At 37.9% G+C, this 144179-nt stretch overlaps 4 protein-coding genes and 1 non-coding gene across 7 annotated transcripts in view; 2 read left to right on the forward strand and 3 right to left on the reverse strand.

Moving 5' to 3' along the window:
- Positions 1-4296: 4296 nt before the first annotated feature.
- Positions 4297-5242, forward strand: LOC109812991 (uncharacterized). Its single transcript, XM_020377084.3, has 2 exons — positions 4297-4770; positions 4929-5242. The coding sequence occupies exons 1-2, from the start codon at positions 4423-4425 to the stop codon at positions 5106-5108; spliced, it is 528 nt and encodes a 175-aa protein (XP_020232673.1). The 5' UTR covers positions 4297-4422; the 3' UTR covers positions 5109-5242.
- Positions 5243-24805: 19563 nt separating this feature from the next.
- On the reverse strand, positions 24806-24923 carry LOC114916827 (U5 spliceosomal RNA). The gene has a single exon (XR_003805436.1). It is a non-coding gene; the product is annotated as a U5 spliceosomal RNA (small nuclear RNA).
- A 16423-nt stretch (positions 24924-41346) lies between these two features.
- LOC109790189 (LEAF RUST 10 DISEASE-RESISTANCE LOCUS RECEPTOR-LIKE PROTEIN KINASE-like 2.1) lies at positions 41347-58420 on the forward strand. Of its 2 annotated transcripts, XM_083066131.1 has the most exons (3): positions 41637-42634; positions 55949-55996; positions 57283-58420. In XM_083066131.1, exons 1-3 carry the CDS (start codon positions 41896-41898, stop codon positions 58323-58325), a joined length of 1830 nt encoding a protein of 609 aa, XP_082922257.1. In that variant the 5' UTR covers positions 41637-41895; the 3' UTR covers positions 58326-58420. The 2 variants fall into 2 exon arrangements, with proteins under 2 accessions (XP_020208895.3, XP_082922257.1); XM_020353306.3 differs by lacking the exons at positions 55949-55996; positions 57283-58420 and adding an exon at positions 47020-48200 and having other exon boundaries at positions 41347-42634.
- Positions 58421-61844: 3424 nt separating this feature from the next.
- LOC109790190 (phragmoplastin DRP1C) lies at positions 61845-108848 on the reverse strand. 2 transcript variants are annotated; one of them, XM_083067213.1, is made up of 16 exons: positions 108556-108846; positions 108368-108431; positions 106330-106437; positions 105618-105719; positions 99947-99997; positions 99782-99843; positions 96428-96518; positions 96241-96305; positions 95917-96111; positions 95673-95792; positions 95511-95581; positions 92749-92974; positions 78855-78905; positions 77872-78130; positions 76914-77053; positions 61845-62341 (listed from the first exon to the last, which is right to left on the reverse strand). In XM_083067213.1, the coding sequence occupies exons 1-16, from the start codon at positions 108685-108687 to the stop codon at positions 62213-62215; spliced, it is 1866 nt and encodes a 621-aa protein (XP_082923339.1). In that variant the 5' UTR covers positions 108688-108846; the 3' UTR covers positions 61845-62212. The 2 variants fall into 2 exon arrangements, 1 of the variants encoding a protein (XP_082923339.1); XR_014430827.1 differs by having other exon boundaries at positions 62277-62341; positions 76914-76973; positions 108556-108848.
- A 21020-nt stretch (positions 108849-129868) lies between these two features.
- LOC109790188 (microtubule-associated protein 70-2) overlaps positions 129869-144179 on the reverse strand; it is a 22445-nt gene continuing 8134 nt past the window's right edge. The window contains exon 11 of the mRNA XM_020349305.3: positions 129869-130445. Within this exon, the coding sequence (XP_020204894.2) occupies positions 130406-130445 (40 nt within the window). The 3' untranslated portion in view covers positions 129869-130405. The remainder of the gene's footprint in view (positions 130446-144179) is intronic.

Raw genomic sequence — 144179 nt, forward strand, 5'->3', positions numbered from 1 at the left:
TTAGTCTTTGTAATTTAATTCTTTTTTTAAAATTCATATAGTTAGCTTTTATAAACTCTTTAAATTCTTACCATTATAAGTTCTATATACCGCCTCTTTGGTAATGATGTGACAAATATTTTTTATTTTATATATGTGACATGGAAATTATTTTGTTGTTAATATTTTTTTAATAATATAATTTCATTTATTTTATTTTTTAGTTTTTCTAGTTTAAAATAGATATGGTTAGTTTGTATATTTATCTTTTTGATCTCTTTAAGTCTTTATCGTTAATTTGTATTTAACGTCATTTTTATGTGAGTGATGTGAGCTTTATTAAATGCACATGACAATTATATTTTGTGGAGTGCAATGAAGTGTAGTGGTGTTGTTGTTTTTGGTTATGATGGGTGTCTTGTGTAAGGGAGTTTGGTGGACTTTTATGGCGGACCATGTTGTCGATTAGTGAACTTTTGAGATGAAGCATATTGGTGAAGGTAGGGAGTTAATTTTAATTCATTTTCTTCATCCTATTATTCTTTCTGAATTCACATAGGAAAAATGTTTTATTTCTTGACCAAGTCAATTTCATGTGAAACTAGGGATGTATTTGCACATTTTCATTGTTAATATATTTCACAGAGGTCATTTGCTAAAGATGTCAACATAGTTACAAGGTGATCATTGATCGGTTAAAATACATGTGGGAGAAGGGTTGGATATTTACGATGATCAAATGTATTCTAAATGAATGATCAATGCAATAAATGAGTAGTTTTCTAGAAAAAAAATATTATAAAGTATATGACACTGATTGCTGCAATTATCCTAATCAAAAAATATTAGTAGGGACTTAAAGAGTTTAAAAAGGTAAATGTATGAACTAAAAGATAAAATATGTAAATCATAATGATTTAAATGTAAAGTAAGTGAAATTATAAGAACTAAAAAGGTATTTAATTTAACCACATAATAATTTTCATGTCACAAATAAAACATTGAAGACTTTTGCCACGTCAACCCAAAGGCAACGACATTACACCAAATTAACTATAAGGGCTTAAAAGGATTAAAAAAGTTTAGTATAGAGACTAAAAATTTATTTTAAATTATAGAGACTAAAAAGTAAAGTAAGTGAAATCATAGGGATAAAAAGATATTTTAAATTATTCATATTTTGTCTTTTACTTTTTTAAAATTTAAATAGATTTTTTCTTGATTGTTAGCTTTAGAATATTGTGTAGACCATATTTATAGAAGAAAAATAATTCATCATTTTTAATTTTTGAAACACGATTCTAAGTTTTTTTACGAATTTAAAATGTGAAGCTTTATCCATTAAATTCACCTATTTATACAATATGAAACAGGAAAAAAATGTCTAACTTTATTTTAAATTACCTATTTACGTCACCCGACACACTATTACAAGAAAAAAAAATACAATATCTTTTTCCGTAAGCTGTAGAAGAGTAGAAGAAGGTAACATTTATTTGAAGGTTTTATTTTGTTGTTTGTTTTTGTATGTTTACCAACATGTTGAGGTTTTTTCTTTAGTTAGATTAAACTGCATATACATAGCCACTTCTTGTGGGACTTTTGGATGAATCTTAGAGTAAGTTAACCATGTATATACAATGACTCAAATTGCGTATATAGGCTTTATTTAATAAATTATTTGATTTTTTTTTAAATATTTATATCAAACTATTTATATTGTTAATGTGTTTAATAGAAATATCTAATTATATCGATACAAATAGAGTTTTATATATAAAAACTAGTTAATTTTTGGAAAAAAAAATTATAATTTCCAAAAACAATTTAACAAAACTTAAAGAGTTGAACTTGATTGACCCAATTCAATTTAACTTATCATGATTATGTCGATATGATTTGGATTTGACAAAAAAGTTACACATGTTTAATTCAACTCAGCTTATAGAATTTTGATTGAATTGGATAATGAATTTAGTCAAATTCAACCTATATCAACTCATGAGTATCTCAATGAAGTTATTTTAGTAAAGTGTATTCTTGTAAAAAATATACTTATATGTCCAAGAAAGTTTCATCGTAATCAAACATGAAAATATTTAATTTCGAAGAAATTTTTATAAGTGTTTAGTTTTTGTGGGACAATTTATTTAGTGAAAAATTAGTGTTCAATCTCCATTGTGTGTAGGCATGACAATCTAACCCGCCCCCGTGAGTACCCACCCAAACCTGCCTCGATTTGGACGGGAAAAACCCGTGTTTATCGGGTTCAGATTTTTCCTGATTGATAAAATCGGGGACGGGGGCAGGGACGGGGATGTTAATACCCACCCCGCCCCCGCCCCCGCCCTGCTTAATAATATAATTAAAAAATTATTTTTATATATATATACCAAAATTAAAAATATTTATATGTAAAAATTTATATTATTTTACTTTTTTTTATTTTTTTAAATTGTTCATATTTATTTAAAAGAAAAAAGAAAAAATAAGGAAAAAAAATAGGAGTGGGGGCGGGGGGCGGGGCGGGGAAACCTAAACCCCACCGGGGGCGGGGATGGGGACCCAAATTTTACCCCGACGAGTATCGAGGGCGAGGACGGGGTGATTTAAATTTGCGGGAGCGGGGACGGGTTTTACGTTCCCCGTCGCCCCGCCCCGCCCCGTTGCCATGCCTAATTGTGTGTGAAAACTTGTCGAGTCAATAATAGTCATATTTTTATGAGAGAGATTAGTTTACGACCTAGAAAGATAGAATGCCCATGATAATGACAAAAAAAGAAATTCTCTTTATTTTAAGACATTTATACCTTTTTTTTATCATATTTTAATATTTTCTTATCAATATATAAGTTAAGAGTAAAATAAGAAAAATATATATATACAATAAGTTAAGGCTTAATTACTCTTTTGGTCTCTCATTTTATTCGATGAATTTAATTTGATTCCTCTATTTTTAAAATGTTTAATTTGGTCCCTTAATTTTTAAAAATGTTATAATAGGATCCTTTTCATCCAATTAAATAATAACTTAAAGTTTTTGTACGCATGACAATATGTGTCATTTTTTTTATTACGTCATGTGTACAATAGGTTAATATTGTTAATGTTAATTAGACTAAAAAGACTATATTGTATATTTTTAAAAATTAAGAGACAAAATTGAATAAATAAAATAAAATGAGAAACTAGAAGAGTAATTTAGCCATAAGTTAATTACTCACTTCATCAATGTTAGTTGCTCATTTATTTATTTCAATGGAGACATAAAATATTTTTTCCCCACTGATAATGTATAGTAAAGCTATTAGCTTCTACAATCAACCCTTGTACACTATAAATATCTTGGGTGAAAGTATTTTTTATGAGTTTTTCGTCGACAAAAAGAGTTTTAGGAATTCTTTTGACTATATATCTAATTTGATTTTTATTTTTAATAATTATTTTTAATTAAATTTTAATATTTAAAATAAATTATTAATAAATAAAAATAATTTTGTGTAACAATATAATTTTTTTATCATAAATATAAAATATAATATATATATATTAAAAATATCTATTTATTCAAAATGATAAATATAAGTTTTATATTTAAATATAATATTTATTTGTATACTTAATTTATTATAAAATTTTAGTTATACATAATAAACATTATTATGTGTATTTCACGTGTTAAAATACTAATTTTTTTTCGACTCATACTTAAAACAATATTCGACTGATTTACGTTTTTTACATTATTAATTCATGAGAATAAAATAAATTTGCTATTCAATAATTTGAAAAAAGATTTAAATATTTTTAGTGTCTCAAATTTAAATTAAATTTATTTTTAGTCTCTTAAATTTAAAATTGATCTTTTTATTTCTTATAATTTTGAAAAATATTGTTTTAGTTTTTATACTCAAATTTTGTTAAGAAATCTACTAAATATTATCGTATCAAATTTACCTATTAATATACCTGTTAGTGAAAATATCATATTAAACATAATTAATGGTATATAATTATCTTAATTTATTATTTTTAAATATATCATTAAAATAAAATTTTTAAAAATTATAAAATTAAAAATAATAATTTTAAATTTAAAAATTAAAAATAAATTTATCTTAACTTTAAAAATTAGAAAGTCATCTATGTAACTTCCTTTATGCTTTTTCCCAAAGTATGCGATCTACACATGACACAACATGTGTACAAGGTCCCATCAACCCAGCCTTGTCTTTTTGTCATAGTGTTCCAAAACTAGTTTTTTCTCTGAACCCAATACGGTCATTTCCAAGCAAATAGATCTTCCATAAGGCCTTCATTCTACAATTGCCAACACACCAATTCCAACCTTATCTTGAGGACACCTCCATCTCCTTCCTTTGGTTATTGTTAGAGCACAAACAAGGTAATTTGACAAATACAAGAGCCACCATACTATGCAATATGAACCATACTACACTTCCCATGAAAGGTGTGGCCACATGGACAGTGATGCCATCACCTATGCTTCCTATACCATTACCATCTTCTCTCAATAAAATTTCCACTCACAATTTGGGCTTGTGTTGTCCCTTAAAAGATTTGACTTTGAGCAACCAAAGAGGTACAAGCCTCTTGTGTGCAGCAAGGAGGCAAATTAGATACCAAGATGAGGATGAAGATAGTGATGAAGAGTATGGGCACAATGAGGAGATTGCTAAGTTAGAGTTTTATAGTCAAACAGCAAAAGGAGAAGCACTCATTGTGCATGCACTTGTTGACCATGAGGAAGTAGATGTGCTTATCTTCAAGGTTAGTTTGACATATTATGCTAATAATAATTGATTTTATTATATATAGTCTTGGTTGGTACTCAGTATGTTAATATTGTTTGGCTGATTGTGGAATTACTCTATAGATAGAAAGATGTTTCCTAAGAGAAATTTAAATTTGATTGCAACACATTTCAGGGGTTCTCATCATGCTTGAGCTACAGTACCATCTCTGACCCAACAAGAAGCATTCTTCCAGCCAGGGCAGTGATAATGTCCATAGATAGAATCAGAGGACCTTTTGACCCTGCCAATATAGAGTATCTGCAGAAGGGTGTAACCTGGGAAGAATTCAAGACAAATCTTCTCTCCAATTAAAGAGCATTCAATTTTGTTCTCAATTTTTTTTTCTTCTTCAAACAAGCTGAAAATATATTGTTGTTTTGTTTTTAATCATAAAAATGTCATTTTTAGAATTAATTTTTGTTTGGAATAAAAAATTATCTTCTCTATTTTCTAGGTAACTATTTGAAAATAAATATATAAACAAAATGACATTTATAATTAAAATTAAAAATTAAAAAATAACAAATATTTTCTTAAAATCAGTCATATGTTTAATTTTCCCCCATCCTTTGTGGCTCTATTGTCATATTGGTTCCTTAATGCTGTTAGGATTTTCCTTTTTTTTCTTTCTCATTTTGTGGTCAATACATTAGGATTGTACCCTTCAAGGAATGGTACATTACATTTGAAATTCAATGAAATATGCCAATGTGATAACAAGTTGATCAAGAACAAAGCTTTATACTTTGAGGGTGTCTTGCATTGGCTCACATATGATGATCAAATATTCAAATCCCACTTTGGATGCTAAGAGCCGTCTTGGTCGGTTTCGGTCCATGTTAAGTCGACCTAAAACTAAAGTTATTAAAATTCAAGTTTTAAGTTCACTAAAAAAAATATTATAATCAGTTTTTTACAAAATAAAAAGGCCATATATTAATAATAAAACTCAAATATATCTCTTTGATCTAAAATAATTTTTCTTAAATTTCCTTTTTTTTAAGTCTTATTACTCATCATTCAATTGACCCTAACTAACATCAGTCCTAGACAGAGTTTTGGGCCGTTCCTTAAAACATGTATTGGAGAATCTGAAGGGAGGCTGTTTTTGTGTCTTGGTATGGTATCTTGAAGATTATTATGAGTTCAAATGGACACTCACCCTTGGCAAGGATCCAGAAATAAATAAACTTAAAAAAATAAACTCTACTAAATAATATATATGCATCAAATTAATGAATAAAAATTCTTTTGATAGTTAAAGAAAAATGAAAAAAAAAGAAGAATACTTCTTTCTGTACAAGTAAGGACGTTTGGTCATTCCTACATCGGCCACCAAATGGAAGAATCAGGTAGCCGAACGCCAATCGGCCACCTGAATCAGCCCATCATCACTTAACACTTAATCTAGGCTTAGGGGATAATTACTTGATTAAACCCTAAACCCTAAACCCTAATACGATAAATACACTATAGGGCCCATAAGGCTCAAGGCCCATAAATGTCAGTATAAATAGCTCAGGTCAAAAGGTAACGTGACTGTTCATTAATTACTCTCGATATTTGTGTTTGTCCTGACTTGAGCGTTGGAGTGCCTTTTGCAGGTACCAACCCCTCACTCACATCGGATCAGAGCAGTTGTTCGGCCCTCAATTTACGAGAAGATTACTGGTGTATCCTCTAGACAGGTACACTTTCAATTATATAATAATCCAATAAAGAAAATACAAGTTTGAGGAGATTTTTTTTATTAAAAGTAATTATGATATGTAACATAAGTTAACATAAATAACTATTGATAAAAGACTTATTTCATTGAGATATTATAAAAGTTTAAATATGATTTTAATTTTTAGTCCCTTAAATTTAACGTAAATTTGTTTTAATTTCTCAAATTTAAAATCATTCTTTTTATCTTATAATTTTTAAAGAATTTGTTTTAGTTTTTATATTTAAATTTTATTAATAAATATGTTAAATACTGCCACATAAAATCTACTTATTAGTATTTTTATTAATAAAAATATTACAATAAATCTTATTGATATAACATAACTATTTTAATTTATCACTTTTAAATATTTTATTGGTGAATTTAGGAAATAAAATAATTTTTAAAAAAATTATGAGAACTAAAAAAAAGTAGTTTTAAATTTAAGGGATTAATAATAAATTTATCTTAAATTTAAGAAATTAAAAATATAATTAGTAATGATGCTTATTTAATATTGTAATTTTATAATAGATGAATAAAAAGTAAAATTAAAGATAAAGAAGAAAAAAATAGGATAACACTACCTAAATCACATACTCTTTAATTTTGTTTATGACTCCTATACTTGCAACTCCCTCTGTTTAATTTTTAAAAAATGCCATGAGATAAGTTTGAATTTTGTTCTGGTGATTCTCAGTGTTAATTTACTCGTTGGACAAAACACACATGGTAAGAATTCAAAAGGATTAATCTGAATGCATTCAAAGGATCAAGTGTATATCAAATAAAATAACTAAATTTTATAAAATTATAACCTATTTATTATTTTTATCCCACTTGGTAAATCACTGCAAGAGATTGAAGGAAAGAATTTTTATTTTTATATAATGGCCCGTGGATGAATCCTCTGGCCTTCCAAGATCTCTCTTGCTAATGAAGTGTGCGAATCTGTGACACTAATAGTAATTCCCTATTCATGCAGCTTGATTTAACAAGTCACACATATCATACATTTTTTATATCTCTTATTTTTTTATTATTAAAATTATTTGAAAGCGTTAAAGTCATAAAGTTTCAAACACAAATAAAGGATGTACTTGTTCAATTATCGAAAACTAGTGAAGATCCTAAAATAAAGAGTGAAGCCATGTGTTTAGTGACTTATGAGATGAAAAATTTTGAATTTTTTATTAGGAATAAATATTTGGTATGATATACTTTTTGCTGTTATTTCTGTAAGTAAGATTATGCAATCTAAAGATATGCATATAGATGTTGTTATAAATCACTTAAGAGGCCTTATAACTTATTTAAAAAATTATAAGGAAAATAGTTTTGCATTTGTATTAGAATCCACCAAAGAAATGACTATATTGAAATGAATATAGAGCCTAAGTTCGATGAAAAACGTAAGATTTATAGGAAAAAATATTTTGATGACATTGATAGTGATGAGATAGCTCATTTGAAGATTCTTTTCGCATTGATTATTTTTTTGTATATATTACATCAATCTATTTCTTCTATTGAGAGTCGACTTGAACAATTTTTAGAATATGAAAACATGTTTGGTTTTTTATTTGATTCAAATAAATTTAAAACTTTAGGAGAAGATGAATTGAAAAAATATTGTATCAATCTTGAAAAATTTTTGAGTTTTGAGAACCATTCTGATATTGATGGTCTTGATTTGTTTTCAGAATTAAAGTTATTAAAAGAAATTCTAACAAATGAAATTAACACATCATTAAAAATATTGAACTATATAAAAAGATCATGTTCTTTTCCAAATACATACATTGCTTATAGAATATTATTAACATTACCTATAATTGTTGCGACTGCCGAAATTTTTTTTCAAAATTAAAATTGATTAAATTATATTTAAGATCAACTATGCTACAAAATAGGTTGAATGAGTTAACTATATTATCTATTGAGAGTGAGAGGTTAGAATTACATGATTATAAAACTTTAATAAATAATTTTGCAGTTCAAAAAACCAGAAAAATAACATAAAAATTATTAGGCTATATTAACATAGACCCCTATTTTAATTTTTGCCTATAACTCTAAAATTCCTAGATACAGCCCTAAAAGACACTAGAATAAGATATCAGTAATTGACAAGTTTCTTGTTAATATTTCAGTCAATACATAAATAACCTCTTTCCCCTTGTAATTTTTGTCTGAGTTAGGGCTTACAATTGAATTTATGCTCATTTTTATACTTCAGTTCTTCCACCAATATCTTTAATTCTTAGCTTAAAACAAGATTTTTAGAAATTATAAGATTAAAAAGATGGATTTTAAATTTAAACAAATTTAAACGATTAAAAACCTTCATTTCTCTGATATGGGTGTGTATTCTTAACAGAAATAAAATACCGGCTTCTGTGATTCAAGCTTGATAATTTTCAAATTTAACAGCATATAAACATCTGACTGGCTGTTCTCTTTTCATATTATGGTGAGGATTTAATTTTATGGTCAGTTATTAGCGCCTAGATCGATCGATCTTGCAAAATTTGAAATGAAAATGAGATCACACTTGTAAAACCATTTACATAAGAGATTACTCTTGTATTTTGGGAACTTTTTACTGTACTAGAATTTTTTAAAAAGAAAAATACAAAAATAAACCTTTCAATAATTTATTTACGAAAGTAAACCGATTTAATGTGCATGGTCCCCAAAATTGAATTCCGACCAGCAAAGTGACATCAATTTCGCAATTGAATGTATGAAGGCAATACATTTTTCCTGCCGGAATTCGATCCCGATTCGAATTCCGTGCAGGGATTAAACTTTTTTCCCAGTATTTTATATATATAAATTAAATATTAAAAATATTTTAAAAATATATTATAAATATAAGATAAAATTTAAATAAATAATAATTTTAATAAATTATATTTATAATAAATTATAATTTTAATAAGTTAAAAAATCAATAAGTTATTATTTGAAAAAAATTTAAATTTAATAAGTTAGAATGTATTATATATATATATATATATATATATTTAAAAATATCAAAATTATTTATAATTAAAATATATTTATAATAACAAAATTGAATAAATAATTTTTTAAGTATGATACAAAAAACATGTATAATAAAAAAAATAATTGTGTATTTTCTTCATATTATTTGTATAAGTTAAATATTAGAAGATGAAAAATAATTCTTTTATAAGAAAAATATAAATGAAAAATAATAATATTATGTTTATTAATTTATAGTTTTATGTAAATTTATATAAGTTAGAAGATGAAAATTTATATTTTTATGTAAATGTTTATAAGTTATAATTTTAAAAATTTTATATTTATAATACGTTATAATTTGAAGAAGTTAGTATTTTAATAAGTTCTAATTTGAAGTTTAAAAATTTAATATGTTAGAATTTGAATAAGTTAAATTTTTCATAAGTTCAAATATAAATAAGTTATAATTTGAAAAAGTTATATTTATAATAAGTTATAATTTAAAATAAATTATAATTTATAATAAGTTATAATTTTAATAAGTTATAAATTTAATAAGTTAGAATTATTTATAATTTATAATAAATTATAATTTTAGTAAGTTATAAACTTAATAAGTTAGAATTATTTATAATAAGTTATAATTTTAATAAGTTATAATTTTAGAAATGTAATTTATTTTTAAAGGTTTTTGAAAATTTTAAAAATGAAAACAGTAAATTTGAAATGAATTTTAAATATATTATAATTTTTATAATATGTAATATTATGTTTAGATATTTATTTAAATATGTGGTAATATTATATTTAGATATTTATTTAATTAAGTCTAAGTTGATATTTTTAGTGAACTACACTAAAGTATATATAGACATGTTCTGGAAATGAATGTTTTTGAATGAGGTGGATACTTGTTATTTGAAAATTTTGAATTGAAAAAATTATAACTTGCAAGGAAGCTTCACAATGTTTTACATACAATTATTAACTATTTCTTAATGGTGGCCAGTTCCACAACGAGAACGACGTTTGTTACGTGGTGGATTTTTTCGTTGTGGTTTTTGATCTTGGAATCCAAGATCAAGTTGTGGAAGATTTGAGTCATTTTGAAGGGCCATTTGTTGGAAAGCATTTGAGGAACTACTAGGTTTATTTGCAAAATTCGGTTGATAAAGAGACTGCATGTAACTTTGTGCTGAAGTTGGAGTTGTAAAATCAACTCCAAATAAGTTTTAAAAAAAGTCATCTGAAGTAGTTGCAAACGAATACCTTTTATCAATTATGTTTGCTTCAGGCGTGATGTTTGGTGGAGGAAATGATGTAGTCTTGTGATATGATCGCGTGGAAGACATACCGGTATCAAATGATGTGGTAGTCCGTAGTGGTTGATGGCTCCTCCTTGGATCTTGTAGTAGTGATTGCACAGATAGGAAATAGATGGAATTGACAATGTATCATTCCATGTATTGTCGTGTGTAACACAATGGGCCTTGCATTGGATGACCTGTTAATGTCAGTTCACGCCTATTGTTCCACACATCTAACCATTATGCGTGTCTTATGATCCAATTTTCATCTTGTCTTCCTCTCATTAATAATAATAAATAATAGGGCACAGTCGCACAGGTTTCAATGGTTCAATGCTACATTGATAATAATAAATAATAATAATATAATATAAAATTAAAATATTAGAGATTCATGTTATTAGGCTTGCCAACAACCCATACAATACGGAGGAGCCATTTGAAATTCTCATTAAAGGCCACAAGGCCCAAAGGCCCACGTCCAAATCCACCTTTCATTCTAATCTTTTTCCATGCCACGTTAACTTGCAGCACTCAGTAAAAATTTATATTAAAAGAAATTGCTAGGTCTCCATTCGTATGGGTTGATAGATTGGCGTCATTAACCGCCAAATTCCAGATTCACCACAGTAGCAAACCAAAATCAAGCGATTCAAGCCAAAATCAAGCCAAAATCACATATTTATCACTATTTACCGCATAACCAATGGATTTGAGAGTGCGGCACAGCAACAAGCCGACAACATTAGCAAGGATATCAACGACACAAACAAAGAGAAACAGGGGTAAGAGGCAGAAAACTTACGATTAACAAGCAAGCTTCCTCTTCTTGGTAGAGATATAAAGGGGGTTTCGGATGAAAGTGTAAGTTCTATGTTATTGTTTTTCACCTTTTAAGTCATTTTAAAGTTTGAACCATTATTAATCTACTAAAACGATTCTCTGTTCCAAGTCCAACCTTGTCATATTGCGGATTCAAAACGGAGGTGTTGAGGATGCAACACCGTTACGTTACGGAAAAATCTATGATTTTCGGTCTCATCGCAATTGCGGTACGATGCCGTTGCGAACAAGGCCGCAACCGCCGCAATGCGTGATGCGGTCTGCAATTTAAAACCCTGTTTTCAATAAAAGAGAAGACTTCTTCATCATTTACGTGGTATTTCGTGAACTTTGTATTCTGGTCCTAATAGGTTCTTGGAGCAGCTACAAATTAAATTATGGCAGGAGTTGGAGACAATCCTGTAGTGAGAAGAGGTCATTTGGTTTCAAAAGTCTTGATGCAAGTGGTTGATTATGGGGGATCGTAATACTCAATTTTTCCATGGCTTGACGGTGATTCGGTGTAAGAAAAATTGAATAACAAGACTACTTAATGAGGATCAAGAGTGGATTTGCAATCAACAGGAGTTGGAATCTTTGGTCACTAAGTTCTATGAAGATCTTTTCCATGAACCTGGAGGTCATGTCCCCTTTTGTATTACTAATATGTTTCCCACTTTCTCGAGAACTAAAATTGAGGAGATTGATAAGGAGATAAGCAATGAGGAAATATTAGCCATCGTTAAAAGTATGAATGAGTTTAAAGCGTCAGCACCAGATGGCCTTCAAGCCATTTTATATCAATCCCAATGGAATAATGTGGGATCGAAGTTATGTAATTTTATCCAAGATATTTTCGCTCATTGAGAAAATATTTCTAAGATCAATTATACACTTATCACTTAATTCCCTAAATGGAACAAGTAACCCAACTTAAACATATGGATCTTATTGATTTATGTAATGTCTCCTACAAAATTATAACCAAAATGTAGGTACACCGGATTAGGGGACACATGGACAAGCTAGTCCATCCAAATCAATGCAACTTTGTTCCCCATTGGAACAACACGGATAATGTCATCATAGCTTAAGAAGTCATCCATTCAATTAAGACTAAAACTGGGAAGGTTGGTTAGATGGCTATCAAGATAGACCTTGAAAAGGCATATGATAGATTAAATTGGCTGTTTATCAAGGAGACTATGGAAGATATTAGGATGCCACATAAAACCATTGAGCTTATTTGGAGTTGTATATCTTCAACCAAGTTATGTATGCTCTGGAATGGAGAGGTGTTAGAGTCCTTCTCTCCTTCTCGTGGGGTGAGGCAAGCTAATCCTATATCTCCATATTTGTTTGTGCTGTGCATGGAGAGACTTTTTCATCTTATTGAAATCATCATGGCTTAGAAACTGTGGAAGCCTATTTGTTTATCTCGTTGAGGACCCACATTATCTCACCTGGCCTTTACGGACGATTTAGTTTTGTTTGCGGAGGCCATCATGGATCAATTTGAAGTTCAACAATCTTGTCTAAGTCTTGTTTGCAATAGCTCGGGCCAAAAGATTGGTCAGGATAAAGCAAGGATCTTCTTTTCCAAAAATGTGGCTGGAAATGTGAGAGATGAAATTAGCTCATCATTTGGTTTTCAAAGAGCTAACAATCTAGGTAAATATTTAGGTATTCCTTTGGATCATTCAAGAGTGAACCAAGAAACTTATCGTGGAATCATTGACAAGGTTAACCAAAGAATTTTTTTTAACAGCAAAAGAAATTTATTAATCTGGTACAAGGGGTACCATAAACCCGTTTACAACAGGAGAAGACATAGAAAACATAAATTGAACACGTAAATTTATTTGCCATCTCCATAAAACCTCCTCCTTCATCCCTAGGACAAATGCAAAGACCAAGGTTGCTACACCATTGTGAGAATGTAAATAAAAAATTCTTCTTAAAACTTGACAACCACGACCAAGAGGTAAAGAGAATGTCCTTGATAATTTTTTTTAGATCAAAGCCTCCATGTTCAAAGACACATAGATTTCTGTGCCTCCACAGGGTCCACATAGTCGTACTCCATATTATGCGCCAGGTTTCCACTTCTGACTTGGACAATAATGGACCCGGAATGAAGCCAAAATCTTGTTCTAATGACTGTGGTAGGGGAGAAGGGCAATTTATCCAACTGAGCCATTGTGTCCATACCTTATGTACTAGAGGAAATGTGCAAAAAATGTGTGAAGAGCTTTCAGGTTCTACTTTTCAAAAGGCACATAACATCTCTTGTGAACCTAAGATGACATTTTTTTTACCAAATTATCAACTGTTGGTAGTCCCCCTTGCAGAAACCTCCACATAAAAATCTAAACTTTGGGAGGAGCTAAAGTATTCCAAATTTGCTTAAGAGTTATGGCTTCAGTAGACCCATAGACTTCTGCGTGAATAACTTTATAAGTTGACCTGACTGTAAACGAGCCAGAGGAGTCAAGCTTCCATACCCATGAGTTTGATAGGTCTTTGTAGAAAGTGATACTCTTAATTGTATGTAGCATAGCCTGTTCCTGAGCTAGCTTCCATTCGAACCAGTTCCTACGCCATCTAAAATGCCATACCCAACCAGATTCCGACCAACACCCCATATTAGCAATTGTGTCATGTTTTTGTTCTGAATTTAGGTACAACCTTGAATATGTTGCTGTCAGAGTTTCTGTTCCAGCCCATTTATCCTCCCAAAATTTAACCCATGTCCCATCTCCAATTTTCCAGCTTACTAAGTTATCAAACCAACTATCCTCCATCTCATTTTCACAAACCTTTAGGAGGTCATGCCACCAGATAGAATCTTTGCTAGAGGCATTATGTAGAGACATGTTGCTACCTCCTTTGTACCTTGAATGTAACACTTTTCCCCATAAGGTGTTTGGATGATGGAAAAGGTTCCATCTCCATTTTGCCGACAAAGTAGTGTTAAACATAGTGATATCTTTTACACCTAATCCACCTTGTGCCTTTGGTTGAGTAATCTTGTCCCACTTAATCCATGAAATCTTTTGTTGACTCTCTCTAGACCCCCATAGGAAACTCCTCTGTATGGACTTTATTTGCCTAGCCATCTTCTTTGGCATTTTGAAGGAAGATAGGTAGAAAAGGGGTAGAGAAGCAAGAGCAGAATTGATCAAGCACACCCTTCCCGCCATAAAGAGCGATTTACTCTTCCATAAGAACAACTTCTTTTTAAGTTTTTGAAGGATGGGGTTCCATGTCTCCACCCTCCTTGGATTCGCTCCTATAGGCAAGCCAAGATAAAAGAAAGGGAAATGTAAAAGTTTACAATTCAACAGATGGGAATAACTCTCCACTATTGATGGTTCCATGCCAACCGCTCCAAAATTACTTTTACAAAAATTGACCTTTAACCCTGATACAATCTCAAAGCACCGCAATATGCTTTTTATTACAATAACATTCTCAAGACAAGCTTCCCCCAAGAACATGGTATCATCTGCATATTGGACTATACTAATGTCAATTTTGTCTTTACCCACCTTCAGGCCTTTGAACAAACTTTTTTTCTCTGCCTCCCTCATCATACCTGTCAACCCCTCGGCAACAACGTTAAAAAGGAATGGTGCCAGAGGGTCTCCCTACCTTAAACCTCTCTTTAGGCTAAATTCATCAGTTGGACTTGCATTAACAAGCACTGATACATGGGCTGTTTTCAAAAATTCACTTATCCAATCTACCCATTTGTCACTAAATCCCAAGCGTTGGAGCATATAAAGGAGGTAGTTCCAGTTAACTGAGTCATATGCCTTTTCATAATCCACCTTAAAGAAGTTACTGCCTTTTTTCTCCCTCTTTGCTTCGTAAATAGCCTCATTAACCACCAGTACACCATGCAATAGATTCCTCCCTTCTAAAAATGTGCTTTGTCTCTCATCTATAAAACATGGTAACACGATTTTCAATCTATTAGCTAGAATCTTGGACAAAATCTTATACATACACCCCACCAAAGAAATAGGTCTAAAGTCACCCAAATGTTGTGGGTCTTCCTTCTTGGGAATAAGAGTAATGAATGTAGAACTGGAACCTCGAGGTAGCTTACTATTAACATGAAATTCGTTAACAAAATGAATGATATCCCCTTTCATAATATCCCAAAATGCCTTTAAGAATTTAAAGTTGAAGCCATCTGGCCCAGGACTCTTGGAACTACCACAATCCCACACTACTTTCTTGATCTCCTCTTCTTTAAACTCAGCGATAAGCCTTTCATTTTGAGTTGTAGAGATACTTTTAAAGTGTATGCCGACCAGATTGGGCCTTTTATCATATTGTTCTTGAAATCTATCTTGAAAAAAAGTTTTTACATAACTTTTGACCTCCTTTGGCTCATCTATCCAAGAGCCATCAATGAATAATCCTCTAAGAGCATTTTTGTTTCTTCTCCAATTCACCATGAGGTGAAAAAATCTGGTATTAAAATCCCCTTCCTTTAGCCATGTCACCCTAGACTTTTGGGATAAGATTGATTCATTCCATATAGCCACCTTCCGAAATTCTTGTTGTAAGTCTCTTCTTTTTTGTAGTTCTTCGGTTGTTAACCCTGCACTCTCCTCCTTTTTGTCCAAATTGTTCATTTCCTCTACAACTCGATTCTGGTTTGCAGTATGACTTCCAAACTTTGTTGCGTTACACTCTTTTAACCTTAAACCCTAAAAATGTTAACCAAAGGCTTAGCAAGTGGAAAGCCAAGAACCTTTCTTTTACTGGTTGGTTAACTTTAACCAAATCAGTTCTTGCTGCTCTTTTATCATACACCATGTAGATGGTTAGGTTACCACGTAGCATATGTGATGAGATTGACAAGAAATGTAGGCAATTCTTATGGGGTGATAATTATGAAAGTTAAAAGATTCATACAATGGGATGGTTGGTGATTTTTCAACCAAAACCTCAAGGTGGACTCGGGCTTAGGAGGATGCATGATGTGAATATGGCTTTCATGATGAAGAATTGTTGGAGTTTGATCGTTGATAGGGACAAGCTTTGGGTTCAGGTACTTTTGTCCAAATATGGGTGTTTGGAAGGCATTATTCCTCGAGTGGAGAAAAAATAGAAGATGTCTAATCACTGGCGAGGTATTTGTGAAGCTTGGCATCTAGTGAAATCTCATATTAGATGTATAGTTGGTGATGGAGCTAATGTGAGCTTCTGGTTTGATAGATGGGTGCCAGGTTTAAAACCACTAATCCAGTCAGTAATGTCTTTTTTTTCCAGCTTGAGATTTATCAAAGAAAGTGGGAGATTATCTGAATGCGCAAGGTGAATGGGAGTTGGATAATTTACAAAGTTGCCTCCCTAGTGAGGTTCTTGCGGGTGTTCTAAGGATAACTCTACCTCAGATTCAAGCTGGAAAGGACCGAGTGTAACGACTCGCCGTGGCCGTCACACTAGGAAATAACACTACACACTACTGAAATATTTATACTAAAATAGTATAATAAAATATTTACAATACAAGTTGCTAATCAAGCAACCAACAACAAATAAATTATATACAACAAAGTATGCTACTATAAGATAGCCTACAAAAAAATATTCATCTCCAGGCACCTCCTGTGGCCTCTAGCAGCTATCTCCCAGCCTATCTCTGCCCTGCTCCCATATAACGTATGATCATCGCAGTCCAAACCACATGGAAACATGCAAGGGTAAGCTAGAGACAATAAATAACTCATAAATATCAAATATGCAACATAACAACTATAATCATCTTCACATCCGACACAGAAGACAAACAACACATATATTACACATATTTCAACAACACATGCTTAAAACCGCTTACAACATAACAACACTATCATCATCCTCAACAGGGTCAACATACAACACAATCACAGCTTGACAACATAATAACATATACAACTCATATCAACAACAAATCAACTCATCAACAACTTATGCGTCGTCACACATTTCAACTCAGAGATCTCCAACAACTGAGGTTGAGCAGTCTAGGTGGCATAAACCCTACCGAATCCAACGTTTGACTTATCTTAACTAGGCCAGGTATAGAACAACGTTAGGAACTCCGAAGAGAACCAGGTATAGACAACAATAGGCAATTTCTCAAGTGTGCCACATAGACTCAGAGGTCTAGTACTACTGTCAAGAAAGAAAGGTTTGGGTATGAGCCTACCACGGCCTTGGCTAGCATTACCAATCCACATATGGAGTTAACCCACCCACTGTCCTCCAAGTACCGCGCACCCTCCAGTACCTAGTCAAAGACTACATCTCTAACTAGATACCTTACTCAAATTGGTCATTCAACCATGACATGGATCGACTACTTCCATGTCCCCCACACAGTACTAAAGGATTCAACTCTAAAACAACTTTCAACTTTAAAACAACTTTCAACTTATCACCTTAGTACTATGTATCTCAACATAGGACATATATCTTCACCATATGTCCCCAACTTTTCAACTTTACAACAATAGACATCTGGCCGCTTGTAATCGGTATAGCTCGGCCTGACCCCTATACCGTGGTCGCTTTATACACGTGTGCGTCGACCTTGCCCACACACGGGATCAGCTAAGTCCTAGAGGAGAAAAACACAACATCCACTCCAAGGGACAACTTCCCAAGGAGGGTTTTCAACAAATTGGGCTCTTAGAACACCACAACTATCTCAATCTGCACAATGGGATGAGCAACTTAAAAAACATCTCCTCTAGTCCTAGTGATCAATAACTTATGATCACAACTTAATCAACTTACAACTCGACATCACAACTCAACTCAACAACTTAAACAACGTATAACTTTTCAACTCATCATCTTAATCAACTTTTAACTCAAACAACATGGTATATCATCACAACAACTCATCAACGTTATTTAACAACACATTTTAACAACACAACATTTCATTTCAACTTTAAGTAGCACAATCGACTCAATCATCATAAAATAATATCTTTTCAACACATGGCACAACATACAACTTTAACAACATAACTCTTCTCTAACAACTTAACAATATTATCATCATGCACTTCGCAACATATCCATGTCCACACATAACATATAGCAACTTTATCAACTTAATTTCAACTAGCTTCAACGATATCATAGATCAACACACAACTTGTAAACAATTTCACAACTTAACTACAACATGCATCTCCAACAACATCATTAATAAATATTTAATCATATATTAGAAACACACTATATTTTTATCACATAACACAACTCATACTAATCAACCTAAGTACCCAAATGAGTTCCCAACTCAGATACAACCAAGAACTTTACAATCTAGCTTCCCTTACCTGAAGATTGACTTAGAATAGCCAAGAAGCGGAATTCCCTTTCCGAAGCTCAACCAAAGACTTCAAGCCACCCAAAGCAAGCTTCATAGTCTAGAGTCCTTCTCTCTAAAACTTCTCTCTAAAAACCGCATCTTCTCCTCAACCACTCAACTCTATTTATAGAAGTTTAGGAGTGGCTAGAACAGCCTGTTCCAAATCTGGAACGACCCGTTCTGCACTCCTTCATCATGTACAAAAATCAGATGAAGAACGACCCGTTCTGAAACCAGAACGGCCCGTTCTGGGATTCATCCAGAATGGCCCATTCTCCATCCAGAACGGCTTGTACTCCCTTCGAAACGGCCCATTTTGGGGTTTGGAATGGCCCGTTCTCCCTCCAAAACAGCCCGTTCTCAACTACATTTTATAGGTCAATTCAGTAGTTTGGAACGACCCGTTCTAGTTTGGGAACGGCCCGTTCTGGGCTACTGAATCACCCATACTGGGCTTTTGGGCCTTCTGAAACAACTTGCTACGTTATAATACCCCCTAACAAACAGGAATTTTTGTCCTAAAAAATAGGCTTACCTGAAAAGAGGAATGGATATTGTTCCTTGAACTGACTCTCTACCTCTCAGGTAGCCTCACCAGTAACTGTATTCCAAAGAATCTTCACCAATCTAGTGGACTTGCCACTCCACTCCTTCAACTTGTAATCAATCATAGCTACCGGTCTCTTCTCATAAGTCAGGTTCTCCTTGACCTGAATCTCGCCGATCTCAACTACATGACTCGGGTCATGGACATACTTCCTCAACTGTGAAACGTGAAACATATGTTCCCCCTCAGCAAACTCCAAAGGCTTCCACCTTTTATCAACATATGACTTCTGTCTACTTTGGCCAGTCTTCATACTCTTTTGAATCAACTTTACTTTTTCAGTAGTCTGTAGGACTAACTCCGACCCCACAACCACTGATTCACTATTTTGGTACCAACACATAGGAGTCCTACACCTCTTACCATACAGGACTTCAAACGATGCCATCATGATACTAGCATGAAAGTTATTGTTATACATGAACTCTACCAGTAGTAAAACTTTTTCCCAACTCTCCAAGTGGTCTAGCACACAAGCTCTCAGCAAAACCTCCAAGGACTGAATTGTCCTCTCTAACTGACCATCCGTCTGTGGATGATAAGTAGAACTCAACCTCAACCTCGTGCCTAAGGCTTGGTGTAGACTCTGCCAAAAATCTGGAAGTGAACCTCGGATCCCTATCTGAAATAATACTAGAAGGCACCCAGTGCAACCGTACTATTTCCTTCACATACAACTGTGTCAACTTCTCCAAGGATCACTTGATATTGACAGGCAAGAAATGTGCACACCTGGTCAATCTGTCAACCACAACTCAAATAGCATCACTATTCCTAGTCGACTTAGGCAATCCATCAATGAAATCCATAGTGATACTATCCAACTTCTACTACAAGATCTCCATCATCTACAATTAAACCACCAGACTTCTGGTGCCCAACCTTAGCCTTCTGACAGGTCAGACAGGCTGCCATATATTCAACAATGTCCCTCTATACTTAGAATCTTGAGGTAGGCAAATTCTGCCCTTAAACCTCAAATCCCATCTTCACCCATCTCAAAGCCAACTGCTTTCTCTGTATCCAAAAAATTAAGAACCTTCACAACTTCCGAATCTTACAACTACTTCATACCAACTTGCTACAAGAACTCACTAGCAATGGTAATCATGCCACAACTAATGTGGTCTTGAGCCAACTCCACATACAGATTCAAATCTCTGAATTTCTCAACCAGCTCCAACTCCTTCACCATCAAACTAGACATGTGAATCAACTTCCTACTCAAAGCGTCTGCCACTACATTGGCCTTCCTAGGGTGATACATCAACTAAAACTCATAATCTTTTAAAATATTCCATCCACTGTCTCTGTCTCATGTTCAATTCCTTCTGATCAAGCAAGTACTTCAACTCTTGTAATCACCAAAGATGTTAAATCCTGCACTATGAAAACAGTGCATCCATACCTTTAAGGCAAAAGAAACAACTGCTGCCAACTCTAAATCATGAGTAGGGTAATTCCTCTCATGATTCTTTAATTGCCTTAAAGCATATACAACTACTCTCCTATTCTACATCAACATACACCCCAACCTTAGGTGACAAACATCACAACACACCTCAAATGGCTCATTAGGATTAGGCAATACCAACATAGGAGAAGTAGTCAATCTTTCTCTTCAACTCTTCCACTTGACACTTCAATTCAACCAACTCTGTTGGGGCCATCCTATAGGGAGTAACCAACACTAGCCCTATACCAAGGACCAGATCAATGCTAAACTCAATCTCCCTAGTAGGAGGTAACCCAGACACCTCGTCCGAAAACACCTTCAAAAATTTCCTCACAACTCTTACCTATTGATCACCTTCTCAGTTTCCACACTCACAGTAGCAAATAAAATACAACACTCTGCTCCATCTCTCAACATCACTTCAGCTTGACTGACTGAAATCAACAATTCATCCTCCCCCTTAAGGGAAAAATCAACTCCCTATTGACACAATCTATAAGAATGTGATTGGCAGATGACCAATCCATGCCTAAGATTATGTCAATATCCACTAAAGACAAACAGATCAAGTTCACCTTATACTTCCTATTACACACCTCCAAGGGACAACCAACACATATCTTAGAGGCAACAATAGAAACAGAAGCGTGCGCAGATACAAGCAATCTCAACCCCAAATTACATACAGGCAAACACCCTCCCAACTACAGTAGATCTATCACCCCTCGGGGTACTCATGGTCTGTCTGACAGCTACAGGACAACTAGTCGACATGTGACCCATCTGGCCACACCTAAAGCACTTGCTCTCGGTATGATGGCAATCACGAATGAAGTGAGGTCCACCACATCTATAACATCTGAGAGTAGCAGCTCCACTCTAACCCCCACTCCTAGTTGTGTCAATAGGTTTCCTTGTGACAAGACTCCCTTATAGTGATTGGGGCCTATCATAGGGCTTCCTCTAAAAACCACCACCACTCTTGGACCCAGCTGGCTCACCAACAATCTTCGCTGACTTGTTGACACTCTCTAACCGCTCTACAACCTTCGCCTTCTCTACCAAGGCTGGAAACTCCGTGATGACCATAGGCACCACCACTTCTCCTCAAATCATACTTCAAGCCTTCAACAAACTTCCTACACTTCGAAGCCTTAGAGGTGGCTCAAGTGTAGAAGTGTGCCAAGTGCTCGAATCTCATGGCGTACTCGGTCACCGACATTCCCCCTGCTGTAATCTCATAAACTCTGCCTCCCGAGCATGCCTAACACTCTGGGAAGTACTTCTCAAGGAAGGCCCTTTTGAAGCACACCCAGTCCACAACCACTCCACGGTCATTCAACATTTGACTAGCACCTCTCCAACAATACTCTGCCTCCCCTATCAACATATACACTACATAAGCCAAATTCCTTTCCTGAGAATACCTCAACACTGTAAACATCTTCTCCATCTCACAGATCTAGTGGTCAACCACCTCCGGATCTGCATCACCTCTAAACTGAGAAGGACTACACTTCCTGAACTCAGCCAAAACCCGACTCTCCTATGACCCAACTGGTCTTGCGGCACTAGTCGCAGCTCTCTCAGCATCCATCCTAGCAAAGTAGGCATTCTACTGTTGCATAGCCATAGCCATCATCTCCATGGCATGGGCTATCTGCTCATGTTCTAAGCATCTTCTACAAATTGAACAACTCATTCAACACACTACATCTCAACTACTCAACACAAATCAACATAACATCCAACACAACACAAAGTTCAACGCAACAAAAGCCTAGAGGGACCACCCCCACAGAGTGTCCACTAAACTCGAACTGCTCTAATACCATAAAAGTGTAACGACCCGCCGTGGCCGTCACACTAGGAAATAACACTACACACTACTGAAATATTTATACTAAAATACTATAATAAAATATTTATGATACAAGTTTCTAATCAAGCAACCAACAAAAAATAAATTATATACAACAAAGTATGCTACTATAAGGTAGCCTACAAAAAAATATTCATCTCCAGGCACCTCTTGTGGCCTCTAGCAGCTATCTCCCAGCCTATCCATGCCCTGCTCCCATACAACGTATGATCATCTCAGTCCAAACCACATGGAAACATGCAAGGGTAAGCTAGAGACAATAAACAACTCATATATATCAAATATGCAGCATAAAAACTATAATCATCTTCACATCCGACACAGAAGACAAACAACACATATATTACACATCTTTCAACAACACATGTTTAAAATCGCTTACAACATAACAACACTATCATCATCCTCAACAGGGTCAACATACAACACAATCACAGCTTGACAACATAATAACATATACAACTCATATCAACAACAAATCAACTCATCAACAACTTATGCGTCGTCACACATTTCAACTCAGAGATCTCCAACAACTGAGGTTGAGCAGTCTAGGTGGCATAAACCCTACCAAATCCAATGTTTGACCTATCTTAACTAGGTCAGGTATAGAACAATGTTAGGAACTCTGAAGAGAACCAGGTATAGACAACAATAGGCAATTTCTCAGGTGTGCCACTTAGACTCGGAGGTCCAGTACTACTGTCAGGACAGAAGGGTTTGGGTATGAGCCTACCACGGCTTTGGCTAGCATCACCAATCCACATATGGAGTTAGCCCACCCACTGTCCTCCAAGTACCACTTACCCTCCAGTACCTAGTCAAAGACTACATCTCTAACTAGATACCTTACTCAAATTGGTCATTCAACCTTGACATGGATCAACTACTTCCATGTCCCCCACACAGTACTAAGGGATTCAACTTTAAAATAACTTTCAACTTTAAAATAACTTTCAACTTATCACCTTTGTACTATGTATCTCAACATAGGACATATATCTTCACCATATGTCCCCAACTTTTCATGATGGAGGAGGCCCATGGGCCAAGGGCCCAACTACTAGGGCTATGGCAAAGAGGATCCAAGAGGAGTGGGCCCAAGCTCAAGGAAAGCCCATCACATTGTTTAGTTTGGCTTTGACTCAAGCCCAAGTAGAGTAGGAGTAGTGTAGGGTTGGGCCTTAGGGCCTTGTATTTCTTTTAGGCCTTGTATTTCTGGCCATTTAGATTAGGTTTTTCATTTAATGGTCATTTGAATTTAGGGTTTATTTAGGGTTGCATGTGTATTTGCATTAGAATGTAATTAGCTTTACATTTGGAATGCATTTCGGCCATTTGCAACACATGCACATGGTGTGACCGAAATGCAACTCAAATGAAAGCTAAATCACATTCCAAATGAGGTGCACATGGTGTGATTCCGGGTTTGGCTCCAAAATTTGAATTTTGAATTCAAATTTTGGGCGCCTAAGGTTAAGTAAACCATACCATGGTTTCACTTAACCTTAGGCTAACCCATGGTTCCTTTAACCTAATTATTCCCTATAAATTCAAAGTGGCCGAGACTTGTACTCACTTTTGGAATATACATATGAGATTTCTCTCTTTGTATTCTCTCCTCTCCGAAAGTCACTCACACAACCTACCTCTACCCTCCTTGAGCTCCTCTCTTTGTAGAGCTAGGTTGCCTTTTTACTTCTTCCGGATTTAGCTTGAGCAAGCATAGGTCACATTGTTGCTTCTTGGAGTTTCTCTCCTTGCCACTCTTCCAAGGAACCGAGAAGGATTGAAGGTATTCTTGAGGATTCATAAGTGGAACCTCATCAAGAACTCAGAGTCCTCTTAAGGAAGACTCTTCCAAAAATAAGCGTATGCCGCTGTAAATGACGAATACACGGTATTCTTTAGTAAAAGGGGAAAGAATAGTTCGCTTTGTATTCATCATTTACATTACGTACATCTTAACCTATTTTTCTTAAACAAACAAGCAAGGACAAAAAAAGCATGTTTCATTTACATTACATCTTAACCTAATTTTCTTGCCATTTGCAATTCAAATTTGAACCGGTTTTGGTGTTTCAATTTAAGTGTGACCGAGAGTGTGTGTTTGCATATTGTTTCAAAGAAAAAGGCATCTCCTAAGATAAAAAAAAAATATAACAAAGTTTAAAAGAAAATGCAAAAGCAAAGTGATTAAAAAAAAATATAGCTAAACCTAATTACTCAAAGTAAAAGCCATATAAGGAGATTTGTGTTGAAATTGTTCAAAGTTCTTGGTTTTTTACATTGCATCTTGTGTCTACAATTTTTTTTTTCAGCTTACATATTTTGAGTGCTTTGGTTTTGTGAATCAACTCTAGATCCTATCTAGGCTAATTCCTTCTTGTCCTAGCCAATTCTTGTTCTTTGCTCATCTATATTGTCTTCTCCTAAACTCTACTCTTGTCTTCTTTAATTCTCAAATCTCTTTGCTGTTTATGTACATTTTGGTACTCAAATGTGACCTAAGTTTTGACCTAGCCTATCTCCTTATAAGCTAGTTCTACAAGGGTCATCAAAAGAGGACTAAGAAAAGGAGGAGGAAGGAACAAAGAGTGCTCTCGGATTTGGCTACCAGACTTGAAACACCAAAACTTTGTTGGCTGGAATTTTTTTGTGGCTGCTGGACTTTCACATCCGAGGAGATACATTGGAGTTCAATTTGATTTGTAATTGAATTTTATAAAAAAAAAATAGAGTATTAGTGACGGATTTAGAGACCAAATTTTCCTTACTACTTTGAATTTTTGTTGCAAAATTGGTCACTAATCCCTCACTAATTTTGGTGGCTGTTTTTAAATTATCTTGAAGCCACTTGTTTCCTTTGCTGTTCAGTTTGTAATTCATTGTAATTTGGCCATTTTTAGGAGTGTCTTGGGTGTGTCTTTCGTACACAACAATCTCTTCTTAGGTTTCTAATTTTCGTTAGACTTGGTGAGAGTGGTCCTTGATTGGTCTTTGGCACCTCTCAAGCTCTCACCCTAGGACAACGTTTAGCTGGTTCTAAATTCTTGCAATCATACTTGATTTAATTGCTTTATTTCGTCTAGTTTATCTTAGTTCACAAATCACAAAAAAATAATTTTCATTGAAAAGATTTTGGTGGAGATTAACTACAAGGGGGATTAGTAAATTTTGTTAGAAAAGAATGACACAATCCAAGAGGGGGGGGGGGGGTGAATTGGATTCTATGACCTTTTAAAAATTTTCAGAGTATTTAGGATCTTTATTTCACTTAAACTTTTCTAAGACTGAATTTTCAAATGAAGCTTCTTTAAAGACTTGTTATAGAAGTATAAATGCAATATGCTTTCTTGATTACAAAATAATGAGGTTCAAATGCAATTCTTTAAATTCAGATTAAACCATCAATATTCACATACACATGTTAATAAAGAATTATCTTCTTTAATGCTCAACCAAGAAATTACTCAAAGTAAAAGATAAGGTAGAAGAAGATTCCACAAGTCTTTTATACTGGTTCAGCCACTCCACATGTGACCTACATCCAGTCCTCAATTAGCACCTGATCAAGCTTTGTTCCACTATCTCAATGAAGAAGGTTTACAAGCACACACACATGCATATACTTCAACACTAAAGATAACCACTTTCTTGACCCCAAGAAAGTACCCCTTGTAGAAACCCACTACAAGAACCTTACCACTTGAGAAACCCTTCTCAAGATTTACAAGTATTCACACAGAATAAAGGAACGAATTCACCTGGAATTCAGAAGCAAATCTTAATCTTCCCTTTTCAAGAATATGATGATGATGATGATCTTCTAACAAAGTTTTTCACAAACATTTTTACTCATGGATTTCACAAAGAAAACTCTCTAAGATGGTCACAAAGACTAAAAAAAATGCTTTTCTCAATTTGATTATCAGTTCTAACTCATGTCTGAAGTTTCTAAAAGTTCAAACTATTTATAAAAGTCTCAGACGCAGATAATCGATTATTTTAAAGAATAATCGATTATTTTGTTCTTCAGGTTTTCTGGAAACCAACCAAGAACAATATAATCGATTATTTTGCTGGATAATCGATTATTCCAGAGAGTTATTTATGGGATAATCGATTATTTGGCAAATAATCGATTATTGCAGCAAGGCATCCCATTTTGCCTGTTGCTGGAATAATCGATTAGATTTAATGATAATCGATTATTTTGAGTTAGTTTTCAAAACTTCGTTTTAAGTCTCAAAATAACTTTCCAATCTTTTCAACTCATCATCATACACTCTCTACTTAGCTTAGATATAGATTTTTCTCATGCACACAGCATACACAACAAACTAAACCAATCAAAACAATTTATACACTAATTCCTATTACATAGCATTTTCTTTGACTTCTCTTTGACTTTGTTTTTGTGCTTCCAAGTTGTTGTTGTACACACACACATTGTGATCATAAGTTGTTGTACACACATGTTGTGATCATCAAAACTCCTTTAAGCTTCAAGCTCTCCTAGGCTCAACAATTTTTACTTGAAGATGCTTGGTTATTAAGTGGCTCTTAGTAGCTCACCTCCCTCCAAAGTTCAATTTGTATACCTAGTCCTCCAAGTACTTAGTCTTAACCTTGTTTAAAAATTGCTTTCAGAACTTCTTTTATCAAAAAAAACCTTTCTCCTATAATGGAAGAATTTTCTACTTCTCAAAGTGATAGTAATTCAAGTGATTACAATGACATGACAAAAGTAACACATGAATTAAGATCACTCAAAATTTGGAAAGAGCAAGAGGCTAAATAAAGACTAAAAGAAAAACTTGAAAGAGAGGCTCAACTTGCTCTTTTGGAGGAGGAAATTCGTTTGTTAAAGGAAAAAGAAGAAAAATTACACCACAAACACCGAAGTAGACATAGCTCCCAAACTCATTGTTCAACCATAAGGGATTCTTTGCATGATGATAGCCTAGCCTTAGGTGATCACTATCAACAACCTCCTAGAAGAGTTCATAGGACCCCCAAAGCAAGGGAATCTAGGGTAGATCTCCCTTATTTTCATGGCAAAGATGATGTTGAGGGGTACCTTGATTGGGAGATGAAGTTTGAACAAATCTTCACTTGCCATCAAGTGAGTGAAGAAAGAAAAGTATCCCTAGCCACTTTAAGCTTTAAAGGTCATGCCATGTATTGGTGGACATCCCTTGTTAGGGATAGGCGTCTCCATAATGATCCTCCAATTCAATATTAGAATGAATTAAGGAGTGCCTTGAGAAGGAGGCATATTCCCTCTTACTACACTAGGGAGCTTATTAAAAAGCTCAAAGACTCTATCAGAGAAACATGACTGTGGAAGAGTATAGACAAACGATGGAGTTATACTTAATGAGGGCTGGCATTAGGGAGAAAGAAAATATTACCATTGCTAGATTTTTGAGTAGGTTGACTTTTGAGATAAGGGATAAGGTTGAGCTTCTTCCTTATAGAGATTTGAATGACTTGGTTCAACTTTGTATCAAGGTTGAACAACAAAATTTGAGAAAGAATTTTAAAACAAGCTCATACTCATCTTCTTACTCAAAGGTTGACTACAAGAGGGAGGGCAAGAAAAACACTTTTGAAAAGAAAAATACTTTTGAATCCTCCAAAAATCTAGACAAGGGTAAAGAAAAAGAAAAAAAGAACAACACCTCACAAACTAGCACCAAGTCTAGTGACATAAAGTGCTTTAAATGTCTTGGGAGAGGTCACATTTCTTCTTAATGCCCTAATAAAAAGGTTATGATTCTAAGGGGCCAAGACATTTATAGTAGCCAAGATGAATCTACTACTTCTTCATCTTCAAGTGAGGATGAATAAGAAGCAAGTGAGGGAGAGTCATGTGAGGTCACTTACCCTTACAATGGGGAACTTCTTATGATGAGAAGGGTCCTCAACAACCAACCTAGTGATACACAATCCCAAAGAGAGAACATCTTTCACACAAGATGTAATATTTAAAACAAGGCTTGTTCTTTCATAGTGGATAGTGGATCTTGGTGCAATTGTTGTAGCACTAGGATGGTTGAAAAATTGGGCTTGACTACCACACCCCATCCCAAACCTTATCAACTTCATTGGCTTAATGATGATGGGGATATGGTGGTCAACCAACAAGTGGAAGTGGAGTTTTCTATTGGGAATTATCAAGATAAAGTCAAATGTGATGTAGTTCCCATGGAAGCTTGTCATATTTTATTGGGTAGGCCATGGCAATTTGATAAACAAACCCATCATGATGGCTTAACCAATAAAATAACTTTCACTCACAAGGGTAAAAAGTTTGTGCTTCATCCTTTATCACCTTCACAAATGATGGAAGATCAAGTACAAATGAAGACCAAACGTGAGCAAGAGAAAGGAAAAGAAAATCAAAAAAAAAATGAAAAAAAAACTTCTAAAAACTAGTAAACAAGAGGATCCTAGAGAGCCTAGTGTTCCCTCTCTAGAGATAGTTCAAGGAGAGACCTTTGAAACAAAAACTTTACAAAAAACCTCTCTCTTACTTGAACCATCTTCTCATATCCTCATGTGTAGAGGAACACTCACATGCACTGCCACAAGTTCTTTGGAAACTTCTCTATCTCTTGAAGTTAAAAATATTTTAAAAGAATTTGATGATGTATTTCCTAGTGAAGGCCCAGTGGGACTTCCACCTTTTAGGGGAATAGAGCATCAAATAGATCTTGTGCCTGGGGCTAGTCTACCCAATAGACCAGCCTATAGGACTAATCCACAAGAAACTAAAGAGATAGAGAAGCAAGTACAAGAGTTGTTGGATAAGGGTTGGATTCAAAAGAGTCTAAGCCCTTGTGTTGTGCCTGTCATTTTGGTGCCAAAAAAAGATGGAAAATGGAGGATGTGTTGCGACTGTAGAGCCATCAACAACATCACAATAAAATATAGGCACCCAATTCCGAGGCTTGATGACATGCTTGATGAATTGCATGGGTCATCCATATTTTCCAAAATAGATCTTAAAAGTGGATATCACCAAATTAGAATCAAGGAAGGTGATGAGTGGAAAAATGCTTTAAAGACTAAGTTTGGTTTATATGAATGGTTGGTAATGCCTTTTGGGCTTACTAATGCACCTAGCACATTCATGAGGCTAATGAATCATGCCCTTAGGGATTGCATTGGTAGGTTTGTAGTTGTTTATTTTGATAATATTTTAATCTATAGCAAAAGTCTAAGTGATCATGTGGATCACCTAAGACAAGTCCTACTTGTTCTTAGAGACAATCACTTGTTTGCCAATGTAGACAAGTGCACTTTTTGTGTTGATAATGTTATTTTCTTAGGGTTTGTGGTAAGCAAAAAGGGGGTTCATATGGACCCTGAGAAAATTAAAGCCATCCAAGAATGGCCTATTCCTACTAATGTTAGTGAAGTTAAGAGCTTCCATGCTTTGGCAAGCTTTTATAGAAGATTTGTTCCTAACTTCTCTACATTAGCTTCACCTCTCAATGAGTTGGTGAAGAAGGATATGGTCTTTTTATGGCAAGAAAAACATAATTTAGCTTTTCAAGAGCTTAAGCAAAAACTCACTCAAGCACCTGTTCTAGCTCTCCCTGATTTTAGCAAAACTTTTGAGCTAGAATGTGATGCTTCAGGTCTTGGCATAGGAGCTGTGTTGTTACAAGGTGGCCATCCCATAGCCTATTTCAGTGAAAAACTTCATGGGGCTGCCTTGAACTACCCTACCTATGACAAGAAGTTATATGCTTTAGTTCGTGCCCTTCAAACTTGGGAACATTACCTTGTGACCAAGGAATTTGTTATTCATAGTGATCATGAATCACTTAAATATTTGGAGGGTCAACATAAATTAAATAAGAGACATGCAAAATGGGTTGAGTACCTTGAACAATTTCCTTATGTCATTAAATATAAAAAAGGCTCTACAAATGTAGTAGCTGATGCTTTGTCAAGAAGACATGTGTTGTTAAACATCCTAGGTTCTCAAATACTAGGGTTTGATGACATAAAGGAATTGTATGAGAAAGACCTTGATTTTGCTAACTTTTATTCTCTATGTATTCAAAAACCTTATCAAGGGTACTATATTTTTGAGGGGTTTCTTTTTATAGAAAATAAACTTTGTATTCCCCAAGGATCTATTAGGAAACTCTTGGTAAAAGAGAGCCATGAGGGTGGGCTCATGGGGCATTTTGGAATTGAGAAGACTCTTTCACTTTTGAGAGAGAAATTCTTTTGGCCTCATATGAAAAGAGATGTTCAAAGATTTTGTAGTAGTTGCATAGCTTGTTTGCAAGCTAAGTCTACCACAAAACCTCATGGACTATACACCCCCTTGCCAATATCCAATGCTCCTTGGGTAGACATTTCCATGGATTTCATCCTTGGTTTGCCTAGGACCCAAAGAGGAAAGGATTCCATCTTTGTGGTTGGGGACCATTTTAGTAAAATGGCACATTTTATTCCATGCCACAAAGTGGATAATGCAAGTAGTATTGCTAAGTTATTCTTTCAAGAAATTGTGAGACTACATGGGTTACCTAAAACTATAGTTTCAGATAGAGATGTTAAGTTCCTTAGCCATTTTTGGAAAACTCTATGGGCAAGGCTAGGAACTAAACTTCTATTTTCTACCACATGTCATCTCCAAACTGATGGGCAAACTGAGGTAGTTAATAGGTCTCTTGGGACTATGTTGAGGGCAATCCTCAAGGGCAATAAAAAGTCATGGGATGACTATGATGGGTTCCTTCTCCATGAAATGACGTAGAGATGATGGAGAGGAAGCCTTGCCCTTGATCTAGGTTCAACAAGGTGGACAAAAGGAGGAGATATGGTGAAGGAAAGGAGGTTGGCGTGAAATGATGGGGTTTGGGCGGAAGCACTTAGGGTGGAGGTGTTTGGGTGCTCAAAGTTGGCTCACTCCAAGGTAGGTGGAGGCCACTCTAGGTTTCACTCTCCAAGGGTGGAGAATGAAGGAAGGCTAGCCGAAGCAACCCTAGGGACTAAGGATAAGGACTTGAGGCATAAAAGCTCACTCAAATTCTATATAATCCAAAGTGTTTACAAGTGGTGGGGTGTGGGGTTTTTATAGGAGGAGTTGCATTTAGGGTTGCATTTAGGGTTGCATGGCCGAAAATGCCAAGGCCAAATGCACTCCAAATGCAATGCCAAATTAACCCTAGATGCAACTTGGTGGCCAAGTTTGGAATCTATGGGTTTAGATTGGCTATAACAAGGTGCATGATAAGACCATGCAACCTTTGCCCTCCACTTGGGCCTAAGCCTTTCTAACACCAAAAATAGGTCCAAACTTTGCCAAAAATTGCGTCACCTCCTCTAAAACACCCTAGCCCAAAATTTGAAAACCCTAATTATCTAAAGCACCCCATAATACAAGGGTAAAATAGGAAATACAAAGAAAATAAATCCTATGACTAAAATACCCCAAAATACAAGGGTAAAATTGGAATAAACCAAATAAATCCTACACTACTCAAAATTAGTCATAGCATTGGACCATGTGATGGGTTTCACATGAAGTACCATGGATGGTCCTCCATCATACCCTCCTTCTTGAGAAGGATTTGACCACAAATCTTCAAGTTCTTCCATTCCATTGATCCTTCAAAAGAAGTGAAACCACAATTAGGGGAGTAAAATATTAAAACTTAACTATGCAATCCTTAAGTACATAATTTGTTGAATGAAGGTGCTTAGGGCAAATGGGAAGAGCCAAAGAGGCATCACCATTTAAAATTTATTGACCCATGCAATTCATTCACCAAATCATCTAACTTAGGATTGGGTGCCTTTTATTCAATGATGGCTTTTAAAAAGGTGCTCATCCTCCATTGCCATCTTTCTTTGGCACCAAAAGAAGGAGGATGGCACAAGGGTTAAGGTTCTTTTGAACCTAGCCCTTTGTCTTCAAAGGAAAAATTCTTTTTTTCTTTTCTTTTCTTTTTGTTTTTGTTTTTGCTTTTCTCTTCATCATCTTTCTTAGCCTTTAGTTTGAGTTGGTCCTCATTCACTTGAGAGGGTGATAGAGGACACCACACAAACTTCTTACCTAAGTGTTGGAAACTTATTTTATTGGTGAGGCCATCATGGATTATGTGCTTGTCAAATTGCCATGGCCTTCCAAGCAAGACATGACTAACCTCTAATGGCACTATGTCACACAAAACTTCTTCTTGATATTTGCCAATAGAGATTGGTATGCTTGCTTGTTGGTTGACTACAGCACCTCTTTCCTCATTGATCCATTGCATTTTGTAAGGTTTAGGATGAGGTTTTGTAGTTAAGGCTAGCTTATCAACCAATCTAGTACTACAACAATTAGAAGTAGACCCACTATCGACAATGAGAGAACAAGTACTTTCTAAGACCTTGCATTTTGTTTGAAACAAGTTCTCTCATTGTGATTGGTCAATTTCACTAGATTGATTGTTAAGGAGCCTTCTAACCAACAATAGGTCTCCTTCACAAGGTAAGATTTCTTCCTCGGAATCTATGGCTTCTTCTTCACTACTAGAGGAAGAAGAAGTAGCTTCATCAAGGCTACTATAGTGGTCTTGGGCTTTTAAAACCATAGTTTTCTTTGTAGGACATTGGGAAGCAATATGTCCTCTTCCAAGACACTTAAAGCACTTGATTTCACTTGACTTAGACTCTTTGGAAGGTGCTTTAAAAGATTTTTCTTTTTCTTTTTCTTTTTCTTTTTCTTCTTTGGGATAAGGTAGGGAAGAGTGGCCCTCCTTCTTAAAACTCTTGAAATAAGAGGGAGTGGAGTCTTTTCGAAAAGGTTTTCTTGTAAGTTGATGCTCCACTCTTGAGCAAAGTTGAACAAGTTCATTCAAATCCCTATAAGGTAGAAGTTCAACTTTGTCTCTTATCTCAAGATTAAGACCACTTTGAAATCTAGAGATTGTGGTCCTCTCTTCCTCCCTAATCCCAGCCCTCATCATTAGCAACTCCATAGATTGCCTATATTCTTCCACACTAGAGGACCCTTGTTTCAATCTTTGAAGCTTATCCATAAGCTCTCGGTCATAGTATGGAGGAATATGCCTCCTTCTTAAGGCACTACGAAGCTCATTCCAATATTGGATTGGGGGCTCATGATTTATTCTCCTTTCTTTTTCTAAGGAGGTCCACCAATACATAGCATGCCCTTGGAAGCTAAGGGTTGCTAAAGAAACCTTTCTATCCTCACTTATTCCATGGCAAGAGAAAAGTTGCTCCACTTTCATTTCCCAATCTAGATAAGTTTCAACATTATCTTTGCCATGAAATGAGGGAAGATTGATGTTGGGTTCCCTATTGGAAGACTCCCTATTTCTATGATGCCTTGGGGGTCTTTGATAGTAACCATCATTGTGATGGCTACTAATGAAGATATCACTTGGAGGTTGGGTATGATGCCCTTCCTCCTCATGAGCACTTGCATACATATGCCCCTTTCCTCGTGAAGGTTGAGGAGAAGTGACTTTTGGTCTTGAACCACTAGCCTCTCCTCCCACAACTAATCTTTCAAGTAATCTTTTTATTTCCTCATTGTTTCTTTCAAACTCTTTTTCTTTCCTTTTCAATTCTTCTTCTCTTTTTATATTTTCCTCTTCTTTTTTTCTTAGGTACTCTTTCAATTCCCTAAGTTCATCCCTAACACTAGACCTAGTGCTACGAGAATTATGACCATGGACACTAGAATGTTCACTCATCTTTGATCAAGAAAAAGGTTTTCACAAATTGTTTTTCAAAAAGGGATTGAAAATGGTTTTCACAAAGAGTGAGTGATAAAAGGTTTTCACAAAAAGGTTTTCAAGGTGCAAGATAGGTAGGAAAGGCTTAAGTGCACAAAGTGAACTTTCAAGGGGAGGTGGACTACAATGAATCACTTAATAACCAAGCCCTATCAAGTAAAAATCACTAAGCCTTTTGCTACTTTTCTTACAAAACAATTAGCACAAGTAATAAGTGAGTGTGTGCACGTTACCCCTAGTAGGCAAAACAAGCCTTCTAAACGTAATTGCACAAAGATAAAGTCCTAAGCAATTATACTACTAAAAGCTTTAAAACATGCAAAAGGAAAGCACTTAAAACATGTTCTAGTCGAGGTCCTAGGTGAAGGTTTTCAAATCACCTTCAACTACACGAACTAAAACCAAGTAGAAGAGGTTTAATAATGGCCAAATTACAAACCAAAATAAGAAGCTAAGGCCAAAAAACACAAAGAGGCCGAGAGAGAAAAATTAAGCAAAAATCAAGTAAAACAAAGATTCAAGTCTTCAAACTCCTCCAAATGGGTTCCTTCACAATGAACAAACGTGTTAGACCTCTCCAAGTGTTTGTTCACTCCTTTATGTGTGGTGTAAGTCCCTTCAACGGCTAGGCTTGGATTCGGTTCACCCCTCCACTCAAATCCACCAAAGGTGTGAAAAATGACTAGAGTGGGTTTTGACCTACAATGAAATTAAAACCAACCCAAAGCAAGAGTCCAAGAAATAAAAACTGAAAAGCACAATTAAGAAAGGCTAAACTCAAAGAAAATTTAAGATGACAAAACAAAAGAGGCCAAGAAAGACAAGAAAAAAATTAAGACTCAATCAAAGAAAGGAAGCACACAAAGAGTAATCCTAGAAAGGCACTAGAATTAGGTTAGTGTTTAGTCCACTTGATTAAGTTCTTTTTGTTTTTCGGTCCAGCCAAAGGAAAGTCCCAAAAATAAGGTCAAATTGTCATAAGTCCAACTCCCAAATGCATAGCTATTTGTCCAAGTCCACAAGTCTAGCAACAAGTCCTTTTTGGTCCAAGAATTTTTTTTTTTTGTTCTAGTCTTTTTCTTTCTTTTCACGGCAATTTGTCTTTTATATGTCTTGGGTCCGAATTTTTTTTGTTAAATTAAGCCCAAATGTTGCTTAGGTTTTGCACTTGTGGATGGTCAAAAATTAGGTTAAACTTTAGGAGAGAAAGAGTAGGACAAGTGGCGTGAATTTAGAGGTCCTTAGGGAATATTTTTGAGTGGAATTGGTTTTGTTCTTTTTAGCACAAGTTGTTATACACCAAATTTCATCACACCTCTTAGATTCTTTTTGGGTTTCTTTTGGCATAGAAAGACAACCAAATCAAGTGAGAATGCAAGGGAGAGTGGGCGGTTATGCATGTGCAAGGAAATGTTTACACATGGAAATCACAAAATCACTTAGAACATGCTAGGACTAAATAGCATGCATGAATGACTCCTAAATGGTTCATATATGTCACGCCCACTATGTAATGCAAGATGGCATATTTTGTTGATGTGTTTCATGCAAAGTGTTTGGCACATACATGGAATTTATGTAGACAAAAATATAGGAAATAGTAATGACAAAACTTAGGTGGATTCAAAAATCAAAAAGCATGTTTATGACATTTTCATATGAGACTCAAGAAAAATGAAAAACATGGCAACCCTAAAAACATGGAAACCTAAAATTGCAAGGAAGGCTCACAAAGAACAAGGTGTGAACCCCAAAGCTATTCGGCCACACAAAGAAAACAAGAAGAAGGAAAGTGACCGAAAGCAAAAGACTCAAAGGAGACACAAAAAGATTAGATGTTACCCTTGTAGAACCTTGGCTCTTGATACCACTTGATGGGTTCCTTCTCCATGAAATGACGTAGAGATGATGGAGAGGAAGCCTTGCCCTTGATCTAGGTTCAACAAGGTGGACAAAAGGAGGAGATATGGTGAAGGAAAGGAGGTTGGCGTGAAATGATGGGGTTTGGGCGGAAGCACTTAGGGTGGAGGTGTTTGGGTGCTCAAAGTTGGCTCACTCCAAGGTAGGTGGAGGCCACTCTAGGTTTCACTCTCCAAGGGTGGAGAATGAAGGAAGGCTAGCCGAAGAAACCCTAGGGACTAAGGATAAGGACTTGAGGCATAAAAGCTCACTCAAATTCTATATAATCCAAAGTGTTTACAAGTGGTGGGGTGTGGGGTTTTTATAGGAGGAGTTGCATTTAGGGTTGCATGGCCGAAAATGCCAAGGCCAAATGCACTCCAAATGCAATGCCAAATTAACCCTAGATGCAACTTGGTGGCCAAGTTTGGAATCTATGGGTTTAGATTGGCTATAACAAGGTGCATGATAAGACCATGCAACCTTTGCCCTCCACTTGGGCCTAAGCCTTTCTAACACCAAAAATAGGTCCAAACTTTGCCAAAAATTGCGTCACCTCCTCTAAAACACCCTAGCCCAAAATTTGAAAACCCTAATTATCTAAAGCACCCCATAATACAAGGGTAAAATAGGAAATACAAAGAAAATAAATCCTATGACTAAAATACCCCAAAATACAAGGGTAAAATTGGAATAAACCAAATAAATCCTACACTACTCAAAATTAGTCATAGCATTGGACCATGTGATGGGTTTCACATGAAGTACCATGGATGGTCCTCCATCAGACTATCTCCCTCATGTGGAGTTTGCCTATAATAGAGTGGTCCATAAGACCACTAACATGTCTCCTTTTGAGATTGTTTATGGATTCAATCCTCTTACTCCTTTGGATTTATTGCCCCTTCCAGATGTTGCTTCCTTTATCCATAAAGAAGGCACATCTAGGGCTGAATTTGTCAAAAATTTACATGAGAGGGTTAGAAATCATATTCAATCCCAAACTGAAAAATATCAAAAATACAATAATAAGGGTAGAAAGGAAGTTGTCTTCAAGGAAGGTGACTGGGTTTGGCTGCACCTTAGGAAGGATAGGTTTCCTTCCAAAAGAAAGTCCAAGCTTAGTCCTAGAGGAGATGGACCCTTTCAAATCCTTAGAAAAATAAATAATAATGCCTATGTCCTAGATCTCCCTTCTAAATATGGTGTTAGTCCTAGTTTTAATGTTTCTGATTTGTCTCTCTTTATAGGACTTGCTACCCAAGAGGAGGATGCTTTGGATTTGAGGACAAATCCTCTTCAAGAGGGAGGGGATGATGGAGGAGGCCCATGGGCCAAGGGCCCAACTACTAGGGCTATGGCAAAGAGGATCCAAGAGGAGTGGGCCCAAGCTCAAGGAAAGCCCATCACATTGTTTAGTTGGACTTTGACTCAAGCCCAAGTAGAGTAGGAGTAGTGTAGGGTTGGGCCTTAGGGCCTTGTATTTCTTTTAGGCCTTGTATTTCTGGCCATTTAGATTAGGTTTTTCATTTAATGGTCATTTGAATTTAGGGTTTATTTAGGGTTACATGTGTATTTGCATTAAAATGTAATTAGCTTTACATTTGGAATGCATTTTGGCCATGTGCAACACATGCACATGGTGTGACTGAAATGCAACTCAAATGAAAGCTAAATCACATTCCAAATGAGGTGCACATGGTGTGGTTCCGGGTTTGGCTCCAAAATTTGAATTTTGAATTCAAATTTTGGGCGCCTAAGGTTAAGTAAACCATACCATGGTTTCACTTAACCTTAGGCTAACCCATGGTTCCTTTAACCTAATTATTCCCTATAAATTCAAAGTGGCCGAGACTTGTACTCACTTTTGGAATATACATATGAGATTTCTCTCTTTCATTTCTCTCCTCTCCGAAAGTCACTCACACAACCTACTTCTACCTTCCTTGAGCTCCTCTCTTTGTAGAGCTAGGTTGCCTTTTTACTTCTTCCGAATTTAGCTTGAGCAAGCATAGGTCACATTGTTGCTTCTTGGAGTTTCTCTTCTTGCCACTCTTCCAAGGAACCGAGAAGCATTGAAGGTATTCTTGAGGATTCACAAGTGGAACCTCATCATTTCAACTTTACAACAATAGGCATCTGGTCACTTGTAATCGGTATAGCTCGGCCTGACCCCTATACCGTGGTCACTTTATACACGTGTGCCTCGACCTTGCCCACACGGGATCAACTAAGTCCTAGAGGAGAACAACACAACGTCCACTCCAAAGGATAACTTTCCAAGGAGGGTTTTCAATAAATTGGGCTCTTAGAGCACCACAACTATCTCAATCCGCACAGTGGGATGAGCAACTTAAAAAACATCTCCTCTAGTCCTAGTGATCAATAACTTATCATCACAACTTAATCAACTTACAACTCGACATCACAACTCAACTCAACAACTTAAACAACGTATAACTTTTCAACTCATCATCTTAATCAACTTTTAACTCAAACAACATGGTATATCGTCACAACAACTCATCAACGTTATTTAACAACACATTTTAACAACACAACATTTCATTTCAACTTTAAGTAGCACAATCGACTCAATCATCATAAAATAATATCTTTTCAACACATGGCACAACATACAACTTTAACAACATACAACTCTTCTCTAACAACTTAACAATATTATCATCATGCACTTCGCAACATATCCATGTCCACACATAACATATAGCAACTTTATCAACTTAATTTCAACTAGCTTCAACGATATCATAGATCAACACACAACTTGTAAACAATTTCACAACTTAACTACAACATGCATCTCCAACAACATCATTAATAAATATTTAATCATATATTAGCAACACACAATATTTTTATCACATAACACAACTCATACTAATCAACCTAAGTACCCAAATGAGTTCCCAACTCACATACAACCAACAACTTTACAATCTAGCTTCCCTTACCTGAAGATTGGCTCAGAATAGCCAAGAAGCGGAATTCCCTTTCCGAAGTTCAACCCGGGACTTCAATCCGCCCAAGGCAAGCTTCCTAGTCCAGAGTCATTCTCTCTAAAAATTCTCTCTAAAAACCTCCTCTTCTCCTCAACCACTGAACCCTATTTATAGAAGTTCAGGAGTGGCCAGAACGGCCTGTTTCGAATCCGGAACGGCCCGTTCTGCACCCCTTCATCACGTACAAAAATCACATGCAGAACGACCCATTCTGAAACCAAAACGGCCCATTCTCCATCCAGAACGGCCCGTACTCCCTCCGGAACGGCCCGTTTTGGGGTTTGGAACGACCCGTTCTCCCTTCAGAACGACCTGTTCTCCCTCCAGAACGGCCTGTTCTCAACTACGTTTTATAGGTCAATTCAGTAGTTTGGAACAACCCGTTCCAGTTTGGGAACGGCCCCGTTCTGGGCTACTGAATCACCCATACTGGGCTTTTGGGCCTTCTGAAACAACTTGGTACGTTACACCGAGTGATTTGGAATCTATCAAATGATGGTCATTTCTCTTTAAAGTCTGCATATAAGGTGATTGGGTCCTTTCAAAATCCAACTCCTCAGCAAGTGTTTAAGGTATTATGGCGTTGGAAAGGCCCTGAATTTATTCGCATTCTACTGTGGAGGATAGCTCATAATAACTTGCTCACTAATGATCTTAAGGTGAAGCTTGGTTTAAGCAACTTATCATCTTGTAGTATTTGCGTGACAGGCACAGAAAATACTTTACACATATTGAGAGACTGGTCATTTGCAAAATCAATTTGGAATTAATTACTAGTTCGAAAGCTTTTGCATGTTTCTTTTCTGCTGACCTCCATAATTGGTTATTATATAATTTGTTAAAATTTGATCTTGCTTGGGAAGGCTAAAGAACTTTTTTTGCATTAGCTCTTGATTCTTTGTGGCATCGAAGAAATCAATTTCTCTTCCAGAATGCCAACATACCATTTGACCAACTAGTATTGGTTATCAAGAATAGAGTATCCTCCTTATCCACTGTTTATTCCTTTTTGTGTGGATTGGGGTTTCAGTCTCAGATCTCAATTTCATATTTGTCATTTGAGCAGAAGTGGTCGTATCCTCCCACCGGTGAGATCAAGATTAATTGTGATGGAGCAGTCTCAAACTCTAGTGTTGCTTCTTGCAGAGGGGTTATTTGGGATGAAGGAGGTAATTTGTGGCTGGATTCTCCTGTCAGCTAGGTAGGTGCTCAGTCATCCAATCTGAGTTATGGGCTATCCTATACGATCTGCATCTTTATCAGTCTACAAGATTGGATGTTGGAGTGTTTGTGGAAACTAATTCCTCATTTGCGGTACAACTAATTATTGGCGGATGTTCATCTACGCATCCTTGTAGTAGTTTGGTGCAACAAATCATATCAGTTTAAAGACAAATTATGTCTATATCATTTTCACATATCTATAGGGAAGCTAATTCTGTAGCGGATTGTTTAGCAAAATCCATAGTGTCAAGAAGGAAAGATTACATTCAGTTTAATTCTCCTCCTGATTTCATCTTTCATTTTTTAGAAGCAAAACACTTCTGCTGGTTTACTTTGAATAGTTTTGTAGTTTGACCTTAGCCCCTTTATTTACCAAAAAAAAGAACACAATTTTAATATTTTTTTGACATGATTTGAATATGAATTAAGAAAATGAATTTACTTTTATTCTTAATTAAACACTTATTTAACACTCTTATTATAAAAAAAAATTAAAAATTAACTTATTTATAAATATTACAAATCTCATAATATTTTTTAATTTATAATAAAACCCATTTTCATAGAAATTATTTAATATTTTAAGTTTTAAGAGATATATTTTATTTTCTAAGGGTGATAATCATCATAATTATAAAAGTTATATATACATGTGAGAATCGTGCGTGCTTATAGTAGTGCCACACAAACAAAAGCAGCACTATTTTGTGTGGTTAGAGTTATAGTGCAGTGTATAGGATTTTCCAATAATTTGACGTGGAAATTATATGTGTTGAATTGGTCCTAAACAGTCCTTTAAGGAAAGCCTCTTTGGTCAAAAGAATGCATTGAAGTTTCATTGTTAGTACTGCATTGACTGGCCCAACGTCTTCTTCTAAGTCTTGGCTAAGGCTACCTGGTCCCTTTTCTCACCTCACCACCTTGATTTCTTTCCTATATAAACAAAAAATGATCTCAGCCAAAGAGAAGTGAAGAAAAAGTCAGTGACAGGACTTGGGATGAGAGATATGTCATTCTATTTTTCATTACTATTTATCATTCTTTGGTTCAAAACTTGCGTGGATTCCTTAGATCCAATGTTTGAAGCCTGCGAGCCCCAGACATGTGGCAACGGCGCAAACATAAGCTACCCGTTCCACATCAGAGGGAAACAAAACTCTTTCTGTGGCCTAGCAGATTTCGAACTAACATGTGGCAACAACGGTTTCCCCATTCTGAATCTCGTCGACACTGACTACACAATTCAGACAATTTTCTACAACAATCATTCTCTTCGAGTGTCCAACCCTGTGTTTTTGCAACCGAATGCTTCCTCTTGCTTCGGTCGCACTCGGAACCTAACGGTAGCCAAGTTCAGGTTCCGACTGGCTCCGAACCAAAGGCAAGTGTTTCTGATCTACGGCTGCCACTTGGAGGCCCTTCCTGAAGGGTTGCAGGAGCGGAGGATTGGGTGCGATGCAGGGAACAAAACGACGTCGGTTTTAGGGTTGGATGCCAAGGAGGATCAGAATTTGAGATATGCGATGGAAAATTGCGAGGGTGGAATGGTAAATGCTGCGGTGGAAGATACGAATGGAGGGATCACCGAGGCATTGGGGAAAGGGTTTTTGTTGATTTGGGATGCGACTAACTGCTCGCAATGCATAAGGAGTGGAGGGAGGTGTGGTTTCGACCGAGACATGTATGCTTTTAGGTGTTACTGTCCTGATAGGCCCCATGCGGTGCGATGTGTTACAGGTATGTATCTCATCTAATCTAATAAAAATCCTTTTTTTTTAATCATCATTCAATACTTTCAAATTATCAATTAACAATTAATTTTATCTATAACACATCCTTCTAACCATTATTTTAACTTAAATATATATACAAGTATCAGATTCACAAGTTATTTAACCTTGCCTTAGTAAAGATTAATCCACGTTTAAGTAAAGTCAAGAGTTTAAATCCTGCTTTGTGTATGTAGCTGCGTTAAATTTTAGGGTCAGCTATCTTATTCTTTGAGGTGCTTCCAACATAGCGAAAAGATTAATCACTGCTATCGAGCATCGGTCCTGAATACTCCTGGGACAAAAAAAAATAAAAAATTCACAAGTTGTTTATATTAAAATAATGTTTAATTAATATAAATTACGTCCAAGTACAGAATTGTCTTTCACGGTTGCATTTGGAACATTGTGTCAAATGTTCATAGGGCAAAAGAAAAATAAAACACTTCTAATATTTTTTAAGAATTATTTTTTTTTACTAAATTAAAAAATAAAATATTTGCTTCATTTAAAAATTTTGTCTTGTAGATAAATATTCTATGGGTGTTTTTTAAATTATTAAATGTTGTTAAAACTAAATTCTTAATCTACCTGGTATTCGTGCATCCACAGGTAACTTTTTTTTAAAAAATATTTTTATAACTAAAATAACAACTTATTATATATCATCACATTAAGTCTTAAAGGAAAAAGAATGAATCATTAAAAAATGAGTTTTATTAAAGTTTTACTCAAAGCAATTAATTATTTTTCATTTTAATTTTTAATAAGAAATTTTTTAATTTAATCAAATAATTAATTTCAACATTTTACTTGATCATTATTCATTCAATAACTATTTTTTAATATAGTCTTAAATTAGTTTCAAAAAATAATGACAATAATTACAAATATTATTTATAGTATTTTATTAATTAACATATATCTCACACATTTAAAAACTAAATTTTAATATAGTTTAATATTTCTAATAAAACACTAATTCACCTGTTAATATTTTTTTTATTAATTTCAATTTAGAGAGAAAAAAAGTCATAATATCTAATAAAATTTAATAAAACATTTTTTAAAATCTTATTTATTGAAATTCAAATAAAAACTTTCAAAGTAATTTCATATTTTAAAATCTTTTTCAAATAATTTGTGAATACAATAAAATAAAATAATTTGATATACAAAATAATCAAAACTAAAAAAAATAATTTTTTTACAGAAATTAAGAGAATTAATCTTTAATTGAATATTCTTATTGGTATCATTATTATTATTATTATTATTATTATTATTATTATTATTATTATTATTATTATTGCATTAGTAGTTACACCAACATATTTTTTTAATATATATATATAGATATAAAATAAAAAATAGTTATTTCTTAATTACAGTAAAATAATATTATAATCAATATTTAAGATATAATAAATATTATTAAAATAGTAATTATTATTTATAAGAAAATAATTATATAAATTATAATTTTCAATCAAATATGAAGTAAATAAAAATAATTTTAATAATGATTATAAACATTATTAATAACTTTTCATTCCTTCTATATGTCATATTTCCTATAACAGTGCTTCAACTTATTGTGAATAAGGTTGTTTTACCATAAACAAAATAAATTGTAAAATTACGAATACAACAAACAACTCATACATGGAAACATCATGAAAATTGACAAATTTAATGTTACATTTAACATGTTTTGGTGGAATGTTACATTTAACATGTTTTAGCGGGGGTTTTCACCATGTAGATTTATTATGCTCACTTTAAAGTTTAAACTGTGGTGTTGACCTAGAAAATGTGAATGATTTTTTATTTATGAATTTGTTGAAATGCAATATCCAACATCTATTTTATTGTTTTTTTAATATTTTTTCATAATTTTTCATTCCTTCTGCATAAGAATGGGATATTCTTATGAAAATTGATTTTTGAATATTTTATATGAAAATTGATTGCATATATAATTCATTCAGACGTCATATGATTCTTGTTCCGGGTGAAGAACACTTGTCTCCTTACTCCTTTCTTAGCTGCCTTCGAGTCTTTCCGAGTCTTCCGTGCCGACCGAATTACTAACTCCGAATTGTGGGGAGGGTACCTGCAAAGGCACTCCGACGATCAAGTCAGTGTTCGGTTTAGAGCAATAAATGTGCTAGTGGGAATAGTAACGTACCTCATTTATGTCACATCACCTGTATATTTATAGTGACATGTTTGGGCCTGGTGGGCCTTCATTCTTGGGATGTGGGTAATACATGACTTAACCTTAATCCTGTCTTAATCTGGCCTGGTGATTAGTATCTAAGTAGGTATTTGGTTTGCCACGTGTTCACCATGGGTTTTTCACTATGTTTTCGGCTAAGCATAAGGCCGAAGGGGTGTTCGGCCAAGCTTGGGGCCGAAAGGACGTTCTTGAGTAACCACTTCTCTTTGGGTCTTTCCCAAGGGACTAAAAGAGTGTTCGGCCTAGTCTGAGGCCGAGGGGGTGTTCGGCTAAGCTTGGGACTGAAGGAGTGTTCGGTCAAGCTTGGGGCCGAAGGGGTGTTCGGCCAAGCTTGGGGCCGAAAGGACGTTCTTGAGTAACCACTTCTCTTTGGGTCTTTCCCAAGGGACCAAAAGAGTGTTCGGCCTAGTCTGAGGCCGAGGGGGTGTTCGGCTAGGTATGGTGCCGAAGGGGGGTGCTGTGGTTCATTGGTTCGGGCCCCCCCCTCGGCCTATCGTTTGACCGAGGGGGTGCCACGTGGTATGGCTCTTCGGTTCGGGCTTCCTTCTCGGCTTAGTCTGACCGAGGGGGTGCCACATGGTATGGCTCTTCGGTTCGGGCCCCCCTCTCGGCCTATTGTCTGACCGAGGGGGTGCCACATGGTATGGTTCTTCGGTTCGGGTACCCCTCTCGGCCTATTGCGTGACCGAAGGGGTGCCCACCGGTACACTACCCCCTCAAGCCCGAGGATGAAAGACGAAGGGGTTTTATGCGAAAGAGGCTCGGGGATATTTAGGGTTTAAAATATGGGGGGACGTGCATTTTCGGGAGTCGTGTCGAGTAGATAGTGACCGTTGCATGCTACCGCCGCCTTAGGGTTTCGTGCCTTGGGGTTGTGTCGTTTGGCGTGCAGGTGCATTTATTATGAGCCTCTTGGGTTGCCGTGCGTGACTTATATATAAGGTGTTGAGGTGGGGCTCTTTTCCTCGTACTTTTTCTTCATTGCCTCTGGCTTTTCTTCTCTGAGCCGAATACTCCTAAAAGGTTGGTTTTATTTTTGATCTTAGTGATAATGGCCACCGAAGGTGTTACATTGTCGTCAGGGTCCTCGGCCAGCGAGGGGGGATCGGCCCAAAATCCGGATGCCGAGATGTTGGCGTTTAACGCCGAAGTAGAGACGGTTGGGGGTCTTGGTGAGTCGGGCCCCGAGCGTAGTGGGGAATCGGGGAGTTCCTCTAGGTCGGAATTGCCCGATGCCGAAATGAGTCCCGGGGATTATAGGCAAAAATTTCCCCCCTGTGAGGTCCCCGGGTACGACTGGGTTGATGGTGAAGTGGCGGCCTACTTCTCTCGTTTTCATGAGAGGGCCGCCGTGATACGCCTTCTGAGCCTTTGCACGATGGGCCGATGGGAAGGTTGGGACCCTTATCCGATCATGCTTCGACGATGCCGAGCCGAAGGCCCTGGGGAGCTCGATCTGGTTTTCCTTGCGAAGCGGGAAGATCAGGGGGATTTCTTTTACATGTACGAGTGTTTCTTTCGGGAGTTAGGGATGTCACTTCCTTTTGATGATTTTCAGATGGGGGTCCTCCGTGTATTAAACGTAGCTCCGACCCAGTTGCACCCGAACGCGTGGGCTTATATGCAAGCGTTTCGGGTGTTATGTAAATACCATTACGTAGAGCCGACTGTAGGTTTGTTTTTGCATTTTTTCTGTACACGTCCGTCTAATAAGACGATGAAGTGGTTGTCGCTGATTCAGAACCCCGACCGACCGCTATTGACACCCTTTACATCGTCCTTTAAGGGCTTCAAGTCAGGGTTTGTGAAGGTGATCATAGACCCTGTAGCCGGCAGAAATTATTTTTACGATGCCGATGGGAAGCCCCTTTTTCCTTTTTATTGGACTCGTCAGCCTCGGAAGTACGATGACTTCCCCGAGGATATGATGACCGATGCCGAATTGTGGGCCTTAAGCATTCTTAAGGGATTGCCGAGGTGCATCCCGTCTCGGTTTCTGGTGCTGCTTCCCAAATCGCCTCGGCCTCGTTTTGAGCTAGAGGGTATGTGTTGTTTTATTTCCCTTTGCTCGTGCTTGTTAGGTTGATTTGTGACTTGGTGTGTTTTTGCAGGTTGGATGGCGCAGCAAGGTTTGGGCTTGTCATATCGGCAGTTAATGAGGAACAAGGCTCCGGCTGGGTCCTCTGCAGAAGATCATCGCAGTGTCGCGATTGATCCCCAGCCTCAAGTGATGGAAGCTCCCCGACTGGCGCCCCCTGTTATTGCTCTTCCCGACCCAAAGAGCCGGAAGAGGAAAGACAAAGGGAAGAGAAGAACTGACGCAGCCGGTCCGGAGGTGCCGCGGCCGAAGCAGCGCAGGGTTGAAGGGTCTTCGTCGGATTTGGCGGTCCCTTCGGCCATTGTGGCCAAAGATTTTCTGTCTGAAGAGATCCGGCCGTCGAGGATGATGTCTTCGGATTTGCTGTCGGCTCAGGGTCACACGATGCTTGACTCGGCCTCTCCCTCGGCACGATGGGCTATGGCCTGTGAGTTACATGTTCGGGCAACGGCCATTTTTAGGAAGATGGCCTTGGAGCCGATGGGTGATCTTCATAACCTCCAGAAGAGTTTGGAGGATACTAAGGCGGCCCTTCAACAATCCCTGTCGGCACAAGAGGCACTTTCCAATGACCAGGCCGCGTCCGATGCTGAGATTGCCCGATTAAAGGGAGCGTTTGCGGAGATGGAGGCTCAGGCTTTGGCGGCTGAGGAGGCAAGAGTCCGAGAGGCGAAAGAGGCCGCTGCTCGGGAGGAGGAAATGAAAGCCGAGGCCGATGCTGTTATGGCCGCTTTTCGGGCCGAATGTGAGGGTAAAATTGTGAAGGAGCACGAGGAGGGGTTTTGGCACGCCGTTCGGCAGGCAACCCACTTCGGCGCTTTTCCCTCCGACTTTTCTTTTGAGTTGAGCAAGGACTTTTTCCAGGGAGAGTTCCTGGATTTTGCCGAGGCACCGGATGACCTTGAGCCGGATAATGCGGCCCCGCCTCGATCGGCCCCCGCCGAAGACCCTGGGATGACTTTGAACGACGACGACGACGAGACCGAGCAGACAACCAATGCCGATTAGGCGGCCTTTGCTCTCGTCTTTTTGATACATCTGTTTTGTTGATGATGTATAGGGATAGGGTATACTTTTTGTTTTTCTTTTTTGATTCCTTAGGCCGAATGAGCCAAATTTGATTGTACCCCCCCGGCCATTAGTGCCGTTTTTAACTTGAATGAAATTTTAGTTCCTGTTCGGGCCTTCCTTTTACTCTTGCTTATTTACATAGATATTGTACCTTCATACGGACCTGTTTCCATTTTAACAATAACATAGAATCTTCTTTAGCCGAGTGAGGTGTACCTTGGAGTGAGATTGCTTGAAAGCCAGTTAAGATTTCAACCTTGGCCGAACAAGGTTGCTTGGGAGGGAATTGGTGTCAACCTTTGCCGAGCGAGTGGCTCGGGAGGGCATTTGAATTTTCAACCTTGGCCGAGCGAATGGCTCGGGAGGGAATTGGATTTCAACCTTGGCCGGGCAAGTTGCTCGGGAGGGGATCGGTGTTCGACCTTGGCCGAGCGAGTGGCCCGGGAGGGAACTAACTTTTCAACCTTGGCCGAGCGAGTGGCTCGGGAGGGGATTGAATTTTCGACCTTGGCCGAGCGAATGGCCCGGGAGGGAACTAAGTTTTCAACCTTGGCCGAGCGAGTGGCTCGGGAGGGAATTGAATTTTCAACCTTGGCCGAGCGAATGGCTCGGGAGGGAATTGGATTTCAACCTTGGCCGGGCAAGTTGCTCGGGAGGGGATCGGTGTTCGACCTTGGCCGAGCGAGTGGCCCGGGAGGGAACTAACTTTTCAACCTTGGCCGAGCGAGTGGCTCGGGAGGGGATTGAATTTTCGACCTTGGCCGAGCGAATGGCCTGGGAGGGAACTAAGTTTTCAACCTTGGCCGAGCGAGTGGCTCGGGAGGGAATTGGATTTCAACCTTGGCCGGGCAAGTGGCTCGGGAGGGAATTGAATTTTCAACCTTGGCCGAGCGAATGGCCCGGGAGGGAACTAACTTTTCAACCTTGGCCGAGCGAGTGGCTCGGGAGGGAACTAAGTTTTCAACCTTCGCCGAGCGAGTGGCTCGGGAGGGAATTGAATTTTCAACCTGGGCCGAGCGAATGGCTCGGGAGGGAATTGTTTTTTCAACCTTGGCCGAGCAAGTTGCTCGGGAGGGAGTTGATTTTTGACTTGTAATTAAATTGGACGGATAAATGATTCAAAAGGGGCTTGTTTCTTTTGATATGGTGCCTCGTTAAAAACCTTTCCCAGAAAAACCTCCTTCACATTTTTATAAGAGGATAAAACCTGAGGAAGGAAAAGAGTACACCGAAACAATTACAATTTGTTAACTAAAATAATGCTTTAAGTGCGTTGCGTTCCATGTTCGGGGAATAGCCTTTCCCGAGAGCTCTTCTAACTTGTAGGCACCGTTCCTTAAGTTATGCATTATGCGAAAAGGGCCGTCCCAGTTAGGTGCAAGTTTGCCCTGAGCTTTGTCCTTCCTTGCTTCACCGGTAACTCGCCACACGAGGTCCCCGGCTTGAAACTCCCTCGGTTTCACCTTGGTTCGAATTTTCTTTGCCAACCTGGTTCTACAGGCCTCCATGTTCACCAATGCTTGCTCTCGAGCTTCGTCTACCAAGTCCATCTCAATATTGAGAGTTTCCCGGTTGCTATCCTCGTCAAATTGTGTTCGTCTGAGAGAAGGCTCTCCCACCTCAACTGGTATCATTGCATCTGTGCCGTAGGTTAGCCGAAAGGGGGTCTCCTTGGTTGAACTCTGAGGCGTGCATCGGTATGCCCACAAGATTTCCGGTAGCTGGTCCGGCCATGTTCCTTTAGCCTGTCCGAGACATCGTTTCAACTCTTTAAGGATAACCTTATTCGCTGCCTCGGCCTGACCATTGGACTGGGGGTGCTCCACCGAGGTCATTCTGTGCTTGATTCCTAATCCGTTCAAAAATTCATTGAAACGTCGATCGGTGAATTGCAGTCCGTTGTCCGTGATCAAGGCGTACGGGATCCCAAACCGGGTAATAATGCTTTTCCAAAAGAATTTTTTTATGTTGCTGGCTGTGATGGTGGCCAATGCTTCCGCTTCGATCCATTTTGTGAAGTGGTCGACGGCTACAACGAGGAACTTGACTTGGCCTTTTGCAGGTGGAAATGGTCCCAGAATGTCCATACCCCAGATGGAGAACGGCCAAGGAGTGGAGATGGAGTGTAACCCCTCAGGGGGTTGGTGAGTTAAGGGTCCGTGCTATTGACAGGGCTTGCATTGTTGAATGAAATTCGAACAGTCCGCAACCAGGGTTGGCCAATAGTACCCTGCTTGGAGAACCTTGGCTGCTAGGGTTCGGCCTCCCGAATGAGTTCCACATACGCCTTCATGGATTTCTCGCAGCACATAGTGCGCCTGGTCCGGTGTTAAACATTTCAACAGGGGGGTCGAGAACCCTCTTTTGTATAAGTCCCCCGCGATCAGGGTATATCGCGCCGCCCTAACCCTCATCTTTTTTGCCTCCAATGGGTCATCAGGTAATGTTCCGGCTGTCAGGTACCCCTTTATTCCTGTCATCCAGTCGGGGCTTTCATGCTGGACCTGTAAACACTCTGGTTTGGTGATGCTGGGCTTCGGCAAATCCTGTTGTATCACACTTCGTAAGTGGCTGACTTTTTTGCTGCTGGCTAGCCTGGCCAATTGATCAGCTCTTACGTTGAGTTACCGAGGCATATGCTTGACTTGGACATCTTCGAAGTCGGCCTTTAGCTTATTGAACGCATGAAAGTATAACAGCAGGGTCGGCTCTTTGATTTGGAAGACGCCGCTGACCTGCCCTATTACTACTTGTGAGTCGCTCCAACATTGTAATTTTGGGATGCCCAAGTCTTTTGCCAGTCGTAGACCTACCAAAAGGGCTTCATACTCAGCCTGGTTATTGGACGCTTTGAAACCGAAACGAAGTGACTGCTCGACAACTACGTGGCCCGGTCCTTCCAAGATGATACCCGCTCCACTGCCTTGTTGGTTCGACGATCTGTCTACATGTAAGGTCCAAAGGTGTGCGTCGGGGGTCGCCGTCAACGTGAATTCGTTCAAGAAATCAGCCAAGCTTTGCGCTTTTATGGGCCCTCGTGGTTCGAATCGGATGTCGAACTGTGACAATTCGACGGACCAGGAGACCATTCGTCCTGCCAATTCGGGTTTTCGCAGAACCTTGGTTATGGGAGTGTCCGTTCGGACGAGCATACGCTGACTCTGAAAGTAGTGTCTGAGGCGTCGAGAGGTGTGGACGAGGGCGAGGACCGTTTTCTCAAGGTGTTGGTATTTGGCTTCGGCATCTTGTAGTACTCGGCTGATGAAATAAATCGGCATCTGTTCCGATTTTTCTTGCACCAAGACGGTGCTGATGGCCTTGTCGGACACTGATATGTACATGATCATGTCCAGCTGGGGGTCGGGCTTAACCAACAACGGCGGGGTAGCGAGTATCGCCTTGAAGCTGTTGAAGGCTGATTCGCACTCGTCGGTCCACTTGAACTTGGTGGCTTTCTTTAGAAGGGACATAATGGGTCGTGATTTGTCTGCCATGCAAGGCAGGAACCGAGCCAATGAAGCTATTCGTCCTGCCAAGCGCTGTACTTCTTTGACATTAATCGGACTCCTCATGCTGATGATAGCCTGACACTTGTCAGGGTTAGCCTCTATCCCCCTTTGCGACAACATGAAGCCTAAAAACTTTCCCCCCGCTACTCCGAATGTGCACTTAGCCGGATTCAGTCGCATGTGATGGCATCGTACTTCGTCAAAGATGGAGCGTAGGTCTCTGATGTGGTCGGGTCCAGAGGCAGATTTGATCACCATATCATCTACGTACACTTCCAGACTTGTCCCAATCTGGTTACGAAAAATCTTGTCCATGAGCCTTTGATAGGTTGCCCCCGCGTTTTTTAAGCCGAATGGCATTACCTTGTAACAATAGTTCGCCGAATCAGTGATGAACGCGGTTTTGGCTTCGTCCGGGGGGTACGTGGGTATCTGATTATACCCGGAATAAGCGTCCAAGAAGCTTAGTCTAAAGTGGCCGGCCGCGCCATCGACTAGTGCGTCGATGTGAGGGAGAGGGTACGCGTCCTTAGGGCATGCCTTATTGAGGTCGGTATAGTCAGTGCACATCCGCCACTTGCCGTTCGACTTCTTGACCATTACTACGTTGGCCAGCCAGGTGGAGTACCTGACCTCCCGAATGAAACCTGCTTGTAACAACTTGGTTGTCTCCTCTTTGACTGCTTGGGCTTTTTCTCCACCCACTTTCCTCTTCTTCTGGGCAACGGGCTTGGCGTCCTTACACACAGAGAGCCGATGGCAATGGAAACTGGGATCAATTCCCGGCATATCGGCGGCAGTCCAAGCGAACAAATCAGCGTACTGTACCAGGACTTGTTTGATCTTACACGCATCCGTTTCGGATAGTTGGGAGCTCAGGAATGTGACCTGCCCCTCTTTCGTCCCGAGTTGAAAAGGAATTGTTGTTTCAATCGGCTCGACCCTGCCCTCGTCTGCCACTCTCGGGTCCAACTCCAAGTCATCGACTGGGTCTCGTTGGCTGGTGTCTCCGATGACATTAACATCTCGGGAAGGCCTTGGCGTCGGTGGAACTCTTAAGCTTGCAAAGTAACACTCTCGAGCCGTTTTCTGGTCCGCGTGGAGGGTGATGATCGCTCCCTCTTCCGAGGGAAATTTCATGGCTAAGTGAGGTGTGGAAACGATGGCCCGGAGTTTGTTTAAGGATGGCCGGCCTAACAAAATATTGTATGAAGTGTTGGCGTGCACAACCACATATCGGACTTTGATTCTCCGCCTATGGTGGTCGTCCCCAAAGTAGGTGTACAGGTCGATTGTTCCCCTGGTATCCACTCGTTCACCAGAAAATCCGACTAAGGGCTCACCATAAGGTATTAGCTCTTGTTCGGGGATGCCGAGCTGTTCGAATGTTTTCCAATATAGGATGTCTGCCGAGCTTCCTTGATCAACCAACGTCTTCTTAACCACGCAATTGTTGATTTCAACACTGATGACCATTGGGTCATCCTGTATCGGGTCTACCCCTTTGAAGTCTCGGTCGGTAAATGTGATAGGAGGCATGTTAATGGTTGCTCTTCCCACGACATTTACCGACTTGATTGCTCTCAAGTGCATTCTTCGGGCGGAGGATGTGCTTCCTCCTCCCGCGAATCCTCCGGCAATTGTATTTATCACCCTCCTGGGTTGACTTCGTTCAGGCTGCCAGTCACTTCTTTCGGGGGTCCTGCTTCTTTCCCTAGATCGATGCCTTGGGGGTGCTCTGTCACTGTTTCCTCTCCTTTCCCGAGAGTTGTCATATCTCCTCCTTCCCGACGGCTGGGTGAAGTTCTGGAGATGGCCAGACTTGACAAGGTCCTCAATGCGGTCTCGGAGAGCCGTGCATTCCTCGGTGGTGTGTCCCCTGTTCCTGTGGAAATGGCATGTCTTGGTTTTATCCGCGTGGGGCGGAGTCATGGCTCGACGGGGGACTGCTAGGATTTCTGTGGCCAGCGCCTGCTCTAACACCTTAGCTCTGGTGGCGTTGAGCGGTGTGTACTGCGTATACCGGGGCCCCCTGTGGGCTCTTTCCCTGTCGGGGACGTCCTTCGGGCGTGGTTTTGGGTTGTACTCCTTCTCAACTTCCTTCCTTCCTAGAAAGGAGTCGGACCGGTTCTGGTTTCGGAACTCGGCCAACTCTTCCATCTGCATGTACTTCATGGCTCTTTGTCGAAGCTCATCCAAGTCTCTAGGTGGTTTTTTGCATAAGCTGTTCACGAATGGGCCTGGTCGCAGTGCTGTGGTGAGGTGGTGCATAGCCACTGCGGGATCTAGATTTCGAATGGACAAAGTCATCTTTCCGAACCTTTCCATGAAGGCTCTGAGGGGCTCCTTCTTTTCTTGGCGGATATTGATCAACGCAATGGACGTGAGTTGATGAGGTCGGCTTGTAGCGAACTGTATCACAAAGCGGGAAGATAAGGATGTGAAAGAGTCCACTGTCCCGGGTGGAAGCCGAGTGAACCAATTGAGTGCGGGTCCTTTCAAAGAAGTAGGAAAGACTTTGCACATGATTGCGTCGTCATCGGTGTACAATCCGACCTGTGTGACGAATGCATCGAGGTGTTCTTCAGGGTCGGCGGTTCCATCATACTTCTCCAGGGTTAAGTTTTTCCAATTGTCGGGTAATCGAGACCCGGCAATGTCTGGTGTGAATGGTGTTCTTCCCTGCCTTCTTTGTTGATCTTGCGTTGCGGTGGTCGGCACTCCCGACGGCCGAGGAATATTAACTTCCTTGTACCATCCCGAGGATTCGCCATGTTCCCGGGTTGACTGATTTTGTGCATCGTGCATGGGCTGCCACGTCCGGTTATCGCTCCTAAGCTCGGCGTTCTCTCTTCTTAAAGCTGATAACTCGTGAGCGTCCTTTTCTCGGAGCCTCCTGAGTTCCATCATTTCGGCTCTTAACTGTTCGAGGGCCGAGGAGGGATTAGGCTGCTGGGATCGGTCCACGTATGATTCTTCCATTCCGTCATTCTGATCGGTTCGCCGTATGGGAGTACCTCGGGGCATCCCGTAAGGGTGCTCGGTGGCTACGTTCTCTTGCTGACTTCTCGTAAGTACCATCTTGCTCCGGGGTCGAAGACCGTTCTAACTTCGGGGTCGAAAACCGTTCTAGCTTCGGCCCCACGGTGGGCGCCAAAATGTTCCGGGTGAAGAACACTTGTCTCCTTACTCCTTTCTTAGCTGCCTTCGAGTCTTTCCGAGTCTTCCGTGCCGACCGAATTACTAACTCCGAATTGTGGGGAGGGTACCTGCAAAGACACTCCGACGATCAAGTCAGTGTTCGGTTTAGAGCAATAAATGTGCTAGTGGGAATAGTAACGTACCTCATTTATGTCACATCACCTGTATATTTATAGTGACATGTTTGGGCCTGGTGGGCCTTCATTCTTGGGATGTGGGTAATACATGACTTAACCTTAATCCTGTCTTAATCTGGCCTGGTGATTAGTATCTAAGTAGGTATTTGGTTTGCCACGTGTTCACCATGGGTTTTTCACTATGTTTTCGGCTAAGCATAAGGCCGAAGGGGTGTTCGGCCAAGCTTGGGGTCGAAAGGACGTTCTTGAGTAACCACTTCTCTTTGGGTCTTTCCCAAGGGACTAAAAGAGTGTTCGGCCTAGTCTGAGGCCGAGGGGGTGTTCGGCTAAGCTTGGGACCGAAGGAGTGTTCGGTCAAGCTTGGGGCCGAAGGGGTGTTCGGCCAAGCTTGGGGCCGAAAGGACGTTCTTGAGTAACCACTTCTCTTTGGGTCTTTCCCAAGGGACCAAAAGAGTGTTCGGCCTAGTCTGAGGCCGAGGGGGTGTTCGGCTAGGTATGGTGCCGAAGGGGGGTGCTGTGGTTCATTGGTTCGGGCCCCCCCTCGGCCTATCGTTTGACCGAGGGGGTGCCACGTGGTATGGCTCTTCGGTTCGGGCTTCCTTCTCGGCTTAGTCTGACCGAGGGGGTGCCACATGGTATGGCTCTTCGGTTCGGGCCCCCCTCTCGGCCTATTGTCTGACCGAGGGGGTGCCATATGGTATGGTTCTTCGGTTCGGGTACCCCTCTCGGCCTATTGCGTGACCGAAGGGGTGCCCACCGGTACAATTCTATTCTGGTATATTCTTTGGCCTCTTTTAACCTTTTATATATTAAGAAGACAAAATGAAAAGAAAAAAAAAAGCTTTTCTTTTCATTTTAGTAATATTTGCAATCATTTTGTGCGGGTACGTCCCTTTGGTTGCAACTTTTGTTTAGGTGTGTCAGAACAACAGTGAAGTTTAAACATAGAATTTCATACAAATTATTGAAACTTTGATCGTAATGAATTTTTGTTGGAGTTACTAATGCACAAATTATTCTGTAGCGTCAAAGACAACGGCTCACAAGTTAGTGATGATCATAGCATCAACAGGTTAGCATTTTACTAAATTTACTTTGTCAGTTGCCAATTATCGTTTATCTTTTCCCTACATTTTCCTTTCTTACTATTCTTCAAACAGTTGAACCCAACAATGTTTTGGTAAACAAGAACTTAAACTATACGCAAAGTTTAGCACAAAAACTCTAGCAAAAAATACATGCACCAGCATAACTTTTAAAGAAAGATGGATAATTAGGACTAATGACGCTTAAAAAGGATAAAATATATGATAGTCAATAAAACTTCTCATGAGAAAGATATTCAATTCTCTATTTCTTAAACAAAAAAAAAATGGTTGTTAACTCACGTTAATAACTCTAAAGGATCAATAGAATCATGATAAAGTGTGTTTTAAGAATTTCAAAATTTTGTAAAAATTGATTTTACTCTTTATGTTTTAGAAACAATGATTGTAGTCCTCATACATTTTTGGATATGTAGTAGATTTTGTCCTTAATTTTACACTTCATTTTGACCTACTAAGGATCAAATCCATTATATTTTGTTAGATAATCTGTCTAATATTATTATATAAAATATACTTATTAATATTTCTATTAGTAAAAATATCATATTAAACTTAGTTGAAATTGTATAATTTACTCAGTCTATCATTATTAAATATGTTATTAGTGACTTGAGGAAATAAAACAAGATTTATAAAAATTATAAGAACTAAAAAAGTGTTTTAAAATTGAAGAATAAAAAATAAATTTATTTTAAATTTGAAGGACTAATAATATATTTAATTTTTTTTACAATGTAGGGAATAAAACTAATTTTGATTAAATATTAAGGGATATAAAATAATTTTTTTATCTTATATTTTTTAAATCATTTTTGATGCTGAGACTAAAATAGGCGAACTAAAAAGTCAATTATTGGAGATTGAGCATTTGTTAGAATTATTGATGAAACAACAAATGAAAATTATTGTTCGAATATACTAAGAGTTGTAACTCTTGAAGACCCACAACCATTGAAGAAAAAAAAAAGCATTTTTGTTAGTATACATTAAATAGTTATTTTTTTCATGAAGAGTTGAAATCTTTTGTGAATAAAGATAACTCACTTTTTCATCCATTCCAGAAACAAGTCCCATTTATTTTATAAATAAGGAGGCTTGGGAAAAATGTTGAAGTTAATTCTTTTGAGTACATCCTTGCGAAAGTAGTTAGGTATATTTAATTATGAGACGAAGTACTAATAGAGTCTTTTTATAGAACAAACAAGTTTATTATGACTGAGGACACTTTTCACCATTTCATCAATTACAGTTTGTTCAACAATTTTGGGAGTTGCAATTTTTATTATCATAATCTACCGCATGAGAAGGAGATTAGGGAAGGATAAATCTAAAGTTCATAAAGATTTTGAGGGCTTTCTCAGGAATCAAGGACCACTTGCAATAAGAAGGTATAGTTACTCAGATATAAAAAAGATGACCAACTCTTTTGCAGAAAAATTAGGCCAAGGAGGATTTGGAAGTGTTTACAAAGGTAAGATACATGATGATCGTCTAGTTGCTGTGAAGGTGTTGAATAGCTCCAAAGGTAATGGAGAGGAGTTCATGAATGAGGTTGGAAGCATTAGTAGAACATCCCATGTTAACATTGTCACACTATTGGGGTTTTGTTTTGAAGGATCTAAGAGATCACTAGTGTATGAATTCCTACATAATGGATCTTTGGAAAAGTTCATATATGGAACCAATGTGACCAAAGTAGAGAATCAATTGAATTGTGAAACACTATACAGAATTGCGATTGGTGTTGCTCAAGGATTGGAATATTTGCACAAAGGGTGTAATACCAAAATATTCCATTTTGACATAAAGCCTCACAATATACTCTTGGATGAGAACTTTTGTCCTAAGATATCAGATTTTGGGCTTGCTAAAATTTGTCCTAGTAATGAGAGTGTGGTATCCATGATGATAGCTAGGGGAACTCCAGGATACATTGCTCCTGAGGTATTTTCAAGAAACTTTGGAAGGGTCTCTCACAAGTCAGATGTCTATAGTTTTGGAATGATGGTATTGGAAATGGTGGGAGGGAGAAAGAATATTAATGTTGAAGTTGAAAATACTAGTGAACTTTATTTTCCTTCTTGGATTTATAAGCGTGTAGAATTGAATGAGGATCTTGCACTTAGGAACATTACCAATGAAAGTGAGAGAGAGATGATGAGAAAGATGGTTATAGTAAGCTTGTGGTGCATCCAAGTTGATCAGTTAGACCGTCCAACAATGCATGCAGTGGTGGAGATGCTTGAAGGGAGAGTTGAGACCTTGCAAGTACCACCTAAACCGTTCTTGTAATCTCCTTCAAGATCATTGCGCCATTCTTGAACAAATTGTTGTAATAATTCCTTGTTAATTAGTCATTGATAATACATTATTCTAATTGTTGACAATTTCCAGAAATCTGAACAATTAAAATAACTAGGTATTGCGCAGGTTTATAAATGAATATATATTATATAGTTTGAAGTTAATGCAAATACTATTAAAAATAAAAATGTTACATTAAATATTAAAATTAAATGATTGTAAAATAGTTGAATTTATAAGTAAAAACAATTCATTTGATAAACTTAATGAAGATTTAACTCTAAAGTGGACAATATGTTACCAATGTGAAGTTGTGTGTTCAAATACCTCGCCAAAAATAACAAATACCGTATAAATCTCCTCTTGATATAAATATATATCCTCTCAAACAAAATACCCTTTTCCTTTTGATAAATATATATCTTTCTCATACAAATAATATAACAATCCAAGCAGTGGTATCATAGTCATTGATTGGGTTTGGTGACAACTAATATCCCATACATACAAGCAACAACAATGTCAAATGTCACTAGTTGGATTCGGTGACAACCAATAATCCCGTAACCCGTACATAGAAACAATAATAAAAATGCATTGCAAAGACAAATTTCGCTGAATGGGAGGTTAAGTCCTTTATTTGAAGGGAGGATTGTTAGGATATGTACCAAGTTCCACATCATTAGAATAAGAGGAAAAATAATAGTTTATAAAGCACATACATAGTCTATTAGTTAAAGACCTTTTAGATGATAATCAAAAGCAAAAATCACGAAAGTTTAATCTCAAATAGATAATATCTATACCAATGTGGAATTGTGTGTGCAAATATCCCAAATATCAGTATAAAAATAAACAAGATATAATTCTCCTTTGATATAATTGTATCCTCATCAAACAAATTGACAAAATTACCATAATAGCTTGGAGATATCTACATGCACTGGTCATGTCTATGGCAATCATTTTCTATAGGTACACATGATATATTTTTATTGAGATTTCATTTTTCAAAATGTAATAAACATATCTTCTATAACATTGTTAAATAATTTTAATTGTGTTGGTTTTCTTGAAAGGTTGTTCATCGATACCTACAATTGCTTTGCTATGATCTACACACTATCACCCTCAAGCAAAGGACTCGACCACCCCTCAAGAAGTGTTTGTTTCATAGAATAATATTGTATTCTCGAAATCATATTCCTTAGAATAATATAACACCAAATGTTATTCCTAATATTATAAGAAAAAATATTTGGTTTGTTTTAACAAACGTGAGCATAAACATTACCATTTTCATATTTCCCAAAATAGAGGAAGATAACTCGAAACAAATGCTCCCTTACATTAGTCAAATGTAACAATTTTCATAATTAATAAGACTATCATCAAATTCTATAGACTTGGAGAAAAATTGAGTTCGCAAATGTGTGAAGGAATTGTATGAAAAAATTTCTAACTCCTATCACTTATATATAACATGTTTGATGATTTGTTAATTTTTTTTTTACTCTTATGACTTGTTTTCATTATTCTGAAATAAAATCATTTTGACAATACAACACAAATAGTTTTTAACAATATTTAAAAAATGTTACTTAATTATGTATAAATGTTATTAATTTGCTTTAGCAACATATTATCAAATATTGTATATAATCCATATTACTAAAGACTTTTAATAACATTTTTATATAATTAGGCTATATTTTTCAAATGTTAGCAAAGTAGTATTTTTGTAACATTTTAATAATATTGCCAATATTTTGTTAATTTTATAAAATGTTAATTAATTTTAATTTATATATATTATTATCAATTATTATATTTTTATACCCCTTAAATTCCTGGGAGTTCTTTGAGAGAAGAATAAAGACATTCTTAATTAGTTACCATTAATTATATATAAATTATCAAATTTCATTTATCTTAAGTATAACTATATGGTTATATATACTCTTTATGAGTTATTAATCTATTCGATGTAGGATTTTAATTATGGGTAACAATTAGAGATAAGAGAAATATACTTTTTTTACTCGATGTGAGACTTTGATTTTAGAAGCAATTATAGTAACATTTTTCACAAAAAATGTTGCAAAATAACTTATGCGAAATTTTTTTACTCGATATGAGACTTTCATTTTAAAAACAATTAGGAAGAATAATATTGAAATAAAAAATGTTACTCTATCTATAATGACATTTTTAAAAAAGTGTTGCAAAATAACCTATTTTTTTAATATATAGTAACATTTTAACTAATGTAAACAAGAAAATATTGCTAAAGAATTAAAATCTAGTAGTGTGAATTGATTGTATTCTAGATTGTGTTCCATAATACATATTTACCATTTCAAATTGGGCATATTCTAGAACACATGTACTTATTTCGAAAAAAAAAAGGTAATCTAGAGCTCATCTACATTGTTTCAGAATGGGTATTCTGGAACAAAATGGAGATTCCATAATAGATGTTCCAAAACAACTATTTACTGTTTTGGAAAATAACTATTTACTGTTTTGGAATCGGTGTCACAAAAAAGATTTAGGTTAAAACTCTTATTTGGTCTCTTGTAATATTTTTTGTTTCAATTTAGTCCAACTTTAATTTTTGGTTTTAATTTGGTCCCAATAATTTAAATTATTACAATTTGGTACTTCCGTCCAAATGATTTAAGCGGAGTTAACTGTTGGCCACGTGGATGCCACGTAGATGGATGCCAAATTGCTCGAATACACCTGGAACCAGAACGACCCGTTCTAAAACCAAAACGGTCTGTTCTGGTTACACTATTGGTGAGTAAATTTGGCATCTAGAACGGGTCGTTCTGATTCTAGAACGGTCCGTTCTAACACTAGAACAGGGCATTCTGGTTTAAGAACGGGTCGTTCCAATTGCAAAATTAACACATAACATGTACATGCAGAACGGGCCGTTCTGGTTTCAGAACGGACCATTCTAGTTCCAGGTGTATTCATGGAATTTGACGTCCACCTATGCATCTACGTGGCATCCACCTGGCATCCACGTGGCCAACAGTTAACTCCGTTTAAATCATTTGGACGGAAGTCCCAAATTGCAATAATTTAAATTATTGGAGATCAAATTAAAAAAAAAAATTAAAATAGGACTAAATTGAAACAAAAAAAATATTATAAAGGACCAAATAAGGGTTTTAACCAAAGATTTAACATACCAAATTGAGTGTTCTATAACACACTTAACATTTTGAATATGTTTATGAATTGGAAAATGTTGAAGTAAGGTTACTAAAATGACGGGTGTAATAAGAAAAGATCCAAAAATAAGGTTGAAACCATCTAAAGTCCAACTTAAAACTCATTCTCCCCTTTACTACTTAGTGATTCTCATCAAGTTATTAGATAACTTTTTAACTTTGAACTAACTTGGATAATTCAAATGATTAAAATCTGTTACAAGATGATTTAGGTGTTGATATTGAAGGTGTCATGTATCTCTCTATGTTGGGCATCTTACTTTATCACGTGGAAATCCAAATAGTGTTATTGGTGGTTGAAGGGAGTCTTCTTTAAAGAAAACACCATGGACATAGTGCATAAAATGCATTAGTCAAAAGTTAAATGAAGACAACCTCGTATCAATAACATAATAAAAGGAGACCGCTATATGAGACGCAAAGCATAAAGTCCAAATTACACTACGAACAAGAGAATTTCATGCTAGTATACAATTACAACTTATTGCAACAACTATCCTTTTTGTTTTCCAATTTGATAAGTTTTCTTTAAACAAATAAAGAAATAATTAATCTTTGACAAATCATCATTATAAACTAGATGAGCAAAATTGAACCTATAACATCCATTGTAACGAATGAGATATCTATTCATTGTTTCCAAGCCACAGAGTCAATATCATCCATTGCTTGCTTGTACAATTCAAGCCTTTTAGCTAGTTGTGATCTCTTTTCCATAAGTGCAGGGTCTTCATCTAACAAGGCCCCCAATTGATCCTTCTGTATACACCACAAAATGTTGTTTTAACCTTATCACCAAGGTTGTTTAAAGGGATATTTCACTACTATAATACTATATCATTTAAAAATAATAACCTAAATAATAAATATTGCACGTAAATATTCTAACTCAAATTTGACTACTAAAACTACAAATTCCATTACTAAATAATATAATAACAAATCATTTAAAAAGAACATTCTTGACATTAACATTGTATCATAAATCATACTTATCTAGTCTCAAATCAATGGTTGGTTGATGATGATTCACTCATAAACAAGTAATGGTGATCGATCAACAACTATAGCTGGAGTTGGAACATCCAGATGAAGATGATTATCAACATCCTCAAAGAAGAAAGAAGAAGGCTCAAAGAAAAAGACGTCAACTAAAACAAGGCACCATTGAAGTTGTAGATAGAAGCAACGATATCCTTTCTAGATATGAGAATAACCAAGAAAGACACACTTAAGGGACCATGCAAAAAGTTTATCTCTTCCATGGGTGAGATCATAGACAAAACATATACATCCAAAGATATGAAGTGGGACAGGATAGAGGTCATGTTGTGGATACAAGATGATGTATGGAATTTGATTGTTGAGAATAGAGGAGGGCATACGATTAATAATTAACATGTTCTGAGAACCGCATCGCCCAAAACGCGAAGAGGAACTTTATGATGAAGGAGAAAAGTACAAGCTGTCTTAACCAAATGACGATTTTTATGCTTTACAAGACAATTTTGCTATGATATATGGGCATAAAAGATCTGATGAAGAATACCCTATGAGGAGAGAAAATATTGGAATTTGGAAGAAAAATATTCTTTAACATTATTAGTGTGAAATTTTAATTAACATCCCAAATTGAGTTGTAATTTTAGTGGAAAAACCTTTGAAAAATATGGAAAACATCAAAATAGTGTTTTATTAAGAAAACCCAAGTGCAACACGAAAAACATCAATAAACGTAATAAAATAAGAATAACCTAAAGGTGAACTAACTCGACCAGGTTCCCAAATATAATAGTGAACTAGAATAAAAGGTGATGTAACACATTGATTGGCACTAGACCTATAGGACTGGTGCACATGTTTCCCTAATTGACATGACTCACACCGGATGGATTAGATCATAGAAAAACTAGGAAGTAAAATATATAATAATCAGGTGACCAAGACATTGATGAGCAAGGTCGACAAAAGTGGAGACATAAGCATTTGGTGGTAAAAGACAATACAATTCCCCAAACTCATGTCTTGTTCTAATCATTTGTCCAGTACACTGATCTTGAACAAGAACAAAATTATTAACAAACCAAATAGAGAAATTAAGGGTGAGAGTCAGTTTGCTAACGAAAATTAAATTAAATGGACAATTAAGAACAAACAAGACAGAATGTAAAGGGAGGTTAGGGATTAGGTGTGTTTGACCAATACCATGAACTTTAATTTGAGAACCACTTGCAATAGTAACAAATGGAAATGAGGTTGAGAAAGACAAGTGAGGGAAAAGGAATTGATTACCGCTCATATGATCAAAAACACCAGAGTTAAGAAACCAAGGTCCAAAAGAAAGGGACTAACAAATAAAGGCTATAGGATTACTAGACTAAGCCACGACAGGGATAGATAAGGCAGACTTTTGGGTTGCTCAAAACTGAAGGAAATCATGATAGTCAGAGGTATAAATATTGATATTTATAGGAGAGGCAACACTGGTCACTTAGGCAACATTTGTTGATTGTAATCGGTTTTGGCCCTTTTTGTGACAATCAACTTTAATATGACCAAAAGAGTGACAGTAATAACAACAAAGATTCTATTTTCCATGTCCACTACCATGATCAGATGAGTGTGAAACAAAAGTAGAGGAATCAACAAAAGATGTAGTTGGTCACAGTCTAAGGAATGGAGAGATGTAACAATTGTTCACTAACTGTGTCATATGTAGGAACTATGGGAGCAGACAAAATCTAATTACGAACATACTTAAGCTCAAGCAAAAGAATAACAAGTGCAAGAATCATGAAGTATCGGTGTCATTGTTGCTCAAAAGTCTCCTTTTTAGAGGGATAAGGCATCAAGTTGTTGTGTAGTTAGCGATTAGGCAATCAAGCTTACACAAATATGTATGCATGTCCATATTTTCAAGCTTGGTGGTTGTCATAGTGGTGATAACATAGTAAAGGCATTGCACATCTTTAGCGTAAACTTTCTTGGCCTTGGTTCATACATCGTAACATGTGTCGAAAGCTTGATACTAGTGTTGAAGGGTTGGGGTAATGGAAAACCAAAGAACTATACACAATGAGACATCAATTTGATGTCATTAGGCTCAATTGTTCGTAACAATGGCAGAAGCTTTGATGGTTAAGTGGTCAACACGTCTTTAACCATAGAACCAAAGTTGAACCACGAATACCTAGGCCATGTTATTGGTTGATCCAATCAATTTCTAACACAAAATTAGGGGAACATCGGTAAACATTATAGACAAAGTGAAAACATGAGCAACCATGGGAGATGACGCAAAGAGGGACTAGAACCAAGTAAGGCCAATTAGAGGCCAAACAAAGCCAAATAGAGTCGTCAAAGGCAGTTGACCACAACTAAGGGGTAGCCAAAAAACTACGTCAGACATAATACTATTCACATGCAGGTACTATTCACACGCGATACTTTTCATGCACGGTACTGTTCACTGGTGAAAAATTCTAAGCTCTAGATACCATGTTGTGAATTATGAATTGTGTTAATCTTCAGCACACATAACTTTTATTTATAATGAAAAATAAGGATCTACATGATATGATATGATTAGTTAATGTTAGTATAGTTTTATCTAATGGGCCTAGGCCCACTACTTTGTATATAAACACATCTTTTGCTTTGCAATAGACAAGGAATATGTTCTCTCCATTTACCATTTCTCTCAACATGGTATCTAGAGCCTAATCCTTAACTTTCTAGTGGACCCATTGTTCATCGGTGCCCGGAAAACGTGTCTCATTTCGTTTTCCGGCTACCCACCTCGCCATGTCTCTTTCCGACAATTTTTTTCCTTATTTTTTGATTTTTTTTCTGCTACCGCCACCGTCTGTTTTCCGGCAAGCAACCCACCACCAAGGTCGCCTTGCTCCGGCGAACCCAACGCCATCAATTTCCCAGCGAACGGAGTTCGCACACACCCACACGTGCCGCCCAAGTCTCACGCATTTTTCTCTCTCCTCTCCGCCTACTGTCGCACATGGCAGTGCGTCCAGCCACCTTTTTGGCAGCATTCACCAGCGCCGGACTCACCCCAACGTCCTCTACCCCGATTTACTATTTGTTTTGTGATTGGACCTTGTTTGTCACGGATCTCTTCCTTCTCGGGCCATTTTCTCTCTCTTGTTGCTGTTTTTCTCTCTTAGTCCAACATCTATGGGTTCCCCTACCGCTGTTCGACCTGACTCCTCTATTTTTACTAACTATGTCAATGTCTCCCTTTCCATTGACAAGTTAGATGGAACCAATTATGATACTTGAGCTTCGGATATCAAGCTTTGGCTTAAGGGACAAGATTATGTTGCTCACCTTACCCAGACAACTGCTTCCGTTGATGAGAAGGATCTTCCTCGTTGGTCGAAAATTGACGCTCAAATTTGTAGTGTCCTTAAGTCAACCATTCATCCCTCCCTAAAGCAAATTTTTCGTGCTCATGAGACATGTGTTGATGTATGGGAACAAGCACGATTGTTGTACACCAATGATACTTAACGTCTCTATGGTGTATGTCAAAATCTCCAGAATATCATTTATCCACGACGCCTTGAGGGCTCCATGGCTAACTATTTGGGCAAAGTTCATGGCCTTCTACATGACTTCAATGAACTTTTACCACTCGCTGCCACTCCTGCCAAGGAACTAGAGCAACGCCAAACTTTCTTTATGTTGATGGCATTGTATGGGCTTCCTGATGAGTACTCTTCCATTCGTGATCAGATTTTGGCATCTCCGACTGTGCCTACCTTAAACTCGGCTTGGTTGACTCTGTTGTGTGTGCCTTGCAAGTTTTTCCCTGACATATCTTCTTCGGCTCCCACTGGTGACTCCTCTGCTTTGGTTTCTCAACGTGATGATTGTCAGCATTCTCGTAAACCGGGCAACCGGGCAAAGGTCGTCCCAACTGTGATCACAAATTGGGCCACACAATTGATCGTTGTTACATCTTACATGGTCATCCCTCTCGCCCTGCTACTGTTGTTGCCCACATTGCCTCCCCTGTCTGTTGGGATACAAACAAGTCCCACATCGATAAAATATGATAAAAAATAACAACTTATATAGCATAAACATACTTCAATGATTGAGAGACCTTTTGGGTGATGACCAAAAATAAAATCGTGAACGCTTAGGCTCAGAGCGGACAATATCTCATCATTGTGGAGTATGTTTGTGTAATAACATTATAAAAATAACCTCATAAAATATCCCCTTAGACAAATACCATAACATAATCCTATCATTGGTATCTAGAGCTAAGGTTACGATCTTGGAGATGGAAGCAGAAACAAACTTTTCACAAATTTCCCCACCTATTTTTGATGGAGAAAGTTATGATCTTTGGGCGGTGAGAATGGAGGCATACCTAGAAGCTTTAGATCTCTGGGAAGCCTTAGAAGAAGATTATGATGTTTCCGCGTTGCCAGACAATCCTACCGTAACCCAAATAAAAATTCAAAGGAAAAGAAAATCAAGAAGGCAAAGGCAAAAAGTTGTCTCTTTGCCTGTGTTTCACAAAATATTTTCACCAGGATTATGACTCTCAAATTGGCAAAAGCAATTTGGGATTATCTAAAGGAAGAATATGTTAAAGATGAAAGGATTCGAAGCATGCAAGTATTAAATTTAATGAAAGAATTTGAAATACAAAAAATGAAGGAGACCGAGACAATCAAACAATACTCTGACAAATTGCTTGGCATTACTAATAAGGTACGATTACTAGGAACGCAATTTCTTGATTCTAGAATTGTTGAAAAAATTCTAGTAACTATACCTGAAAGATATGAAGCTTCAATAACGGCCTTGGAGAACACAAAGGATCTGAGTAAGATCACTTTGGCAGAGGTATTACATGCATTGCAAGCATTAGAACAAAAGAGGCTTATGAGAGAAGAAGGATCTATGGAGGGTGTATATTTAGCAAAATGGAAGAACAACAATGGTGGAAAGAACAAGAAAAAGGAATTGTTCCAAGAGAAAAGTCAAAATAATAACACTCAAAATTTTCCACCATGTCCTTATTGCAAAAAGACTAATCATCCGCAACAGAGATGCTGGTGGAGACCTGATTTAAAATGTGAAAATAGTGCGGACAATTAGGACACCTAAAATATGTATGCAAATCTCACGAGCAACAAGAAGAAACCAACATTGTTGAAGATCAACAAGAAGAGAAAAAAGAACAACTACTTTCAATGTCATGCTTTATGACCAAAAAACTCTCAAAAGCTTGGATTATTGATAGTGGTTGTACAAACCATATGACTTATGATCGAGAACTCTTCAGAGAACTCAACAAAACTAATATCTCTAAACTCCAAACAGGGAATGGAGCACACCTTACAGTAAAAGGCAAAGGAACAGTAGTTATTAAAAGTCATTCAGGTTTTGAAATTAATATCTAATGTTTTATGTTCCTGATATTAATCAAAATTTGTTGAGTGTTACTCAGTTGTTGGGAAAAGGCTATAAAGTGTTATTTGAAGATAAAAATTGTGTGATTAAAGATATACACAACAAAGAAGTATTTAATGTCCATATGAAAGGCAAGAGTTTTGCTTTAAATTTGGAGAAGGAGGAGCCAATTATAAATGAAGATACAAGTGAAGAGCACAAAGATGCATGTCTTCAAAAGAAGTTTGATGATCAAGAGGAGAATGAAGATGATGAAAAATCACCTTCAAAAGAAAAGTTCAAGACAAATGCTAAAGTGGTCTCACTCAAGAAGGATTCCAACAAAAATCACAAAAAAGAAGAAACCAATCAAAAAGAGAAAAGGAAAATTTTGAAATTCAAATTTAAATTAGGTGATAAAGATATTCAGTCAATGAGGAGTGTTGGGAATATGCCTAAATATCTTTAGGAGAATTATATTTCAAATATTTAGATTTAAGCTATTTTGATTATTTTAGGATTTTTTTCCTTATTTTCAGAATAGGATAATATCAATATTTGATTTTGTATAACAAATTTTCTCTATAAATAGAGACTCATGAATAAAATTATATGATGCTCCTCTGATAAAAATAACTCTTATAAAATATTCCCTCAAACAAATATCATAAAATAACCCCATCATTGGTATCAGAGCCGCTGGTTGGATTCGGTGACAACCAATAACCCCATAACCCCTCATAACTCATAACATATAATGTGATATATAAAGATAGATTCCACTGCATGAAAGGTTAAGTCCTTTGTTTGAGGGGAGGATTGTTGGGATACAAAAAAGTCTCACATCGATAAAATATGATAAAAAATAACAACTTATATAGCATAAACATACTTCAATGATTGAGAGACCTTTTGGGTGATGACCAAAAGCAAAACCGTGAGGGCTTAGACTCAGAGCGAACAATATCTCATCATTGTGGAGTATTTTTTGTAATAACATTATAAAAATAACCTCATAAAATATCCCCTCATACAAATACTATAACATAACCCTATCACTGTTTCTATTGCATTTGGTGCTACCCCCTCTAATAGCTCTGGCTGTGGACCTCCAGCTTTCTGCAATGACTTCCTTAAATGGTATAAGGAACGTCAAGCCTCCAATTCCACTACTTCTGTTGCGCACACCCTTCGTTTGCTGGTCTCACTCACTCCACTTCTCTTGGCCCTTGGGTCCTAGATACTGGTGCTACCAATCATATTTCTGGTAATCGATCTCTTTTCTCCTCTCTTTCTACTTCTGCTTATTTACATTCTATCACTATGGCTAATGGCTCTCGCGCTACATCTCATGGTGTTGGTACTGTCCATCTTTCTCCTTCTCTCTCCATTGACAATGTTTTTTATGTCCTGGTGTCTCCTTTTAATTTATTATCCCTTAGTCGTCTTACTCGTTCTCTTGATTGTCTTATCTCTTTTATTAAAGATTCTGTTTTCTTACAGGATCGGAGTTCGGGACGATGATTGACATCGGATGTGAGTCTCATGGCCTTTATCACCTACGCACTTCTGCTCCTGTCAGTTTGGTGACGGATTCCCCTTCCCTCATCCATGCTCAATTGGGTCATCCTAGCCTTGCCAAGCTTCAACACCTTGTACCACGTCTGTCTAAGTTGTCTCATTTGTCGTGTGAGTCGTGTCAATTAGGCAAACATAGTCGTAGTTCCTTTTCTCGAAGTGTCCTCAATCGAGCGTTGTCTCCTTTTGCTTTAGTTCACTCTAATATTTGGGAGCCGAGTCGGGTCAAGTCCACTTTAGGATTTCAGTATTTTGTAACTTTTATTAATGATTACTCTCGATGTACTTGGCTATTTTAAATTAAATATCGTTCCGAATTATTTTTCATATTTCAATCTTTTTATAATGAAATTCAGACTCAATTTGGTGTTTCTATTCGTACTTTTCGTAGTGATAATGCTCGTGAATACCTCTCTCACTCCTTTAAAGCCTTCATGGCTTCCCATGGCATTCTTCATCAAACTTCTTGTGCATATACCCCTCAACAAAATGGGGTGGTTGAGCGCAAAAATAGATACCTAATTGAGACCACTCGCACCCTTTTACTTCATGGTCACATTCCTCAACCTTTTTGGGGTGATGTTGTTCTCACCGCGTGCTATCTCATCAATCGAATGCCCTCTTCTGTCCTCAACAATCAAATACCTCACTCTATTTTATTTTCCACTCAACCTCTCCACCCTCTACCTTCTCGCGTCTTTGGATCTACATGTTTTGTCCATAATCACAGTCCTGGTCTTGACAAACTCCCCGATTAATCTCACAAATATGTTTTTTAGGGTATCTTAGGTCTCAAGAAGGGTATAAAACTTTCTCACCCTCTCTTCGTTGTTACTTGATTTCAGCTGATGTCACCTTTCTTGAGTCTTCTCTCTACTTTCCATCTACTTCCTCTTCTCCTGCACCTGTCCTTGACCCTTCAACCATCCCTCTTGTCTTTGATACTCATCCTATGTCTGCTGTGTCACCCGACCCACCACCTCCACCTCCATTTCAAGTTTGTCATCGTCGGCAACGCTCCAGCCTTCCCATTAGGCCCTCAACTGACTCTACTTCGGTGCCACCACCTTCGTCCCCTCCGGCCCAACCACTTGAGTTTGACCTCCCTATTGCCCCTGGAAAGGTAATCGTTCTACTCGTAATCCTTCTCCTCATTATATTACTCTGAGTTATCACCGGTTATCCCCATCCCAATATACTTGTCTCTCTTCTCTTTCCTCTGTGTCTATTCCTAAAACTGTAGGTGATGCCTTGGCCCACCCTGGTTGGAGACAAGCCATGATTGATGAACTGTGTGCTCTTCAGAACAATGGTACTTGAGATGATGGAATCATGCCTAGGAAGGCAAGGGGTGACACATTGAAGGAGCCAAGAGGAATTGGTTAGACATGAAGGTTTGGGCCAGTCAAGGCCCAATGGGCCCGATGGGCGTGGAAGGCCCAATTTGAGCTTCACATGGGTCATCTCTTAATAAATCCATTTTTCTTATATTTTGTACATATTATATTAGTATAGGTTTCACATATTTTGGTCTTGTATTTTGGACCACATAGAGTAGTATTTTTGCGCCATAGGCTTATTGGGCTTAGTTTTGGGCTTCATGGGCCTTTGGGCTTTTGGTACCCAATATTGGGCTCATTTTCATTCTTGTAATTTTTCCTATTCATTGTATTTGATTGACCATTGTATTTAGGTCTTTAGATTAGGATTTAAGGAGGATTATTAGTTTAAGTGAATTAGGAAAAACTAGGTTTAATTTAGCATGCATTTAAGTTGCATTTTGAGTCACATGGATGGTGCCACCTTGGCTGAACATGTGTGACTCAAATTCAACCCTAAATGCACACTAAATCAAACCTAAATACACCTAGCATCAATGTGAACCGGACTTGCACATGTGAGTTAAGTTTTGAATTCAAAATTCAAAACAAGGTTTAATTTAGCATGCATTTAAGTTGCATTTTGAGTCACATGGATGGTGCCACCTTGGCTGAACATGTGTGACTCAAATTCAACCCTAAATGCACACTAAATCAAACCTAAATACACCTAACATCAATGTGAACCGGACTTGCACATGTGAGTTAAGTTTTGAATTCAAATTCAAAATTTGAATTCAAAATTTGGCGCCACATGTGAAGCCTCCACATTGGCGCCAAGTGTCCCTAATTCCGGATCCATTTAAGCTTCCTCCTTCACTCATTGTATTCACTTTTGATATATGAAATTTGAGAGCAAATATTCTGCCAAGTTTCTTCCAAAAGTCACCAAGAGAGAGCCATCACTTTTTAGGAACCCTAGCTAGGTTTCCTACCTTTTGAAGTGAGCTTTCCTTTTTTCCTTAAGCTTGGATGCTTCCATCCATAGTCTAGGAACCCTAAGTCCGAAAATCTACCTTCAAGTGTCCTACATTCGGATTCAATCTCCATTGAAGAGGTCCAAGCATTGGTGAATCCGAGGAGAAGAACATCTACCACTTCTCCTAGTATTTGCCATCATGAGATCTTGTTTCTTTGCCTCTTGGGAAGTCTGTGGTTGGATGTCGATGAATCTTTACCGTCAAGGTTGGCCCTGATGGCACCATTGATCGACTCAAAACTCGTTTGGTCACCAAAGGTTATATCAAATTTTTGGATTAGACTATGGCGACACTTTTTCTCCCGTTGCCAAGATGGCCTCTGTCAAATTATTCTTAGCCATGGCTACTCTTCGCCATTGGCCTCTCTATCAATTGGATGTTAAAAATGCCTTTCTTCATGGGGATTTGCTTGAGGAAATTTATATGGAGCAACCTCCTGGGTTTGTTGCTCAGGGGAAGTCTTCCGGTTTGTTATGTCGTCTTCGCAAATCACTTTATGGTCTTAAGTAGTCTCCAAGGGCATGGTTTGGTAGATTTAGTACAGTAGTCCAACAGTTTGGTATGACTCGAAGCGAAGCTGATCATTCTATCTTTTATCGACATTCCACTCCTGGGTGCATCTACTTGATAGTGTATGTTGATGATATTGTTTTTACTGGCAATGATCATCATGGCATTTCTCAAATAAAACAACATCTTTGCCATCACTTTCAGACAAAAGACCCTTGGTAAACTTAGATATTTCTTGAGAATTGAGGTAGCACAATCTACAAATGGAATTGTAATATCTCAAAGAAAGTATGCATTGGATATTTTAAAGGAAACTGGGCTAATGAGTTCCAAGCCCGTATGGATTCCAATGCTAAACTTCTACCCAGTCAGGGGGAGCCTTTCTCAGATCTTGAGAGGTACAGAAGATTGGTTGGAAAATTGAATTATCTCACAATAACTCGTCCTGACATCTCTTTTGAGGTTAGTGTGGTGAGTTAATTTCTCAATTCTCCATGTGTAGGACATTGGAATGCAGTCATCCGTATTCCGAAGTATATCAAAGGTGCTCTAGGAAAAGGTTTATTATATGGCTACAACAATCATACCCAAGTTGTGGGGTACTCAGATGCAGATTGGGCAGGCTCTCCCTCTGACAGGAGATCCACCTCAGGTTATTGTATCTTTATCGGTGATAACTTGATTTCCTGGAAAAGTAAGAAGCAAAATGTAGTGGCAAGATCTAGTGCAGAAGCAGAATATCGTGCTATGGCCTCTACTACTTGTAAGCTTTTTTGGCTCAAACAGTTGCTTAAAGAACTGAGATTTGGCAAAGTTACATAGATGACTCTCATATGTGATAACCAAACTGCCCTTCATATTGCCTCAAATCCAGTATTTCACGAGAGGACCAAACACATTGAAATAGATTGTCACTTCATTCGTGAGAAGATTTTAACTGGGGACATTACTACTCAGTTTGTTAACTCTACTAATCAGTTGGCAGATGTCTTCACCAAATCATTATGGGGTCCTAAGATTGATTATATTTGTTACAAGCTTGGTGCATATGATCTATATACACCAGCTTGAGGGGGAGTGTTAGATATAGTTTTATCTAATGGGCCTAGGCTCACTACTTTGTATATAAACACATATTTTGCTTTGCAATAGACAAGGAATATGTTCTCTCCATTTACCATTTCTCTCAACAGTTAAGATATGATTAACTCTAATAAATCTACACAATATCTTAACACTATGAAACTGGTGGCAGCAATGGGATGGCCAATAGAGAAGACAAAACCTTTGTGAATTAAGCTTAAGGATGGCTACAAAGCCATAGCCCAAAGGATGTGCGTAGATGTAGAACTTAAGTTCAAAGACATAAATGTCACTGTCAATACACTATTTTTTGAGTTGGAGGGAATAAATGTGGTTCTTGGTTGACTTCATTAGGTGGATATGTGGGTTGATTGGGGGGAAAATTATGAATTTTTAGCTGAAGGAGGAGTAGGTGGAATTGAAAGGAGAGATTAATTAGAGTGGAGATTCAGTTTTTTTTTCAGAGCCTTTTAGGGAAACATAAGAGAATATTTGATGGGTAGTTTTTCTCCACGAAAATGCAGCTTTCAGGTTGTATGGAAAAGACAGATTAGTAGAGGGAAATGCTAAAAAGTAGGAGCCAGAGGACTTACTGGATCGTTATAAAGTGGTGTTCAAAAAGCCTAAGGGACTACTGCCTAAGAGGGAAAAAGAGCATGTTATTGTCCTTGTTGAAGGGCAGGGGTATGTGAATGTTAGGCCTTATTATTATCCTCACCACCATAAGAATGAGATTGAGAAACAAGGAGCTGATGAGGTTAGGGATGATAAGTAAAGTAGTGCTTTCTCCAGTCATGTGATTTTGGTGAAGAAAAAGGACAACTTAGCAAATGTTTGTAGATTATAGTGTTTTGAATAAGGTAACAGTTTCAGATAAGTTCCCAATACCTATTACATTTAAGCTTTTGGATGAATTGCATGGTGCTTATTTCTTTTATAAATTATATCTTAAGTCGAGCTACCTCCAAGTTCGAATAAAAAATGAGGATGTCCATAAAACACCATTTAGAAAACATGAAGGGCATTCTGAATATTTTGTAATGCCCTTTGGTTTAATGAATGTGCCTTCTACTTTTTAGTCACTGATGAATGAGATTTTCAAGAGTCAATTAAGGAAGTATGTGTTGGTTTTCTTTGACAATATTTTGGTGTATAGTCCATGCTAGGAAATGCATATGTTACATTTGGATGAAATGTCGGGAATATTACAAGAACAACGACTCATAGCTAACAGAAAAAATGCTATTTTGCTTAAACCTCAATGGAATACTTGGGACATTTCATACCCATGGATAGAGTAGCTATGGATACTAGTACAATCAAGAGTGTGCTTCAATGGCTTGTGCCTATGAATGTTAAAGGAGTAAGGCGGTTCTTAAGTCTCATCGAATACTACCTTACGACAAAAATGACTACTACACCCGTCTTAACTTTACCTAATTTTGATATAAGGTGGCAGATCGATAACCTATTATAACAAGGCCCGTGGTGAACGCAACTTAGCGAAGTATGCGTATGAGAAGGAGCTTATGGTTGAGGCATTGGCAATTCAACACTGACAGCCATACTTGATGGAAACCCAAAAATGGATGGGTATTATTATTTCAACAAAAAAATAGAGTTGACAAATTAATCTATTGCCTCCCTCTCCCAAAGCATCGACTTTGATTGCAATCCAATAAAATTGCTCCAATAATAAATGCTCTCTCAAGCTACTCTGTATTTATTATCATCTCCCTCAGCTAACTCCCCTATAATTGAAAAAAAAAAAAAAAGACAAATCCTAAAGATAAGCTATGACAACAAAATTCAAATAACATAATCCTAAACTAAATCCTAAAGATAAGTTATGATAACAAAACTCAAATGATAAATCCTAACTAAAGATAAGCTATGAAAATAAATTCAAATAACATAATTCAAATGACATAATCATAAACTAGATTTGTTACTTTGAATTGGGTTCTATCATTGCCTTCTACTATGATATCAACCTTGTCCTTAAGATTGGAATCATCTATGGGCCTCTTCTAGTGGTGTATTGATGTATTCACATTTTCTTGTTCCTCTTTACCAGCTTGGTCTCACTTTCTCCATTGATAACTTCATCTTCAGCAAGCAAGGTGAGTTTAACTTGTTTGTTTGGGCATATATGCATAGGATCATATCTTTAACCACACAATAACACGACCCCTTCTTCCTCCTGTCGAACAATTCTTGAGAAGATAGGTGGCAAGTTCCCTTACTCTTCACATCTCCTAGGTGTCTGTTATTGTCAACCTCTAACCCTGACTCATGTGACTTAGGTTTAGGTTTCAAATTTTGGGATTTATTCCTATGATGAAAGATGGGATGAGAAGAGGGAGAAAACAAAGTCTCGAATTTATGGTAATTCAGTTTAGCATTGACAAATGGTTTTAGACCAAAGCCTTTCACCTTGCTATCTACCTCCCCATATAGAGCACACTCCACATCTCAAAAGCTAGAGATAGTCCTATTAACTGTTTTGGTTATTTTGGTCTTTAACCCATGCATAACATATCTGATGGCTTGTGGTATAGCTAAGTTAGGGACTTCGGAAGAAAAAAACTCAAACTCTTCAATAAATTTTGCCACAAAATGCTCCGGTGTAAGTAAGTGCGGCCAATTGTTCATATGGATTTTGGGTATTTATGTCCCCAAAGCGACCGAGAAACTCCTCTTTTGACCTCTCCCACGAGAGCCCTAGATCACCCTTACATACCAAGGAAAACCAATGGATGGCATGCCCTTCTATTGACAATTGGGCGAGAGGGATTTTTGTTTCTGGTGGGGTACTATGCACATGGAAATAATTTTTTGCTCAAATGATCCAACTGCATGGGTTGATACCATCAAAGGGAGGCATATGAGAGAAAGAGATATGAGAGAGAGTTTTAGAGAATTCAGTAAATTGTATTATTGATGAATGAAAAGATATCTGCAAAGATTACAATAGGCATATATATAGACATAACCAACTTCTAACTAACTATGACAGTTAACTAACTTCAATACACTTAATAAAGGTGTTTATTATTCTATTCTCTAATAACTTCTATAAAAAATATTAAGAGTTCATCTAACATTATAGTGATATTAGATTCTCCAAATCCAGCATTTGTTAAACTTTCTCCATGACATATACGGAAGCTAAAATCATTTTATGTTTGTTAAGATTCTGAAAGTTGAACAGATTTTTCAGAGACACAACAAACAAGTTGAAATATAAATTATTATATTTATTTCAAAAATATTATCATTATCTAAACCGTGTAAAAATAACAGCGCAAGGGAAAGAGGGGGAAATTGGATCTATTTGCAAAAAATTAGCAAAATGGTATTGACTCATACCTCTCTTTTCCCAACTTGAACATAAAAATGGTTGAGCAATGATCTCTTCGCCTCTCTAACCTGACAATAAACCACGGCTTTTGGTATAGAATTTTTTAGTGTATCACAAACCATGTTAATATAACCATTAACATTTGATCCTGAAACAAGAATCATAGAATATTTTAACAATCAAAAATCTATTTCTTACAAGTTTTGAAGGAAAAAATCAAAATTGTGAAGATAAAACCCTAGAGATCCATAAATATTGTTGAACAAAATCCAAAATAAGTAGTCATAACTAATAATACATTTGTTATTATTATGTTGGAATCTTATTATTTTAGTAGATTTACTGGACAAGGCTTGTACTAGTAGATGTATACTAACTCTTGAACTAATTGCTTACAAATATATCTGGAGTAAATCCCCGTTTTAGTCCCCTAAAATTGCAAGCATTGATCAATCCCTTGCTATATAAAAGTCTCACTTTTTTTTTTTTTATCAACATGTTACCGGACACAAAATCTGCACTTTAGCCCTAACTACGGAAAATATCATTCACTTTATTCTTTTTTGGTGCTAAATGACAGTGGAAAAGGATTAAAATGAAAGACCGTTTGCAAAGTTAGGAGCTAAATTGAGAATTTTGTATTCGGGATTAAAGTGACCAACACGTACAATCTCAAGGAGTTGAATGAGGATTTACTCAATAGGAGTCAGTACTTTCTGTTTGTAACACATCTATAATCACACTGTCTCCCAAGCATCCAACATCATTTAAATTGAAATATCAAAACCAGATCCAACACGATACTTAAAGCATATGATTATCCAACCACCCTATTCTTAATTTTATAGAATTAACCAATAATTTACACAACTAATATAGAAGCAAAAGGGTGAAATTCTAAAATCTTAAAACATGGACTTTTTTGTTTTGTGTAAGCAGTGAAAAGGCATGTAGAAAACTATTTACCTATTTTTCCGAGGTGATTATCTATATAACTGTCCACATTGGGATTAGGAGTATTTCGATTTGGGTTCTTTTCTGAGTTCTTTTCTGCGTTCTTTTCCGGTTCAAGATGCATCTTCCGAAAAAATTCAACTGTTAGATAACCAGACTCCATATCAACCATCCGGGTCACAGTCCTCCTACTTTCGTCTCGGAATCGTTCCAAGGCATCATTTGCAGCAGCAGCTATATCAGCTTGAAGGGTTGGAAACCTCTTCAATTCCTACATACCATAGATTTATGACATTAAGATTTATTTCATCTGTCACTTCCTGAGTCCCGAGTGAAATAGGGGTGATTCCAGCCAATGTTAATTTTTAATATATGTAAAGCAACAGTATTCATCACATGTTATGTTTAATCAAATAAAAGTTCAACTGTTTCCGGGCTATATTCTTTTTGGTGAGTTATAGTTGATTTATTAGAGCGATTAGGTAGAGTCCAAGACTTTTGTTTCAAGTCCTAAATGGAGGACTGAAAATTACTACATAGCTCAATTTGCATTACTTCTTCTTCCACTGAGTGTTTTAAGCTTTGATGTGAAAAATACAAAAATGCAAAGATATTCTTTTATAGTTCAAGTATGAGATGTCAACTTGAACTCAGCCAAATCCATCCCCCAAAAAGGAGGTACATGATTTTATTGTGAAACACTATTTCTTATACCTTTTACTCCTCCTACATCCAGTTTCTTAGCACCAATTCCTCATTTCCTTGTTCCAACAACAAAACAGAACACTCTTAGTATTTGACATTGGTGTGCTAGAGAAGGAGCATTCATTCAATACTCTCGCAAGCAAAGGAACACTAATATCACTCCTAAGTCCTAACACAAAGATGAATTAACTGTTGAATAAGAACAAGATCATCATACTAGGATGTGATATTTGAAAATTGGGGCCTTTCTGAAAGAGTTATATCAAATTAAAAAAGCATTCCCTACGTACCACAGTTTCGGCAATAGACTTCCGTACAAGCTCCTTCAAAATGAGGTGGACCTGAAAGAAGATGACAGCAAACAGATCATAAGCGGAACAAACAGTGATAAAAGATATTGAAGAAGATAAAACGATGTAAAACGATGAGGCAATTTTTTCAGAACAAAACAGCTCGAAGTAATGCTGGTAGAAATATAGAACAGGAATTCCATTCTTTTGGAGTAACTTTTTTTCCTATTTGAATACTAAAGGAACAAACAGTAAAAAGAAAAAACATAGGTTTAACAATTAAAATATGATAGACTTGAGGAAGGGTGCACATTTTCAAATTTATGGTTTTTGGATTTAAAGATAATTTCCAGCTTCAAAATTGATGGATCATCTGAAAGAGGTTAAAAGAATAAAAAGAAATTGTCTGCAGGGTGTTAACAGCATACAATTTTAGTTTTTAGAAACTGTTACCCAGGTTTAGGTTGATACGGTGGAACAGTAGAAAACACAATAAAGAGTTATTTCAAGTAGAAAAACTCTTAAAAGTACATGGTTTGCCAAAAATTTTCGTTACTAGTGACAATGGTATTTGAAATGTTTCAGACAAAAGAAAATATTATTGAATGAATTCTAACTTAAATGAATTACAAAGATATAAGCAACTGTTTATACTTGTTGTAGAGTACAAGGGAAGCTATCTAACAGCTAGTGTACATAACAAGCTAACTATCCTACTGAAAGGTCACTTTCAATTACAACTGAAACAGTATACAATAGATGATATCAACAGATTATGTCTTCAAACATGCATACAAAACTATTGGGAAAACAATTCAAATTTTCAAATTCAAATCTCTAAGATATTATTTAGATTTTAAAAGATATTGATTCTTTTAGGATATTGTTTAGAATTGAAATATTTATATTTATTTTAGAGATTTGTTTCCTCTTTTAAGATAGTGATGTAAGGTTCATAAATAGAGACTCTTGAGATGAGAAGAATTACACAACCTATAGAGGGGGTCACGGCCTTAAATGAGAGAGGAGGTCATATGAAAGAGGATTTTCAAGTTTCGCCAGAAAACTTGTGAGGAAGGGGTTTTCAAGTTTAACCCACAAAACTTGAAGGGAGGATTTTCAGGATATATGTAATACATTTTGAGATAAATAATGAACATCCTTGTAGACGTAGGCATGAGGGGTTGAACCACGTTAAATAAATTTGTGTGATCTTTCTCTATTTCTTTTATGGTATTATTTTAATATGTTTCTCATCATTATTATTGTGCATAAAAGAAAAGAAGATTTTTTTGTTCCCAACATAAACATACAAAACATACATGAAAATCCCAAAAAGTGAGAGGTAAAGAGGCTTGTGCTTATATGCTGAGACCAAGTTCAACAATGCGGCAATGTTTCACTCAACAACCCCATTTTGATGATGGGTGTGAGGAAAAATGACTCTAATTAGGTATTTTGTAGGAATTTGGCAATTCACAAGGTATTGCGGTAACCGATGTCCTTGATTATAGATTCAGCTTGCCAGCACCAAAGGAGATAGTTCTTGCTTGGAATTGAGTTTCTCGGAAACAAAAGGAGAAAATGTAATGATAGACATTTCCGATCTTGGTGGTAGGGATGGAGGAGGAAAAAAGGAATTCATGGTTCAGAGAACAACACCATATTAGAAATGCTTCAAAGAAAAGAAAATATTATTGATTGATGTCTAACTTGAATGAATTACAAAGATGTAAGCAACCAAGTATAGTTGTTGAAGAGCAAATGAGACACTATTTGTTATGTATAAGATAATGAATTGAGCAATATGAAGGAAACCAATCTATATATGTATTATGTAAGCATATGAACTTCCTTATGGTGGAATGAATTGCAACAATCAATGTAACAAAACTAGAGAAATTCTGAGAGAGAGAAACTAGAATTGCATCCTCCCCTTCTTTCTAAAACCAACCTTGCTAAATAATCGTGTCTAACCATACGTAGACTCTTAGACGTGAGTTAGTTTTTTTTTATTCTCTCACTCACTCTTTTTCCCAAATCATGCACATCAGCTGTCACCTGTCCCTCTTGAGTTGCATTATGTGCTTCCTCCACTTGAAATTTCTCATTTGCCCTTATTGTGCTTCCCCTAGCAGTAACCATTCCATTTCCATTTGTTACAATTCCTCCCCTACTAAAAGCAACCTTGTCCTCAAGGTTGAAGTCTGGAAAAGCAGTCTCCACAGCTTTCTAATCCTCCCAAGTTGCATGAACTACATCTAAGCCTTCCCATTGAATCAAGTATTGTTGAACATGCCAATTACCTTGTATAATAACACGAGATTGTGGTATAGAAGTCGGCTAAAGTATTGGAGCTTTCTCATTGTTGGTGAAAGGCAGAGGAACATAACAATGAGAATGATCTCCTCAACATAATTTTAACTGAGAAGAGTAGAGACTGGATGAATTTTGGTGGATGGAGGTAAAATAAGCTTATAAGCCACTTGACCAATATGTTCCATAACATGAAATGGACCAAAATATTGCACACTCAGCTTAAGTAATCAATTTCTTGCAATCCAACTTTGATAACTTGGCAAATAATTAATGCTTCTAAAAGAGTTGTAGAACCACTTCCAAGTGTTGTGAATGAACAGACCAAGAAGGACTGTATACTAGAATGTCATCAATAAATAAAAAAAAAAGCACAAACTTCCTTAAAGACCCTTGAACACCTCATTCGTTAAGCTTTGGAAGGTTTAGGGTCATTAGTAACTCCAAAAGGCATCATAAGCCATTCATAATGGCCTTGATGTGCCCAAAAGTTGTCTTGTACGTATCATCTAGATTGACCAAGATTTGGTGATAAGTAGACCTTAAATCCAACTTAAAGAAATATTGAGCTCCAAACAACTCATCAATCAATTCATCAACAGTTGGAATAGGAAAACTATCCTTTGTTAGGATAGTATTTAAGGCTCTATAATCAGTGCAAAATCTCCATGGTCCATCTTTTTTCTAGACAAGAATGATAGGAGAAAAAGAGGGACATGTGCTAGGCACAATAAATCCCTCATTTAACATATCTTGTACCATAATTTCTATTTGTTGCCTTTGGCTGTGTGGGTACCTATAAGATCTCACTTTAACAAGTTCAGAGCCAGGAATTAAAGGAATATGATGGTCTTGGAATTTATGAGGTGGTAAATCCAAGGGAAAAACAAAAACTTCCCTATAAGTATGTAATAATTATAGGATACAAACCAAGTTCCACATCATTAAAACAAAAGGAGAAAAAGAGTTTATAAAGCACATACATACTCCTTTGGTTGAGACATCTTTTGGGTGATGACCAAAAGCAAATCTATGAGGGCTTAGACTCGAAGTGAACAATATCTTACCATTATGGAGTTATGTGCTTAAATACCCTTAATACCCCTATAAACAAAGAGATATAACCCTCCTCTTGATAACATATCCCCATCAAACAAATCAACAAAATAACCATAATAGTGGTATCAAAGCCGCTGGTTGGATTTGGTAGCAACTAATAACCCCATAACTTATAACATACAAATAATAACAAAAATGCAATACAAAGACATATTTCATTGAATGGGAGGTTAGGTCATTTGTTTGAAGGGAGGATTATTGGGATACAAACCAAGTCCCACATCGTTAGAACGAGAGAATAAACAAAAGTTTATAAAGTACATACATACTTGATGGAATAACACTAAGGCCAAGAAGACCAAGAGGTGATATATTGAAGGAGGCAAGAGGAATGGGTTAGTGTTGAAAAACCATAGGAGGAGCGAGCCTACTTTTGGGCCTTAGCTCCTAAGTTTTTATTAGCATAACATTTATTTTTATTCCTAGTTTGCCCTTGTCTTTAATTTCCTATTTTACTCTTGTATTTTGGGTATCTCAGACATAGGATTTATTTTACTTATATTTCCCATTTTACCCTTGTATTTTGGGGTACCATAGTCATAGGATTTATTTTTACTTGTATTTTCCATTTTACTCTTGTATTATGGGGTGCCTTAGATTATAAGATTTTATTTTATAGCTAGGGTATTTTATTAGGGTTAGAAAAAGGCCTAGACGTATATTTTTGGTAGCATTGGATTTGTTTTTGGACTTGGTAAGGCTTAGGCCCAAGTGGAGTGCACCTAGGATGCGTGGTCTTATCATGCACCTAGATGTAGCTTAACCAAACCCAAAGATTCCATTCTTGGCCACCAAGTAGCATCTAGGGTTAATTTAGGTTTCATTTGAAGTGCATTTGGCTTGCATTTTTCAGCCAAGGCACTCTCAAATGCAACCCTAATGCTTCCTTCCTTCTATAAATATCCTAGGCTATGCAACTTGTAATCACTTTGGAAATTGAATATAGAGAGAGCCTTTGAGCCTTTATATTTTCCTTAGTCCCCTTGGCTATTTTCGGCCACCACCCTACCATCTCCACCTTGAGAGAAACAACCCTAGAAGTGGCCTTCATTACCATGAAGTGAGTCAACCCTAGAGTGCACCTCTCAATCATTTCATCAAACACCTCACCCTCATCTTCCATTTTCGCCCCTTCCTCCATCAAAGACGCCCTTGAGGGACTTGATCCAAGGAGTTCAAAGCATCTCTTGCCATTGTTCATCATCTCTTCTTCAATGGAAGCAAGGATGCCATCAATACTTCATTGGTTGAGACACCTTTTGGGTGATGATCAAAAGTAAAACATGAAGGCTTAAGCTTTAAGTGGACAATATTTTATTATTGTGGAGTTGTGAGCGCAAATACCTTTAATGCCCCTATAAGCAAGTAGATATAATCCTCCTCTTGATATAAATATATCCCTCTCAAACAAGAGTAGGAAACATAACCCTTACAAATAAGACAACCAATTTAGGTTCCATGGTAACAGGAAGTCTAACCAGTGATCCTTAGGGACATTAGAATGTAGTAGTCTTGGTATTATGCATTCTTCTCATGTGACTGAAATGGACAGGAGTTGGTAGTTTGGACTTCTCACCATGTAGAGTCAAAAAGTCATTGCCCAAATAAAATTTGACAATCAAATTATATAGTCTGAGATATGAGGACCCAATGCAACCAACCATGTAGCTCCTAAAATCAAGTATGCTCCAACAACTAGTAGTAAATAAACTGGAAGCTTATGATAATGACCCTGAATTTTTACTGCCAATTCTCTGACCAATCCTTCAGCCATGAGAGCACCACCATTGCCAACTAAGACTTGACAATTTGGGATTGGTTCAATAGGAAGCTTGAGACAAGGAGCCAATCGAGGTTGTAAGACATTACTAGAACTCCCACTATCAAGCAAAATCTACCGTCATCCCATTAATCATTCCTTGAAACCTCATGGTACTTAAGCCATAAGAGCCTTTCAATGCATTGCAAGGCAAATGATGTTTTTCTACTTCCTATATTTCATCAACTTTATCTGGTGGATCGGTTTCAGGATCATGAATATCCTTAGTTTCCATTTGCAACCAAATGTATTGTTTGTTGGGACATCTGAGTTGGAGAAAATTTCTCATCACATGTATAACATAATCCTTTTTCCCGCCTCAATTGCATATCTGCAGGTGATATTCTCTTAACATTGGTATTTTTTGGTGGGTTTGTGTTTGGGTTCTGATAATTTCCAACTATGCAAACATATTTTATTCAATTTAGACACTTATTGAAATATTTTATGCTTATAAATCTTGTTTTTGACCACAAAACGCTTAGTCAAGAGTTAATTTCAATTTTAGAATCTAGTTGTTTAAATATTAGATATTTTTAATGTTTTCTTTGTTGAGATATAACACAAGAAGAAATAGTTTGGAAGCTATAAATCTTAAAGGAGAACCATAGCTCTAAGCTACATAGAAGATTGTTTTGAGCTAGCAAGATTCGCTTAGAGTGACCAAATCACCCCTAGTCAAAAAGCACCCTTGGAAGCATGGACATCATAAGCTTAATTGGAAAAAGTCCATTAGAAAATATTATAAAAACAGTGTCTTTAGGAGGTATCAATATTCACTCTTACTTTTCTTAACACAATTCTAGAGAGATTAGAGCAAGTTTTGTGAGATTATTCTTGTAATCACGGATCGCTAAAAAATCTTTCTTCTCTTGTGTAAACCTTAGTCATGAGTGGCTAAGTTCTCTACTGTTAGAGATTGATGTAGCTGTTGTACTCATGTAATTTTCCATGTTCTCATTCAATATATTGGCTTTATTCAGTTAATTGTTTTACTCTTGTGCTTAATGCATACTTTGTCCAATGCATGATTTTATAATTTTAATTGAGGTTGGAAAATCTTTTCAAAATTACAATCTAAGTAATACACCGATAACATTTATTATCGAGCAATTGGGATAAACATTATTAGTCAAATTTTTGTTCTTGACCTTAATGCAGGCTTGTATAACAAACTTCACGAAGGAATTGAGATTTCTCTTAAACAACATAGAATTTCTTGCCTAAGGAATTAGGGGTGTTTAAATATAGAGTTAATCACCTATACACTGTCAGTGTAAAGTTTTTTTACACTGGCAACTAATTATATCTTTTAATTGTGTCATGTCACTGTTAAAAGTAAATGTGTTTATAGTGACATGGCACAATTAAAAGATATAATTGGTTACCAGTGTAAAAAAACTTTACACTGACAGTGTATAGGTGATTAACTCTTAAATATAACTCTGAACTATTGAATTAATAGTATAATTTCTAATATTGAATGAAAATTGGGGAGGATTTACATATATGGGGAAAGTTAGTGAAATCAATCTCTAACCACTCTTATCATAATATAAATTCAAATTCTTTATTGCTTTGTTATATGTTTTATATAAATTTTCGTACTTCATTCTAAATATTTTTAAATTTCTTTTATTCACCTATTTAGCATCAAAATTATATTAAACAATTATAAACTCAAGTCCCTATGAATTCCATACTTAGACTTTTGTCCTCTTTACTACCTAGGACTATTGGTATCCTATATACTTGTCAAATGCATATCAGGTTCTAGGATGGATTTGGTAAAAGTGGGGGCAGGCTAGTAGTTTTCAAGGTTTGTGGCAGGGAAAAATTGTAATTGGTTGATTGATTTCTGGATATTGAGTTGGTGTGATATTTTCTATTTTTGGATACATATGTTTCTTCAAACAATTTGGCCAAGGAAACATAACGGATTAAAATTGTAGGAGCTTGAACAATAACATCTCGACTTATGTCAGGTTTTAATCCACCAATGAAGCAATCCAATAGCGCATCCGTTGTGATACCATCAATACAGTTAATTAATGCAGTAAATTGCACATAGGGAGATGGACCAAACTCTAATTCCAAAGCTCTTGTAAACCCAATTCAAGACTGAAAGGAATTATTGCGAGCCGTCATTTGGTACCATGGAACAACCTCTTTATCCAAGTGGATTGCAGCAATAATAAGTCGTTGTTCATCAGGTTTTTTATAAAAGCTGAAAAAATGTGCTTTAAAAATCCATTCAAGCACATCAATTCCATCAAATCTGGGAAATCTAATTTCACATTGCGTGTCTGGAATGGTTGCGATTCCTGTGAAGATTCAATGTCAGCAAACAAATGTTGCTTCAACAATGTATCCATCGAAGATTCTAGAGTTTCAAATCTGATATTGTTCTCCCTATCATGCGACTCCATGAGTTCCAAAATGCGCTTTACATCTGTTTGAAGCTCCTTTAACAAGCACTCTCCAAAATGAGATCAATGAAAGCACCAATTTGTTATGTATAAGAATAATTAGCTGAGCAATATGAAGGAAATCAATCTCTGTATGTATTATGTAAGCATATGAACTTTCTTACAGTGGAATGAATTGCCACAATCAAGGTAGCTATACAGAGAGAATAAAAGACAAGAAAATAGTAAGGTAATAGAATTAGAGAAATTCCAAGAGAGAGAAACTAGAATTCTATCCTCCCCTTTCTTCTAAAACCAACCTTGCTAAATACTCATGCCTCACCATAAGTAGTCTCTTAGACGTGAGTTAGTTATTTTGATTCTCTAACTCATTCTCTTTCCCAAATCATGAGCATCAGCTGCCACCTGTCCCTCTGGAGTTGCATCATGTGCATCCTCCACTATAAATTCCTCATTTGCCCTTCTTGTATTTCCACTAGCAGTAACCATTCCATTTCTATTTGTTACACTATCTAACTGTTAGTGTATATTGAATTACAACAAAAAGGGAATATTTGTTTGTTAGCCTTTACTTACTTTTTGCATTTTATTATATCTTTAGGATATCTTCAGAATCTTTTAGTGGACATCTGTCCAGCCACCTCTCATGCGTTTCTCTCTCTGCTGGTTGTTTTTACAGCTGTTTTTATATTTTTCTCTCATTGCTGTAATTCAAGTGGGTTCCCTATATATGCTGAACCTGTGAATTCATTTGTTAGCTGTAATGAAAATGAAGTTTCTCTATTACATTTTTATCTCCCTTGATTTTATCTAACATGGTGTCAGAACTTTCTGATTCTCCATTCGAACCCTAATTTTTCTTCTTCATCTCTTCTATGGCAACGTCAAATAATCTCTCTCCCTTTTCACAATTTTTCTCCAACTCCATAGCTGAAAAACTTGATGATTCGAATTACCTTCATTGGAGGCAGCAGATTGAACCAGTCATCAAGTCCCACAAACTTCAACGGTTTGTGGTTAATCCGCAAAGTCCACCTCAGTATTTGACCAATGCTGATCGTGATTCTGATATCGTTAATCCAGCATATGAAACCTGGGAAGTCCAGGATCAAATGCTTCTCACATGGCTGCAATCGACGCTCTCGAAGACCATCCTCTCACATGTCATTGGCTCCGTTCATTCTTATCAAGTGTGGGACAAAGTTCATGAGTATTTTCATACTCAAACCAAGGCATGTGCACGTCAGCTCCGTACTGATTTGTGTTCCACCACTCTTGATGGTAAATCCATGCGTGATTTTTTGACTCAAATAAAAAACATTGCTGATGAACTTGCTGGAGTTGGGAGTCTTGTGTCACTTGAAGAATATGTTGATGCTGTTCTTGAAGGTCTGCCTCAAGAATATGCACCTGTGGTCTCTGTTATTGAAAGCAAGTTCGTCACCCCTCCTATTGCTGAAGTGGAAGCTCTTCTCCTTGCACATGAGTCACGTGCTAACCGGTTCCGTAAGCAATCTTTCTCTCCTTCTATTAATTACACTCAGGGTTATTCTTGTGGCAGTATCAGTGGTGGAAGAGGTAGTGGTAACAGTGGACGTCGCGGTGGTCGCAGTTCGGGCAGAGGTCGTGGTAGTCGATTTGCAAATTTTCAGTGCCAGATTTGCTTCAAGTATGGCCATACTGCCAATATTTGTTTCTATAGAGCTGATATTAATTATCAAACTGCAGAATCCCTTGTTCTGTATGATCCTACCACACTGCAGCCTGTGCAGGTCACCCCTTCTTCAAACCTTAAAGCCTCCAACACTTGGGTGAATCCCAATCAGAAACAGCCCAGCCAAGATGCTCATGCCAATGTCACACCAAGTGCTATGATTGATAATACCTCTTCTCCAGCAGGTACTCATTCTTCATGGATTCCTGATTCTGGTGCTTCGTTTCATGTTACTGGTGAGCCTCAGAACATCCACCAGCTAGAGCATTTTGATGGTCCAGACCAAATCTTCATAGGAAATGGTCAAGGTTTGCAAATCAATGGTTCTGGTTCTTCCTTCTTTTTATCTCCTATTAACTCTCAGTTTAAGTTTCAGTTGAATAATCTTCTTCATGTTCCCCTTATCACCAAAAATCTGTTGAGTGTCAGTAAGTTTGCTAAAGACAATTGTGTTTTCTTTGAGTTTCATGTTGATCATTGTTTTGTCAAATCTCAGGAAACCAATGAGGTTCTTCTTCAAGGTATTGTTGGTGTTGATGGGCTTTATTCTTTTCCAAATCTAAAGCTCCAAAATCCCTCAGCATTGGTCTCTTCTTCAGCTGAAATGTCCTCTCAGTCTGCTGTCTCATCTACAACCCCTGCAGTCTTAGATAATATCAATTTAAATAAAAGTTCTGATGTATCTAGCTCTTCCACTATGTGGCATACTAGGCTAGGTCATCCTAATTCTCATGTTCTTAAGCTTGTTCTTACACAATGTAACCTTCTTCCATCAAATACTTATGTTACTGAATTTTGCTCATCTTGTTGTGTTGGAAAGTCTCGTACACTTCCTTCTTTTGCCTCTCAAACTGTATATTCTGCTCCCTTGGATTTAATTTTCACTGATTTGTGGGGACCATCCCATATTACATCTTTTTCTGGTTATATTTACTATGTTGCCTTCATTGATGCGTTCTCTAAATACACCTGGATATGTCCCTTAAAATCAAAAGCTGAAACTCTCTCTGTTTTTCAACAATTTAAGGCTATGGCTGAACTTCAATTCAACACCAAAATTAAAAGTGTTCAATCTGATTAGGGAGGGGAATACAGAGCCTTTACTTCGTTTCTTGCCACAAATGGAATAGAACATAGATTAATTTGTCCCCACACACATCATCAAAATGGTGTGGTTGAAAGGAAACATAGACATATTGTTGAAATTGGCCTCACTCTTCTTCATCATGCCACCTTACCTCTGCAATTTTGGGATTTTTCCTTTACCACTGCAGTTTATCTTATCAATAGATTGCCAGCTGCTGCATTAAATTTTGATGTTCCTTTCACTGTTTTATTCAACAAATCACCTGATTACAAATTCTTAAGAACATTCGGTTGTGCTTGTTTTCCTTTCTTAAGACCATATGCCAGTCATAAACTTTATTTCAGATCCCAGGAGTGTGTTTTTCTGGGATACTCAAACTCTCACAAAGGTTATAAATGTCTCTCTTCTTCAAGCAGAATTTACATCTCAAAAGATGTCATTTTTAATGAACATAGGTTTCCTTACACAGATTTGTTTCAGCCAAGTCCTTCTCAAAATGTCTCTCCATGTCCATACTTCACTCTTAATCCGGATTTGTTTCCTCCTTGCAGTACTTCTCCTGTTTTCTCACAGTCGCTTCCTCTGTCTTCTCAAGTTGGTGATCCAGGTGTATCAACCATTCCCACAGTGTCTTCTTCACATAATGTGTCTCTTTCATCTCATGAGTCTTCCTCACATAATGTATCTCCTCGTACCTCTTCTACTGACACTGAAAGTATTCCTAGAACCATTAACAAACATCTCTGTTCTTGGCTCATAGTGAACCTAAAAATGTTAAGTAAGCTCTTGCTGATCCTAATTGGTTCTCTGCTATGCAACAAGAATACACTGCCTTAATGCACAACCATACTTGGGATTTAGTTTCCCTGCCATCTGATCGAAAAGAAGTTGGCTATAAATGGGTTTTTAGAGTCAAGGAAAATGCTGATGGCTCTATAGATAAGCTTAAAGCTCAGCTGGTTGCAAAAGGTTTTCATCAAGAGCATGGCTTTGATTTTCATGAGACATTTTCTCCTGTTATTAAACCTATCACTATTAGAATTATTATCACTCTTTCTCTCACCTATAACTGGGACTTATTTCAGCTGGATGTAAATAATGCCTTTCTGAATGGCAATTTAGAAGAAACTATTTACATGGTTCAGCCTCCTGGCTTTGAAGCTGAGAATAAGAATCTAGTTTGCAAGCTCAACAAGGCTCTCTATGGCTTGAAACAAGCCCCTCGACAGTGGTTTGACAAATTGAAATTGACTCTCACTCAATTTGGTTTTCAAGCTAGTAAGTGTGATCCATCTCTGTTTTGGTACAAACATCAAACTCATACCATCTTTATTCTGGTTTATGTGGATGACATCATTATCACTGGCAGCTCTTCTTCCCTCATTCACCAAATCACCAATCAACTTGACTCCATATTTTCTTTGAAGCAATTGGGAAGCTTGGATTACTTTCTAGGTATTGAGGTTAAATACTTGCCTGACAAATCTCTGGTTCTGACTCAGAGCAAGTACATTTGGGACCTTCTCTTTAAAACCAATATGGCTGAAGCTCATGCTGCTCCTTCCCCTATGTTCTCTAACTGCAAATTGTCCAAGTCCGGGAATGACTTCTTTCATGATCCCACTCTTTTTAGATCTGTTGTTGGTGCCTTACAGTATGCTACCCTCACAAGACCTGAAATCAGTTTTGTTGTTAACAAAGTTTGTCAATTCATGGCTAATCCTCTTGACTCTCACTGGGTGGCTGTCAAACGAATTCTAAAGTATTTAAAAGGCACACTCACTTATGGTCTTCATATGCAACCTGCTGTCGTAGGCGGTCCCATCTCTCTTATTGCTTTATGTGATGCTGATTGGGCCTCTGATATTGATGACAGGAGGTCCACTTCTGGTTCTGCTATCTTTTTTGGACCTAATTTGATATCTTGGTGGTCCAGGAAACAGCGAGTTATTGCTCGGTCCAGCACAGAAGTTGAATATCGCAGTATACCTCAAGCTGCTGCTGAGTTAACTTGGATTCAAGCTCTTCTGCAGGAACTTAAGGTTCCCTTATCTACACCTACTTTACTCTGTGACAATCAAAGTGCAGTGGCCATTGCCCACAATCTTGTCTTCCACAGCAAAACAAAGCACATGGAGATTGATGTGTTCTTTGTTCGTGACAAAGTTCTATCCAAGAAACTTCTGGTTTATCATATACCAGCTCTAGATCAATGGGCTGATCTTCTTACTAAGCCTCTGTCTGCTGCTCGTTTTGAAGTTCTTAGAGGCAAACTCAATGTGCGAAGTTTTTGTGACAAACCTCCACCTTGAGTTTGAGGGGGGCTGTTAGTGTATATTGAATTACAACAAAAAGGGAATATTTGTTTGTTAGCCTTTATTTACTTTTTGCATTCTGTTATATCTTTAGGATATCTTCAGAATCTTTTAGTGGACATCTGTCCAGCCACATCTCATGCGTTTCTCTCTCTGCTGGTTGTTTAAAACAGCTGTTTTTATATTTTTCTCTCACTGCTGTAATTCAAGTGGGTTCCCTATATATGTTGAACCCGTGTGTTCATTTGTTAGCTGTAATGAAAATGAAGTTTCTCTATTACATTTTTATCTCCCTTGATTTTATCTAACACTAACAGCTAACAGCTATCTAACAGCTAGTCTACATAACAAGCTAACTATCCTACTGAAAGTGACACGTCACTTTCAGTTACAACCGAAACAAAATTCTCCAAACAATTTTGAATATATCTTTAAACTATAAATACAGAACATACCTTGAAATAGAATACAAAGAAAAAGAAACACTCTAATAAATCCATTGGGTAAGCACGATTCATGACATGTCTCTTTTAGGTTCTAGATACATGTTAAGAGAGAGAAACAGATACATAAGATGCTTAAACCACATATTTAAATGACACCACGAAGATATATTTATATAGACTTGATCTATTTAATGCACATCAATAGGAGATATTTTGTTTCTGTTAAATAAGATATTATGTATTTATAAACTATATATAACAATTATTAATTAAGAGTATGTTTAAATAAACTTCTCTAGAAACACTTATCGAAGAGGAAAATAAGAAAAGTTAAAATAAGTTTCTTCAAAAGATAAAATTAGCTTATGCATAAATTAAAAATAAGATTTCAAAGAAATTTATACAAGAGGACTTTTATAAACTAACTTGTGCATAAACTAATTTTATAGCTTATGAAGAAACTTATTTCATTTTCCATTCTTACATTTTTCTCCTAGAAGTTCATTTAGTGAAGCTTACCCAAACTTATCTGAATACATTATGATTCTCTACAATTACGTTCTATATAAACAAGTGTATTCAATCATATTAATATCTGCCATGTCCATCACATATTAAACAGATCAAGGAATAAAGTCAAGAGGGTTACAGCATCCACAGAGGCTTCAGCTGGGCCTTTGAAATAGGTGATAGATCCCTCAATAAGTCTTCTGTAGCCTTGCTCTGGAGCAATTAGATGAGGCTGATAACCATCAGCTTCTGTAACAATTCGTTCGACATTCTTTATGGAAAGATGACGATTAAATGGAAGCTTTTTTAGAGCAGCTGGTAATTGGTGGTCGAAAACACCATATATCCTGTCCCCACCAGGACGTCTAAAATAGCAGTTGGTCACTTAATCAAACATATTAATTCTCCAAAACAATTAAGAAAATAAGGAAAATTAGTTGCATAAAATTATTTCAGGAAAAAAAAATATCATTGTATAAAAAAATGTCTCTAATTGAACTCAATTGTTCTTCATTTTTTTAAACCACTTTGTGCTTCTAAAGTGATTGGCTAGAACTTATGCAGTTCTGTCTCCTTGTCAAAAAAAATAAAAAGTAGAACTTGTGCCTGAAAAGTACTTATGTGGTTTCGTCCCCATTGTCTTGAAACAACAAATAGGCAGCAGCATCCTTTTAATATTTTTTTCATAAATCAATAACAAAACAATGACAAGCATTTTCAGTTTATATATTGTTAAGAAACAAATAAAGTAACCAACCCAAAAGCTCAAGCTAATTCATAGTGCTTTTATGTTTCTAACACACCCCTATCAAGCACGAGCCCTTTCGGGTTGAAGTATGGACAATGCACGGACCTATTTTACCTTGTAAGTAAATTATTATTTAATTAAAAGAATGGATGAAACAAAGAAAGTATTAAACCCAAAAGCTCAAGCTAATTGATAAGGTTTTTATGTCTCTAACACACCCCATCAAGCACGAACCCTTTTGGGTTGAAGTATGGACAATGCACAGACCTATTTTACCGTGTAAATTGCAGTTTAAGTAAAGAATGGATAAGACAAGAATCAAACTCCTTACAGGGTGATTACAGGGATTCGTACATGTCAAAAACCAAATTATGCCAAAAAAGAATGTTAAACATAACTGTAAAATTCTAGTACTACTTTTTTTATTTATGTAACACATTTTTAATATCCTTCAAAGGAAACAATCCTGTTCGATCTAAGAACAACCATAACATGATGGAACTTGTTCTCCCAACTGGTTCCTTTTCCATACATAAGAACAAAATCCGAGACCTTATAAGGAAAATTAAGCATGTACTACTTGAACTAACCACCCATTGGTTAAATAACACTTATTTACTAGTCTTCACCAAATTCCACGCAACAATATTCAAACACCATTGGGAAGAAAATTAAAATTGAACTTATAATTTAGTCTCACAACTCCAATATAAGGAATTAAAGAAACTCTAGGAATTTAGGCTTAGGGCTTAACTCACCTTACAAAACCAGCTTGTGAGGACTGCTTAAATTTTGTAAGTTTTATGTAAGTCATATTTCTAATCGATGTGGGATCTTCAACAAAAAATTATTTAAAATTTAAGAGGATTAATAAGCTTTTCAAAGTGCTACCAAGACAATCACAAAATGCAAAGTTACTTCACAGAAATCCCATCAATAGAAAATTTTATAGAAATACTCTAAACACAAACAAATTCTTTGGCAGGTACCCATTTATAGTAACATTTTTTTAATCACATTTAATGCTAGAATGTCTTACAAAGTTGCTTCATAATTTCAAAACCCTCAATGCACAAATGATAAACAAATGACTGTAGAATACCAACCCCATTTGACATAGAGTAAAAGAAATCCTCAAAAACAAAAGAGAATAGAAGTAAAATATTAAATATAAAATACAACTCATCCAGAACCATATAAAAGTATAATTGTATCAAACTAATAATGCCCTCAAAAACCAAAATATCACAAGACGATTCCTCCTAAAGGGGAGAACTTTCAAACAGAGATAACTACCTTTTAGCTTTTATAGCATGGAATTGTTTTCTTGATAGCTTACTGTTTTTCAGCTAATGGACATTTTAAGAGTTTTCCTTCAAAGATCCCTATTGAGTTCAAATATTCTGATTTTTTACTTCCACCCTTGTTTTTGCTTCATGATATAAGAGAAATATCTTACAACTTGTGTTTTGAACAATATGCTTGCTTTCTGTCAAGAAAATTTTTTTCCTAAAAGGAAGCATTAGTTGAGATTGACAACACATAAATTTAGTAGCACTTATTTCATTACATAATCAGAGAAACCACAATTAGTTGATAATTGATAAATAACTTCCACTTTTCCACTCTCTCAATTTGATGATTCTAAACTTTCTACAAGGATCATTACAAAGTCAAAGATATGATTGTTTGTAGGAGAAACTTAAATGCTGTACTCCAATTAATTTCCAGCAGTTATCAGCCCATGGCACATCATGGTATCAAAAACTTTTGTCCATTCTTCTAATTGCATAACTTGAAAAACTTTATTCAAATGCTCAATTATCTAATAGTTATGGCTTCAAAGTGAATTGCAAGGAAACTAGCTATTAAGAACAATATCCATAGGCATTGCAAAGAGTTTTGGCACAAGGATGAAGAAATATATGCACACGAGGAAAGCAATGTTTCAGCAGAAAGTACGAGTGAAATTTTAGTTAAAAATTGCAATATAAGTATATAAACCGGATCACTCTGAAGCATAAGATTTCCAAGCTAAATATAATGTTATTTTACTCTAAAATAAGGACACAGTCATTAAATAAAAGAGAATCTATATAAAAATAGTCAACTAAATTTGTAAATAAATGCTAAAACTTAATAAGGGTACTTACCCTCCATCCAGGTGTTCTTTAAATACTTTGTCAAATGCCCGACACATCTGTAAAATAGTGTATAATTTGGCCTATATAAAAAGTAACACCATTTAGTATAAGCAAAATCCAAGAAGTTTGAAGCATAAGAAGATTGCTTTCGGCATTGATCAAAGTTCTGACCCCTGAATCCACAGCTATTGGCCTGCCAATTCGGTCCAACTCTGCATTAAGCTCGTCAATGGCTTTATTTATTAAGGCAATAATACTAGGTATCTTCTGCCTAATAACAATCTCCAAATGCTGCAATTATGAATGCCAATAAAGAAAGGTAAGGGATATTACTAACAATCACTTTCAAGAATGAGAAAAGCAACCAACCACATCTTTAAGGAAAATGATGTGAAAAAAATATAATTGAGAATACCTCAGATAGAAGTTTCGCAAGATATTCTGCACCCATTTTATGTGCCAAATGTCCATATTCAGGGCTCGTCTCAAAATATTCACGCTCTTTCTTGCGAGCGACAATCATGTCAACATTTCTATTAATATCAGCTTGTGATCGATTGACAATTCCAACCCAAGGATGCTGCAACCTGTATTGCCTTCCTTCGAGAACCTTTAAGATTAGCATAAATACATAACTTTTCACCAGGTGATACACTCGGTCTCGGTAACAAGGAAATAAATTTGATATAGAACATTAAAACCAAAGATATATAATCATGCAGTTGTTACAGAAATCTACCTCAACGGCATTAGTTCCTTTATCCATAAGATCAAGTTTTGTCAATACCCCAAATGTCCTTTCACCTGACACAAAAATAAAATAACAAAGGCCTTTCTAAATGAATCTTGGTTAAAGGAAAAGAGGAAGAAAGATAATGATCAGAGGAAACAGCGTGACCATTTGAATTCAAATATAAAAGACAGACCTGAAGGATCAACTTCTCTTGCAATTTTTATTGCATCTGAAGTGGCAATATCTTGGTTTGCAGGAGAGATGGCCAAAATAATGCAATTAGGCTGCACAATCATAAAACTCAATTAGATTGCTTATGATAGACAAAGAGAAGTTGAACATTAAGATGCAATACAGAGAATGAATTTGGACAAAGCATATATATTGGTTCAGTATGCTTAATATGACTTACCAAAATTACACAATATTATCATTGCTATTAAAATGCGGGTACTTTCACAGACAAGTACTTGGAAGAGGTGGAGACCATGACTCATTTACATCATGTGTCTTTAAGAAATTAAATGGGTCGGGGAAAAGCAAAGGAACTAGACACTACAATATTAACATTATGTGTCTTTAGGCTGCACTGTGGTTCCTATATATAAGAACAAGGAAGATATTTAAAATTGTGTAACTTACATAGGATGAAACTTATGAGGCACACTGAAATTATGGGAAAAGGTGACTGAGCATAAATAAAGAAAAAGACTAGGATTAGGGAGAATCAATTTGGACTTATGCAAGGAAGTCCTACAATAAAAGGCATTTATATTAATGTTCTATGGGAATTGATGGAAAAGTACATAATTGAGTGTCCTACAATAAAAGGCATTAGTTCTTGTACAATAAAAGGCATTGAAATTGAAAAGACTTACACGTGGTTTTTATTGACTTAGAAAATACATGATTGATTGTGTAACACCCCTCTTGAGGTCTCAGCACTTCTACTCCATGGTACTTCACATGACAACACTTCACTCAACTCCTCATTGATTAGAACCCTTTACTAGTCAAAATCCTCATTGGTCAGAACTCTTAACCAATCAAAATCCTTCATGGGTAACCTTTTATGAGATGCTCGTCCATCTTTAGGATCAACGACTGACCCCATAAACCAATACAAGACTTTTAAGCATGTTTTGTCCTTACTCACACTTTCTGAGAAAACTTCTAAGTCACCCATCCCTAAATTGGTTCAAATCAAACGTGCTTAACTGTAAAGTTCTTAAGTGATGAGCTACCAAAAAGTAGATGAATCTTGCTAGTATAAGTAGTACAAATTAATTCCTATAAGTCATTCTCAATCATACAATCTCACTCGTGTATAATTTTTGGATCCTTCTCATTCTAGTGTAGGCTGTTACCGAGTGCCAAAAGAAATGTTTTGGAAGGCTTTGGAAAAGAAAGGTGTTCACATAACTTATACTAAGGTTATGCAAGACATGTTTGATGAGATAACTAATAATGTGAAAACTCATGGAGGTGAGCGAGACCAAAGACTTTCTTACAATGATATGTTTACATTAGGGTTCAGTCTTAAGCTATGAAGCACAAAAACCTTTGTAGAACATCATGCCAACATGGTTGACATTTCAAACACACATGTTTGAAACATTTCAGGCAAGATACTTATCAAACATGCCTTGGATATGCATCTTACACCTCTCGACCATGATATCACAATTAAAAATTATTGCTTTTGGCTCAAACACCACTTTGAACGACTTGGACACATCTTTGTTGCCACGACTTGGATACCTATCTGACACAACTTAGACACAAGCTAAAAAAATGGGTTGATACCTGCTCATGGCTAAACACTTATTTGAACGCTTATTATAAAAAACATTTAATAAGTTAAATTATTTTATAAATATTGCAAGGCTCAACATTTTTTTTGCAAGACTCATTTTAATATGATTCATCTTCTAATCTTGGATTTTTTTTATTAAGATTGCATTGTGAAACGATCCATCTTAGTATTTTATCTATCAAGGTCATTATCATATGAAAATTGTAAAGCTTAACAACTTTGCTTCTACAAGATGAATATATATAAATCTTAATTCTCAACTTTAGAGTTTTGTCATGTTGACTATGTGTGTGTGTCTCTACACACACACATGTAGTGTCCTGGTGTCCTATATTTTTGACATATTCCATATCCCAATGTCTGTATCCATGTCGTGTTCGGTGTTTGTGTTCGAGCCGAATTACGTGCTTCATAGATCTAAAGTCTTTACTTGTTCAATTTTTCCATGGGTGTGTTAACTATGAACATACAAAAGATGATCTCTAAAAGTATACCTATTGTGGATGACACAATTTTGATGGATGAATCAAGGAAAAAGGTTAACTCCAAACTTGAGCTTTAATGACAAACATTGGAATCAAAGGGTTTTTGCTTGAGTAAGAATTAGACAAAGTATATGATTTGCAATTTTAGCAAGAAAAAAGGAAAAATGATTTAGAGGTAAAAATTCGATAGGTCATACCACAAGTTTCTAAGTTTAAGTATTTGGGATCAATATTACAAAATGATGGGAAAATTAATGAAGATGTCACATAAATGATACAAGTTGGGTGGTTAAAATGGATAAAGACATTATGAGTTATTTATGAGAACAAAATAACTTTGGGAAGCTTTATTGTAATATTATATGACTAACTATACTCTATTCAAAGAGACAACAAGAAAAAATGGGAGTAGCAATAAGGAGAAAGTGAATATGGATGTGTGACCTAACAAGAAAAGACAAGATACAAAATAATGATTGTATACAAGGAGATATTGGTGTGACACCAATCAAGGAAAAGATGAAAATAAATTGATTAAGGTGGTTTGGAAGAGAGTATTAGAAAGAAACTCAGAGAATAATATTCTTAAGAAATTGCATTTTAAATGAACTCAATAGCATCTTGTGATCCATGTAGCGACCTCACTTGATGATGAGACAAGGTTATTGTTGTTATTATTGTTGTCATCACATTATTATTATTAAAACATTGTGATCGTAAACAAAGAGTACATGTAAAATAAATACAATTTCCAACAACTCAGGAAATGAGCAATCTTTTAATATTTCAACTACATCATCCAATTCCTTCAAATACAAGTCTCCATACAGTTTTCAAATTCTAGTCACACGTTTTGACCATTATTTTCAAATACCAGCATTCATATGAAAGCTTCTTGATGATGCTAAAAGCATGTTAATAATGAATTTATGGTTGCATATAATTATTATGAGTGAAGTGAAGTGAATGTTGATGGTCACTTTGAAAGAGATGATTGAAATAAAATGTTTATTCTGTCTCTAGTTGGAACCACTAATATAAGTTTTATCTATGATTTCTAGCGTAAAAGTCTAACAGTTGGTTACGAGAACATGGTACGTTCCTTTGAGGGGAGTTTATAGCATACAGACTTAATTTCCCTCCTGTTACCCTGATTTAATGAAAGTCATATAGCATGCTTGTTTAGTCGTTAAATATAATTTTCAATCATATCATATTATTCTTCTTATATTAAAAGTACAATTACCTTCTCAACATAAGAACGGACCATGCTCTCAATATCTTGAACAATGGTTTCTGATTGTCCCTCTGTGAATGAAGCACAAATTCTGTTATTCTTTAAACAGTTAGACGAGTCCTCTCAAAATTGGATCCAACTTGTTTAAAAATTCTAGGATGCGTGAATCTTTACCTACAGCAACTTTAGTCAACCCAGGAAGGTCAATGAGGGTTAAGTTCACAACTGCAGACAAAGCAACGCAAAATCATTATATGCAACTAAAATCAAAGTGTTCCATATAAGTGAAGGATAATTTGTGAGTTTCATATTCTCAATTAGGAGTGTGTGTATTAGAAACATTTTGTTTTGCACTCAAAAGAAATAGTTCAAGGTTTTCAATAAGCTGCAAGAATAACCTAGTATGAAAATACAACAACCACACCTTTTCTCACTGCATTGGATTAGCTGCATTAATCAACAAATGTCATTGGCTTCTACCAAAATCAAAATTTTAAGTATGTTCACCAAGATGTTTCCTTAGTGTTTCTCCAAATGTTCTCATGAGTCCTCCTCTACCCATTTTTATCATACTATCTTCCATGTGATCATCTACTTTTCAAGACTCAAGTTATTGCCTTGTCGATCTTCTTCTCACATGATCAAACCACTGTTGCTCACAAATATATTCATTTCTATATGATTAGGAAATTAGCCTAAACTTAAATTATGTTTCATAGGACAAATTGACAAGAAATAAATCCAGCACATTGGTTCACAGGGAGAGAAAGCATCATAATAAGACCTTCGGTATATATAGAAGAGAATAATAGTTCAACTATACAAAATTTAGCCTTACTTTAAACTCATGTTGCCATTAATTACCACAATAAAATGTTCAATAAGAAAGGGGGAAATGGTAAAGGGAAGACACAGGAAGTTACAAAGTTTTAAAAGAAGTTAATTTTCTTGTAATTGTTGGGGATTGCAAACGTACTCACACGCACAATTACAATAGAGAAAGTAAATTGACAAGACTCGAAGATTTACGTGTTTCAGTCAGAATAACCTACGTCCACGGCCTCACTAGATGGTATTTTTGTATTTCTTAATTAGGTTTATAATTACATGAATATTTATAAAAAAGGAAAAAAAGCAAATGGATCAAGCCCAATAAACCCTTCAGACTCCACATACTCAACAATCTCCCACTTGGAGGCTAATCACATCAATTGCACTCCAAAGTAAATTTAGTAAACCTCAAAACTGTAACACCTCCAAACTAGTGCGACGCCTTCTCAACAATTAACCATGAAGGCCAATTGAAGCTATGCAAAATTTTAACTTCTCAGTAGTAACCACCTTAGTCAACATGTCTATAGGATTCTCTGACCCAGGAATCTTATTCAAGAACAAAGTATTATCACTGATTACTCCTCGAATGAAATGATATATCAACTGGATGTGTTTTTTCTTCGCATGAAACACAAGATTCTTTGCAAGATGAATGACACTCTAATTATCACTAAAAAGAGCACTATCACACTACTTCTTGCCCAACTCTTCAAGAAAATTCTTCAACCAAATCATTTCCTTATCGGCTTCTGAAATAGCCATGTACTCTACTTCTATGGTTGAAAGTGCAACGCTTTTCTAAAGTCGAGACATCCAATTAACTGTTGTGCCACCTACTGTGAAAACAAATCCTATAGTACTCTTCCTTGTGACTGAACAACCTCCCAAATTTGCATCAGAATATTCTTCCAGAACAATATCATTCTTACTAAAACATAATGCAATCTTAGAAGTACCTTTCAAGTAGCGTAGCAAACACTTGACAGCTTCCCAATGCTTCCTTCTTGGATTAGACATGAATCTGCTAACAACTCTCACTACATGAGCAATGTCTAGCCTAGTGCATACCATTGCATACATTAAGCTACCAACTGCAGATGCATAAGGAACCTTAGCCATTACTGCCTTGTCTTCATCCGTCTAAGGTTAATGCTCCTTTGTGAGATTGAAGTAAACCCCAAAGGTGTACTTACGATCTTGTTATCCTGCATGCTGAATTTCTCTAACAATTTCCTAATATACTTCTCTTGAGATAATATTAAGGAACCTTTATATCTGTTCCTACTAATATTCATGTCCAAAATCTGTTTTGTAGCACCCAAATCCTTCATTTCAAACTCTTCAGACAATTATGCCCTCAATCTATTGATTTCATCAATATTAGATCATGCAACTAACATGACATCAACATATAATAGTAATATGATATAGGATGGACCAAAATTTTTCAAATAACAACACTGATCCATGGAACACTTCTTGTACCCTTTCCTACTCATAAAACTGTCAAACTTCAGGTACCACTGGCTTGGTGCTTGCTTTAGCCCATTCAAACTCTTGGTCAACTTACAGACCAAGTTCTCCTTTCCTACTATTTGAAAACCCTCTAGTTGCACCATGCAGATGTTCTCATCAAGGTCACCATGTAAGAATGTTGTCTTAACATCTAATTGCTCTAGATGTAAATTCTCTGCAGACACAATGCTTAGCACAAGTCTAATGGTAGTGATTTTAACTACAGGAGAGAAAATCTCATTATAGTCAATACCTCTTTTCTGCTAAAAGTCTTTTACCACTAACCTTGCCTTGTATCTCTTGTTGCCATCATGCTCTTCCTTGACCCTGAACACCCACTTGTTCTGCAATGCCCTCTTTCCTACTAGTAGGCCAGTCAAACACCAAGTTTTATTCTTCTCAAGTGAGTTCATCTCCTACAAGGCTAATTCCCACTGGGCTACATCATCCATCTGCAATGCCTCATAATAACAGAGATTCTCCATTGTCAATCAACAAGTAATTTGCTGAAGAAAAGAATCTATGAGGAGGCCTAATAACTCTGCTAGATCCCCTCACTTTAATTACTGCAGTGACTGGAGTGGTCTCCTCAACTATCCTGTTTGCTAAGCTCTCACATTTTCCTACAATGTCATTTAACGCTGTCTCTTGCTTTTCTATTGGTTTCTTTTCAGTTTCAGCATTTGTCTCAAGTGTGTCCTTGTACATAGAGCTGTCAAAATGGGCTCAGCCCGGTGAGCCAACCCTGCCCACCACGGGTTTGAGCCGAGTTGGGCTAAAAAAAATTTAAAAATTTCAGTGTGGGCCAATTTTAAACCCGGCTCACTAACAACCCGGCTCACTTGGGTTAAACCCGTGGTGAGCTGGGCTGACCCACCAACCCATAAAAAAAAAAACTTATGCTATTCGGCCACCATCTAAGCATTCTACTGGACAAGATTGGTGGATTTTTATTGCATTTATTTTTTAAAATATTTTATGCCCAATTCAATTATTATTTTGATTAACTTTTTAGGCCTTGGAGTTGTCTGGAACACTGCAAAGGTAGAAGCGGGGTCAATTGTTGCTGTTTTTGGCCTTGGAACTGTTGGGCTGGCTGTGAGTTACATAATTTACATTTTTTCAAATTAGGTGAGCCAACCCGTTTAGCCCACCAACCCGTGGTGGGCCGGGCTGGGCTCAACTTTTTTCAGCTCACCAATAAATGAGCCGGGTTGGGTTGGCCCACCAAAGGCTCAACCCGTGTTGGGCCTTTGGTGGGCCGGGCCGAATTACCTGTTTTGACAGCTCTACTTGTACATTTCATTTTCATTGAAAGTAACATCTATGCTTCTAATGATCTTTCTGTTTTGATCATTCCAGAAGCGATATCCCATATCATTTGCTTCATAGCCAATAAAAATGCACTTTCTTGCTTTTGGATCAAGCTTGTCTCTGTCAACATCTCTAACACGAACATAAAAAACACAACCAAATACTTCCAAATAAAAAAGACTTACATCCTTGCTTTACCATTTCTCCTCAAGAATCTTGAACACTATGGGAATTGAGGGTCTTCGATTATATTCACCACCATTATCAAACTTTAAACATTTAACTTTTAATCTTGTCTCATTCTCAACAGCAACTTTCCACTTCTTAAAGGTATTAAATATTTTTTATTTTGCTTCAAAAAATAAACTCATACCTTTCTGGTGAAATCATCAATGAAAGTGACATAATATCGTGATCATCCCAATGATGAAACTGATGTTGGTCCATACACATCTGTATGAACAACATCCAACTTCTCAATCTTGGGCATCCTCCCTGACATGGCAAAAGTAACTCTCTTCTACTTTCCAAACACACAAGGTTCACAGAAACCAACTTCTACCTCTTTCAGTTCTAGAATCTTCCCCTTTGAGATTAGTATCTTCATACCCTTCTCACTCATATGACCAAGTCTTTGGTGTCACAGAGTCGAAGAGTGACCAACATCATCACTGACTGAATTTACTTCCTTTGCAGGTAGTTCTACCATGTAAAGGGTTCCTTTCTTCCCGTCGCGAGCAACAACTAGATTACCCTTCACCACCTTCCACTGACCATCCCCGAATGTAACTCAATATCCTTGAACATCCAGCATACCCACAAAGATTAACATTCTCTTGAGTCCTGAAATATATTTGACGTCCTTCAGTGTCCATACTGTACCCATAGAAGTTCTGAGATTTATATCACCCATGCCTGCAATGTTTAAAGCTTCATCATCTGCAAGATGAATTTTTCCAAAATTCTCAATTATGAAATTTTTCATTAAGTCCTTGTAAGGAGAAGCATGGAAAGATGCACCAGAATCCATGATCTAGGATTCAAATGTACTCTCAATGCAACATATCAACACATCATCAATGTCTTCTTGTGTTGCATTCACTGTGTTGTCATGCCTCTTTTCTTTAGGGGTAAAAAAGCAGTACACTAGTTTCTGAAGTGGCCATTCTACTGACAATTCCAACCGATAATATCCTTGCAAAGTTTGGACTATCCTTACTTCTTGGACTTTGATCTATCACGCCTAAAACTTTGCCCCCTTTCAGGCCTTTTGCCTCTACCTTCTGTGCTCAATAAGGAACCTGCTGATTCTCCGAAGTTTCTCCTATGAACAACCTCACCGAGAATTAAATCCTTAATTCCTTCGAAGGTCAATTTCGTAGTCCCAAATGCACTGGCATATGTTGTGACAGTTCCTGACCAACTATCAGGCAACGAGGATAGCAACAATAGGGCTTGTACTTCATCATCAAATTTAATATCCACTGATATTAATCTTGACAGTAAGGAATTAAATTCGTTCACATGATCTGTAACACTAGCACCTTCTTGCATCTTCGTATTAACAAGTTGACGAATCAGAAATACCTTGTTTGATGTTGATAGCTTCTCATACATATTTGATAACGCTTTTATCAACCATATGTCGTCTTCTCATTGACAATTTTGTAGGCGACATTCTTTGCCAACGTCAATCTAACGACGCCTAGAGCTTGCCGATCTAGCAACTCTCAATCTGCTTGAGACATCGTTTCTGATTTATTCTCGGGCAGAGGCTGGTACAGCTTCTTCGGGGATACAAATAATCTTCAATCTGCATCTTCCAAAATCCAAAATCGCTCCCATCGAACTTGTGAATCTTCACTTTCCCGTCTTCTGCCATTACTCCCACTCGCATGAAACCCTAGGCTCTTGATACCAGTTGTTGGGGATCGCAAACGTACTCACACACACAATTACAAGAGAGAAAGTAAATTGACAAGACACAAAGATTTACGTGATTCGGTCAAAATAACCTACATCCACGGCCTCACTAGATGGTATTTTTGTATTTCTTAATTAGGTTTATAATTACATGAGTATTTATAAAAAAAGAAAGAAAGAAAATGGGCCAAGTCCAATAAACCCTTCAGACTCCACATACTCAACAGTAATGTTGTCAAGGGGTAATGAAAATAAATACCATGTGGAGAATATATGCTCAATTGAATTGGAATGTTTGAAATTGCCTTTGTCTTCCCGGTTATACGATCTGTCTCATCTGAAATTTCCTGTCTCACAGCAGCTGCATGGGACAAAACAGGAAATGAGAGCTCAATTTCTTCAGGTATAAGCTTTCCTGTTATTGTCATCCATAATTCCAATAGATAAATGATGAAACAAAGGTGACACATCTTTACTTTATTATGTTCAAGATTTAATCCTTTGCCTTTCATGGAAAACAGGCATTCATTCAGAAATTAAAGGAATCTAAACTATAGGATTTAAGTCTCCCAAATCCCTCCAACTAGTATATTTTCTCACTTGCATAAAATTTATGTTAATTGACAAAAATAACTATTATAAGACATTTAACTCTATTGTTATTTTAATTTAATAATAGTTATTTTGAAAAAATCTATTTCAAAATCAAATTATAGGTAAATCAGATGAACTTCTGTATCATAGCAACAAATTCTGTAGGTCATGGTTAATTCTATCACCCTCTATGGGAATGGCTGTGGTCTATCAAGCTCAATTAAGTATAAATCTTCGGTTCATGATCCCATTTATCCAACTAATTTGAGATTGAATAGTTAACATTAAGTGGCATGACCTGATATCAGCTCATCATTAATTACTGCAATTCTTACTGAATTAGAATGAAAATGTTCTTAGTTAGGCAAATCATTTACCAAAGTCACTGAATCTCTTTCTTGGTGCATGAAGAAACTCGGCATATTCCTGCTGCCCATCATCTGTCTTGTGAAGTTGCAGCACTAGAGGCCTCCGTGTGACAATACCTAAAAATGAAAAAATAATGACAAAAAGACATTAAAATGAATAAAATAACCATTCTTCACTGTCATCAATGGAATAATAATCAACTTTTTATTCAAATAAAAGCAAAAGGGTCATGTCTATTTACTAGCCATTTACAATATAAAAAAAAATAATCTTCTTCACAGCTTACAAGACAAGGCAAGAAAAACTAAATAAAGCACTATTTCTTAAGTTTTGCCACTTTCCTGATTCAATAAACAATAACTACTTAGGGTCAGTTTGAGCTTTTTACAGGAAAAAAAATATTTTTAAATTAAAAACACGATTAAAAAAGTAGAAAAGATATTGTATTAAAAAAATCTAAAAGTTCAAAAGAAATTGTTAAGTGTTTTTTTTGTAAAAATAACTAAATTATTTGCTATAAAAAAAAAGTACTGAAAAATATTGTCACACTTGACATAAACTTTACACTAATAGGGAACCCCGTAACTACCACTACCACATGCCAGCAGGGAAGCAACACACAAGCACATTGTTTTAGATGTGGCTAAATAAGAAATATACTAACACCGTAATACTGATACACACTTTTGAGTGAAATTAAAGTGGTACTTATTAAAATATAATGAGACCCAAATTATCCAGCAAAATCTAATTGAATTTCACAGGATAACAAGCACTATATTAAAAATAGCATTTTAGAGAGTATGTCATTGCATTTCTCAAAGAAAGGAATGCTTTAGTCCTTTTAACTTTTATTTTAATTTTGGCTTAGTTGTCTAACTCTGTTTTGAATAATAGTAATGTTATACCCTATAAATCATCGTAAAAATCCTTCAACTACTTTATAAATAAAGAGGTAACTCATTTAGGGTCTGTTTGATAGACCGAAAATAGAAAGGAGGAAGTAAAACTGGAGGGAGATAAAAAATTCATCGAACACTGAAATTTGAGATTTAGGTACACTTATTGAATATAAAATTACGACAGAAGTTGTCCCAGATTTTAAACAACTCCTACGGAGAATAACTTTGTCCGAAGAACTTCTAAATGCACTTCTCTGCCCACTCCTTTCTTGCAGGGCATTTTTTATACGAATTTTATACAATAATTGCTCATATCAGTAAAACTTAATAACTGCCTAGCATCAGACCTGACATAAAATAACTGCTCCTAAAATACATAACTAAACATGATAAACAATGGGTGTCACAAAAAAAACATGATAAACGATACAAATTTAATAATATGTCATTGCTATTAATTTTTTACTACTATAATTGTCATAATTGCTCCTAGTTTCTGACTATATCATAATTGCCCCTAATCCCCTAAGAAATGGATCAATTTTCAAAACTGAATGTATCAATTTTTTTAGGTCAAATAAAAATGACATTTATTTTCCATTTTAACGTTTAGTAGTGGCTTAAAACATCCAAAAACATATATATCGACTTTCATAAAACTACGATCAACTTTCACGTGTGACAAATGATTGTTTGTTAAAAATAAATTAAAAAATAAGTTTATATTATCTTTTTTATTTTTTTCTTTCTTATTTTTCTCAAATCAAACACTGTTTTGATTCCATGTATGTATTTCATTGAAGTTTATTTTCGTCCACCATAATTTTCCGCTATTTTTTCCATTTTACCAACCATAACGCTAATGTATTAGAAAAGTAAAATGCATTCATTGCGTTCCATACAAAGAAAATAGGATGATTAGTAAGAGCATGTTGTAGTAGAATTTAGAATCACTCCTAGAACAATTCTAAATCATCTTCCAATACCTGATACTAATAATTTTACTTGCTTTGTATGTAAGGTAACTAAAAAAAAAAAAAAAAAAAAAAAAAAAAACCTAACACATTACACGCTATAAATTTGTACGAGTTTTACTCTGTAGTTTTGAATATGCAAAGCACTACTGTAACTAAGTGAAGATTACCAGATCCACGTGGCAGAAAATCCCTTCCCACGACACTTTCTAGCACTGACGATTTCCCTGAACTCTGTTTCGTTTCCCACAAACACAATCACAAAACTCAAAACACAAAACAGAGAATAGAAAGAAAATCAGAATCACAACGAAAGAGAAGCCGGAACGTAAAAGCACGCACGCATGCACGCACGCACCTGTCCTCCGACGACCGCGACGGTGGGAAGCGCCTCCCACAGGGACATTCCCTCGCCGCCGTGGTCGCCCAACACGGTGCACGCGCGTTGGATCTTGTTAATGAGACCGATCAAGCTCGTCATGGTCGCCATTTTCGAACGAGAAACCGATCCGAAGAAAACTAAACGGTTATGTGTTGGGAAATGCAATCGTCACTTTCTCACTTTTCTTTGCATGGGAATGCAGCAACACAGGAGAATATAACCGAATGCGTTCAGTTTGATTTGTTACTTTGGTTTACATCTGCATTCAATCTCTCAGGTCATATACACGTGTTTATTTAACGTTTAAATTTAGATTAATTAATTTAAGCATATATTTTATTATATAGTTAATAATTTAAAGTTAATTTTACAGTAAAAACTCTTTAAATTAATAATGTCAGGACCGGAAAAATTTATTAATTTAGAAAATTATTAATTTATCGATAAATTAATAATTATTAATTTAAAGAGTTTTTAAGTAATTATACTGTACATATCAAATAAAAAGGCAAATTAGTCTATGTCTCTTAGAATTATGTTGCAGCGAACCTTGGCACTCAACGTAAATTAGTAACTTTTGAAGTACATATGCATTGAAAATCAATACGTAATGACTTTTGAAGTACATATGCATTGGAAATCAATAATGACTTTTGAAGTACAGTAAATGTAAACAAGAGGAACAAATATGTTCAATGTATTCTTAAGCAAGTTTGGCATATTGAATCATATTTCAATAGAGTGTAATATTTTTTTTTTCAGTTTCTATGAATTATTAATTTATGATTTTCTTGGAACCGAAAATTATAAAGGGATCTCCCGAAAAATTATTATTTTATTATTTTATCGAGTTTTTCAATTTTTTACATTGACTCAAGTCAGGACCGGACAAATTTATTATTTTAGAGAGTTTATTAATTTACCGAATATTAATTTAAAAAGTTTCTACTGTATTCAATTTTAAATAAAGCAAAATACTTAGAAAATATTAAAGGATAGCATCACATATAATTATTCCATCTTCAAGATTAGACTTGCTCCTTCAACTTGTTCTCTTTCATAAAAATAAAATAGAAAATGTAAAAAAAAAAATACCAAAAAACCAACTGCTTATAAAACATTACATACAAAACAATTGGCTTAATTGCAGTTTTGATCCCTCAAGTATTACAATTGTACAATTTTGATCCCTAAAATTTTAATTGGGTAATTTTAGTCCCTAAGGGATTGAAGTTGTGCAATTTTAGTCCTTCAATTTTTAATTGAACAATTTTAGTCCCTCAAATATCATAATTGTGCGATTTTAATCTCTCCTATTAAAAATTTAATAATTTTAAAATTTTAATATATATATATAAAATTTTAAAATTATACAATTATTTGTTTATTTAAGTTAACGCATATTATAATTTTTGTTAATGTAGCAAATAATATATATTTATTATTACTAAATAAATAAAATTTATATATTATTAATATTTTAATATTGCTAATAAATTAATATCAATAATATTTTTAGTATATTTATAGAGATAAACTAATAATTTGATAAATATAACTAATATACTTTTACAAAAATATAAATATATTAGATAACATATGTATATTTCTAATTAATATACTTATATTTTTGTAAAATTATAGTAATATATAATAAGTTATATTTATCAAATTATTAGTTTATCTATAAATATGTTAATAATATTATTGATATTAATTTATTAGTAATATTATAAAAATAATAATATATAAATTTTATTTATTTAATAATAATAAATATATATCATTTGATACATTAATAAAAATTATAATATATGTTAACTTGAATAGACAAATAATTGTATAATTTTAAAATATTGTATATATATGTGTGTGTGTATGTGTGTGTATATATATTAAAATTATTAAATTTTTAATGAGAAAGATAAAATCGCACAATTATGATATATGGGACTAAAATTGTTCAATTAAAAATTGAAGAACTAAAATTGCACAATTATAATTCTTTAGGGACTAAAATTACCCAATTAAAATCTTAAGGATCAAAATTGCACAATTGCAATACTTGAGAGATCAAAACTACAATTAAGCCAAAACAATTTTATCATGGCAAGTCTGAATAACAAAAGAATAATATTAGTCGTCGGATGTTTCATGTGCTAATGCATATCTGTATAAAAAAAAATTATAATATAAGAATTACAAAGTAAAAGTATATCACAAGGGAAGGGGCTTAAACATTTTATATGAAATAAAATTAATACTATATTGTTATTATACCGTATGGTGACCGACTATGTCAAATATTTGTGTTTAGGGCCGACTAGGTCGAATACCCGTGTTGAGAGTCGACTAGGCCGAATACCCGAGCCCATCGACCACTCACAATCTAAAAGGAATGTGTCGGTGTGCTCGGCTAAGTTACGGATTTACGCTAGGATAATTATGGAGAGGTTAATTTACGTAATGCACCGGATTAGCTTCCTAATTTCCCGGGGCCTAGTCCCTAATTGCGGCCCAATAAGAATCATTATAAATAGGACCCCAGCGAGGTATGTAACTAACTTTCAACTACAACATTTATTAAGCCGAGCACTTACTTGAGCGTTGGAGTGTCTTTACAGGCACCCCCCTTCACTTCGGACTACCCGGATAAGAACGAGAAGACCGAGACCTAGGACCAGACCCGCTACAACAAGGATAAGTAAAGTGTGTATCCTAATACAAGAACATTTGGCGCCCACCGTGGGGTCGAAGAGACGTTTTTATCCCCTTTGAACTCCACGATTGAGACCGAGACATGGTAGTTACGCGCAAAGGACCGTCAACATCGACTCAACCGATCCCTAACCCGAGAACAATCTCGTCATGACCGGCCAAGAACGATACCCGTACGGAATGCCTCAAACACAACCGGAACCTGTGATACAAGAGGTCCGGCCGAACGCTCACGGAGCCCAGCCCGACCTCCACGATGACTTGTGCGCATTGCGCGAGGAAATGGCAGTCATCCGAAGACAAATAGAAGCCGATGCCAGGGAGTTGGCCGAACTGTGTCGGCTGAACGCCGAACTCTGAAGTCTGAACCAAACCTATGTGTCGTCCACTCCCACACTCCTAGAGGAGTCAGCCTATCATGCCCCAATCGACCAGGTCACCCGAACACCGGTTACCTCTTTGATAGGCAACAAGGCCGACACCACCACTCACTCCCTAAGGCACCCGTTCTCTTGAAGGATAATGGAGGCGACCTTGTTGGACCATTGGAAGAGCCTTCCAATCGAGAAGTACGATGGGTGTACCAACCCCGAGGAGCATTTGAACGTTTTCCTGACACAAGTGACCCTCTCTACTCAAGATGACTCAGCCTTGTGCCGGATATTCCCCACATCATTGAAAGGGAGGGCTCTCAGCTGGTTCACGTGATTACCGAGCTCTTCCATCGACTCGTTTAATGAATTGTCGTCCCAATTCAGGCTGCAATTCGTGACGAGCAAACCGTACAAGACGACCTCATTAGCGTTGGCGGGGGTTCGTCAAGAGAAGAAAGAAAGCTTGAGAAGCTTCATGGACCGATTAATAAGATTGCCATGGAGATCGGCGATCTTAACCCTGCCGTGGCGTTGGACCGGCTGAGCACTGCCCTGAGGCCGGGACCTTTCGTGAACAGCTTGTGTAAGAAACCGCCCGATGATATGAACGATCTTCAACGCCGAGCCGAGAAGTATATGCAAATGGAGGAGCTGGCGGAGACCCGAAACCAGGCCAGGGCCGAGGAGGGCTATAGCCGAAAAGAATCCGGCTGAGAGCCGACAAGAAAGACGAATGCCGAGCCCTCAAATACTCGCCCCCTAAGAGGACCACGCTACGCAGCGTATACTTCCCTCAACGCGAGTAGGGCCAAGGTAATGGAGCAGGCCCTTGCATTAGAGATCCTTGTGATGCCGAAAAGGGAGAACACACCCCCCAGAGCCGACAAGGCCAAGACGTGCCGATTCCACCGAAATAGGGGGCACTCGACTGAAGAATGCTCAGCACTAAAAGACAAGCTCGAGGACCTTATCAAGCACGGTCACCTCAGGAGCTTCGTCACCCCCCAAGACCACTAATCAAGGGGGAGAGACCACCACCCTCGAGAAGCTCCAATTTTGAGAGACCGACGTCGCCGATCCCAATCAGCTGAGAGAAGGGACCACTCACGGCATTCCTGGGAAGAAACTGACCGGCCAAGGAAGATAATAAACACCATAGCCGGAGGCTTCGCCGAGGAAGGTTCCACCTCTTCGACACGGAAGAGACACCTCCGAGCTGTTCGATCGGTAAATAGCGTAAATCAACCGAAAACCCCGAAGATGCCGCCAATTACTTTTTCCGACCTAGATTTCCGACGCGTCGATCCCGTTCAGGACGACCCGATGGTGATTTCAGTTGAAATGCATAACTACATTGTGAAGAAAACCTTGGTCGACCAGGGGAGCTCCGCCAACATCTTGTATTGGAACACTTTTGTGCAACTTGGGATCCTGGAAGAAAGCCTAGAACCGTACCACGAACCACTGGTAGGTTTCTCAGGTGAAAGAGTGATGACGAGAGAATGCATTAATCTATACACTCGCTTCAGCTTCGACCAAAAATCTTCCCGCGAGATCAAGATTCGTTACATTGTGGTGCATGCAAGTACGTCGTACAACATCCTGCTAGAGATTTCCGTTGAAACACTTTTGTTAATATTTATAAATTCGTTTAATTCTATCAACGGTCTCAAACACGGCAAGTATACCGGCCGTTCAAGTAGTAAAAATATCGTATCCACAGGGATTAGAAGGTAATATAAGCATTTATTGACTATTCGTGACTAAAGAATAATTCCAATTTCATAGTTTGTGCAGTGAATGCAAAGTTGTGACTATTGGAATGAAAGCTGTAAATAAATATTGTTTTGTGAGTGGAAAAAGGTCAAGAATGGTATTGTGGTATTGTGAGGTTGTGGGGGTCAGATTTCACCAAACGTAACACTAATGTATCCTTAATCTCTTGTTGAATTCATTGCTTAGTCAACCCATAAGTTTACTCAAACCTAATCCCTTAGAGAAAGAGCCTAGGTGCGGATATTGAATATCAATCCCTTGAGTACCCAATATCTACACCCGCATTACGGGCTAGGGTTTAAGACTACTAATGGGTCAAGCTCTATCCCTAGATACAATCACCACTAGGCATATGTTTCAGAACTAGTTTCAAAGGTTATTTTCCAATACCCATGGAACCTTAAATCATGCAAAGGGTGATCAATCCAAAGCAAGCATTAAGAATAGAAACAAACACAACAAAGAATAAAACAACATATATATATATCATTAAAACCGTAAAGATTACAATAGAGTACGTTGGTTACATCTAACCCCACAAAATGGGTGAAACCACTCAACAAAGAGGGCAAATACAAAATAGAGATGAAAGGAGGATGAAGAACCGAAGGAAAGATCCGCACACGGACGATCCCAAGCCCTGGGAATCCCTTCCGCAGATCCTGGAGACGCCCAATGTGAGAATGGAGAGAAAGATCCCCGAAAATGGCTTCAAATACGAGCCTGGGAGATCAGATTAGGGTTCCGCGCCCGGCGCACAATTCTTCGCGCCCGGCGCAAGTTCTTCCAGAGAAGTCAAGCACTCTCTGTCTCAACACAAGCCCGGCGCAATTCTTTTTGCGCCCGGCTTAATTCCTTTTGCGCCCGGCTTAATTCCTTTTGCGCCCGGCGCAATATAACTGGCAGAGATGAAATACTCTGTTTTTGTCACGCCCAGCGCAGGTTATATTGAGCCCGGCGCAGAACCTCTTCTCTGCTCCTTAGCTTCTTAGGTTTCCAATCCTAAGAGTCTTCAACTTTCCACTCTTCCTCAATACCTGCACAAAAAATGAGGTGGATTAAGGTATTGTTAGATGAATTTGGGTTAGTTATATCTGCACACAAAATGAACCAAAAAGAGAACAATTATATTGCAATGGTTCAAAGGATGAGTGGAATTTGTTCAATAAGTCTCATCCAAAAAGAGGTAAAATTGAGACTTAACACTAGGCCGACCTTCTATCAACGCACTGGGGACCATTGTCTCAAACCCTCACTTATGCATGAAGTTTCTGTCGAGAGATGGGCAGGTAATAATTGTTCACGCCGATCACACGACAGCAAGAAAGTGCTACCTGTCTAGCTTGAAGGTGCGACCTATCGCCGACCCCCCCCCCCCCCGACGACAACGAAAGGTGTGAATGTGGTCAGGCAGGAGATGACGGAGGGCATTGACCTTGATCCTCGGTTAGGGGAAGAAGAGCGAATCGAGCCGGCTGAGGACCTCGTTCCTTTTCAACTTGGCCAAAGACCCAAACAGGTCACGCACATGGGATCCCAACTAAGTGAAGCCGATTCGAACCAGGTGAAACGAGCGGTTCGAGACAACAAGACCTATTCGCATGGATGGCGTCAGACATGCCAGGAATAGATCCAAATTTCCTTTGCCATCGACTTACCGTATGCCGAGACGCCCGACCAGTGGCCCAAAAGAAGAGAAAAATGGGGGATGAGAAGAGGAAGGCTGCGAATGCCGAGGTGAAAAAATTGCTACAAGCCAAATTCATAAGGGAGGTCACGTACACAACCTGGCTAGCCAACGTAGTTTTAGTCAAAAAGTCGAATGGAAAGTGGAGAATGTGCACCGACTACACCGAACTCAACAAAGCCTGCCCCAAGGACGCCTATCCACTACCCTGCATTGACCAACTTATCGACAGTGCGTCCGGGCACTCCATCTTCAGCTTCCTCGACGCCTACTCCGGCTACAACCAGATAAAGATGCACCCGACCGACGAGGAGAAGACGGCATTCATCACAGAGAGCGCAAACTTTTGTTACAAAGTCATGTCGTTCGGACTGAAAATGTGGGAGCGACCTATCAAAGGTTAATGGATAAGGTGTTTCAGGGGCAAATAGAGCGTAACATTGAAATCTATGTAGACGATATGGTGGTGAAGTCCAACTTGGTGGCCAACCACCTAGCAGACCTGGCCGAAATCTTCGGTGAGTTACGCAAGCACAACATGAGGCTCAACCCCGAGAAGTGCACTTTCGGGGTCAAGGGAGGCAAATTTTTGGGGTTTATGCTATAAGCTAGAGGGATAGAGGCGAACCGAGACAAATGCCAGGCCATCTTAGATATGCGAAGTCCGAGCAACCTCAAAGAATTGCAACGACTGTCAGGAAGATTGGTCGCCTTATCCCGATTCCTCCCTCGTTTGGCTGACAAAATTAGGCTGATGATGAAGCTCTTAGGAAGGCTTCGGCCTTCTCGTGGAACGAGCCATGTGAAGAAGTCTTTGCAGCGTTGAAAGCAACATTGGCGTCACCGCCGATCCTGACGAGGCCCGAGCCCTCGAGCCCGCTTGAATTGTACTTGGTCATGTCAGAAGAAGCTATTAGCTCAGTTCTAGTACAAGAGAGACAGGGCAGCCAGGCCCCCATTATTTTGTCAGCTAACTACTACAAGACGCCGAGACCCGGTACCAGTTGATTGAAAAGGTAGCACTCGGTTTAGTACATACCTCTCGATGACTTCGGCATTATTTCCAAAGCCACCGAGTAATTGTGCATACCGACTGCCCAATTTCCAAGGTTTTGGGCAAGGCCGAACTAGCTGGGAGAATGATGGCTTGGTCAGTTGAACTATCTCAGTTCGACATTGTTTTCAAGCCGAGGGGACCGATCAAAGCTCAATGCCTAGCTGACTTCGTGAATGAACTCCACTCGCATGGCCAATTCGAAGAACATTGGTGGACCCTCCACGTAGACGATTCCTCAAACTGCTAGGGGAGCGGAGTAGGAGTAATTCTAGAGGGACCCAAAGGGATAACTTTGGAACAATCTCTCCGTTTTCAGTTCAAGGCTTCGAACAACCAAGCCGAGTATGAAGCCCTGTTGGTCGGATTAAGGCTCACCGAAGACATGGGTGCATCGAGAATCAAATGCCTAACCGACTCCAAGATTGTAGCTGAACAAGTGGGTTGTAACTTTCAAGTGAAGGACCACAACATGATGAAGTACTACCATGCCTATCAAAAGTTGAAGGCTAACTTTCAAGAGGTGTTGGTCGAGCATATCCCACGCGAGGACAACACTTGAGCCGACCAGTTGGCCAGGTTGGCCGCAACCAAGAAACCGAGTCAATTAAGAACCATAATTCAACAAGAAATCGAACACCCCAGTGTCGAGGAGGAGATGGTAGCAAGCATCGACGTCGATCATGCCGATCAGAGCGACCCCCCAGACTGGCGAGCTGAAATCAAAGCATTCATCACCAATGGGGTCACTCTGGCCGACCCGACCGAGGCCAAACGGTTGACAACGCAAGCCAGTAGATATGTCGTCATCACCAGCCTGTTATACAGGCGTGGCTTCTCTACTCCACTACTCAAATGCCTAGACCCCACCGAGGCCGATTATGTGATGCGAGAAGTTCACGAGGGTATTTGTGGAATGCACTCCGGAGCGAGAACGACCGTTTCCAAACTCTTACGAGCCGGATACTATTAGCCGACCATGAATACTGACTGCGCAACCTTTGTGAAGAAGTGTTAACCATGTCAGAAACACGGCAACTTGATCCACCAACCGGTCGAGCAGCTACATTGCATTCCCCCAGCATGGCCACTCGCCACATGGGGGGCCGACATACTTGGACCTTTCCCGATTGCCAAGGGGCAATGCAAGTTCCTCATCGTCGCCGTGGACCTTTTCACCAAGTGGATTGAACCTGAGCCCCTGGCCTGCATCTCGGCTCACCAAGTCCAAAAATTCTTGTGGAAGAATATCATCACCCGGTTTGGCATCCCATCAACCCTGGTGACCGACAATGGCCTTCAATTCACCGACCAAAAACTCAATGAGTTCCTAGCAGGCCTAGGAATACAGCACAAGGTCACATCAGTCGAGCACCCACAAACGAATGGTCTAGTCTGCCAACAAAGTCATCCTGTCGAAATTGAAGAAGCGCCTAGGAGAAGTAAAGGGAGCATGGGCCGAGCAATTACCTGAGGTGTTGTGGGCCTATAGATGCACACCCCAATCGACTACACAAGAAACCCCTTTTCGCTTGGTCTATGGGTCCGATGCAATGATCCCGGTAGAAATTGGAGAACCATCCTTCCACTGAGCCCACTTCGACGAATCGAACAACGAAGCTGAGCTTCGAGCAAACCTGGACGTCATAGAAAAGATTCGAGACCGAGCACTAGTGGTAGCCGAGGCCACCAAGCAACGCTACAAGAGAAGATTCGACAGCAGGGTGAAGCCTAGAGAATTTTGACAGGGAGATCTTATTTGGAGAGCCACAGGCGAAGCAAGAAAAGATCCGAGACAAGGAAAACTCGCCCCAAATTGGGACGAACTTTTTCGCGTCCGACACAACCTAAACAACGGAGCATTCAAGCTAGAATACCTGTCAGGAGAACCTATTCCTAGGACTTGGAATTCCACACACTTAAAGATGTATTACAATTGATGTAATAGTGCACTCTTTTCCTTGACCGACTTTTTTTCCCTAAGGAGGGTTTTGGGTCGGCAAGGTTTTAACGAGGCACTTTATTAATACAAGACATTTTTAAATATTCGTTATGATGCTTCCCACTTTACTGTTGGTATACGCTTAGGTCGCGCTCATGCAGGTCTAATATAGGACAACACACGTCGACGCCGAGCAACCCTCGGTCGACCACTCAAACGGTGCACTCGAGCTAGACAGGTTTCCCTCCCGAGTACCCTCCTCGGCTAAGGATGTACCTAGGTCGAGCACTACAACATGCGTCGACACCGAGTAACCCTCGGTCGACCACTCAAATGGTGCACTTGAGCAAGACAGGTTTTCCTCCCGAGTACCCTCCTCGGCTAAGGATGTACCTAGGCCGAGCACTACGACACGCGCCGAAATCGAGTAACCCTCGGTCAACCACTCAAACGGTGCACTCGAGCTAGACAGGTTTTCCTCCCGAGTACCCTCATCGGCTAATGATGTACCTAGGCCGAGCACTACGACACGGGCCGACGCCGAGCAACCCTCGTTCGACCACTCAAACGGTGCACTCGAGCTAGACAGGTTTCCCTCCCGAGTACCCTCTTCGACTAAGGATGTACCTAGGTCGAGCAGTACGACACGCGCCAACGCCGAGCAACCCTCGGTCGACCACTCAAACGGTTCACTCGAGCTAGACAGGTTTCCCTCCCGAGTACCCTCCTCGGCTAAGGACGTACCTAGGCCGAGCACTACGACACGTGGCGACGCCGAGCAACCCTCGATTGACCACTCAAACGGTGCATTTGAGCTAGACAGGTTTCCCTCCCGAGTACCCTCCTCGGCTAAGGATGCACCTAGGCCGAGCACTACGACACGTGCCGACGCTGAGCAACCCTCGGCCGACCACTCAAACGGTGCACTCGAGCTAGACAGGTTTCCCTCCCGAGTACCCTCCTTGGCTATGGGTGTACCTAGGCCGAGCAATACGACACGCGCCAACCACTCAAACTGCTCTCGACCCTACAGGTTTCCCTCTCGAGTACCCTCCTTGGCTAAGGATGTACCTAGGCCGAGTAATGTAACTCGGATACCCCTCCATCTAAGGAAACGCCTAGACCGAATACTACACTATCAAATCGCGTGATCCGACTTTGAGGCCGAGCACGCTTAGGCCGAAAACCCTCAAACCGAGTACTCTCGCGTGATCAAACACCGCGTATCAAATCACGTGAGCACGCTTAGGCCGAATACCCCCAAACCGAGTACTCTCGCGTGATCAAACATCGCGTATCAAATCGCGTAATCCGACTCCGAAGCCGAGCACGCTTAGGCCGAACAATCTCAAACCGAGTACTCTCGCCTGATCAAACACTTCGCATATCAAATCACGTGATCCAACTCTGAGGCCGAGCTCATTTAGGTTGAACACTCTCAAGCCGAGCACAATCCCGTAATCAAACACACCGAATAGCAAATCGTGTTGAATACACCAAATCTAACTCCCCGGCCGGGCACACCATTCAGTTAAAACTTCATACATGTAGGCATAATTTAACATCAGAGGCTATAAAAACAATTGAAATGTCATTCAAGTTTGGCTGACCATGTATGGATAATTACACAAAAAATCCAAGTTTTAGTGGTGCCAATGGCCAAATTACAAAAGGCGTTACTGGCCCGGTTACAAGAAAACAAAAAAATCCTAATCCTAACCTACTGCCACCAGAGCCGACCTCCTACACTGTGGTCAAGTCCTCCAGATTCCCATCGCCAACCACATCAATGATCGGCTCCTCCTCCCTTGCCGGTGGCGTCGCGGTCTGAGTTGAAATGCCTCAGCATGGGGCCTCTTCGTCAGGCTGGGCCCCTTGTGGGAACTCGGCGTAACTTATGAACTTGCCACCGTAGAAATCCCGACTAACATCAAAGTTGAAGTCAGCCAGGACCTCGCCAATACCTCACAGAAGTAGAAAACCTGTCGAACAGCATGTTGGAAGCCGGCATCATGCTGATCAAGAATCTTCTCGGTGGCTTCGGCCTTAAACTTGGCAGCAGCCGCGTTAGCCGAGCAATCTCGCCGGCGACAGTGGCGGCCTCGGCCTTCATCTTCTGCACCATCAAATTTAGGTCGTCGGCCTCCCTCCTATGGGCGTCGACTGCCCTCTTCAACTCCTCGGTCGACTCGGTAACATTGGCATTGGCACTTAAGGCCTCATTCAGCGTCGCCTCGGCCTCCTTAAGCCGCCCCTGGAGCCTTTCCTCCGAGACAGCGGACCTCATCATCACGTGCTTGGCAATTAGAGAGGTCCGAGCATCAAGCTCACAGAAAAGCTTGTACTCGGCCTCGGCCGACATGCCTTCCAAATATTGAAGCCCGCCACCGGAAGTGAGGTCTAGGCTAACCAAGTTCTCGGTCTGGACACTTGGCACGAGGAAGTTTGACCCGACCACGACTGTCGGGATGGCAAAAGCTCCGCATCCTGACGGCTCCAAAGTCGGTTACTTCTGACGCTTCGTGGACGAGCTCAGACGGTCCATTTCTATATTTTGCTCGGCCGAGCGCATCCATGCCGAACCAGTCTTCTTTTTAGGCTCGGCCAAAGGAACCAGAACGTTGGAAGGTTTCTCCCTCGGAATCTTCAAAGCTGACCTAGCCGGCAACACCTTCCCGCTTGCCTTCGCGACTTTTGCTCGGTTCGCGAGCATGGTGGTTACATCTATGTCATGGCCGACCATTAATCCTACAACAAAACAAACCTTAACATCAATTTAAAACAGTTATATTACCGAAGCCAAAAACACATACATAGCAAAGCCAATTCAAAATTTGAAGTTTCAAATATGTCAAGGAGGCCTCGGACTGGTAACCCCTTCGGCAACTTGTCAAGGAGACCCACAATTTCCTGGTCCTCGGCAGGGAGCTTTGACGCTGGCATCGCCTCAAAACGCGTCGGATGCTTCGTCCAGTAAAAAGGAAACAACGGGGATCCCTCGCGGTCATAAAAACAATCCTCCATATCCGACCCCCAACGGACTTTGAAGAAGCCACTCTTAAATCCTTTGTACGAGGATGTGAATGCCCTTAAGAACCCACGCTTCGGCACCCGAGCCAACGAGACCCATTTCATCGGCTTGCTCGGCCGACAAATATAGTAATATAGAAAAGATAGGGGGTTCCGGAAAGCTTGCATCACAGCCCAAGCATTCGGATGCAGTTGGGTCGGCGCCACGTTCAAGACTCGAAGTACTCCCATTTGAAAATCTTCGAAGGGAAGTTTTATGCTAAGATCCTGGAACCAACACATGTAGGTGTAGAAGTAGTCGTCCTCATCCGACCCCTTCTCCAAAAACACAAAGTCAGTATTCGACCCATCGTCTTCGCACACCTCGACAATTAGGGGCAACTCATCTTCCCCGCTGTCGAAACATTTCTCTAACTTCACGAACTTGTCAAGTAGTCCTTGGTTGGAGAACGACGAGAAGTAGATGTTGACTCTCCGTCCACCCACTCGTATCCGAGCATCTCAACCGTGCCATAGTCAATCTTCACCTTCGCCTGAGTACTTGGACCACCCACGACCTCAGCTTGGCCATGGTCGAGCATGTCCACATCATCCCCACTCGCGTTGGCATGTGAGGTCATCTCATTCACGCGTGCCGAAGCAACTGCCAAAGTCACGGGAGGCGATACCTCGACAACTTCGTCCCCACTATCCTCCTGCTCGGCAAAATCCGAGGGGAAAACCACCTCGCACTGCAAAGAAGGCAGTCTTGACACCTCACTTGAACCCGACCCCTCTTTCTCTGACGAAGCACCCGACGCCGCCGATGACGTCCAGCTCCTAGCCGAGGAATAACTTTTATCCATTTATTACCAGAAAATAAATAAGACAAAATTTTACTTTTGATCGGTAAGCTCGGACAATTTTGAATTCGAGATCCCTCGGGAAATTTACAGCGAGTAAGTTCCCACGCACCCCCCTATTTATAAGCAAGGTAAATGGGGGGAGGTGAAAAGACGCCCCGAAACCGCAATCGTTCGATCTGGATCATCCAACGGTCCAGATTTAATAGACGTTGGGCTTTTAACCGCCAAGGCCAACGTGGCAAGCTACGCCCAATGAGGTCTCGGCATAGGTTTCATCCGTTTAAGCACGTATTAATCGGAATCGACGACCTTCCTCTTGTCAAGGGATCTGTTGTACCGACTCAACCTTAAACTTTAGGGCTCACCACTATTACCATTCTTACCTGAGGACCTTATTCTCGGCTAAAGTGGTCGGTAAGGCACAATAGCCGAAGCCCATAAATATGAACATGTCCCGGTACAACCACCGAGGTCAGCAAAACCGACTACACTGGGAACACGCACATTACTATTAGCGGTCGAAAGCAACATCTGACATTCCACGCCGAGAACCACAACCTTATGCAATTAAACCATCTTCATCTTTCCCATCCTCGACGTTGCGGGGGTTGTATACCGTATGGTGGCCGACTATGCCGAATACCTGTGTTTAGGGCCGACTAGGCCGAATACCCGTGTTGAGGGCCGACTAGGCCGAATACCCGAGCCCACCGACCACTCACAATCTAAAAGGAATGTGTCGGTGTGCTCGGCCAAGTCACGGATTTACGCCAGGATAATTATGAAGAGGTTAATTTACGTAATGCACCGGATTAGCTCCTTAATTTCCCGAGGCCCAGTCCTTAATTGCGGCCCAATAAGAATCACTATAAATAGGACCCCAGCGAGGTATGTAACTAACTTTCAACTACCGCATTTATTACGCCGAGCACTTACTTGAGCGTTGGAGTGTCTTTGCAGGCACCCCCCCCTTCACTTCGGACTACCCAGATAGGAACGAGAAGCCCGAGACCTAGGACCAGACCCGCTACAACAAGGATAAGTAAAGTGTGTATCCTAATACAGGAACAGTTTTAGATACACATTTTAATGAAGTTAAAGGTTAATAACAAATTATTCATATTCACCGGTGAAGAAATGACATTTGTGTCTTTATATATGTATTTTGATTTTGATGTTCTAGATAGTTCGAGAGTGATTATAATTATATAAAATAATAAGAAGAAAAAATATGAACGCCAAGAAAATTCATTTATAAATATAGATACATAATATGAAACAGCATTTTACAGTTAATTTGATCTTTTATTTTTGTTCATATATTTTGTAGTTGAGATTGTCTTATCAATCAATATTGGAATAAATTTCAACTATTAGTGAATATTTATGATGCAAAAATTTATATCTTATGAAAATATAAATTGCATTAATGTTATTACAAAAATTTTATATCTTAGTAGAGATATATTACACAATTACTTCGTTGTATGAAATGGTATACTAATATATATTTTGATATATTTGATCAAAACCTCTTTTTTTTCTTTAGAGATGTTTGATAACATCATCTCCAGAAGTTGATCCAAAAGGAGTTAAGAGAAAAGGGTTAGACTTGAAATAAAAAGGTCTAAGTTCATGTTGAGTTTTAAATTATTTTAGTAATATATATATATATATATATATATATATATATTATAAATATTTCTTAATTTTGACATTGTATTTATGGATCAAAAGGTGTAGGAATTTATTTCTTTATAATTTTTTAAGGGTGTATTTAGTATTTTACGAGATGCAATTAGTATTTGGCATATGTATTTGTTGGACTTGTCTGGCCCATGATAGAATGAAAAGTGATATCCCCATCATGGTGGATGAAAATTATGGTCCCACACACACTCTTATTGATTCACACATCACCAACCATGCCACATGTTCCATACTAGTCACACTTTTGGCATACTTACTTCTACACCCCATTTTCTATTAACACCTTCTCCTCATTACATCTTTTGCACCTTTCCATGTGGCAAGATCTTATTTATTCTTTTAGATCTAGGATGTTGACATTTTTACGAGTGAAATTCAAATATGAATTTCAAAAAATTAGAGTTAGTTGCCTTGAGTATAAGTTAACCTAAATGGATATTTGATGTTTGAATTCATGGATGAAGATTGGAGGAACTAGGAAGAGACTATGGAGAATTCAACTACCTTCTCCATAGGATTTTCCATCATTTGGTATCATGAACCTTTGTTTTATCCATGGAGGTTCTATCTTACTTTTTTGTAATGTTCATAATCTTTTACATGTCTTGTGAAGTACATGTTGTATAAATATAGTTTTTGTATGCTAACTCTATGTATTTATATGTCTTGAAAATTTTGGTTGAAAATTTTTTAGATCTATTATTCTATGAATCAAATCTTGTTGTATGTTTTTAGGATTCATGTTTTGTGAGCTTTCTTTTTTAACATGATGTATGTTGTGGTGTTCAAAAATATATGTTGTGGTGTTCAAAAATATGAAACAAAAATTTGCGTTGGTCGGGTTTGATTTTTGAAATCTATGCAAAAACATGTTGTCATAGAATCATGTTTAGTCCTTCCTAGTCATGACTTCTAGTTGATCCATTTTTGTTTTGAAATCTTGAAAATACATAGTATTGATTACTTGTATACTTATAATTTTTTAGTTCATACATGTTATTAGATCACTAACATGTTCTAGTAAAGTTAGATTTCTTTTTGTCTAGTAGTTTTCACTATTTATTATTTCTTCTTACCATTTTGGGGTCTTATTTGAATTCAAATTTGGTGAATGATTTAGATACTTGTTATTGTAGTAAAATACTATTGGAACTTGTAATTTTGAAGTTCAAAAAGTTTCTAAAGAAAAATACAAGTGAAAACAAATGTTATTTCAAACTATCTCACCAATTTTTAGTTCATTTTGAGTTTTTACTTCTAAATTTCTTTGCAATTGAGTTTCTCTTCTTAAGAGAATTTTTGACAAAATTTCCAGCAACTATAACAAAAGAAAAAGAGTTGCAAATTTGCTCCAAAAGAAAAGAAAAGCAAAAGTGCAAAAAAAAATATATACAGAACATTTATGAAAAGAAATTTTCAAAATTAATTTTGTCACATTTCATTTGACTTAAATTTGTATTTAGTTTGGAGGTGAATCTGAATTTTTGTTACTTTTGTAGTCCAATTCTAGAACATATCTTAGTAATTTCCCTTTGGGGTCTAGCTCCCAAATATTACCTTAATTTTAGTTTTTCTAATTATTTGGCATTCATTGAGTTTTGTCATATAAATTCTATTAGAGTTGAACTCATTTTTAATTGTGCAATTCTTGAATTGTCTCTTAAAATTCTTTAGTGTTGTTTTTTGTGCTAATCTTTCAAGTGAAGTTACACCAAGACACATTATCATAAGGTATCATCCTAGAATGTTGATAAAGCCATAGGAGGACTTGCTTCTTGGTTAAAACTGGCTTTGGAGAGCCTTGAAGAATAAATACCAAGAGAGGAGTGACAATACTAGATGACCTCTAATACTAATGAATTTATTCATTATGTAGGAGATGACTTGGAGACTTCAAGACTAGTTTTAATTTCATTTTTAAAAAAATTTATTTATTGTAAAGGCCTTTTCATTTGGAAGTGGTTTTAAGAGGTTCTAAGTGACTATTCAAAACTTTCAATTTTCTTATTATTTGTTTAGTAATTTGCGTTAGTGCTTCAGAAAGTATGTTAGAAGACTCACAAGTGTCCACCCAAACTTTCATATAGGGACACATCTAGATTGCATACTTTTACTTTCTTTGGTGTTTCCTTTTAAGTTCTTTTTACTTTCTTTGGTGTTTCCTTTTAAGTTCTTTTAAACGTTAGTGTTTAAGAGGTTCCAAAGACTTCTTTAAATATATTAGGTTTCATTTTCATTTAGTATAAGAAAAACCTTTTTTTCTCCAATTGCATCATGAATAAGCACACACAAAAACTCCAATGGTAGTAGTGGTTCTAAGTCAACTCCAAACCTTTCAAAGCTCATGGTTGAACTAAAAACACTAAAACTATAGAGAAGGGAGAAGATGATAGAAAAAGAAGAAGGAAAAAAAAAAGAAAGAAAAAACCCCTTCAAGAGCTAGAGCTTCAAAAGTTAAAAGTAGAAGAAAAATTCTTAAGCAAGCATGGTAGTAGTTCCTCTAAGAACAAAACCAAACAAAGTAATAACATCAACATAGTTGACTACTACCATAATGATCCTAGGAATCATAAGCCTAAGTAAGAGAGGGACCATAGAGAGGAAGGGTATTATTCAAAAAGTTACCCTGAGAGTGAGTCATCTAAGGAGAAAGAAGAAAAAAGTAAACCCTCATAAGAAAAAAAAAATCCCCAAGTTCTATGACTAGTTGCTAAAAGTGCTTTAAATATATAGGGAGACGTCATATTGTCTCTCAATATCCCACTAAGAAGACCATGATCTTAAAGAACACAGACCAATATAGCAGTCCAAAGGAGACTACATCTTTTGCCTTCACATCTAGTAGTAATGAAGAAGGGGAAGAAAAGTCTAGTAGAGAGGGAGCTTACCCATGTGATGGTGACCTCTTGGTGGTTAAGAGAATTATTGGATTCCAACCTTTTGAAATCACTCAATCTTAAAGAGAGAATCTTTTTCACACAAGATGAAAGGTTTTTGATAAAGACTTGTTCTCATATTATGGATAATGGTTCGTGTTACAATTGTCGTAGCACAAGGTTGGTCAGCAAGTTAACCCTTACTACCATTCCTCACCTAAAGCCTTATAGGCATCAATGGTTAAATGAAAAGGGGTAAATGGTAGTAGACTAATAAGTAATGGTCATGTTTTCTATGGAGAACTATTAAGATGAAGTATTATGTGATATAGTTATATTTTGTGTTAGGAAGGTTATGGAAATTGGACAAGAAAATTATCCATAATGACCTTACCAATGAAATATCCCTCACTCACATGGACAAAAAATTTGTGTTTTATCTTGTTACACCTTCACAAGTGCTAGAAGATCAACTACAAATGAAGCTTAAAAAGATAAGCAAACTAGAAAGAGAAAAGAAAAACAAGAGCAACCTCTAAAAGGTAAGAGGGGTAAAAAGGAGGAAAATGTTTCTTCACAAGAGATTTTCAAGAAAGAGAATCACTTTTCTTTCTAAAACAAAATCAAGAGGACTTTTTATCTTGAACAATCACTTGCCCCACCACTCCATGAGTTGGTGAAGAACATTGTTCCTACTTTTTGGGGTGAAAAGTTTGAGCATGCTTCTCAACCCATTAAAAGTGAACTCTTGCATGTAAATAATCTAACTCTACCAAAAAAATTTAAAACTTTTGAGGTAGAATATCATGCATTTAAGTTAGGTGTGGGAGTTTCTTTCTTGAAATATGGGTATCCTATTGCTTCTCTGAAAATAACTTCTTATGGAGCCATTTTTAACTACCCCACCTATAACCAAGAGTTTAATGTTCTTTTTCAAGCCTTTCAATCTTGGGGACAACACTTTGTTCATAAGAAGTTTTTTAAACATAGTGACCTAAATTCACTTCATTCTTTAGGAAGGTAAGAAAATTTAGTTTTACATAGTTTAATTTTTAAGAGCCTAGGTGATAACATAGGACATCCAAGACAACTACTTTTAGATGTTAGTGAATAACCTCCTTCAAAGAGAATAAAAAATATATATATAGTTTGAGTTTAGATAAAATAAAAGGGGCTCAAAAGGACCCCAAGAAAATAAAAATATTTAAGGATAAACCCATTTTCTATATAAAGAGGATACATAGGCCGGAGCCCTTTGCTTTTCAAGAAAACAAAATCTCTACTACTAGTAAAATGCTTTCTTTTGCATGTATTAAAGAAAAAGAATGTGCTCAAGATTTGAGGACAAATCCTTTCAAAGAGAGAAGGGATGATGACATCACATCAATCCAAAAGTAGCCAAGAGGAGTGGATTAGATTTAAATAAAGAAGGCTTGAGCTCATGTTAAACTTTTGGTCACTTTTAATAGTTTACTTTCTCTTCAATGTCAACCTAGTACTATCAAAAAGTTGTTCAAAGGTTAATCAGCACAACATGATTATATATTGACATAGTATGAGTAAAGAGTCGTATTAAGGTTAAAAATGACCTGATTAAATTTTGATCAAGTACGGTTAAAAAATAATGCAAAGATTGAGAATGATAGAAGTAAATATCGACCTAGTTAAATATAAATCATGTACTATCAAAAAGACGTACTAAGGTTGAGAACAACACAATTAAAGATTAATCTAGTACATCCAAATAGTCTTACAAAGGTTGAAAATGACAAGATTAAATACCTACCTAGTAAGACCAAAGAGTCATACTCAAAATGAGAACGAGACAATTCAACATCAACCTAGTACGATCAAAAAGTCATAAAAAGGTTGAGCACAACATGATAAAATATCAACCTAATATCAACAAAGATTCGTAATAAGGTTAAGAATGACCTAATTAAATATGATCAAGTACAATTAGAGAGTTGTACAACGGTTAAGAACAACACAAGAATATACTAAACTAGTAACACCAAAGAGTCATACTAAAGTTAAGAATCATACAATTAAACATTAACCTAGTAGGATCCAAGAGTCGTACTTAGATTGAGAACTACACAATTTAATATCGAACTAGTACGATCAGAGAGTGGTATTAAGGTTTAGAACTATATGATTAAATATCGAACTGGTCAGATCAAAGAGTCATAAAAATGTTGAGAACTACACAATTAAGTATTGACATAGTACAATCAAAGTGGCATACTAAGATTTCGAACGACACGCTTGAATACAAACCCATAAAATCAAAGAGTCGTATTGGGGATGAGAACTACAAGATTAAACATTGACCAAGTATGATAAAATAATTGTATGAATGAAAAGAATTACAAACTTAAATAATGACTTATAACGATCAAAGAGTTATACTGTGATTGAGAGCGATAAAATTAATAACCAAGTACAATAAAAAAGATTTACTAAGGTTGAAAACTACACAATTAAATACCAACCTAATATGATCAAGGATTAGTACCAAGGTTGAGAGCAACACAATTAAATACCACACTATTATGACCAGGGAGTCAAAGTAAAGTTGAGAATGACACTAATAATATTAATCTAATACGATCTAAGAGTGGTAAAAAGGTTGAGGACTACACGATTAAAAACCCACCAAGTAAGCTTAAATAATCTTACTAAGGTTGACAAGATATGATTACATACATACCTAATTGATTGAATGCTAATCTAGTGTGATTGAAGAGTTGTACTCAGGTTGAGAATGACATGATTAAAAATCCATCTAGAATGATCAAAGAGTCATACTTAGGTTGATAACTTAACGATTAAATTCGAGCCTTAAATAATTTCAATAACTTAAATCAAAACTAACTCTTTTTTTTTAACTAAAATATATTTAACCAATATATGGTGTGCTCCCATGTTGACGAAAGTATGGAGCATGTTGAATCCTATATTACCCATACCAGTATCATCTCTATTAACTTTTGCAAGTAACTATCTGGCCAGAGTCTCATCCCTGATAGGATAACAGGTATTTTACATTGGCCATTGTGTATACTTTTTTCCAGGTAGTCATAGAATCTGGACATAATGGCCATTGATTACTTAACCTTAAAAAGTTTAGCTTTGTGACCATTATTTATAGTTATTAAATATTAGATAATATTTTATTAACTATTATCGTGGTCAATTTTATTAATAAATAATGTCTAATTAATTGTTTTTTGCATTCATTTTCTACGAAAAATCATGTTTGGACAGATCAACCTATAAATAATAATTATAATCAATATCTATTTATAAGAATTATTTTCTAACAAAATTAGGAATATTTGTGAGTCAATATAATTTCACAATCAAACATACCCGGTGCATGACAAGGATCAACAGCTAGTATATATTAACAAACCTGAACCAACACAATCACACTATCTGCGTATTACAAATATAAACTGCAAAAAGGAGTAAAGAGGGAATAAAGCTACCTATACAATCACACCACTCAGAAATGCTGAAAGAGTGAAATGTTAGCCCAAGTTAAATTGTCTTCCATTGCCTGCCTTCTTAGCCGATCTCTCTGACTCTCTAAGAAGAGAACATAACACTAGGTCAGATGCATACCGAATCCTGCAATTTTTTTCTTATCCCCAATCCATGGCTAATATCAGTAACACTGGTCCTCGGCATCCCAGTTACAATCTTACAATCAATTGGACAATAACACAAGGAAAAATACAGAGAAGGGCAGAAGAATGATGATGCCTATGAAATATTACTCCCGAGAGCCACTGTAATCGACTAATTGTCATTGGGTGCTGCGTGTTAATCCACCCCGTGTCACGTTTCTGTCAAAATGTAAGACTCCATTAGTCATCCCAAATTAAAAGGGAAAATCATAAAAAAGAAAAATGGCTTACAAAAGGAAGCAAAATGCATTAGTGTGTCATGCTTGAAAATAACACAAGATATTCTAAAGTCATCGTACCCTTTAAAAAATTCGAACGTTCTATGTTAATTTAATCAAGAAAACAAAACAGAAGCAAAAATCATTATAGAGGCAAATTCAAGGTTCAACTATGAGTGTTGAAAATGAAAACTCATAAGCCAAAAATAAAATAATATAGAAATACTAGTATCAATATTCAATACCAACATGTCGCCTAAAAGTATTGATGCATGACATAGTCTAGAGTCTAGACAGTTCAATCAAAGAAGAAAACACTAGATACTTGGCGTTAAGAGGACACAGGCTATTTTTCTTGCTTATGATTATAGGGAGTGGGGGTTTCTGCATGTTAATTGGCCCAACACAGCCCACTCAAGCCTGCAGTAAACAGATCAACCCGAATAAGCCTACATTTAAACTGGCTGACCGCTGACCCAGATCTCTTCAAGTGATGCCCTCTCTTTTCTTCCACCCCGCTAACTAATTCGTAACACCTATTCTCTCCCCCTGACATTTCCGTGTTCTTTCTCTACATTTTCTGTTCTGAGTTTGAAACCTCTCTTTTCTCCCCATTTCTGACCTTTCTCTCTTGGATCACTATTGGTAGTGGGTCTTGCGTCTTTTTCTTACCTTTTTTATTGTTTTTGTTGGTTTCTAACCCTCTCTAATATCACTTTGGTTTGGGTGGAAATTACTTTGTTTTGGTTGCTTCTGAAACTCAAGCATTGGGCTTGTTCTGGGCCTTTGATCTGATTTTGGTTTCTCTTTCTTTTCTTTTTTCCTTTCCATAATCATTATCATTATCAAAAAAATAAAATAGAATAAAGATATTAATAATATAATAACTATAGGATAAATATCTAAATTATAGAATTTTGATGGACTTACTACATGTATTTGTTAGTTAAGTTATCCTATTTCTATGTTAAAACATACTTCAATATATTGAGTAGGATCTTACAATCCACGCTAATCTCACAATTTATGATTTTCCACCCCTATCCCAATCTCAACTGAGATCTCACTTTTGAGAACCTTGCACCCCGTGTCACACTCCAGTGTAAACTGTACCGGAGAGACCGTATCGGTCACGTGGGCCAACACGTGCCATTTCGTCAGACACTCATGCATAGTAAGCCAAGTACAAGCATCACCATCAACGTCGGCTCGGCATGAGGTCGAGAACCGACATCAGTCTGGTTAATGCCAATATGGACCATCATCACTCATCGAGTCGGCTCGGCCTCTTGCCGAAGAGTTAAACAAGTCATAACGGTAATCACAATTAAGAAAGGTAAGTACATGATTAAAGCCTAACAACCAATTAGTACCGTATTACCTAATTTGGTAAATATCTGAGAGGGTCCATCACGCTCAGGCCCATGTCAGATGCTATAAATAGGTCACACATAACAAGGTATGTCACTGTTCATTAATTATCCTAGAATATCGTGCTTATCCTGACTTGAGCGTTGGAGTGCCTTTTGCAGGTACCTCCCCCCTCTGAAGAATCCGTTTGAAATATCCGTTCGGCCCTTCTTACCAAGAAGACTACGAGTGTATCCTTAAGCAGGTACATTTTGGCGCCCACTGTGGGGCCGAACCGATAGCATTGCAGAAGCACTGAAAGTTTACGAGTAAAAGAATCATGGTAAAGACAAGGAATACTAATTTTGAAGGGCAACAGTCTGAAGACGAACATCAGTCCGGGGCCGAGACGGTTGAGGAGACAAACTTGACCGATATGGTGCGCCAGATGAAGGAAGAAATGATCGCCATGAAACAACAGCGAGAGAGAGATGCTGCCGAGATGGCTGCATTGAGAGAAGAGAATGCTGCGCTGAAAAATCAATACCGGGATCCCACATGGAAACCATCTGAGACAACTCACACACAGGGGTCGTTCCACTCGCAGGGCCCTCACTCTTCTCTTCCCCACACCTCCGTCGCCGCTCCAGCTGCGCATGCTTCGGTAGGCCGACCGATCCAGCCTTTGCCGGCCGGAGCACATCGGCATCCTTTTACCCCGAACATCATGCAGATGGCACTCCTTGACCATTGGAAGTCTTTGCCCTTAGACAAGTATGATGGCACTACCGATCCAGACGAACACGTGGATGTGTTCTTGACTCAAGTTACTCTAAGCACAAACGATGATGCTGCTCTATGCCGAATCTTCCCAACATCCTTAAAGGGACGAGCACTGAGTTGGTTTACTCGGCTTCCGGCCAACTCGATCGATTCGTTCAGTACGTTGGCTTCCCAGTTCACAATTCAATTTGCTACCAGTCGGCCTCACCAATTGACCTCGTTGGCACTAATCAGCATTCGTCAGGAGAAGAAGGAATCTCTTCGAACATTCATGAGCCGATTCAACAAAGCGGCGCTCGAAATTCGAGACTTAAACCCTGCCGTAGCTCTACACCACCTTACCACTGCCTTGAAGCCAGGGCCTTTTGCCAACAGCATTTGTAAGAAACCCCCTACAGACATGGATGATTTGCGTCGGCGAGCCGACAAGTACATGCAGATGGAGGAATTGGCCGAGTTCCGGAACCAAGCCCGAGTAGAAGTGTCAACAAAACCTGACAAGCTGGCCGAGCCGAGTTTTCGGAGTCGACCGAAAGAGTTGGTTCCCCGCGAGAAGCCTCCTCGGGGACCAAGGTACTCACAATACACGCCCCTCAATACTAGCCGGTCAGCAGTATTAGAACAAGCACTGGCCTCGGATATACTGGTCATCCCAAAACGAGCATCAACCCCTCCCCGGGCCGATACAACCAAGTCATGCAGATATCATCGCAACCGTGGGCATTCAACTGACGATTGTTTGGCTCTGAAGGATAAGATTGAAGACTTAGTCAAGCAGGGACAGCTGCAAGGTTTCATTGAGCGTCCAAACCGATCGAGATACGAAGACCGGTCACGGAGACGCGACCAACTCGAACAAAGGACAGAAACACGTTCTCGTAGAGAACGTAGTCGGTCTAGAGATAGAAGAGAGGATGAGCCTTCGGCACAGCCTCGGCGAGTCATCAATACCATTGCCGGGGGATTCGCTGGAGGTGGCTCGTCTTCATCTGCACAAAAAAGACACCTGCGGGCTGTCCGGCATGTTCATGCCATCGAATCCGCTCGTCGCCGCCTTCCCACTATAACTTTCACAAAAGCTGATTTTAAAGGCATCGATCCGGACCAGGATGATCCAATGGTAATCAGCGTCGAAATTCACAATTTTATTGTACGCAAGACGCTGGTCGACCAAGGAAGTTCGGCCGACATCCTCTACTGGAATACGTTCAAGCAGTTGGGCATCCCGGAGTCCGAGCTAGTTCCGTATGATGAACCCTTGGTCGGGTTCTCCGGCGAACGGGTCAAGACCAAGGGATACATCAAGTTGTCGACTCGGTTCGGATTTGAAGGCGCCGAATACCGAGATGTTTCAGTTAAATATGTGGTGGTACACGCCAGCACATCTTACAACATTCTCCTTGGACGACCATCACTGAATCGGCTCGGAGCAGTCGTATCTACCCCTCATTTGGCCATGAAATTTCCGGCCGAGTCAGGACGAGTCGTCACGGTTCATGCCGACCAAAAGACGGCGCGGGAATGTTACTTCGCTAGTTTGCGACTGGCAAGAATAAAAGACGAGGTACCTAGGAGGCCGAGTGGGGTTCACTCGGTGTCCCATCATTCGACTGTGGACCTTGATCCCCGGATCGATCAGGACGAAAGAGTCGAACCTGTTGATGACAAGCAACCGATTCAAGTAGGGGTGTTGGAGTCACAAGTCACTTATATAGGAGCCAACCTGTCCGAGCAGGAACAATTGGCTGTCAGCCAAGTGATCCTCAAAAATAGTGACCTATTTGCTTGGCATCCCTCTGACATGCCCGGCATTGATCCTAGTTTCCTCTGTCACAAATTGTCCATAAGCAAAGAAGCAAGACCGATTGCTCAACGGCGTCGAAAGGCTGGGGAGGACAGGAAGGCGGCAATAGAGGCCGAAGTGAGTAAGTTGCTAGAAGCCAAGTTCATCCGGGAGGTACACTACTCAACTTGGCTAGCTAATGTAGTAATGGTCAAGAAACCGAATGGGAAATGGCGCATGTGTACTGACTACACTAATTTGAACAAAGCCTGTCCGAAGGATGCCTATCCGCTACCAAACATTGATCGGCTCGTCGATGGGGCATCTGGCCACAAATTCCTGTCATTCCTGGACGCATATTCCGGATATAACCAAATCCGAATGCACCCTCAGGATGAAGAGAAAACGGCGTTCATCACCGAAACAGCCAATTACTGTTACCGAGTTATGCCCTTCGGCCTGAAAAATGCCGGAGCCACTTACCAACGGTTGATGAACAAAATTTTCAGTGACCACATTGGCCGATGTATGGAGGTGTACGTTGATGACATGGTAGTAAAGTCAAGTAGCGTATCTGTACACGCACAGGACTTGACTGATGTGTTTCACGCGCTTCGGCACCACCAAATGAGACTCAACCCCGACAAGTGCGTATTCGGGGTCTCAGGCGGCAAGTTTTTAGGGTTTATGTTGTCCAGTCGCGGCATTGAAGCAAATCCTGACAAGTGCCAAGCCATTCTAAGCATGAAAAGCCCAAGTACCCTGAAAGAAGTTCAGAAGTTGGCAGGCCGGCTCACTTCGCTCTCCCGCTTTCTTCCTTGCCTAGCTGAGATAGCTAGACCCATCCTCCTCTTGCTCAAGAAGACCGAGCGATTCCAATGGACCCAGGAGTGTGAAACATCATTCCAACATTTCAAGGAGCGCCTTAGTACACCCCCAGTCCTTTCCAAACCAGTTGCCAACATTGACATGATCATATACTTAGCGGTTTCCGACAGCTCAATTAGCGCTGCGCTAATACAAGAAAACCGAGAAGGGCAACAACTAGTGTATTTCATCAGTCGGACTTTGCAGGAGGCCGAACGACGATACCAGTTAATTGAAAAGGTAGCCTTAGGACTCATCTACACTGCTCGTCGACTGAGACAATACTTTCATAGCCACAAGATAATTGTTCGGACCGATTGTCCAGTGGCAAAAGTATTAAGAAAACCAGAGATTGTCGGCCGAATGATGGCATGGTCGGTCGAGTTGTCAGAGTTCGATTTGTCCTTTGAGCCGAGAGGTCCAATCAAGTCGCAGCACTTGGCTGATTTTGTTAACGAGCTTACCCCTTCGGGGCGTTTTGAAGACGAATCATGGACCTTGCATGTCGATGGGTCTTCTAACGCCCAAGGCAGCGGAGCAGGAGTGATACTGGCTAGTCCCTCAGGCGTCACAATTGAGCAGTCCCTTCGGTTCGGTTTTCGTGCCTCCAATAACCAAGCGGAATACGAGGCCCTACTAGCTGGGATGCGGTTGGCAACCGAGATGGATGTGAAGCGAGTCATATGCTGGACCGACTCAAAGATAGTGGCCGAGCAGGTCAATGATAATTTCCAAGTTAAAGATGCAAACTTATTACAATACTATCATCTATTCCAAAAATTGAAGGATGAATTCAGCGAGGTTCAGGTTCGCCATGTTTTGCGTAGCAATAATGAACGAGCTGATCAGTTAGCTCGGCTCGCCAGCAGCCGGAAGCCGGGACAGCTGCGCACCACTATTCATCTTGAAGTTCCCTCCCCAAGCGTAACAACCGAGTGCATGGCAATAGATGAATCACCCTCATGGACCACACCCATTCGGAACTATATCACTAACGGCGCAGTACCGGCCGACCCGTTGGAAGCTAAGAAGTTGCGAACACAGGCGGCTCGGTACTCCATGATAGCCGAGGACCTCTACAGACGGGGGTTCTCCACCCCGCTGCTCAAATGCATAGATAGTCACCAAGCAGATTACGTGATGAGGGAAGTCCATGAGGGTATTTGTGGCTCCCATTCCGGAGGACGAACCTTAGCAGCTAAAGTCTTGCGGGCCGGTTATTATTGGCCAACTCTGAAGGGGGACTGCGCCGACTTTGTCAAGAAATGTGTTCAGTGCCAAAAATACGGGAACCTCATCCATGCTTCAGCTGCTGAACTGCATAGCATCAGCTCTCCATGGCCGTTTACTTTATGGGGCATTGATGTACTCGGCCCATTTCCGGTGGCGAAGGGACAAGTTAATTTTCTCCTCGTAGCTGTCGATTACTTCACAAAGTGGATTGAGGCCGAGCCGCTTGCCTGCATCTCCGCCGCTAATGTCCAGAAATTTGTCTGGAAGAACATAGTTACCCGTTTCGGCATCCCATATGCCATCATCTCGGATAACGGCCTACAATTCACGGACAAAAAGTTCAACTCTTTCCTTGAAAACCTTGGCATCCGGCATAGGTTTACATCAATTGAACACCCCCAGTCGAACGGCCAGGCCGAAGCGGCCAATAAGGTTATCCTCACCGAATTAAAGAAACGGCTCGGTTCGGCAAAAGGGGCATGGGCCGAAGAGTTGCCAGAGGTCCTTTGGGCGTATCGATGTACACCACAATCAACAACAAAAAAGACACCCTTTCGCCTGACTTACGGCGCAGACGCCATGATCCCGGTTGAAGTCGGAGAGCCATCATTCCGAAGACAGCACTTCCATGAGGAGTCTAACAATGCTTCGCTCCGAGCCGAGCTTGATGTCCTCGACGAAGCACGGGAAAAAGCACAGATTGTGGCCGAGGCATGTAAACAACGCATGACACGCCGTTTCAATTCAAGTGTTAAGCCGAGAACATTTCACGAAGGTAATCTTGTATGGAGAGCAACCGGGTCAGCCAGACGCAACTCTTCAGAAGGGAAGCTATCAGCCAACTGGGACGGCCCTTTCCGGATACGGCATGTCCTCAACAATGGAGCGTACAAGTTAGAAGAGCTGTCCGGCAAGGTCGTTCCTCGGACATGGAATTCTACTCATTTGAAGACATATTACAGTTGAATCAACATCATGTATTTACATTTCAACTATGTATACTGATGCACTCTTTTCCTTGAACCGGTCTTTTCTCCTCTTAAAAAATCGTGAAAAGAGGTTTTGGCCGGCAAGGTTTTTAATGAGGCATCCAATCAATAAAAACACAGTTCAATTATCTTTGACTTACTATACATTTTTAACATTAAAGTCTTCCCTCCCGAGATGTCTCTCGGCCAAGGATGTGACTTTCAATCCTACAAGTCTTCCCTCCCGAGATGTCTCTCGTCCAAGGATGTGACTTTCAATCCTACAAGTCTTCCCTCCCGAGATGTCTCTCGGCCAAGGATGTGACTTTCAATCCTACAAGTCTTCCCTCCCGAGATGTCTCTCAGCCAAGGATGTGACTTTCAATCCTACAAGTCTTCCCTCCCGAGATGTCTCTCGGCCAAGGATGTGACTTTTAATCCTACGTCTTCCCTCCCGAGATGCCTCTCGGCCAAGGATGCGGCTTTAGTTTTAGATCTTCTAACCCGAGATGACTCTCGGCCAATGAGAAAAACATTGCGAAAAGAATTCAAAGCAGTATACGAAGAGAAAAATCGAATTTATTAAAAGGCACTATCGGCCTAGCAACAAAAAAAAAACGGGCACTATTGGCCCGGAATTACAACGCAAAAACCTAAGAAACTACCTCCGCCTCGCCAGGAATCGGACCAGCCTCAGGCGCTTCTTCCTCCTGAATTGTAACATCCTCATTTGGCTCGTTCGCCCGAGCCGGAGCTTCCTCGTCGGCTTGTTGATCAGGAGGAATAGAAGTGAGGTCCACCAGCTTCCCTTGAAAGAAATCTTTCGTCATGTCAAGATGGAAGTCTGGCGGAAAGTCGCCGAAATGACAGGCTTGCCGAGCCGCTTGGGCAAAGCCGGCCTGATGCTGGCTAAGGACCTTGGCACGCGCTTTCTCCTTATAGGCCTCGAAAGCGGTCTTCTCAGCATCCAACCCCTTCCCTAGAGCAGTAACCTTGTCGGTCTCGGTCTTCAAAGCAAGTTCGAGACGCTGAACCTTCAAGGCCAAGTCGTCGGCAACCCGCCCTCTGCGATCCATTTCAGCCTGGTACTTGCTGTTGGATGTTTGAGCGTCTGTTAAAGCCGCCAGCGTCTCTTGAAGAGACTTCTCCTGCTCAGCAAGCTGCCGGCGCAGCCCATCAGCCTCGCCGTTCGGCTGCATAACTATGCTTTGGGCCATTGCCACGGCCCGCACTTGGAACTCGCAGAAGAAGCTCCATTTTTGAGCCGAGCTCATGCGACTCAGCATCCCTTGGCCGGCTTCAGAAGTTAAGTCTTGACTCAGGAAATCCTGAGCGTTGACGTTCCCGGCCAAAAAACTTGGCGAAGATAGACCTTCTGGAACAGGGGGGCTAGCCACTCGGCGTTGTTTGGCCCGGCGACTTTCTTCCTCGGCCCTTGCATCCGGCCTTCTTTTTTCAGGTTGGGGCCGAGTGGGTTTCTTTTTCCGAGCCGAAGACCCTACCCCACCAGCTTGGACGGTAGCTTGATTCCCACCCATCGGGGCTGAAGTCTTGTTTCCAATAGTCGCCGCCAATTGATTCCGGATCAGGTTACGGATGTCTAGATCGTCATCTCCATGGGCAGCCATTATACCTGCACATTATTAGTCAAAATCAATGATAACACACAAATTTAATTAAATAAGAAAAGTACTATACCAATTAGTTCCTCGACTACATCGGCCGATTCAAACAACCGGATCAGAGGACGACATGGTAGAGGCCGAGGTAGTTTGTCTAAAAAACTTAGACTCATTCTCTCCTCCGGGGACATGCGTGATTTGGAAACCGTGTCGTACTTGCGCGGCTTCCGGGTCCAATACAAGGGAAATAGGGGATTCCCTTCGGCATCAAAGAAATACTTTTTTCCTGGTTCTGGCCGAATCATCACCTTCATAAATCCCACTTTAAATTTTTTGTACGAGGTGGTAAAAGGTTGCAGCAAGCAATCATTGTGACGAATCAACGACAGCCACTTAGCCTTTTTCGTCGGCCGAGACGTATAGAAGTGCAGGAATAGATGTGGAGTGGGTTGGAGACCGAGGGCTAGACACAAATGCCTAAACCCTTGCATAGCGGCCCAGGTGTTCGGGTGAAGTTGGCTCGGCGCCACATTAAGAAGTCGAAGTATACTCATGAAATAATCGTCAAAAGGGAGGGATATCTTCAGATCCCGGAACATATAATCATACACGTAAAAGAATGGGTATTTGGACGATCCTTGATTCAAATAAACGAAGTCTGGATTCGAAGCCCCGTCACCTCGGCACGGTTGGAAAAAGACAGCAGAAGGTTCTTCATCTTCGGGAAAGTTTAAAAACTTTATGGCTGATACGAAGTCCACAAGAGACTTCTTGCTCGTATACCGAGAGTATACACTACCAACTTCACCATGTACCCACGAATACCCGGGAGTCGATATGGGAGGAAAAATTCTTGACGATTCCCCACCCCGACTCGGCTGATCTTCAGAACCCACAGCCGATGCCGAATCATTCCCGCTTTGCGACCGATCGGACCCCGAAGCCGACTCTGCGGAATCGCCCCCATTCGAAGCTGAAGCCGACGCTACCTCCTGGTTCGGCGTCGTCCTTAACCTAGATTCCTCTTCGTCCCCAGAGGAGTCAACATGAACAATGTCCAGGTTAGCCATTACGTACCTGATGATTGAACTTGACCAATTGCTGTTGAGTACTCAAAACGCTCTCAAATATCTTCGGCTCGGAGCAGCTAGTAAGTTTGCATGTGGAAACCCTTCCTCCTACACATCTATTTATAGGCGTTCTTAATAGGCAACTGAAGAGACACCCCCTCGTGCCTACCGTTGGATCATTTAGATCCAACGGTCTAGGGCGCGCAACTCTTCGCATGCGTCATTAATGACCAACGGTTATATCCCTTCGCTTCCCACCATAACTTCTCGCGTACGCCATCAAATGCCCAACGGTTACAACCCTTCATATCCCACCATCAGTTGTAACCCTTAGCTTCTTCTTCAAGACACCAACTGAAAAATCCTGTTTTTATTTCATTAACCTTTCGCGTCGCTTCGCTCCTCAAAGGCTGGGGGGCTTGTGTACCGGAGAGACCGTATCGGTCACGTGGGCCAACACGTGCCATTTCGTCAGACACTCATGCATAGTAAGCCACGTACAAGCATCACCATCAACGTCGGCTCGGCATGAGGTCGAGAACCGACATCAGTCTGGTTAATGCCAATATGGACCATCATCACTCATCGAGTCGGCTCGGTCAAGTACCGTTCCGACATAGATCGTACCGGAAGTATACAAGCTGCCGTATACGGACTAGACGGCTCGGTCATTTGCCGTTCCGACTAGTATTGAATAGTCGGCTCGGCCTCTTGCCGAAGAGTTAAACAAGTCATAACGGTAATCACAATTAAGAAAGGTAAGTACATGATTAAAGCCTAACAACCAATTAGTACCGTATTACCTAATTTGGTAAATATCTGAGAGGGCCCATCACGCTCAGGCCCATGTCAGATGCTATAAATAGGTCACACATAACAAGGTATGTCACTGTTCATTAATTATCCTAGAATATCGTGCTTATCCTGACTTGAGCGTTGGAGTGCCTTTTGCAGGTACCTCCCCCCTCTGAAGAATCCGTTTTAAGTATCCGTTCGGCCCTTCTTACCAAGAAGACTACGAGTGTATCCTTAAGCAGGTACATAAACGATAGACTCCATTAATCATCTCAATTTATGAGGAGAAATCAGAAGTGGGTAGACAAAAGAAAATAGAAGGTAGACACAAGAAAACAGAAGCTATTAGTATTAGTATGCCATATTAGAAGATTCTGTTTTTATTCATTGAGAAGTTCAAGTAACAGAAACATTTGACATTCTCAATCTATCATTCTCGTTTTAAAAATATGAACGTTATAACTAATTTGTCTAGTCAAGAATCAACAATACAAAACAAACAGCAACACAAAACCTTTAGTGGGAAATTATATATTCAATTATGACTTATGAGAGCTGAAAACCTATGAAGCACACACTCTAACACCAACATGAGACATGCAGTGTTGTTAAAATCGCGACCCAACGCGTAAAATCGTGCGATTTTACGGTTTGCAGAAAAATTTCGTGCTGAATCGGATGCATAATCGAGGCGGAATAAGATCGGAGTAAAATCGCGATCTTCCGCGTGATTCATGGAATCTTCGATCTTTCACGATTCGAAAAAATAAACAACAAAATATTGGGCAGATCGCACTTGAAGATCTTCGACAGAAAAACCCTAATTTCTTCTTCCTATTTATATTATTGCATTGCAATAGAAGAAAAAGAACACTCCGCGAGTCCGCAGCACTAGAAGAAGAACACTTCTCCCCAGTAGAAGAAGAAGAAGAAGAGCGCAGTACCGGTACGGCAATCGGCAGCAATAGAAGAAGAACAGCACGGACACACGACAGCGGCAGAAGAGCGGAGATGGAACCGCGAAGTGCAGAAACGTAGAAGAAGAAAACGGAACCGCGAAGAAGAAAACAAGAAATCTTTGTGGCTTGTGCACTTCTCTGACCCTTCTTTTATTTATTATATTATTTCTTTTTTCTTTTTTGTTTTTTCTTTTATGATTTAAGTATATAATTATTCTCTTCTTTTATTTTTTTTACATCTACAATTTTATAAATTACCTGTTGTATTTTTTCTTTTTTAACTTTTAAGTTTTAAACATATTTTAATTTCTTTCTTTTCTTTTAATTTTAATTTTCAAACATATTTAAAAATATGAATGTCTCCATTCTCACCATTAATAATTTATTTAATTTTTTTACATTATTTTTTCTTTAACTTTTTGCTTTATAAATATATTAATTCTAAGATTTACAAATTAATAATTTTTCTTTTTTAAATAACTAATGTATTACTTTTGAAGTATTGTTATTTTTTCTTTATTAATTAAGCATTATATAATTTTTTTAAGAATTTTAAAAAATAGTGAAATATGTTATTTTTTAAAAAAAATCAATCCTAAATAAATATAGTAATTCAATAAAAAAAATTTATTTTTTGATGTTAAATCCTAAATAAATATAATTTTTTTAAATTTAATATCAAATCAATAAAATTGAATAATTTAACCTTTCTTTTATATTAATTCAACTAATTCCTTTTTTAAATTCTTTTCTTCCATCACTAATTTTTTTCTCATTTAATTTCTTATTTTTATTAGTGTTTGTTTGAAACTATTGAAGAAAAAATGGCATCAGGAGAAGGAACTCAAGGAAATGAACCACCATTAAAATTGCATAAAAATGTCGCTGGAATGAAAACTGATGTGGCATGGAAATATGATGTTTTTGTTGATGGGGATGCAAGAAAAGTCAGGTGCAAATTTTGTGAAAAGACATTTACAGGAGGGGTTTATCGTTTTAAACATCATTTAGCAGGAACATCCAAAGATGTTGGTGCATGTAGATCGGTTCCTGAAGATGTTAAAAAAGAAATGTTGGGTATTGTTTCATCATTGCAACAAAATCTCCTAAAAAAATCCGGTGACATTGAAGGAATAGGTAGTAGTTTTGCTGCTCAATTAGAAGGTGGTGATATTGGTAATCAAAATCTTTTCAAGAGAAAAGTTAGCTCTCAAATGACAATCAACAAGATCTTTAAGAAGGATTTGAGGGAGGAAGCATGTCAGGACATTGCTCTAATTTTTTATTTGAATGCTATCCCTTTTAATGTAGCCAATAGTGAAGCATATAAGAAAATGTTTGAATCAGTTGCTCGACACGGTCCAGGATTTGACCCACCATCCTACCATGAGATTAGGGTAAAATACTTAAAGTATCATGTCGAAATGACCAATCTTTCTCTAGATGATCATAAAACTTATTGGAAAAAATATGGATGCACAATAATGACAGATGAATGGACAGATGGGAGGAGGAGGACTATATTAAATTTTTTAGTAAATAGTCCACTTGGAACAATTTTTTTGAAGTCTATTGATGCATCCAAGATATGCAAGACAATTGACAAAATTTTCAAGATGTTAGATGATGTAGTTGAAGAGGTTGGGGAAGAAAATGTTGTTCATATTGTCACAGACAATGCAGCAAATTACAAGGCAGCTGGGGAAATGTTGATGAAAAAAAGGACTAAGTTGTATTGGACACCTTGTGCAGCTCATTGCATTGACTTAATGCTTGAAGATTTTGAGAAAAAGATACCACTTCATAGTGAAACAATTGCAGGTGGTAGAAGGATCACATCATACATCTATGGTAGAACAAGTCTTATTGCTTTATTGCATAAATTTACTAAGGGGAGTGACTTGATTAGACCTGGCTTGACTCGTTTTGCTACTTCCTACTTAACCTTGGGATGCTTGAATGAGAATAAGGGTCCATTAACTAGAATGTTTACATCTAAAGAATGGAGTTCTAGTCAATTAGCAAAGACCAAGGATGGAAAGTTTATAGAGAATTTGGTTACAGATAAGGGATTTTGGAAAAATGCTATGAATTGTATGAGGGGTGTTTTTCCCTTGGTTAAAGTTTTGCGCTTAGTGGATTCAGATGAAAAGCCAGCCATGGGGTTCATTTATGAAGAAATGGATCGAGCTAAAGAAAAGATACAAGATGCTTTTAGAGGAGATGAGAGTAGGTAATTATCTTA

Source organism: Cajanus cajan, chromosome 11 (assembly GCF_000230855.2).
Source record: "Cajanus cajan strain Asha chromosome 11, NIPB_CcT2T_4, whole genome shotgun sequence".
Classification (NCBI taxonomy): Eukaryota; Viridiplantae; Streptophyta; class Magnoliopsida; order Fabales; family Fabaceae; genus Cajanus; species Cajanus cajan.

Coding starts and splice junctions, on each gene's coding strand:
- LOC109790189 (XM_083066131.1), top strand. CDS start 41,896: ATGAGAGATATGTCATTCTATTTTTCATTACTATTTATCATTCTTTGG. Junction 42,635..55,948: donor TGCGGTGCGATGTGTTACAG/GTATGTATCTCA, acceptor ATTATTCTGTAG/CGTCAAAGACAACGGCTCAC. Junction 55,997..57,282: donor GATGATCATAGCATCAACAG/GTTAGCATTTTA, acceptor CATCAATTACAG/TTTGTTCAACAATTTTGGGA.
- LOC109812991 (XM_020377084.3), top strand. CDS start 4,423: ATGAACCATACTACACTTCCCATGAAAGGTGTGGCCACATGGACAGTG. Junction 4,771..4,928: donor TAGATGTGCTTATCTTCAAG/GTTAGTTTGACA, acceptor AACACATTTCAG/GGGTTCTCATCATGCTTGAG.
- LOC109790190 (XM_083067213.1), bottom strand. CDS start 108,687: ATGGCGACCATGACGAGCTTGATCGGTCTCATTAACAAGATCCAACGC. Junction 96,112..96,240: donor AAGGAACTAATGCCGTTGAG/GTAGATTTCTGT, acceptor CTAATCTTAAAG/GTTCTCGAAGGAAGGCAATA. Junction 95,582..95,672: donor CAATAGCTGTGGATTCAGGG/GTCAGAACTTTG, acceptor CTTTTTATATAG/GCCAAATTATACACTATTTT.